This window comes from Manacus vitellinus, unplaced genomic scaffold (assembly GCF_001715985.3).
Source record: "Manacus vitellinus isolate BGI_N305 unplaced genomic scaffold, ASM171598v3 scaffold_65_pilon, whole genome shotgun sequence".
NCBI lineage: Eukaryota > Metazoa > Chordata > Aves > Passeriformes > Pipridae > Manacus > Manacus vitellinus.
Window position 1 is genome coordinate 1,787,743 of NW_021940724.1, and position 143,281 is coordinate 1,931,023.

At 44.1% G+C, this 143,281-nt stretch overlaps 3 protein-coding genes and 1 long non-coding RNA gene across 6 annotated transcripts in view; all 4 read left to right on the forward strand.

The window, feature by feature from the left end:
• The first annotated feature begins 10,853 nt into the window (after window positions 1-10,853).
• Window positions 10,854-91,584, forward strand: LOC108641511. 3 transcript variants are annotated; one of them, XR_001922033.1, is made up of 6 exons: window positions 10,854-11,103; window positions 34,804-34,853; window positions 64,045-64,226; window positions 85,574-85,664; window positions 88,080-88,163; window positions 90,694-91,584. It is a non-coding gene; the product is annotated as an uncharacterized LOC108641511 (long non-coding RNA). The 3 variants fall into 3 exon arrangements; XR_001922032.2 differs by lacking the exon at window positions 90,694-91,584 and adding an exon at window positions 88,766-89,576; XR_001922034.2 differs by lacking the exons at window positions 64,045-64,226; window positions 90,694-91,584 and adding an exon at window positions 88,766-89,576.
• A 36,373-nt stretch (window positions 91,585-127,957) lies between these two features.
• Window positions 127,958-129,465, forward strand: LOC103760113 (endonuclease domain-containing 1 protein-like). Its single transcript, XM_029963941.1, is given in 4 exon segments — window positions 127,958-128,066; window positions 128,069-128,241; window positions 128,903-129,152; window positions 129,155-129,465. Coding segments are annotated over 4 exon segments (843 nt in total).
• Window positions 129,466-132,671: 3,206 nt separating this feature from the next.
• LOC103760112 (endonuclease domain-containing 1 protein) lies at window positions 132,672-136,448 on the forward strand. The gene is made up of 2 exons (XM_029963953.1): window positions 132,672-132,990; window positions 135,072-136,448. The coding sequence occupies exons 1-2, from the start codon at window positions 132,706-132,708 to the stop codon at window positions 135,615-135,617; spliced, it is 831 nt and encodes a 276-aa protein (XP_029819813.1). The 5' UTR covers window positions 132,672-132,705; the 3' UTR covers window positions 135,618-136,448.
• Window positions 136,449-143,137: 6,689 nt separating this feature from the next.
• Window positions 143,138-143,281, forward strand: part of LOC108643370 (endonuclease domain-containing 1 protein-like) — a 17,312-nt gene continuing 17,168 nt past the window's right edge. Inside the window, exon 1 of the mRNA XM_029963950.1 lies at window positions 143,138-143,281. This exon is cut by the window's right edge and continues 138 nt beyond it. Coding sequence (XP_029819810.1) covers window positions 143,138-143,281 — 144 coding nt within the window.

A 143,281-nucleotide genomic window follows, 5' to 3' on the forward strand; every position in this document is an offset into this window, starting at 1 on the left:
TTCAGCCAGTTCATCACTGTGAACCCACTCATCCCACAGCTGGACAACTTGTCCAGAAGGATGCTGGGAGTACCAAAAGCCTTGCTAAAATCCAGAAAAACTACATCCACTCCCTCCCCTTCATCCCCTGGGCAGGTGACCTTATCATAGATGGATATCACATTAATTAACCTGTGTTAATTAATTGTGACTGGGAATTGTATTCTTCTTTAAAAGACTCTCAGTATAATCCTCTCCATGTTTTTTCCAGGAGTTGTGGTAAGACTAACAGCCTGGTTTTTGCTGGGATAATTAATTTTCCCTAATAGCTGGTGCAGTGCTATGTTTTGGATTCAGTGTGAGAATAATGTTGATAACACCCTGATGTTTTAGTTGTTGCTACGTAGTGGTTACTCCGTGATAAAGACTTCTGGTTTCCAGGGCTCTGCCAGTGAGGAGGTGCATGGCTGGGACAGCTGACCTGAGCTGGGCTGTTCTAAACTATAGGACGTCATTCCCAGTGTATAAAATAGAAGATGTTGTCCAGGAGGGGTCAATGACTGTTTGGGATGGGCTGGGCAGTGGTCAGTGGGTGGTGAGCAGTGATGCTGTGCATCATTTATTTCCTCTCTCTTTGTTATCTCCCTTTTTGTTACTATTAAAATTTTTATTTAAATTAATTTATGTAACTTTATTTAAATTATTAAACTGTTCCTATCTCAGCCCAAGGGATTTAACTTTTTCTGGTTCTCCTCCCCATCCCACAGTGCTGGGAGCAAGGGGCTCTGTGGAACTTAGTTCCTGGCTGACATTAAAACCTCGACAACTTTCTGGTGTTGGTTCTTCTAGAATTATTTTCTGCACATGTAGATATCTCTTGCAGATAGTTTAATTACCGTGGATTATTTTAGGTATCATATTGATGACATGGGTGAGCAGAAGGAAAGGGAATGGGGTTGTCATGACTACTGTGATTTTTATTTTTTTTTTAAATTTTTGTACTTCTATTTAAAAATATTTTTATCTCTAAATTTTTGGGGATAAAAAACGTCCTTTGCTGATGGTAAATTACTGGTCGTGCTTCAGACTCTCCTAATTCTAGCAGAGACAGTTTTTCTGGAAATCAGAGAGGGTGAAAAGAAAGGGCATTCTCTTGGCAACTTACATAAAGGAAAACTGGGTTAGTTTAATACGTAATAGTTGAGTACAACTTACTGTGTTGCTTACACAAGGGCATGATCTGTTCCAAATCAGATGGTTTTGCATAGAATTTATCTGGAAATTTTTTGAAATGCTAATTATTGCTTGAACCAGTAAATTCCTGCGAGCTTGCAGCTGCTATTACTACTATTACTAACAATAATTTCATTGTTTTATTTAAAACAATATACTTGTTTTTGCATTAGTAGATCTTACAATGCTCATGCCTTAGTTGTGGTTAAAAATGAGTTTCTCTTCAGGAACTGAATCAGGCCTGTAATTATTTTATAGCAAAGGGAAGACTGAGGTAATTTAAGGTATTTTCAGTCATGAGAGCGGGCCACAATAACTGCTCTATGACTAATGGAGTAAGCACACTCCTCTAATGTACAAGAGTGGGTGTCTTTTGTGTTGTGGGTACATTCATTCTTGACCTTTGCATTACTTGGACCATAAACACGGTAGTGCAGGGATGGATACAGGTCAGAATTCCAGTGCCATCCATATGTTGTCAGCATTGATCAAACAGGGATCCTTCTGCAGCAAACAGCTCAGGTCTGGCTTTTAAAAAAGAGAAGGAAATTTCTTGTTTGTTTGTTTGTTTGTTTTTTAAACAAGTTCATTTACTAAAAAAAAAAACCCCAAAATAAACTTGCTTGGTTTATCCCCAAATGTACATATTTATGTGATTAATACCTACATAGTTCCCTACTGAATTTGATTTATGCCTCTGGCCTCCTTTATGTGCTTACTCGGCAGCGACAGCAGTGTCTCTGCTCTGATTCCCAAGCTGGTTTAAGCTTGTGTTGGTGATATAACCAGATCAGCCCAAGCTGGAAAATGGGTTAATTTGTCCTTTTTTTTTCTCAGCCTAACAAATCAGCCCTTGCTGAATTGCCTGGTACATGAGTAGGCTGCCACTTGTCCCCCTAGTTGCTCAATCTCATTCTTAAACAGTCTGGCAGTCACTGTTGGAATTAAATAGCAGAAAAATTATTCCTCAGTCATCCTCAGATTGCTGGCGTCTCTTAATGTCTTTTTTTTTTTTTTTTGTACACTTACAGGAGACTGATAATTTCAGGTATTAATTTTCTACAGGAATGAAATGTCTTTTCTTGTTCTGGGTTTTTAAAAAAACACAAAGTATTTTTTTTTTTTTTTGGAAACCTAGTTAATATTATTGAGTAAGAAAAATAAGGAGTCTTGTATAACAATGGATTTTTCTCCATGCTGTGTCAGTGTCAACTACGTGCAGTTCATTCAGCTGAAGGGTTTGTGTCTGAAGTCCCACAGCTGAGCCACTTAAAAGAGCAAAATCTAAACAGAGGCTGTGAATTTGTAGAAAGTGCAAAAGGACTTGAAAGCCTTGTGATGGTTGAGATGTCTTTTGTGCAGTGGCTGCATTTGCAGTTGGTTTTCAAGGTGTGTAAAGCCAGGCAGCATCAGCTGTGAGAACTCATGGTGTTATCTCTGCCAGCACGTCTTTATCCTGTATATCCATAGCTGTTCTCCCCTCAAATCCATAGTCTGTCTCTTCATGTTGGATTTGAACGTGCAGGTTGCCAGTAGTAGGGACTAATCCCACTTCCCTGAAAGGCAGCAGTCACATAGAAAGCAGGAGAGGATATTACAAAATCCTGATTCCCTGCCCTGTGCTGCTTTGCTTTATTTCTACTTCTCTGACAGGTGTTGCTGTGTAAGTCAATGACACTGTAGTTAAATGAGCACAGTCTTTATTTTAAAATGAAAATAGGATTTTGGCAGAAGTTGGCAGCATTGGGAAAATGCTCCTACTTGCCCTGAGCGGATTGTTCCTTTCCAGGGGGTTGTGTGTGTGTGACAGAGGCTGGAAAAGAAGCATAAGTATGTGTGGGCACTGGCAAGAGGCCACACTCTTCAGGCCATGCTCTGTATCGTCTCTTCCTCCTCTCATTGCCTTGCAAAATGTATAGGCTGAGCTATATAAAATAATACATTTATTTCAAAATTGTGCTAAATGAGCTCATCTCAGTCACTCAGCAGTTATGAAATGCTGCCAAGTGCTACACGTCTTGTAAATTTAGAGGGTTTTTTTTTTTTTTGCAAAGGATGAAATACTACACTGCTACTGAGGCAGAGAGAAAGGCATCTTCCCTCACCCATAACATACTGAAGCATGAAGGGAGATGCTGAAAACCAAGATTTCTAATTTGACCCTCCTACTTCGAGCTTCCGAACGTGCAGATTTCCGACTCACGGAGTCTGTCTGCTCGTGGCAGGCAAAATTATCATTCCCTGCACTCACAGCTGAGGGTTTTGACGAGGTCGGTGACCAGCTCTAGCACAGCACGGCTCCTTCTCCTTCCTTCTCCCTCTCTGCCAGCTTGGAACCCAGGAGCAAGTGAGACTTCTGCTGCTTCCCTCCTAACGAGGTACGAATTCCAGATCAAATGTTAAGAGCTGCTTGTTTCTACACGAAGAAATCACATTGAACCCCTGGACTTGTTCCAGGCAGGGATATCATTAGATTTGACTCTTGTGTTTCAAACTGTTAAAGCCTGATGATCTGACACAGCCAAGGAGGGAACTAAAATATATCTGCGTTTCAAAGATGGGAGGCAGAAGGAGCTGTTGGATAATTTAGTCTGACATTTAGGGTGTTGCAGGTCATTACGTGTAACTGTTACTCCCTGTTTTGAGCTCAGTAGCTCATGTTTGACTGAAGAATTGAAAAATTACCAGGCATTTGCTGAAAATGTTTTTCAGAAAGGCAGGCTGGCTTATTTGGGAATTACTTAGAAATGAGGATTTCAACATCTCTCTTAGTAATTTGCTCTATTGGATAAACAGTCTGTGCTTTCTTCTTGGTTTTTTGTTGTGTTTTGCCGCATTTCTAACTTGAATGTGTCTAGTTCTCCGTAGTTTCATGGGAATTTTAAGCTGGCATAAACTGGCAGAGCTGCTGAAAGAGGCAGTCAGCATCTCCCAGTTCCTGCCTGGATGCCAGCTGGCATGGCTGGAACACTGGCCCCTGGTCCTGGCCTGGTGTTCCTACAGCTGTGAGTGACCACACTGCAGAACCAACAACAACAACAGCAAAGTCACATTTGTCCAGGGCCAGCACCAAGATCTGGTTTGTGGCACAGCTGCATGAAGGGGGAGTGAATAGTCAGGGATGGGAAATGGGTGAAGGTGGCTTCGTCAGCAGATAGTGGAAACCGTGGAGTTACTTTCAGCTGTTGGTTCTTGGCCTTTTTCTGCTGGGAATAAAGTTGGCTCGTGTTCTCTGCAGCCAGCAATGTGTGTCTGCAGCTGTGGGTTGGTCCTCGTGGTGTTAAACATCACAACTTCACAACCAGGTGTTCATCAGAACACTGGAATAAAAAAAAAAAAAGTGGTTATTTGATGTAGCAAAGGCTGTTCAGAGGCAAGTATTATCTAGGTATTAAAATCTATTTTGTTGATAAGTTTTTAGTATCTGTGTTGTGGTAATTGGTAGCTAATGCACAAGGGAAAAGGGCTTTGGATTGTTTTACTGGAGGGCTTACATGAGGCACATTAGTCTCAGTGTTATCAGGTGGAAAGTGAAAATTTTCAGTGAAAAATTGATGTGAGGCATGCGTTTAGTAAACAATTTTTCAAAAAATGTACTTGATCTTAAAGATACAGATTGATATTCATCTAAAGACCTAACTGTTGAACAATATTTAATGCTAAACCAGGTGAAATTCACACTAAATAATTTTTTCTCTCCACTGGATGATTGTTTCTCTTAGGAGAGTATTTGGTAAGAAATATCTGTGCCAGCTCTCATGTTTTTAATACTTTATCATGCTTTTTAATAAGAGGACAGCCTCTTGAACCTGTAAAAATCTGAGAGAGGTGCACATTATACCAACATTTTACTAGTTATCTGTGCTTCCTCTGTAGTCTGAGGAAGGGTGAGGTTTTCTGAGATACTGGAAGAAAAGAGCTGGAGGGGGAAGAACAAGATCCTGAGGACAAGTCAAACCCAGCAACACAGGATTGTACAGCCTGGGTAAGGGAGTGACTCCAGACCTACACTATCACCACAAAACACTGTGGAGTTTGTCCCTGTGTAGTTATGAACTAGAAATTCAGAATATACCAGTCTTCTGGAGCATCCAATACTGATGTTATTCTCTGTAGATGGGAAGAAATTTCTTCCAGATACTGCTGAAAAGTGTTGACTGATTTTTTTAGTGCTGTCAAAATAATTTTTTTTTTTTTGCTTGCATTTCAGTTTCCCAGTGACTCTTTACTGTAGTGAAAGTTGTTACATGAAATTGGCCTGTATTTTCTTGCCAAAAGATTCCAGTATTGTTTAAGCAACAGAGCTGAATGGATGAAGCATAAAGTCACTGTTCAGCACGTTGATTCCATGTCTCTTCTGGCAGCACAGTGCAAAGCTTGCACGTGCTTAGCACTAAAAATCATTCCCTCTTCTTTTGGGATTTGGTTTTGCATTATCTGGTTGTGTGGTTTCATCAAGAGTTCACCTGCACAGGTTCTGTTTGGTGCATTTTAATTGTAGGAATTGATGAACTCACCTCTAGAGGCTTGTTTTGCAAGAGGAATCTTCTTTATCCTTCCACTTCTGTTTAGGAACTCCTGACAGCCCAGTTCGTCAGAGCTGTTGCCACCACTTAGGTGGGGAGCAAGGAAACCCTTCCCCTGAGATCTGACCCATTGCCAGTGTGATTCAACTCATAAACATCTTTAAAGTGACCATCTGATTTTGGGCTGTCCCAAATTTAGCTTCCTGAAGCTGCCCAGCCACAGTTGTCCTGAGGATGTTCTGCTGCTGCATCTTGGCCGTGTTGGGTTCCTGCTTGGACTCAGATGATTTTGGAGGGCTTTTTCCAACCTAAATGATTCTGTGATTCCCTTCTTCAGATGTCTTTATTTCTACTGACTGAGCCTACAAACTGTGTTACTTGTCTTGGTTACCTTCTCATTTCTCTTCGTGCAGTTGCTGGTTGGCATCTCTTCTTAACTAGTCCTGTCCCAGGCAGTGTCTTACAACCTGATGGTTCTTTTTACATCTATTTTGTATAATATTTTTGTCAAAACTCTGGGAAAACTTTGCTTGGCCGAAATTTTTCTGGCCACCTGTGATTTTTATAGGGGAAATTCCCATATTTCTCATTTAAAATTCTCACTTTAGGTTTTTTTATTGAAGACAGCGAAGGGTGTCTTTTCTGTTCTTTTTCATCTTTGTTTCAGTATTCATTGTGCAGATGTGTATTAGCCTGGTGAAGCTGTAAAGCAGCCAAGTTGTGATGATCTTCACTGAAGGTGGAACAGTTTAAAGAAAGCTTTGCAGTCTGATTTAGTTGTTTGTAGTTCAAAATAATTTACGAGAAAGATGCCTTTTTTTTATTTACCAAACATTTGCAAGTAAACCTTAAAACCTCATCATAGTAAATAGCAAATAATTTTCTTTACAGGCTCTTTTCTTTCCTTGTGAAAAGATGGGATTCTTGCCAGCCATTAATGTTTTCAGAAGATTGCTGCTATTTTCTCCTTATTATATTTCAAATAGTAAAACATAAAAAATTGACAAGCTTTCTCAAAAAAAAAAAAAGTATCGAAGTTTGACATCTCTTGCTAGAACACCATTTAACTTCTTTTCAGCTGGAAAATAAAGGATGTAAGAAGGGAAGATCAGTAAACAGTGCTGAAATAAGAGGATTTCTCTTAAGAAAAAATCTCAAATGATTAATTGCTTTTCTGGAACCTTATTCCACTGCCTTTGGAGTCGGTGGGAGGCTTTAACTTTTATTTTCCCAAGAGAGCAGTGGGGCTCACTCTGACTGGCAGTCCGTCTTTGCTGTTGTATCTGTTATCTGCAATACATTTATTTTAAAAATACGCGAAACGTTAAATTCAGAGTAAGTTTTGTACTTGGTAAAAGCCGTCTGCGTGCCTCCTGCAGATGCTAAAAGTACAGTTGTCAAGAAAACATCGGTTTTCCGGTTTGCTTAAGGAATGTGGTTGTGGCTGTGTATCAGTTTCGTGCATAGCAAGTTCTGAAGACTTTTTTTAAGAGGGAAAAAAAAAAAAAGTCGTAACTGGAGAACCCAAAATTTTAAGATGAGTGGTCATTAAGTTTTCCAGATTATTGATTGAGCTGTGGGTGGAACCAAGAAGAGGACAAAGAACTTTGCACTGTGAAGCACCGTCGTGGCTTGAATGTACCTTACATAAACCAAACAGGAAATTCTGCAGAGGGAAAAAGGGAATTAAGAACTCGAGTCTTGTTAATTGAGGTTTTGGCAGGCTGACCTTTTGGTCCTTTTTGAAAACCCCAGTGTGGGATGCACCGTGAGCGGTGTTTGAGTTCCTTGGGTCTTTGCCGAGTACGGTGTGGGGAAGGTTCCCTGTCGTGCTCTCCTGGTTGCTGTATTTACCATCAGCTGAAAGTCTCTGGTAGGAGGGAGATGGTGCATTCCCTGAGAGCATCTGAGTTTATTTCTGGGGAGCAGCTTTTTGGAGGCCTGGATGGAGACTGGTCAGAAAGGAACTTTCGGCAGGAATGGAGATGGAGGAGGAGAAAACCAGCAGTGTTGGTGCACACTCCAACATGGAAACAAAGACTTATTTCAGGGATGCAAAGGGATTTGCAAAATTGGGTTGTTAATGGATTGAGAACAAGCTTGAAAAAAAACTAAGTGAAACCACAGTGGACCAGGGGAGTTACTTAAAAGTATTTTATTCATCTTGCTTTTAGTTTTACTATTCATGAGTGCCATGTTTTATGTATTTTGCTAATAACACAGAGCTCTGGAGTTTACAGTGCTTTTAGTGTTTAATGATGCTCATTCTGAAGGAGGGAACAGGCAGCTCCTCCATCACTCAGCGACTCAGGGTCTCATTGCAGTGGTGGTGGAGACAAATATGAGCCTTGAGGCAGCTCTGGTCTTGGGGGCTGGAAATGAGCAAAGATCTGTGTCCCCTGAAGACTGAGGCAGAAGATTTGATTTGTATTTTGAAGAGACAGTGGGACAGAAACATTCCCTCAAGTCTAGAAAAGAGCTGCAGGGAGCGTGACATCCCTTTTTTCGAAGGATTGGCCAAAAACTCAGCTGGTTGAGCTCCTTGGTGGTCCAGGTGTCTTTGTGGCACCTGGGAGGGGCAAGTGTTACAGAAATTAAAAGGAATCAGAGTCAGGCATTGGATTATTCATCTCATGGCTCAGATGCATGACCTTTATCTATTGAGTCCCCAGGAACCAAGTCACATCACCAGATTGGCAGAGACAGAACTGGGGTTAAGAAGCTTGAACAGGAGGAACATGGCAAAGATAACCCAGTGCACAGGTGGAGCTGCTCACAGAAACAATATCTGAAGAGTATGTATTAAAATGAGCATATTTAATTTAGATACATCTCACAAAGGTTTCCAAAATAAATTTAAAAAAAAAAAGGAAAAAGCTAACAAGACATCTCTTACAGCTTTTGAAATTATTTACTTACTCTGAGATGACAGGGAAAAGATGCAGTAGTTTCATCACGTACTATAGGTGAAGACTCCAGAAATCAGCTTGTTGAGACATTCCTTTCGAACGGTGTAGGATTTAAATCAGGTTAGAAGAAGACTTGCAACAGAACTTTTGAATTGATCTCAGGATGACACTGCTCTGAGAATACGGCAAATGAAAATGGGAGGCGTTAGAGCCTGTTGACAACTGGATGCTCTGGTTTTGGAAACATCTCAGTGGGTTAAAAGGACTAACTTTGGGGAATTGGTCAAGTACCAGCTTTGGCTGGAACAGTGATAGATGAACACTCTGAGTTGACATCATAGAGTTCTTCTCTCTGCCCTGTGAGAAGCAAAGAAATCATATCAGGAGTGCAGAGTGAGACGTGCTTGAAATGTTAAGATACCTGAGGCAGGGATGAAAAATCTGCTTTTCCTCGAAGGAAGGATCCATCTGTGATAAAAGGGTCGTTTTTAGGCTGTGGAGACTCAGTCTGTCGAAGACACTCGGGAGAACTGGGGCAGAAAAGGTGTTTTCTCCTGCATGTGGTGGTTATAGCTGTAATTGTGAAGAGGAGGAACAGAGAAATGCTCTGGATATTCCACAGTATTTTGGCATACCACTTCTGCAGGGAAAATCCCTGAAAGATACTGAACAAACCAAACCTGATGAGCTGAAAGGGAGGCAAGTTGCCTTTCCCAGAGGATGGAGGTGGATGGCTGGATGGCAGGTGTACCCTGGGCTGGCAGGACAGAGGGGTTCAGAAAGCTCATGTTCATCCTAAATTGAATCCAAAGAGGATTAATAGGTGTCACTCCTGGAAGTGGTGGGGTAGGAGGGAAAGAAAATGCCTGTTTTTGTCAGCTCATGTCAGAAACCTTGTTTGTAAAGGGGAAAATTACGTGACTGAAGGAGATGTGCAGGGGGAAGCAAAGAAGGAAAACCTATGGAACCCACTAGGAAGGCAGCCTGTGTAGGAATACTTTAAATGTGCTTTGTCCTTGGTGGAATTCGATGAGGGAGGGAAGAAGGGAGAGTAGGAAAATGGTTTCGTTTCCTAATTTTCAATCAAGCGAGTGATTGATGAAGGCAAAAAAGAGAGGGCAGAGTGGACACTGGGGGGATCATTCATAAACTCTTTCTGTTACATCACCTGAGTTTTTTTCTGTGCAATAAATACATAATTACTGTAGTTTGTTCTAGTAAAATTCATCTCTAGTATTAACAGTCATATTCTTGTGTCTTTTGGGTGTCTCTTTATGGAAGGGTGAAGGAGAATCCACGTCTTACTTCGGTTCCTGCCAGGCAGTTTGTTAATACCACTAATCCAAGTACTTCCATATGAGTGAAGTCTTGAGAAATCATTGTAAACTTGGGCATATTAATCATATCAGCAATGATAGGGAGGCCTCTGGGTGTGGGAGTGACCATTTGCATGACCGATAGTTTGAATGAAAATGATTTTTCTGAGGGGTATTGCTGAACTGTTTCTCGGTTAAAAAGTGAAAATGGGTAAACAAAAAGAAAAAGGTTTTTGAAAAATTGAGATTTTTAATCTTGACCAGTGACAGAAAATGTAATTAGGTTTTGCTTTGGTTTGGTTTTGTGGCGGTTTTATTTGTACATTTAAGTGCGAGTTATCAGCTTTTGAAATAACGAGAAATCAGAGAGGGAAAGGAACATTTTCTGCACTTCTAGACCAGCGACTTGAAAGCAGAATTAGATGCTTTGCTAGGCTTGTAATTGTGTTTTAAGCAAAGAAAATTTTCCTAGTTTTAGAAGCTAAATGGAGTTGGGAGCAATTTTCTGTATGATACGGAATACAGTGATTCAGCATTCGTGGTGGGAGCTATTTATAGTCGCTCTATTTTTATTCAAAGCTAAACAATAGCACTGAATTTCAGGCAGTTGGACCAGATGCTCAGGAAGGTCTCTATTGAAGCCGAGGAAAATATCATCTTGCTGGATCCTGAAAGCTGAACTCGTGAGGTCCTTCAGCATTACAATTCCAGCGCTGTCCTCCAAAGGTGAAATCCAGGGCTGTGCTGGGAAGCTCCACTGCCAGTGTCTCCCTAAAACGTAGTTTGTATCTGCTGTTAAGGGGTTATCAGCATTCTTTGTATTTTATATCTGAAGAATTGAGCAATGTAATTAATCCCTGTTCATTTTAACCATCTCTTGCAGGTTTTTCGTGGCTGTTCTGATTCCTGTTGCTGCAGCCAGCGTGGATCCAGATGCCGTGGCTACAGAGGCTTGCTACTTTCTCATGCTGGATCCCTCAAATCCAAGAGCTACTTGGCAGTTTCCAAGGCAACCACCTGTGGAATAATTAAAAAGGATGAAGTGTTAGCCTGCCAGATATAAGGAATTCTTGCCTGGAGAGAGCATTTCACTTTCATCTGCCTTGAAGAACCAAATGTGCTTCTGCCAGCAAAGTTAAGGTAGTACAATTAAAAAGCACTGATTTATTTTCTGGAAGTACTGAAAGTCTGAGGTGGAGCAACAAACACGACATGACTGTAAGAAAATTGCCCCCATTCATATTTTGGGTGTATTTAAACATAAAATCCAGGAGAAAGGTGGTGATGGAAAGCAGTGTGGGTGAACAGTATTTTGTATAAGTAAAACCGTTGCCTGGACTGTTTTGCGTTTCGTGCCGTCTTCCCTCAGATGATTTTAAGCTGGTAAAGGACTAAAACGGAGCATACATTAGTGGGAGCATAAATATAGGAAGTGCAGCCTTCATGCCAAGTACACTGAGATTTCTTTGGCATTCAGTGAAGTGATAGATATAAAAGGAATGTAGGAGTGGGCTCACTGCAAAATGACAGTCGGAATCAGGGATCGATCTTCATCCCAGAGCCTAAAGGGGTGGGCAGTGACTAAATCCATGTTTAAACTGAACTGATAATCAGGTTTAGCTGCTTTGGTGAAACAGCAGCCAAAGCCATTTTGAAGCCCGTATTTCCCAGATTCAGAGCTGAAATTGCATTATGGAAAAAAAAACAAATATTAAGTGAAAGAACCCCATTAGAATAATAAAAAATAAGAAAAAATGGCAAATTCATTTCTGAAAGTTTGAAATGTTGCTACAGAAGTTGGTGGCAAAGCTGTTAGGCTTTAGATAACTGGAAAAGTTCTTCTACAAGTAGAATATGTTACTGGATGTATCTGCTTATTATATCTTCCTTCTCTGCCAGTCATTCAAATGTAGTTGAATAGAAAAATATTATTCATTTCTGACAATGGAGTTAAATGGAGAAAACCACATTCCCATTCTTCCCATAGTCCAAATAACTGCTCAGTTAAGTCTGGTTACCTTGCCTGATGCTCTTGCACAGTTAATTTTAGGCATGATGCTTTTATATAGTTTATTTTAAGAAAAAAAAAAGAAAAGTTCTAAATTTTGAAGTAGAAATATTTGGGATGCCATCTGGGCTTTACATAATAAATTTTCCCTGCCAAAATGTTTGTGGGATTCTGTTGGGATGTGGATGGGATTTCACATTCCATCCCTTCCACAGCACAAGAGGATCATTGTTTTTTAGATACGGTGGGTCCAAGAAGAAGTAAGAATTGTGTGGTGGCAGCTCTGTGATTTGAGGGAATACAAACAGAATCTCTCCAGTAACCACTGACACCTTTTACAGCTGTTTCCCAGTTTCAGAAGTGAATACTTGCAGGTACCAACTGAGTACAGCTGCAATTTTCCACCCTAATACTTGATTTCCAGTTCATTGGTTCATTGTTCACTACATATTAAATGCCAAATTGTTTTTCTTTTTGAAGTAATTCTTCAGGCTGTTTAGTTCCTTTCAGTGTGGAGCTGAGAAAAGTGAGGTTTTTTGAGACAAATGCTGTTTTCACATGTGAAGGGAGTGTGCTGGCAAAGCATCCACACCAAACACAGTGGAGAGGCTACAAAATTGAGACACTGTGCAAGTACAGTAAAGGTAGTTGGTGTGTGTGAATCCAGATCTTTCCACGAGGCATAAATAACTCTAAAAGGTGGAATTGGATAGTTGTGAAAGAGCATTTTTGGGTGTATTTGTGTAAGCCTCGTGTAATAGCTGGGTAGCAATTGGGTAAAGGATTGCAGGATTCCCAAGGGTGTGCACAGAGAAGTTTCATCTTGGATACTCCTACAAAACATGCTAAACACACACAAGAACCTCCATTTTTCTGTTTTGCCTTGAATACTGTGGGTGAGAGTCTTCTCATGAAGCTTAGATGTTCAGGTTCTGCTGAAGCAGATGGTGAGAAGCAGGTAGGATGAACAGCTCCCTGAAGGTTCCTATTCCAGGGATGACCTGCCTCTATAAAGGTGCCTGTAGAAAAGAACCTCTCTCCCTCCATGGATAGTTCAGCCTGAGCCACTGGTTTAGCCTATTTGTCTGACATTTCAGAAACTTCTAAATGTGTAAATAAATGCGTTTGTATATCAAACTCACCTCTGCTTTTTTCTCCATGTTTCATTCCCAGCCAGAGCTTCCCATGATAAGTAGAGTTGCACTTCATTCCTGGTACAACCCACTTACTCATCCTCCTTTTCCCAACTCGGTCATTTGACCCTGGCAGTTTTTCCAGGCTTCACCTCCAAGCCTGTGGTTCAGTATGGAGGGTGCTGGGGAGGCCCGTGGAGTTTGTTAACATAGTTTGTAATAGAAATAAAAACATCCAGGCTAAATTTAGGCAACTGGGCTGTGTGAAAGAAACTGCAGTGACCAGGCAGAATTGAGTTCTGATGTTTTGTATATAGGTTATGTTTTAATAATCTTTATCCCTGAGAAGTTTTACAGGACTAAAGGGGAATAGAAGCTCAGGAATAGTGATTTGTTCAATAATTTTAATCTCTTAAAGTGATTCAATACGTGTCAACATAGAAGTTGTTTCTGTAGCCTTGACTATAAAAAATCAGTGCTATATGCAGCCAGAAAAAGTAAAATTTTCTTTGTAGTCTTTTTTTCTGTAGCAGAAGATTTATGTTATGCTTCATGTTCAAGTAACTTGATGATGTCTTTTTGAATGGAAAAAAATGGCAAATGCTGATATGGTAATTCTCTTAGAGATTATTTTGATGCTGTGGTTAAAATTTTCCCTTATTTTTATACCATCAGAACAACTGTATCAAGAGTCAATTACAGTGTGGTAGTGTGTCATTAAAATACCCATTAATTTTGTTAAATAGATAGGACTGTTTCCTAGAATAGGCAGGACTTTGATCTTGTTGCTTGGAAATCCAGGTAATTTTTCAGGTTGGGATTTTTCAAAGGGAGTTTCTCTTCTTAGCAAGAGGAGCATATAGTGAAAATGAGCAATAAGCAGCAAGTCACCTTCCAGTTAGTGGAAGAGGGAACTCAAATAGTGAATGGACCCTTTTGTCTAGGCTTGATTTTCCTTTCAGAAGGAGGGAACTGTTTTGCTGCACTTTGGTGGATGAATGGTTTGTGGGGATCAAAGCTGCATTGCAATGATAATGGTTTTGCATATAGAATTATCTGAGAGATGATTGATAGACCTTATGCTTAGTCACCAGATCCCTCTCTGCCCTCCAGCTGCTGCTGCTGTGCAGTCTGGATATGCCTTTCCAGTTTAGTTCAGAGGATTTTCCCTGACAGATTACACAGAAAGAGTAGAATAAAAAGGTCTGACAACTTTACTGTTATTTTAGGGACCTGTTGATCCCTCTTTGAAATCAGTGAAATAGCTAATAAAATGTTTGGGGGTTTTTTTAGCAGTACAGTTGTTGGTATTAGCCTGTTTAGAGCTCCCCCTTTGTGATGTGAAACTGGATGATGTGATCTGTGTTGTGATATTTATAACAGGCAAGGAAGAGATGCTGACACTGTAACAGTCCTTTGGGATATTATACCTGTGACAGAGAAAATGACTGACAGAGAGGTAGTGAAGGTAAGAGCAGGAGAGCAACTCTTCTTGTACACTCATCTAGAGCCATGGCCACAGGTGGGTTTTTGAGGAGCACAGGAACAGAAGGAGAGTAAGATCCTCCTTCTGCACACTCTTCATTCTCCAGGCATCTGTAGCACGGGAATTTACTGAGCTAGATTTCTTTCTTTACAATGATTACTGGACTTGTCTTTTGGAATTCGTTAATGAGAAGTATTAGGAGCTGTAAAACTCAGTGGTTCTCCAGCCTACCTAACATGGCAGCTTGTTCAGTGAGGAACCATATTCTTTTGTTTGGTTTAGAACCAGAACTCCATAAAAAAATCTGCTGCTTGCACTGGAAGTGACTTAAATAATTCATACGTACTCTCTCCATGACAATCACAGTTTTCTGGAGCTCAGCCTGCTCCAAGGGTTGAGTCACTTCGGATCCTGCTGACCTCTGCATGAGGTAGAACCACTTTCCCCACCTCCAGTCATCCTATTTCATACTTAATTTCATGGAGATTCCTCCTGAGTTTCATTGATGTATATTTTATTGTCCAGTCACTAATGTACACACAGTCCTTTTTCAGTTTTTCCCACTCATTTACTGCTTTTGCTACTGTGAACATCTTCGTTATCATCAACAGATGTTGTCATCTCACTGTTGAGCCCTTTCCATGTCATTTATGAATTCATTGAACAGTGCTGGGAACAGATCCCAACTCAGATCCTCGAGGAGAGAAGAGCTGAAATGGCACCAAGTCCTGCCAAAAGCAGAGAGTGGGTTTGCCCGCTGCTGCACGTGGCACAGCTGAATCTGTAGTAGAATCTCTGTGTTGTGTTGGTACACTTAAAAATCTGGAGTAATTGTAAAATATTTAGTAGGAATGGATAATTTCATGTATAAGATATAATGTCATCCTTCTTCACAGAATCACTGAAGTCAGAAAAGACCTTTAAGATCACGAAGTCCAATTGCATCAGCACAGCACCACCACCATATTCACCACTAAACCATGTCCTCAGGTGCCACAGCCATGTTTTTTGAACACTTCCAGGGATGTTGACTCCACCACTTCCCTGGGCAGCCTGTTCCAGGGCTGCATTATTTGTAATTTCACCTTTGAAAGATAGGGAGGGGAAGGAATTCTCGTCTTTAGATGACTGAGGATGATATTTAATATTCAGAAGGGCCAGACCTGCTTTGTTCACAGCACTTTTCATCTTATGAGTTTTTAGTCTCAAAATCAGCTTGGTTAGAACTTGCTGGTTTTTCACTCTCTGCATTGGCAGTGTGTAGAGAATAATGTTGAATAAAGTAAATTAGGCAATTGAATAAATCTCCACAATCATAAATACATACAGGTTTTAGATTATTTAATGTAGGAAATTGCCTTCAGAGTAGAACTGTTAACTTGTTCTTGTTTTCTAACATTAACATAGCAAACTTCTAATGCATAACTGAGCCAGATCTGAAGGACCTGTAGCATAAAATAATTCTTCTCATGGTAGCCTGTAGCTGCAGCTTAGGGAAGTGTCCAGGAACAAGGAATATAGTTCTGCTTCCCATGGCAGAGTCACACATCCTTCCAGCTACCTGGGTTTAGGGAGTCCTGAACCACAGGCTGTGTCACAGCTCCGTGTTTGCCTCCGTGGACTTGTCCAGTGGGAACACACTTTGTTGTCCCTGGTGTCCTGGGGCTGTGAAGTGCACAGGTTGTGTATTCACCTTTTGAAAAAGGCTTCAAGTTTCAAAGGTGTTTGTGGGATACCTCCATCTCTTGTTTGGGTGGTGCTTCTGCATCTGATCTCTCTTCAGTCCCTTCTTTTGGAATTTTGCTTGATTTCATCCCTCCTCATGTGGAGCTGCTCTCTGAGTCTCGTCTTCACTGTTCCATACCCTGGTGTGTTACCCCCCCTTTCTAAAATAGGAGACCAAAACTCTGCAGAGTTGGATATGAACATGCTGCAGTGTCCCAGTGTCCCACTGCTGCTCCTCTTACCCCCTCTTTTCCTTTCCTAATTGCTCCTGAAATTGTTTGCTTTTTTTTTTTTTTTACTGCTCCTGTTATCAACCCCTGTGAAAACTGTATTTTCACAAAGTTATCTACAGTAACTCAAGGTCTTCCTTAATCAGAAAAAAACTAATTTAGAACCCATCATTTTCTATGTGGAGTTGCCTGATTTTTTTTTTTTTCCCCAAAATGCAGGGCCTTGGAATTAATCTACTTGAATTTCATCTTCTGTTTTCTCTCCCAGTCACACTGTATAATAACTAGTTGGACAAAAAGACTGATGATAACTGCTTTAGTGCACTTGCTGGTTTATCTTTAATAGACCTGTGACCTCAGAGTGTGGCCTTTCAGCATAATTTATTGTTCAGTTAAATAAGAGAGGTTTAACTCCAGATCTGTACAGGACTCTGCTTTTGTACATGTGTGTGTGTAAGTGGATATGTTCTTAGCATGTCATTTATGAACATGTCAATAATAAGACCTCCCTCCTTGCTGCACTGCAGCTGAATTTTCTTTTAAGAGCTTTCCCAGTTTCTGTGAATTTCTGGGAATTCCGGTTTCCAGTTAATTGGAGCACTCTCAGAGCCCTCATGTCTGTGACCTGCATATTGCAGTCCATCAGTTGGTATTTTTAGTGTTTTGGTTTCCTCAGAAGTCTGGCTGGGTACATGTGCTCCTGGATGTGTCATTCCTGGTAGGCTTTGGCAGTGACAGTTCTCAGCTGCCCAGAGAGGATCCTCTGTCCTTGTCTGTTCCGTAGGCAGTGCTGGAAGTTCTCTAAACTTCATGTACTGAACAGTGAATTCATTTGGGTTTTCATGTGGCAAAGAAGGACTTCTGAGTTTTTCCCCTCCCCACGACTCTGTCCTGTTGAATTTTTACCTTTTTGTCCCCTATTTTCTTTCTCATAAGACTTTATGATAAACTTCATCCTTCTGCTGTATTTGATAAAATTTTCTCTTAGCACATCAGTTCTGGATATTATTTCTTTTTTTAAGCCTGAAATAGTGTGATTTTTGCATTTATTTTGTCGAAGTTTTTATTTTTTTTTTCCTGGTGTCCTTGTATGACTTCTCTTTTAGAAGGACACACTTTCTTAATGTGATTTATTGTTTAATTTTTTTTTTAAGTTGCACTTATTCTGTTCTTATGCAATATGTGGTGTTTAGCAAGCTGTCAGCCCCTAAAAACCTTCACCTTTTTGCCTGTTCTTTTTAGTTTTCTTTAAAGAAGCTTCCTTGTTTCTTAATCACAGAATGCTTGAGGTTAGAAAGGACCTGATGAAGGTTGTCTGGTCCAACCCTCCTGCTCAAGCAGGGCTTTTGTTTTAGTTGCACAACTAAAAATAGAGAAAACTACCGTTTCAAATACTGAACTTGAGTGATTTGTAATCAGTAATGCAGCCACTTTTCAGCCATGAAGATCCTGTACACAGGTCAGGATTGGGGCAAGTCTTTCTTGGGGGTTTTCAGAGTTGTTTGAAGAAGTGGTAATTAATGGTATCTTAAAAACGCAGTTTTTACATCACAGTGACTACACTGAGAATTTATCTGTCTCCAAAATTCTACAGTTTGGCCACCTTAATCTCAAGAGGTGAGGTTTGGCACTGATAACTCTCTCATCTGCCTTTGTGGTAGAATGAGTTGGGTTGGAAGGGACCTTTTGAAAGGGACCTTTAAAAATATCTTGTTTCAACCCCCTGCCATGGGCAGGGACACCTTCCACTAGACCAAACCTTGAAGACTTCCAGGGATGGGGCATTGGTTGTTTATCTTCCACTGCAGGCTGGAACTGGGAAGCTCTTCCAGCCTGGTTTTGTGTCTTTCTTACTGTGCTTTCGTTGGAAGAAGGTTTGCTCTTCGTGAACTTCCATGTATTTTGAGATAGTCAGATCAGTCAGATGATGTAATGTGGATCCTACCAGAAAATTCCTCCATATGGATTTGTGGCTCTCATCCTTATGGAGTATTCTGCACTATCCAAAATAGCACCAGGCTAAAGCGCAGTGGTGGATGCTCTCCCAGCCAGTGAAGCTGAATTAGCAGTTTGGTTTATCCTACTGTCACTACTTCTGTGTGGTCAGATGAGCTGCTGTCTGCATTATCTAGACACCCAAAATGCTTATAGACCCATGTACATACTTGAGATTGAGTGAATTAAATCCCACCCTGGTATTTCAGTCGTTCGAACTGGTAAATGTTTTCACATGTAGAGAGTTTTAGTCAGTCATTGTGATGCTTAAGAAGGAGCATCTGGATCACTGTGGCTTGGTTAAAAGTGAGGAGAAGATTTCCAGAGTCTCTTTGGGTGAAAAAGAGTTGTAGTTTTGTGGGTGACCTAAAAGGATAAAATGAGAGTGGAGTTTAAAATTAAATGTAAAGATAATGTAAAGGTAACATTGATTGCAAGAAGAACTTTGTTTGACTTGGGTGATTGGTAGTTTTGCCTACTTTCCCTCACTCTTAAAAGTAAATAAATAAGTGAAAAGTCTGCAACCTAGAGATGGGATCAGATATTGCATTTTTAGCAGTATATATTCCATTTCAGAGACTATTTACAAGAGCATGTGGTGACAGGACAAGGGGGAATGGCTTCAAACTGACAGAGAGTAGATTTAGTTTAGATGTTAGGAAAAAAATCTTTCCTGTGACATTGGTAAAACCCTGGCACAGGTTGCCCAGAGAAGCTGTGGCTACCCCATCCCTGGAATTGTTCAAGGCCTGGTTGGACAGGGCTCGGAGCAACCTGAGATGGTGAACGATGTCCCTGCCCATTGCAGGGAGGTTGAAAGGAGATGAACTCTAAGGTCCCTTTCAACTCAAACCATTCTGTGATTCTGTGAAATGAGGAAAAAAACCCCCAACATATTCAGCAGAAGAACTTGAGTGAGATGAATCTGTCTTTAAAGGTCAGATTTAATTTCTGTGTTACCGCTTTCTGATAGTTCTGTGTGGTCAGTGGCAGCATTAGTTGAGCTGGTTTTGAGTTTTTAAGATGAGTTTGTGTCTGGACTTACTCATACGCTACCAAAAAAAGGAAAACCCAGCCCCAGCCCTAAAGTGGATCTTTTAACCTATTAGTTGTTAGTGGTTGTTCATCCAAATGACTGATCTGACTCGCTGGAAATTTTGTGGTGCTTTACCCTTGATGTTCTGAGATTGCAGTGCTCAGGTTTGTGTGGGTGAGTGGACAGTCCTGCGTAACTCTGCAAACTCAGGCTCGTAAGCAGCCTCTGGGCTGAGGTTGATGAACTCTTTCTGTTCCCCTTTGTTCTGTCTGTAGCTTCCTCAGTTTTTGGCTCTGCAAAAATGCAGACTGGTCTAAAAACTATGTAGATTACATAATGTAGGGCTGGGGTTTATTTCAGCTGAGTGGTAGCTGATCTTGGTTTTAGCAGGTTTGAAGTGCTCTCCTGCCCACCAAATCTTAGAGCAGGTGTTTGCTTGAACTGTGGCATTCACTGATCTCTTGTTGTTACGTTAATTTGAGGAAAGACAATATTTTTCTGGAGGACTGAAGGATGCTGAGAGCTCACTGTTTATTTGTTCCCATCAAATAAGCGTGGATTGAATACAAATGTTCGTGGATGGTGTCAGGATGGAGAGGATGAGGGGTGTTTTCAGTTAATGTCTGCCAAGAATTAAGGAAAATTAACACAAAATTCTTGTGGTTTGGGAGAATACTCTCTGGTGGAGTTGTCTGCTCCACAGATGAGGGCTAAGCAGGGTACTTGGGATACAACTGGTTTGAAATGAGGGTTCAGGCACAAATTTCAGGGAGATGTTTCGGTTTCCTTGGGATACAGTAACCTGTATTTCAGTTGCTGAGCATTTCTCAAGGGAATGACCCCTGAAATCAGTGGTAAACATTTGTTGATACTGAGGCCTGAAAAAAACCCTCTGTGCTGGTTTAAGCGTGAGGCAGGACTGCTCAGCAGTCAGGGAATGATCAGGTTGGTGTTTATTCAGAGGGTTTGTTTCCTTCAAGTTGTCTGTTTTCACCTTCTGCACGGTCCTGAGGTTATTTCAGGAGTGGTGTTTCTAGTGTTGTCTATTTTAGACAGCTGAAGCAGGATTTCAGGTTCTGCTGAGGTGTTGGCAGTGGTACAACATGTGTCTGGTTTACGGTAACTCCCTTTCATGTGTGTAATGCAAATACCACCTCTGCAGATCTCCAGAGCTCTGGTTCCCCTGGAATCCAGGGCTTCACCCAGCTTGCATTGTGAAAGGTAGTATCCCATCTAATCCCACTGGATTAAAATTAATCTCTTCTGGATATCTGATTTTTGAAGTGAGGTGAGATTTATCCAGAGTCTCTTAGTTGCTGGAAGAATTCCAAACAGCAAGTAGTAAGATCTTACATTCTTTTTATCACCATTGTTGTAAACAGAGAACTTAGGCTTCCTTCATAGTTGTTATTTCTTGGTGTTCTGCCATAAAAAGCTGAACAGTCTGAAGATAATTGTGCAAAGGAAACTTGGTGCTCGATGTGGAGGGGTTTTTGAATTGGTAGAAGAGGATGAGCGTCCTAAAGACTTCAGTGTAACTCACTTGGAAAAAAAGCTTGATTTGGTATATAAGCAGTTTTTTAGAATGATGCTGCTTCTCTTCCCTGAAGCTCTTCCAACTGAAACACACGCTGCCATATGCTGCTGTAATACCAGCACACAAACTGGATTAAAATATAAATGAGCAGAACTGCAGTTTGAGGCTTTAGTTCTGCAGAGGGATCCATTTTGGATCCCCTTTTCACTCTACAAAAGGCCTAAAGTTCGTTTTCCCCCCATGCCTGTGCAAAACATTTTGGAGGCTTTGGGTCTGAAATGAGGATGAAGGGCTTGAGAGGGAGAGATAAAAACTTCTCCAGTTTTTTTGTGCTAATATAGGGACAGTAACAAGTGACTTGGTGCCAGTGTTTCTCCTATAGCAAATAGTCACAAGGCAAATTTTGTGAGCAGCTCAGGAACCTTAGATAATGCACTGGACATCCAGCCCTCTGGTAACTTCCAGAACTACAGCCATAGTTTCATGGTGGCCTTTATTTGTGCTCTTCACTTACAATAACTTTTAAGGCGTGAATATTTAAGTGTTACATAGGATTTAGACTTCTCAGTGTGTGTGTTAATCTTTTTTAATCTGCTCGTGTATTTTACGAGAATTTGTGGACCGTATAAACATGTTCTTTAATTGAGAACAGATAGTTTAGATACCTCATTTTCATATTTTATGTAGATATTTGCTAAAGAAAAATGCAAAGTCTCCCAGCTACTCTTCTGAAAGTTGTTTTGAGCCAGAGTCATAATGAATAATAATGAGCAATAAATTAACAGAGCTGTTTGTTGCTGTCGTTGATGGGGAAGTGCTCCTGCTGATTTTATTCCATGTGCTGATTCCATAGTGGTTGGTGCCATGATGTCAGGAGAAAACTGATGTGTTTCATTAAAGCCATAGATATTAATTTTAATAACAATGTCAAGTACTTGTAATCTTGAAAAGGCTGGAAAACTGTGATGCAAAGTAGTACTTTTTCTTTTTTCTTTGTTTTTTTTGGGTCTTTCTTCTTTTTCTTTTCCTGGATAGAGAAGACCTGACAGGAATTCTTGGAAGCCATTAACAACATTCCTGACCAAGTATTCAGGCACAAATAGGCCACTAGTATTTCAATAATTGATAACTAATGAGACTTTTATTTATAACACTTTGAGTTCTTTTTACGTGCCTTCTGGGTTTTTTTTTGGAAGGGGGAGGAATGTCAGACAAATTTCTGGCATTTCTGTGCTACCTTGGAGACTAGAAAATGTTTCATTATTGGCATCTGAGATTCTTATGTAACTTGGTATTTCTGGGAACAAGAATTTTAAGAAAAATGCTGAGCAGTTGAAATCTTCTCATAAAATTAATAGATTCAGAACCACTGTGCTAAATATTTCTGTGATAATTTCCCCAGAAATTCTAGTATTCCGAGCTCCTGAAATGCATTTCTTTTGCTAGGATTGCATCCACAAGGAGTTAAAACTCGAGTGCCGTGGAGTAAACGACACACTGGCAGTTATTACATAAAAACAGTGTCTTTGATTTAGGAGAATATTAAAGTGGAATAAAATGGAAGCGTGAGGAGAAGGTGAGGAGTTGTTGCCTTGTGGCATCAGGAGCAGAGCTGGTACTCTTTAGGACATGGGTTTTATGCTGTTTTACAGGCCCCTGTTTTACAGGCCCCTGCACACACCTGTGTGAAGGAGTTTGCCCTGATTTCTTACTGCTATCAAGAGATTTTTTTTGTTTTCTCCAAGTTCTAATGGGACAAACCAGGGAAGGACTTTCTCTGCTTTTCTCCTGTGAAGCAGCGTGCCTTATTTTACCCACTCTGTTCAGAGCTCTTATTATATTCAATAGAGGGAACTTGATTAAATTTTTTTTTTTCAGTATAAAGGGAAAATGGTGGCCTGCTACTCTTGCCTGCTGTGAGAATTTCCTGATTCTTAAGCAGATTAGAAATTGCCATATTCTGTTACCTTCTTCAGGGCACAGAGAGTCTGACACAGGAATCCACAGATTCGGGATGACTCAGAATTAAAAATGAGTCAGTTATGCCTTATTCGGTCTAATTTTATTTTTTTATTTTTTTTTTTTAAATACAGAATTAGAAGAAAGAGTTCAGAGCTTATATACTTTACTTTCTGTGTCTTCCTTGGAGTATTTCTTCTGGTGTTGGGCAGTTCATTCCCTTTGTTCCCGTTTCCTCTTGGAATGCTCCGAGCAAGGTGTCAGTGATGGGCTCTGTGTGGGCTGGCACAGCCACCCATGGAGGTCTAACATGTGCTTCTAAAAGCCTTATCTTTTCCTGGATTACTGAACTGGCTGTGCTGTCCACTTTGGTTCCTCCACGTGCTATCTAAACTTCAGTCAAAAATTCAGGTTCAGGAGTTGCAGAAGGGATGGCAGTAAAAAGTGTTTGGATGATAGAAGGGCTGGAAAGAGGGAGCTGTGTCATGAAAGCAGCAGGCATGTCCTTGGTCACTTCTGTTAATTGCTTTTTTGGCTAAACTAGTGTCCTTTTGTGTAAATTCTCATCATATTCTAATAATACACAATCTGAGTAACTATTTATGTCTGCCCTGAATTAAGGTCTTAGATTCTCTTTCTTTTCTCTATCTTCTGTGTTACTTCCTGAAGTAATGAGTTGCAAAAAAAATAGTAAATCAGGTAATTTCCATGCTTGTATTTTTTCAGGTAAGTTTACCAAGGGGGAAAACCATCTTTAAAATGCTTCTTTCGAGGCAGAAGAACACAGTTGATCTTGAGGGACCACACAGCAGTAAGCATTACATAGCAGTAACAATAAAATTAAACATGAAAATTAACTTCAGTGCAGTTTTCAGTTTCCACAGCTAGCATTTAATAAAGGGCAAGCAGTGTTAGGAAAAGGGGGAATGGCTTTAAGCTGAAAGATCAGATTTAGATAGGATATTAGGAAGAAATTCTTTATTCTGAGGGTGGTGAGGCCCTGGTACAGGTTACCCAGAGAAGCTGTGGCTGCCCCATCCCTGGAAGTGTTCAAGGCCAGGTTGGACAGGACTTGGAGCAACGTGGTCTAGTGGAAGGTGTCCCTGCCCATGGCAGGGGGAGGGAACTGGATGATCTTTAAGGTCCCTTCCATCCCAAACCCTTCTGTGATTCTGTGGAATTTTTAGATTCATGTGTATACCAGGCCTGTAACCTTGGCTGGCTTTCTGCAGAGGATAAGAATTTTTCCACAGAAGTGCATCTTGGAGAGCTGTTAGCAGCTCTTCGGTCCTAAAACACCAGGTAATGGTAAATATTTAGCAGCTCTGTTGCTAAAAAGGGACAAGTTATTTCAAATTGGAGCTCGTTTGGCTTCCAGCTGTCATATCTTGCTGTGCCTTTCTCTCCAGGGATTGCAGGGTTGTTTGTTATTTGTCATATTCACAAAGTACCTATGAAAACAAGGTCAGGGACTCATCTCCTTAATAAAGGACGTGTTTGGCCTGGCGTCACGGAGTCTGTGTCCCAGCCAGACCCCACTCTTTTCTGAGCTCTTCCTCTGAACCCTTGCCAGTACTTTGGCTTCTTCTCAGTGTGGGTATCAGAACTGGACATGAAGTTCTAGCCTAGAATTCAGCTTGATTTGTTGCACGGACGCTGAGGGGTGATGTCATTCAGCCAAGCCCTTAATATGGTTTTGCCCTGCACTGGCCGTTCGTACCAGGATGATTCAGTACAATTCCCTCCGAGCCCTTCTGTGGGTAGAAAGTGTCCAAGTCACGGAGGAGTAGCCTGAATTCCTTCAAAAGTGAGTGATTTCTGATTTGTTTAGGCTTAAAATCAGTTGTCTTTGACCCTCAGCTCGCTATGGAGTGTTACTGTTTCCTCTTCAGTTATCTACAAACTCAACTCTAAAGTATTTTTATAATTATTATGTAGATTGCTTATAAAATTACCTGGGCCCAATCCCTTCATGTCACCCATGCTCTAATAGGGAAGGGAAAGCCTGCCATCCACTTACTTTGCATAAGAAAGGTGTTACCAGCTCTGGAAAAGATGAGGGGACTTGGGTATCCCAGGTGAATATTCTTACGGACAGAATGAGTCATTTTTGTGTGGACTTTTAACATGTGGGTGAGTGAATCATCAGGTGTTGAACAGATTAATCTTTTTTAATAGGACACTCACAAGGTAATGTTTTCTCACTGAGACAACTTGTACCTGCCTAAAGACGATATTACGGAGGCAGAAGGACAGTGACGTTGTGTGCCTTGGAGCGTGTTAACTTGGGAGATGATCCATGAAACAGCCCAGTGTTGCTTTTCATAGTCCTTGGGATGCGTGGGGAGTAGTGACCTTTAAATTATTCTGAAGAGTAGAAGAATATTGGGGAAAAGTAATAAAAAGTTGACAGATAGTTGCATAAGCAATTAAGCGAGAGTTTTGACTTCCTGATGTGCTTGTGTTATAAAGCAGTTGTTGGTAGGTTGTGTTGGTCTTTTTTTCCCAGTAAGTGATAGGACAGGAGGAAGTGGACTGGAGGGGGAGTTTAGTTTGGATATTAGGGAAAATTTATTTGCCAAATGGTTGTCAAGCACTGGCACAGCTGCCCAGGGCAGTGGTGGAGTCACCATCCCTGGAGGGATTTAAAAGATGTGTAGATGTGGCACTTGTGGACGTGGGTTAGTGGTGGCCTTGGCAATGCTGGACTCTGTGATCTTGGTGGTCTTTTCCAATCTGAATAATGCATTGTGAGTTTGCACACTTTGTGATGATGATCCAGCATGTATCAAGAGCATGGGAACCAATAAATCCATGACTGCTTGTGTTTTCTGATGAAGTGCTGAGCCCAGTGCCCATTTAGGTAGTAAAACCAGACAAAATTTCATAGATTTTATCAGTGTTGGTTTTGTTTTTTTTTTTTCAGTCCACAACCAAGTTCCAGCATCCAGAATTGTGCTTAGTGTTGGGTTTGACTGAGATCTTAAAATGACAGAGCAAAACCATCTTGCTGTTATGACTGATTTAGGATAGGAAATGAAGTACAGAATTTGGGCATGGGTAGGTAGGGTTTGAGGGCTTCAGTGAAAACTCACCACAAGTTTACGTGAAAAACTGTTGATTCTTTCCTAGAACTTGAGTTAAGGTTTAATTTTGTACCAATGCTGTGAGCTCAGGCAATGTTCTTTATAGATTTCATTATAAAGCACTTCTCAGTAGGTGTCTTTTAGAGGGTTTTGAAGGGATAAAAATTATTATAGAGAGTCTTTTCTGGACCAAAAAAACCCCCAATTTTCTGAGCAGCACAACTTTTTATCTAAGTCAGGGCTGCAGGCTGGAAATACATATTTTGGTCACCAAAGTAAATTTGAAGGGAGATGAATTAATTCATTGCAAAGGAAGGTGCAGATGCTTTTAGAATCTGACCAAATATCTGTAAGTAAAAGCATCATCTTCATCCTTACAGACTTCTGAATATGGATTTCATATAGAGTGGAAGGGTTGAACACCAGAAGTGCAATAATAATAAAAAAAAAAGAAAAAAAAAGACCACAACACCACCCCCACTCTTCACACCCCCCTCTTCCCAGCTGTCGAGCTCAGTGAATTTCACACCATGGTTGCAAGGCCAGAATGATTATGAATTAGGGTTAGCACAAAATCTAGCTATTTGAAAATTTTTACAGCGTTTTACTGTAATGGAGAGGCTGGAATTTCTCCGAAAAACAAATCTGAAATAATGCACGAGAGCAGGGAGGTCACACTTCGAAAACCCAATTCATTGTGACAGAAAATGGGATTTTTAAGCTTGTCTTTCAAACAGGCCAAATTGTGCCTTGTCCCTCTGCACTTTGCCATTTGAATTCTCATCTGCTCTGCACTCCTTCATGCTAAGTCTGCATCCCTGGGTGCAGTACATTAAAAATCTTTCATGTAATCAATGTTTTTTGACTACTGGTTGATTTTTGGCCTTCATTCTGAGTGTCCTTGGGCAAGGCCCCAGGCTGTCATGACCAAATTCACAGGAGGTGCAGGATATGGTGAGCTTTTTTAAAATATTGCACTATGAAGAGGCTCTCTGAGGGAGTATCTTTATTGTGATGAAAGTAATACACCAAGTTTTAACTGTGATTGCAGCTTCAACATAGCTCACTCTAGTTAGCCCAAGGCTATAACATACTGCTTTTTAGGATTGTAGCATAGCCATTAATGGGAATTTGTTTAGAAGGGGTGTGTGTGCCTGAAGGAAGAAGTCCATAAAAAATTAAAGCCTCCTGCTTACGATGTGCTTGGTGTGTACTGTTATCTTTGAGCTAACTAAACTGGGTGCTACAGGTGAGAGCAGCACAGCAGTTCTCTAAATAAGTCACTTCAGCCTTGAAAGCTATATTTGATAAGCTTTTGTTGGCCCCAGTAGTGTGTAACTGGTTCCTACAAATGAGTTTTCATCTGTGTGCTCAGTGATTTACAGCTCTTTGAGTATGGAGCGGTGTCTCTGCTTTAGGAATGGCAGAAGATATGTGGCTTTCAAATATCCTTACAGAAAGTAGAATTTAATGAAAAGGTTTACAGTAATTGGTGATAAAGATAACAGTCCAGTTCCAGGTCCTCAATGCATGACCCCTCGCTCTGGCCAGTGTCACCTTTCCTTATATTGGCAACTTTCTTTTCATATAAAAAGAAGGCAGATTTAGATTAGATATCAGGAAGAAATCCTTCCCTGTGAGGGTGGTGAGGCCCTGGCACAGGTTGCCCAGAGAAGCTGTGGCTACCCCATTCCTGGAAGGGTTCAAGGCCAGGTTAAATAGGACTTGGAGCAACCTGGGATAGTGGAAGGTGTCCCTGCCCATGACAGAGGGTTGGAATAAGATGATTCTTAAGGTCCCTTCCAACCCAAACTATTCTAGGACTCTATGATTCTCTAATATATAATAATACACTTTTTAAAGACCATTTCTATTCATGGCAATATTAAGAGGTATTGTGTCAAAGAACAAATTCTTTTATTGCTGCAAAAGGAGTATTTATAGAAATAAGCTCCATGCCAGTCTCAGCTCCCTGCTTGCTGCCCTGTTTTAAAGGAGGTGTGAGAACTGTGAATGCATCCTTCAGGGTTTCAGGAAAGCATTGATACTTCAGTTGGCTGTGCCAGAACACCTCAGTGTATGTTAAGATTTAGTAACATCCCCTGCAGACAAGTCAGAGTTCCCCAAGAAATGCCAAATGGAAACCAAAACCAATGTAAAGGCAGAAAAAAAAAAAAAAGCCTGATATACCATCACAGATATAACAATCTATCTTAATTTCCCCAAGAAAACTGTAGTGTGTTGGTGGCTTTTCTTCTTCCCACTCCTTTTGGCACAGCATGTTCTCCTGGGACCGTGGACAGGAAAACTGCTGTGTTCCACACAGGACTCTATTATCCTGCTCTAATTATGCTCAGTGTGGCAGTTACTACTCTTAAGAACATGCTACACTCATGGTGTAAAAAATTACAAGAATTTAGCTTTTAGTTTATTTGCCCTCCCATTTGGAGAGAACACTTAATGTGATTTCATACAATAAAACCAACTATGTGAGCGTTCACAGAGGTGATTTTCTAAATTTAAGATTTCCTTTGAATCTGTTCTTATCACAGATAGATTGGATTACTATGGGCTGTGTCAGCATGAGTCACTTGTAAGTGCCTGTTAATCCAATAAACCTGAGCGGTTTCTTATGGAAATACTATTTTCTGATTTCTATTTATATGATGGTCCTGGCCTTGTTGAATCCACACTGACTTCACTGGAAATATCTCTTTGGAAAAAACTGGTATAATTTCGTATGTTAATGGAAATTGCAGTGAAGCAGTAAAATGAAAAAATAGCCTCGAGTAATTAATAAATGGTTTAGAAGTTCTTTGTGTCAACTTTATTAGGTATTTTGTAACGATACTGCCCGAAACTAAAAATAATCATCCTCAGAAGAGGTCATTTTATTGTGGTGGGTTTTTTTCAGTTATTAATATTGTTTTACTCTCCCTTAATATTGTTTTCATACTATACTGCAAGTTGTTTTCCTTCTGTTGTTGCCATTGCCCTACTCAGTGATGGTGGTTGCATCACCCTGGGCTTTAATTTCCCACCCATAACATACTCAATTACTGAAAACTAAACAGTTAAGAAAAGAAAAGTAGCTGGTGTAAAATCTTAGCTTAAGCCTTTTTGTGTTTTACTTGTGCAACAACTGGTATTCAGTGGCAGCAGAAGGCAAAAGCTTTGCCTTTGGAATATTTGCCTGAAATAAGAAGAAAAAAATCAGGATAAGAAATGTTTTTCTAGCCTGAGATCCAATGTGCTTCTGAACCAGAGAAGGTCTAAACACTCTTAAAAGCTGTCTGGTAAAACTGGTCCTTTTTCAAGCTAGAAAGTGCAGAATATAAAGATTTATGTTATACATCGGGAATTTCTAGTGCTGAGGTGGGGAAAAAAATGCATTTACTGGAAATAGTTTGACAGAATTCAGCATTTGTAACACGTGCAACAGTGCTGCTACTGTAAGGCACCACAATTTTCATAATCTTAAATTTACATGCACGTACCAAGTTTCCAAATATCTTCCTCCTCTCTGTCTCTGCCGCTGAATTTTCTCATGCGTGGTATGAGGGATGGGATGCTGAAAATCCCTGGATTTTTGACGTGTTAAGACAGACTTCTGTAGCTGTTGACTGCCTACATGATGACACATGGAATGTTTATTGAGCCTGTGCAGTAAATGCTGCTGAGGGAGCTGGATCCGTAGTGGAGGGGATGAGGAATTATAAATCCTGATCCCTGGCGTTTTGCAGAGGCAGCTCAAGACTGTGAGGTTGAGATTTCAGATCTGTTAGTGATAGTAGTTTATTGGTAGCTACTTCAGATCCTAATCAATTGAGATTTCAGCTAATTTTACCAGCTAAGCAGATCTCCTGGTCTAGTGGAAGGTGTCCCTGCCCATGGCAGGGGGTTGGAACTGGATGATCTGCAAGGTCCCTTTCAACCCAAACTATTTTATGATTCTCTGATCTCTCCAGAAGATACTCAAAGGAGTATAGAGGCTACATGGAGACCTGAGGCTTAACAATGTCTAGAGTAAAAGCACAAGAGAAAAGGGAAAACAAAGCTGTGCATCATGTTGGTATATTAAATTTAAGTCATTTGAAAAGTAGGAACAAGGACACAATTTAAAACTAATGTAAAAGCATATTAGAATCACAGGATGGTTTGGGTTGGAAGGGACCTTAAAAATTATTTTATTCTGTTCTTATTCATGGGCAGGGACACCTTCCACTAGACCAGGTTGCTCCAAGCCCTTTCCAACCTTGCCTTGAACACTTCCAGGGATGGGGCATCCACAGCTTCTCTGGGAAACAATTAGATAGGGATTATGTAAAAATCTAAAGTAAAAAGACATGGGTAACCAGCATTAATAGGGGACATGAAAAGACCTTGTAAATACATTGGAAGCTGGAGGGAGTCAAGGGAAAATGCAGGTCTCCTCCTTAGCAGAGTGATGATAATAAATAAGAGATACCACACTGAATAAACTGCTGGGTGTAATTGTCTAAAGGAACCAAAATCCCTTTGGACTCGCTGTGGGAATAATTTTGGTAATTAACAGGTCTCATTTGAGAGCAGTGTATTGTGATTTTTCCCATCTGAGACCAGTGCAGGCTCTGGCATTTTACTGGAAAGCAGGATGTTTAGGCAGGCTGACTGAGAGGGTCAGAGGCAAAATTTCTTCAGACATCAGTACTTCAAAAAGCAAGAATTAAAAAGCATTTATATAAGTATATTTGTTACTGTGGATTGGGCAGTTTAGGTAAGGCCAAATCACTGTATCTAATCCAGATGGGCTGTGTAGGAAAAAGAGCAGTGTATGGATAGATGCTGAGTGTAAAGTTGTGGTCTGAAACCTGCTTAGAGCTCTTTCCTTTAAAGTCATGAGTTGCTAAGACTTCCTGATCCCAGGGCTTTTCTGGGGGAATATGAGACAATAAAAATTCTGCTCATAAGAGGAGGTTTTTTTTTAATTTCTTTGTGGTCAGCAAAGTGGTGCACATTACCAAGAAGTTCTGTTCCCTTCCAAACACAGACAGTAACCATAAAACCAGAAATAGGGATTTTTTTTTTTGTGGTCTATGACACAAAATACTCCCATAGAGGTATTCAAGGACTCTCACCCCAGGTATGTGAATAAGGCTGAGTTTATCCAGCAGGTTTTCTGGTTTGTATGGAATCATAGAATGGTTTGAATTGGAAAAGATTTCTAAGATCACCAAGTCCAACCATCAGCTTGAAAGCACCACCATATTCACCACCAAACCACCTTCTCAAGTGACATATCCACATGTTTTTTGGACACTTCCAGGAATGATGACCCCACCACTTCCCTGAGCAGCCTGTTTGATGCTTGACCACTCTTTCCATGAAGAAATTTTTCCTGATATCCAGTCTAAACCTTCCTTGACACTACTTGAGGCCATTTCCTTTCGTCCTGTTGTCCTCTTGCCTTGTTCATCCTTCAGCAAGAGTATCTGTCCCGTTTGTTATCCTGGGAATGTCTGTATGGAGTCCTTCCTGGATCTGAAAAAGGGGATCCAGTCATACCACGTGTGTTGGTTTTCATGGCACGTTCAGTGTCTCTGTCCTGCTACACGTGGATAAACTTTCCTGCAGGCAAGGTTGACATTAACCTGTTCAGCTCCAGGTACAATCAGGCGAGCAGGAAACTCAGGCTGAACAGAAAATGTTTGGGGAGGCAGTAAACATTTCGCTGATGGGAGTATGAATATATATTGAGGGTAGAGCTTGGTCCTTAATTTAAGTTTTCTGGATGAGGTCAGTGGAAGGACAAAGCTCATGGTAGGTCAGGTGGAGAGAGGAAGCCTTGCAGCAAATATTTTTATGTACAGAGCTCCAGCCTGTACATGCTGTTCAGCACCTACGAGGGAGGGCTGAGCCTGCTCTGCAGCCTGAGATTTCTCACTCTGCTCCCAGGAAGAACATGCTGAGGGTACCTTTTACCAGCAGTACATATTCTAAAATTAAAGGTTCAGTTAATAAGTCATTTTAGCAACAACAGCAACAACAGAATTACAGTCTGTTCCTTGGGCTTTGTGCAAAACTAAGTGCTGCGTACTCAAATGGAATTATATATTTTCTTCTGGGAGCGAGAGATCCAATTTCTGTGCCATTTTACGAGATAGGTTTGGTACTGGCTGTTTATCAGACATTGAGAGCACTGCAGAGAGGGAAGGGGGTGGAAGAAAAAAAAACCTCAAAAAGTAGTAGCAGAAGATGCTTTAGTAGTTAAGTAGTTCTTTTGTAGGAGAATTGTTTCCAGGACGACAGGGTTGATGGAGTTATAAAGTGAGTGTGTGTTTCCTTTCCTCTTCTGCTTGTTACTAATCAGTGAGGTAGGAAAACCTCTCTCTGTACCCGAGTTGTTACATCAGTTATTTTTAGTCTGTCCTACCTTGTCTACATGGCTCTTTTCAGCTGTTTAGGAGATATCTGGTATGCAAGAAATCATATTTGCCTTGTTGTTTGTTAAGATCACAGGGTATTTTAAAAAATCAAAATCTGGACCTTGAACAGCTCTGTTTGGTATTTTTTTTTTGGTGTGCATTTGTTTTTCATAGAAATAAAACAGCTTTGTGCTTTAAGTTTCAAGCTCATCTCGCTGGTGGGATGCGAGTTTCTTTCACTGTTTGCACAGAATTTTTTCTCTGTTGATATAATACATATTTTTTTGTATATACTAATGATATACTGTCATGCAAATGATTTGGAATAAATTAGAGTATTAATTTTCTCCTAGAGTATATTCAGCTGTAGGACTCCATTGTGAGATCTATTTTCAACTGGAGTTTGGAATTTGGAATAAGAAGGCACTGAATTAAATGTAGTTGCCAATTTTAAAGGGGCACAGCTCGCATAAAATCACATCCATCTCCAAAATATGTTGATCTATTTAAAATCTGGAGGAGTATGATGAAATCTGCACTTGTGTGGTTTTCCTTTGTATATTTGATTGTACTCTGAGCTTAATTTTTTTCTGGATTGTTTTTTTCCTGCACAACATTTTGAGAAAGAAACGTCTTTTTTTTTTTTTTTTTTTTTTTAAAACCACAAATATTGGCTGTGCATTTTGCAGGCAAAAAAATAACAAAAATAGTGGCCAGGTCATTAGTGAAAAACACACTTTGTAAAACTCTATTGTTGTGCTAAATTAAATAGCTTAAAGTTTAATGGTGCCCCTTATAAAGGAGTTCGATGATTTCATACCCCCTAATGATACATGTATTTATTTCATATTGAGATTTTAGGACCCAAGATTAAGAAAACACTTCTCATGCATAGTTGTCTGATGAATTAATGAGATAATTGTCTTCCTTCTGAAGGCATCGGGGTTCTGCTGATGCTGGAGGTTGGATGCCATGTGCCAAGATCTGTGTGATCACTTTGTGAACAATGGAGTTTTATTCTTTGGATTTGTTTTTCTGTCCAGTTCTATGATCCTTTTATTGATTTGGGGGAAAGCAGTATGACCACCATGCTCAGGTGACTGATTACTGCACCATCTCCATATCCTAGGGCTTTCTAACTTCTTGGGAAGGGGAGTGAAGCAGTTTGACAAATCCATGTTGGCATTTACTTGTTGCTTTGTTATTCCTTCCTGGCTGCAAAGCAAAAACCAGAATTCTTTCTGCCTGGTGTCCTCCTCTTTCCATCTCTCTCTCTTTTTTTTTTTAATAGTCTCTTTTTTTTTTTCCTTGAAAATTACCATTTCCAGCAGAAGAAGAACAGCCCTAACCTTGAGTGATGAGATGTCTCTGTGCTTCATTTTCCAGTACATCCCCACTTACTTAGTTTTTCCATTATCTGGAGCATACCAGTTCTTCATGGAGGTTTGAGTACTTCTTCCAGGTCGCTACTTGGCCTAGTAAGGGAATGAGGAATTTTTTTGCAGCTTCTGCTGGAAGTTTACTAATTATGTGGTTAAATAGAGAATGTAGCATCGGAGCATTCTTTTTCAGGACAATACCCTCATAACTCTACTTAGGAGATTTTTGTGTCTGGTTTTTTGGTTGCTTGCCTTTATTTTTTTTGTTTCAATTCCCAGTAAGGTATGGATATACCTTCTCTATTTCTACAGGTAATTCAAAGTACAAAGCAGGACATAATGGCCAACCCCTTCAATATTGAGCTCCCACTGAAGTGTTTTACGGTGCCTGAAACTTTGGGCAACCAGATATGACCCCAAACCAAGGGCAGGTCATCACCTTTCTGAATTTTAGGTGCTGAAGGCCAACAAGAAGCAGTCACAGATCTAGCAAGACTACAAAGATATCTTTGAGCAGTTAGATATTTTCTTTTTATTTGTTTATTCATTTTCTCTATGACTACGAGGAATTTCTTTGGTCAACTCTGCAGTAGGTTTTGGGTTTTATTTCTAGTTCTTCAGTGTTATGCTCTAATCACCAGGCAGTCTCCATGGTTCATCTTGATAGAGCTGTGTCATGTAGGAGAAATAGTCTGGCAATCAAAATCAGAGAAACAGAAAAGGAAGGAGGGAAATATTTTCCAGTGTTGACTGAAAGCAAACAGTAAGCTTCAAGCATTAATTAACAATGTAATGAGAAACTTCAGTTCAAGCAAATACTTCATTTTTTTTAACAGAATTTGTCTTCTTTCTTGTGTTGCAGAAAAAGGAAAGGTGGCTGAGTTGTACAAGTGAACCAGGACAATCCAAAACGTAAGTCAAAGAAGGATGTTCATCTTCCTCTTTTATAAGACTGTAGGTCAGTTGTTCTCTAAGACATCCATTTAATTAAAAAGGCAATTAGCTTTCCTCATTTCCCAGACTGTGAGTGCAGTTTGTAGAACTGAGTTCCCTGGTTTGGAGCCACGTGGCTCAGGGTGAAGTTGCATGAGGTGGATCACTTTTCTCCTTTTCTCATCACTGTGTCAAGGCATAAAGGAGTTCAGGGTTGGGTTATGTGCTTACAAAATTACTGCTGTTGTAGCTGCTGTGGTCCAAGGATGTGGAGAGGAGAGGTTTGAAGGCAGGAAGGGCTGGAAAGGGATTTTGAGCTCCAAAACTTTGTATCAGCTGGTATGAGAAAACCTTAAACCTTCCTTTCAGGCTGCTGTATTTTGACTGAGTATCTTGGAATACATTAAAAACATTTACTTGAGTATTGTAAGTCTTCATGGTTTGATGGGGTTTTGAGAAACCTGGTCTAGTGGAAGGTGTCCCTGCCCATGGAACTGTAGATGCTCTTTAGGGTCCATTCCAACCCAGACCATTCTGTAGTTCTCTGGTTTAGCACAAGAATTTTTTCCATTTTGGTGAAGAAAGCAGCATGTTTTTCCGTGGTGTTTTGCATAGCAAGCCTCATAGATCATCTCCCTGATTCATTTGTAGTAGACAATGGCAAATTTTAAAGAGAGATGCTTTTAACTGTCTTGAACAGAGCATGTTCTGTGCGACAACAACATCTATATTGCAATTGTAATAACAAAACCCAAGATGATTCTGAATTTAGTTTCACACCAGCTAACAAGTGGACTCATTAAAAGGTGGTGTGAGGTTTTCTATGTATTGTTGACTCAACTCTAAAACATCTATAACTCTGCAAAATGTGTCTCAACTTGTTTACTAAGTGATAAGTATATTTTTAACGCATAGGTTTTGAAATTATTGGTGACTCCAGTTTGTCAAACAGCCCTTGTGGGGTGCTTTAGTTATTTCTTTATTAGTTATATATGAACGGCATTTTAATTTATACCTGCGTCTCTTTGTCTGAAAAGTTTTAAGTAATTCTGCAGGCTTGGTTTTTATAGACATTCAGTGTTAAGGAAAAAAAAAAAGGGTAGTAGAACATGTGTCAGGCATCTGCAATTCCTTCAGCATCATGTTTTCCACACTGATTTAATAGCTATTGAGTCTCCTCAAATGTCCTTGTTTCCAAGACCTGTTTTATGGTAATAAATCATCTTGACTGTAAAATTCTTGAAATGATTCAGTAGGGAGACCGTTTCCTTAGCACATTCCCTGGGAGATCATAGATAGAAATGGAAAAGTCTTTAACCTGGTCGACTTTTTCCCTGCAATACGTGTGGTCAGTGCTGGAAGCGATAACGAAATCACCAACATTTGTTCTGGTGAACTGCCGTTGTCCAGTTTTATTTCCTGGTAATTTACAGTGATTTTTCTGTTAGAGATCCTAAATTACTTGGAGAAATGCCAAGCCAGGTAAAGAATAAAAGCTGTGGGATGATGGTCTTGAAGGTCCTTTCCAACTGAGACCATTCTATGATAATGGAATCGTCCTTTAGGTTGTTTCAGTCTCAGGGAAGCAGTAATATCTGGGATTAGTTCTTCCATGGGCATTTCCTTAAAATAATCAGGCTTTGTGTTCTGGGATTCTTGATTCTCTTTCCTACCTCAGGACAGTAAATAAAGCTTTGCATCTAGCCCAAGATTCATAGCAGATTAATGTATTAAATTAGATTAAATCTCTTGCATTTGTTTTGGAAAAGGGAACCTTGTATTCTTACAGGCCTCACCTGCCAAACAGAGAGATTTCCATTTAAACTGTGCATTTTAATCAGATGCTTCTACTGCAAGGCATAAACCTTACGTTTTTCAATGGTATACTTTAAATAATGATCTGAAATAGCTTTTGTTTTAGTCATGATAGTAGTCTCTGCTCAAAAGGTGGGCTCCAAGATTCCATCTGCCCTGCAGGATCTTGGCAAGGGTATATTGTGTCATGTCAGTGTATCCATCCCAGTTCATGTCTTACAGAAAAAGAGGTTAATACCAGGCACACAGACATGTTTAGGGTTGGTAGAAAAATTTCTTGTCACAGTCCTGTTTAAATGGTTGGTTGTGTGAAGACAGAGGGTGGTCTTAAGAAGGGACCAGATCATTAGAAGCTTTCTGCTGGCTGAGTAAGCTCTGCCAACTCACTTTCCTTCCACAGAGTTGCTCTGTCGGTTGTGTTTGTCCCATGTACCTGTGAAATGAGGGCACCAGGGCTGCTTCAACTTTCAGACACAGTATTAATATTTTGACTCTTTAGCAGTATCTAACCTCAAGAGACAGCCCACGCCTTGCCCATCTGTGAGCAAATAGGTGACTTGGAGCATATTGCCCTTCACTCTGAATGACAGAGAGAGTTTGAAGAGAAAAGGACAGGCAGCAAGGGTAAATTTTCCTCTTTAGATATCCCTTTGCTTCTGAGAAGGTCCACAGGCATGGATGGCATAAATGGAGACAAACCCCAAAGAGGTCAGTGTTGTTGGAAGTGTGAGGAGTAGCCATTCCCACAGGCAGTGGGTATTCAAAAGAAAACTCTCCATTTGACAGTGATGTCTTCTGGATGACTTAGAAACATAAAAAAACACAACTTGGTTGTAAAAGAAGGCTTTTAATTTATGTCAGATGTGAAAGTACCTGTAAGTTTGATGTGTGCTTTGCAGAAAGTGAGGAGCGTGCTAAGATCAGTTTTTAGATTTCCATTTTGTGAGTTGCCTCTGTGGCTTGACATAGAAAACTCTGGCACCACCATTAACACTGAGAAATTTTGGTGTGTCTTTTGTGGGAGCCATCCTTGTGCCCCAGAGGTAGGAGCTGTGTGCTGAAGTGGTCTGTGTTACTCGCTGCATTTCACGGGGCTAAAAAATGGTCTGGCAGTGTTTTGGATAATTGTTTCATCTCTGCCTGCAGTGAAGTGTACCTAGAGCTGAACAGATAATACATAAAATACATTGTACATTATGTTAATTCAGCAAATGGAAACATCATAAATATATATATATATTTAGCTGCATCTTAACACTTTTAATTTTCATACGGTTTCCAAGCACTCTTTTCTCTCCTCGTAAGATAAAAAATGAGTGCTAGTTCAAACCTGTATTCAATGTGCCTATAGGAAAAAGAATTTGCCTTTAGATAAAAATTTAGGACTTTTTTTTTTTCCCCTTATTTTCTTGGTTCTGAAATACTAAATCCTTTTATACTGTATGTGTCCAGAAGAGGAGATAATGGGTGAGGTACCACATCAAGAAAAAAAAAATATCTGTGGAGCTCAGAATTAACACTTAAAGCTACGTGGAAAATCTTTCTGGATTGCAAAGTAGGATTTAAGTTTTTTTAAATGAAAGGATGGTAGGACACAGAGATGGAGCCTGGAGATCTGTGTGCTGTTTGTGCTTCTCATCTGTTGCATAAGCTTGGACAAGCTGCTTTACATTTTCCTGCTTCACTTCTCCTGTCAGAGATCTGTGTGTTTTACTTGCTGTTGGGAAGGCACTTCAAAATCTTCAATTAGTATTATCGTGGACTTCTCTAAGCTTACTTCAAATCCATTTCCTCCTCACTCTTGCCTTTCTAAAGACAAGAATAAATAGATTTTTTTTTTTTCAAATGGCATTGATTGACTGATATTCTGCAGCTGCTTAAGGTAGGATTTAACTGGTGCTTTCTATTGTCTGAGCATCCACTGAGCAGCTCCAAATCAAGAGTCCTGTTGGGTACATCGTGTCTCTGGTTCTGTCAGGGACATGGTCTGCCAGGAGGTACTTCCTTCTTGTTTTTAATCAGCAGCCTGGAGTTTCCAAACCTCCTGGAGTAACAGACCTTTGCAGGCAGCTTTACACTCCCATTGGCTGATCTTACACATAAATCAGCCGGATCTTGGAGCATTGTGGATGGGTGGCTGACCCAGGTGACACTGGAAACACAGTTTGTATCACCAGAAATCACTGTCAGGCTTTTGATGTGCTCTGCAGGGTCCTCGGGTGTGTGGCACAGCATTCCTGAACACCTCATCACCTCCTGGCCCCCGGAGGTGCGGGGCCGATGGACCAAACTGGGGCACAGCGAGTGTGAACCTCAGTGCAGAGAGTTCTTGTCTGAGGTGCTTCTGCTCCTGCAAATGCAAGAAATGAATTCTCAAGCAGGAATTTACACTGTGTGGGTGCAGTGGTTAACCAGGAAAATGCATCGATCCTGCGCAGCCAGGTGCTCCAGAAATAGTTTAGTTTATAGAGTTAAATCACCCCACTAAGAAGAAACCACTCTCCAGTGAAACATCCGTGCCCAGAAGCAGCTGCCACACTGCTGGGCAGCTTTGCATTCTCCATTAATGTTACCAGTGTTCTGGCAAGGGTCCCACGTAGGGAGCTGAGGAAGTGGATGGTATAAAAGCAGAACTCTTTGGGTTTTTTGTTCTGCCTTGACCCGTCAGCCCTTCCCGCGACTGTGCTGTGACAGAGCATCTGCATTCCACGTCTGGGGACACACGGAGAGTGAACTCCTGAAGGACGTTTGCTGATCCCTGTGCTTTGGTTCAGGGGTGTGAAAAGCCCTGCAGGCTGTACACAAGCGAACTGTAATTTATTTTAATTAAATACAATAGCTGCACACACACTGCAGAAGGGATAAGACAGGGATTCCCCACCTCTGATTTATCGTCTTGCTGCTTGGATTTCTTTGCTATTGTCTTCCCACTCACAGATTTATGCGGAGATGTCTCATCCTCTCCCTCCTGTGCTGTTAGCATTGGCATCTATCTTTTGAAATACAGCAAATTTTCTGAGATTTTTTCAGTTGTTGAGAAGCCTTTCCTGCTGTATGATAGCGGAGGCATCCCTGCCCTTCCTGACACACACACCCCTGTGCAACGTTTATTTTAAATAGAGAGCTACAGGAAGCAAAATCCTGATCCCTTGGGAGCCTTCTCATAGCTGATTTTCATTTTTTGAATGAGGGAGCTGGGAGTACCCACCCTGGGGCTGGCAGGCAGCCTGGCAGGAAGCCGGACAGACTGGCCTGCTGGCCAATCTTGTTGCCTTTTATAGAGCTTTTTTGGTGAAATCAGCACATTTCCATGCAATCAGTGCTTTGCAGTGTAAAATTGTTCTGTGTTTGGAAGGTTTTTCAGCGAGTCTGGTTTTAGATTGCAGCTTGTGACTTTGGGAAATGGTTGACTAATTTTAATAATTACTAGAGAAGATTTTGTGAGAAGAGATATTGGGTTTCTGGGGAAGAAAATCCTCCTGGAAGGATGTTCTTCATCCACTGTGAGGGATTGCCTGATGGATGTCACTGTTCAGGGAGGTGAGTTGGCTGGCAGGGGCCTTACATTCCCCATCCACAAGTCTTACACAACAGGAACTGTTTCTGATAAAATTGCTGCCCAGTGTTTTCCCTTTTCTTAGAATGGCTTACTTGGGGGAAATCCAAATCATGTAGGACCTGGATCTCCCACCTCTTCTGGCAGGGCAAAGTGATAGCAGTCACTGGGGAAATAAAACCTGGGAGAAGGGATGGAAACCTTTAGGTCTGGAGGACAGTGTGTAGCTGCACTCCATCTACACAGCCTGCAGCTCAGTCAGGACTCCTCCTCCCTTGGGCCATGGAAGGGTTGAGAGGAAGCTGAACCTGCATTCCCAAGGTACTGCACTGCTGCTGAACAAGGTTGGCATTTCCTGGACTTCTTGAGCCTCTGATGTAAAACCCCTCAAATCCACCGACACAGCAGAACCATCCATCTGGCACTTCAGACAGGTCAGGCTGATCCTGAATGTGTTTTCTCTCTTAATTCCCTTTCAGTAAATGAATCTGCCTCCTTGGAAGGTTCTTTGCATTAGGAAGCATTGTGAGGCTGTGAGTTTAGAATGAATCACCAATTAGCAGTTCAGTGGAAATAATTTCAAGTAAAATCAGACTTTGTTTGCTCAAGTAGTTGGTACTTTCAGAGGGAACCTGAATGTGACCTGGATTGTCCAAAGCAGCTCATGTTGTAGTGGCCTCTGAGTATGTCCTTAGAACAGATCTGATGTTTACACAAACATTACAGATCCTCTGTGTAATTTTACATGGGCCGCTCTTAAATGGAATGCACTAGGGAAAGATATATTTGAAAATGCAAAAGACTTTTTATTTGTATGTTTGGGGGTTTTTTTGTTGGCCGTTGGAGCTCCAGTATTTGCACAATCACTGTGTGAAAGCTGAATGCATAAATCCCATTGGAGGGGAACCCACACGATAACCAAGAGCACCAGTAAAAAACTAAATAAGGAAACTCTCCCATTGTGTAATTAGTCTGAATAGGTTTGCTGGGTTCTTGTGTGCATAGATTGTAACTTCACAAGATCCCATCCAGGTATACGATAGATAAGTAGTTCCTAAGAATAAAACTTGTATAATAGGAAAGTTTGGCCTTTGTATCCAGAGGCTAAACTGGTTGAACAAACATCAAATATTGACCTGCAGACTGGTTTTTTCCATACCCAAGAGGCGTGAGTCAGATTTTGCTGAATGAGTCAAATCTGTCCTCAGATTCATTTGAAGACACTGATGGATGTATAGCTTGGACCAGTGTTCTGCATAGAAACGGCTTGTGAAGCTGATTTAGTTTGCAGCATCCCTGTGAGAGGGAAGGGGCACAGGATGGACAGAGGCGATGGGGAAGCAGCTCAGATGAGCCTCCGTGCCTCAAAGGGCAGGGAACCCTCCTGCAGCATGGAGGGGGGACACAGATTCCCTGTGGGAGTCATCCAGGGCCTGAGAGATGGTTAATGTGTGTGTGCTGCTCCTTGGAGAGGCTGCTCAGCTGTGCTCCTGAGCCTGACAGGAGGGGGACATGAGGGTGAAGGTTGTCCCTGGGCTTTAAACAAACAAAAGGCCTACTCGCCTCATCCCTTGAGATGCATGTTGGGCTTCCAGACACAAACCCTCTGATACCTTCCTGGAAATAAATCCCTTTCCCTTTGCTCTGCATTCCTTCCCTTTATCTTCACCTGGCCAGCATTCCTGTGCATAAAGCTGTCCTCCCAGGTCAAGTGTCTGGAGCTGCCACCCTTCACCAGGATGTGACTCCTGCATGGTTTGCTGGTTGTGTCATGCAGGAACACTCCCTTTCCTCGGGAGGAATTACATGACCATTGAACTTCGAGGCACAGGCACCTTCCAAGTCTCAGTTTCTTCTCCTCTGTTCCCATGTTTAACCCTCCCTCTGAGAAATCTCTCTTTGGATTGTGACTTTGGACCAGGAAATGAATTTGATGGCTCCATTCTCAAGCATCAGTCTTTGGCCGCAGTCAACATCCTAATATTGTGCTCAGGAGAGTGACTAATCCCTGCTGTCTTCAATGAACTACTAGACAGGCATGTGTTTATATTCCCTATTTCTTTGTGTAATCAACCTAGAAGGAATTTTTTAGATTTGCCTTTTTTCCGCAGTTTTTTTGGTGGGGACCCAGAGGAAATGAGTGATGGAATTCAAATGCAGCAGTTGAAAGATTTTTGCCATTACTTATTTGTGGGTACAAAGATGGGTTGGCAGCATCAGATACATGATATGCACAATCGCTTGTAGGTCTCTGGCTGATTTTAATTCTTCCCATAATTCAAACCAGCCCTGAGTTGTCTTCACTCTCAATGAAGAACGTCATGTTTTTAGAAATTTATTGGGTTTAGATCATTCAGATCTTCACTATCTTTTCTAAATGATTTTGATTTATAAGATGATGATTGTAGAAGAGTGGAATTCAGGAGATCAGCAAGCAATCCTGTCACTTTTTTTCTTTTTTTTTATTCCTCTATTTTAATTCTGGCAAAGTTTTGTGAAACATACAGTGTTTGAAAGGTGTTTTTACTTTGCACTCTTACTCTTTTTCTGTCTAGTTCCTTGCTTGAATTCCATCTCTGTGAGTATGTGACTCCATTACCCTCCTTCACTTCCAGTCTGCCAGTAATCTCTGAGTTAATTAGCAAGAAGCTGAGAGCAATAGGTTTGAGGTTTGTCATGCTAAGATATCTCTTTGGGAAACTCTGTGTTCCAGTTGGGGAAAGTAGCTTTTGCCTAAGGGAATTTAGAAGTCTGCTTCGCTGTCATGCTGACCTGCAAAGCTGTTTCTCTCTCTGATGTTCATGTAAATTTTTATTCCTAAGGAATTTAACAAGATTCACCATCGGCAGTTGCCTCTCTCTGACAGCTGCTCAAGAACATAGTTTAAAGTAAGCCTGTAATTTTTGGCACCTGTAGCTGAGTAAGATAAATCCAATCCTGATCCACACCAGTAATCTAGTCGCTGTTGTATGGATGCAGATTCTCCCAGAAGGTGTTTTGTGTACATGAATGCTGTATCCTATTCACTGCAGATGGTTAAGGGTGCTGGAGTGACTCCAGGGAAGACAGGTTTATAATTCAGCACTTTTGTTCAGGATTTCTCAAACAGAACCACTTCCTGGACAGTATGATAAACAGTTACTTTAAAAAAAAAAAAAATAGAAGAAATATTTTTATCTTGTTTTAAATCTTTCTTGGGGTTGCTGCCACACATGCTGGAAACAGATCTGACTGTTTTGAAGTACAGGAAAATACCTGAGGATCTGGAGTTTGAAGACTATTCAAAAACATTTTATGGAGTGCCAATTGTATTTTTAACCACATATATTATTGCTCAGCTCTTTACATAAAGTGTGGCCCATGTTCTCTTCTGACTGTTCAGGTAGCCCAGAGAAATCTGTGATAACTGACTTTTTAGCATTTTACTACTTTTTTTTTTAGCCGGTGCCAGTGTCTTCATTGAATCCGTGTGTCATTTTTAAGCATACCAATAAATTACATTCTGCTGAAACAGTGGACAGTATCAGAAAGCCCATGTATGAAATTCACCCAGTTGATTCATATTTTGTTGCTACGGTGTCTGAAATAGAGATGAGGTTTCCGACTCTGAAGAAAGTGAATTACCATTATGGTTGTGTTGTCTGCAAACATGATATGTGTGTTTTACCAAGTGCTTGTCAAAAGGGAGTAGTATTTAAAAGAGGGCATCGCATTAAAAGTGAGCTCATACCACAAAGTCTTTTTTCTCTGTCCTCTCTTACATTTTTAGGTCAGATGATTCAGGTTTTCCTCGGTGCTTTTAACCTTTTGCCATCTGATTGAGCTGCTCAGGAGACAGCAGAGCTGTGAGGCCATCACTGAAAAAAATGCCTCTGCTGGGAGAGCTCTATTTCACTGTCTTACAGTGTTTGCTTTTGGTTTCTTATCCCTTTGTTACTCCCCATTTTTCCTTAGCAGTCAGGTGGCATCCCGGTAAACATTCCTTTTTAGTTTCCCTTTCACCTCTAACACTCTTCTTCTACTATAAAAGTCCTTATGTGAGATAGGAAAAAAAAAAGATCTGTAGCTCATGTAATATACCAGCTTTTCATGGAAATGTAGATTTAATTGCTGGCAACAGAGCAAAAAACAGACAGTTACTCTTTTTCACTATCATTTGAACAAAAATTTCCATACCTTGCTGGATGTTACATCATAAAATCATAGAATCCTCCTATTTTTTTCCCCAAATATTAAAGTGAGTGGCTGCTCTAACTTCCTTTATGAAACACAAGAGAGAGTTTTTGATGCACTTGTAGACTATTTTGCCTTTTAATACTTTGAAATAGATTTTAAAACCTTCACAGGGGTGTGTAAGTGTACAAGAGTGTGTAGCTCAGCAGTGAGTAGCTGGGTTGTTTGGAGGCAGAGTGGTAGAGGTGGCAGAAACATATTTAAAAATACCCTACAAATAGTTCATGTGCTTCTTGTCCAGTACAGAAATTCTTCATTGATGAGACCTGAAACCATAGCTGTGTTTGAAAAACAAGAGGCTAAATTTTGATTTTTGAAATGGCTTTACGTCTTTACGGAGACTGAGTATTTTATTGTGCTTTGAACAGCATAAATCGGTCAAAGGCAGCAGAGTTAGAGCAGACCCACATTGCTGTAAGTGAAAGCTGAATTTGGTCCTTCTCGTTCTGTGCTTTTTAGTCATGTGATAATCTTTCCATAAATCATGTACTTGAAGGGTTTTCTTACTTCCTGCTTTTACCAATCAGATCGTGTAAAATGCAGATGAACCCAGCTTCTGGTTTATTAAGCATAAGCAGAACAGCCCCTCCAAATCCCCTTTGGTCACACCAACCCTGTTTTCCCCCCATTTGAAAACAAGACAGCGAGAATGACAAACTTTGACTAATAAAGTGGAGTTTTTTCGGTCTCCTCCCTTTCTTATTCTGACCTGTACTTCGCTTTCGTTATAAAGTGAACGTAGAAATTACCCCGTGGGAGTGGTGAAACTGCAGCAGAGAAACAAAAACTATTTGGATTCATCTGAAAGCTGTTCATTCGCTTGCTCCTCTTTTTATTAACGGCTCGAAGCGTGCAGCTTGTCTGGTTCTGACTGCGTGTCTGTCAGCAAGAGCAGAGGTAATCCTGTGTGTGTCTCTTTCCTTTTAATAGGGCTTTTAATTTTACCAGGAAAATTATTTATATGTTTACGATAATTTGTTGTTTTAACTATTTTAATTGCGTACTGCCTGATGGGCATGTTTTATTGACCTCAGCAAGCTCCTTTTCCAGTAACTTTTCGTTTTTTGAGTAGAGGAATTGGGTTTTTAGATTCAGATCCACGTTATACAGGTGAAATTCCCAACTCTCTCCACTGGAGGTTGCAAAGCAGCTTCTAGCAGACATCAGCAGCCAAAATTTAGTCTATAATGTTGGTTTTTTGGTTTTTTTTCTTAATCATCCACATATACCGGCACGAACATCTCTCTGTGCTCTTAGTCTTGCCAGCACTTTTCGTGTCGGGGAAAGTACATTACTGTAAACTGATGAGCAAGTTCTTGTTGCTGTTTGCTCTGGCAGGCTAAGATATTTTTAGTAAGTCATTTCAGAAGCGTTAAGAACTTCCTGATACTTTTTTCTTGCTAATTCGCTGCAAACCGAAAACGCGGGATTGGCAGCGTTTTAATTCCGAGAGGATCGTCCTCACAGGGCACGGGAAGTGTTTTCCTGGTCCCCTTGGCTGGGAGTGCAGGTTGTTGGAGTTATGAGACCAGTGGTGTGTTAACGACCAAGGAAAAGTTTGGTTTGGCTGGTGGCTGAAGCAGCGCTGGCAAAAAACGCCTCCGAAATATCGCCGAGTAATTTTGTGCTCCTCAACGCCTGTGCAAGGTTTTTGCATGGGGGGGAAGGAAGGAAGGACAAACGGAAATACTTTAGATTTTGCTGCTATATTACCTTAGGTAGCCGCTTCTGGAAGTCTTCCAGAAATCTTACTGGGTGTATTTCTGTTTTCTTTAGGTGAAACATTTCCCAGAGTGTTAATCCTAGAAAGTCTTGGGTTTTCCTGCTCGCGTAGCACCAACAGACATGCTTTGAGTGTGTCTGCCAAGGGGAGCAGTGGCTGTATGGAAGGGGGCAAGGTGACAACTTTAAAGAGGCACCGGGAAAGAAGGACCCTCTGTTTATGTGCTGTGGTTTTAAAAAATATTGCTAAGTACTTAATAATATATGTAAGTGTGGCTTCTGATGTTTGCATTAATTTAATGGTTCAAATACAGGTCTGTTTGCCTCTGAAAATGCAGATTTTCTGAAGTGCTCAATGACACCTGTGTTTGTCAGTCCTGAGGACTTTGAAGAAAGGCAGTCAGCTGTTTTGAGCTGGGAAAATGTACATCAGAACTGTTAAGTTAAAAGGTTAAAATTAGAGTTCTCTGCCTGTGATTTTGGCCATGTGTTTGCATTCTTCCATGTAGCAGCTTCCTATCTGGAAAATTAGGATTAATAATGCCTACCAGTAAATGTGGTGCTTAGGGGACGTGGTTTAGTGGGGGACCTGGCAGTGCTGGGTTAATGGTTCACTTGATGATCTTAGAGGGCTTTTCCAACCTTAATGATTCTACTTCTCCTTCCTTATGGGAAGGAAGCAGAATTAATTCATTCCTGTTGCGGTCTCAGCATAACCTGTAAGAGTTGAGAATTGCTACAGCCAGGAATTCTTCCAAGTGACTGTAAAGATTTTACAAACAAGACATGATTAGTTACAATTAATGGTTAAACTCTTCTCCTATAACTTCTTGTGCCAGTACTCCAGTTGCTTCTGTTGAGTTGCAAGCTGATTAAAATGTAAAAGTAGGTTTGTTGAAGAGCAAAAAGAGTTTGCATGCAGGACAGTCATTATCACTAGCTAAATAAGATTTTATTTAAATTAAAACTGTGCAGTAGTGCATGGCAAGGTGTGGGGAACTAGATGATCTTTTAAGGTCCCTTCCAACCCCACACCTTGAGTGACCAACTCAAGATAACAAAATTCTCGCAAGTGGATTTGCTGTCGTGGCACTTGTGTTCATTGATTAATTGCATGTATTTTTTTTTTAAATTCTTTTTAATGAGTATTTCTTCAGACTTAAGAAATGACTCAGCTATTTGAAATTTGGATTTCAGCCTCTTTGCTCAAAAGTTTTATATGTCTTAACACAGATTTACTGGACGTATGAAGCTGTCAAAGCAGAAATGCGGTGTATAGTAGGTAACCAAGGTGGTACTGTCTCTTCTTGCTCTATTTCAGTTGGGGTTTAAAGTGGTAAATCAGTGAATTATTTTTAAAATATTTGTACTTTTGTAATTGATTTCCAGGTGGTTAAGGGAGGAAAGGTTGTCTTGTTATGCTGAAAAAGTGGACATGAGAAGAGCAGAGTTTTCCACTCCAGTCTTGTTCCCTGGCTTGCTGGATCATGCCTGGGACAGACTTCGTGTGCCTGTTGTCAGTAAAATGAGGGTGATATTCAGAAATAATCAGAAATCCTTCAGTGATTGTAAACCCCGGTGAACACAAGAGGTAGAAGCATCTGTAGAATTTTGTGCCAGTGTTTTAGACCAGCTTATAGAACAAAAAATTTTGCAATGAAGAGTTTGCACCTACATGCAACCAAAGAACGTGCCTCTTTCTTGTCTGTCCTTTCAACCTTCTCTTTAACCACAGCACACATCAAAGTATTACCAAAAAAACTTAGCCTAAGAATTTATATTTGAGGAGCCTTATCCATAGATGACTTCATGTTTGTTCCAGTCTTCCTTATTTTCAGGTTCTGAAACGCTTTCGTAACTTTTTCCATTCCCATCCCTGCCTTGAATCGAAGCCATTTTGAAAAACAAATTGTTTTGACTTAAGTAACGAAAACTTTCAAAATTTACCTCCAGCTTCAACAACACTTTTACTGCTACAGCTCTTTTTTCCTAATCTGCAGAAGAGAGCAAATGAAAATAAATAGAAGCTGGCATGTTTCTTCTTGTGCAGTTTTATTGGTGTGCATGTTTGTTCATTTGTCTGTTCACTTGTAGAATTCCATGATCTTACGAAGTGGTTTGCGGTTTGCTCTGAGTTGGTGAGACTTTCCTATTTTTCACATTTCAGCCATTTCTGACATTTTAACGCAATAGAAACAATGCAGCAGAGGAGCCACAGTTTTTTTGAAAATAGCCATCAGATACATTGGTGCCCTGTGTCACTGCTTGGAGAAGGTTTTTAAGATGGATTTTTGAGCATATTTCAGCGAAACGTTTCAGAGGCAGATCCATTTGTATTTGTATGTCCAGTTGTCCAAAGCTTGTTAACAGATGGGTGACAGACATATCCCAAAATGTGGGTTTTATACACAACTCTGAGGAGGGTGGCTACAGCTCTTGCTGATTTTTATGAATAATATCTGGGTAGCTGCTTTCAAGGGTTTACCCCTTACCTGCAGCTACATATCATGTTGTTTTCATGCTTTGTATTAAAATAGAGGAGAATTTGGCTGTATCCTAAGCAGGGGATTGAGCAGCAGCATGTTGAACGTGGTTTGATAAGACCTCTGTGGCTGCTGGAACATGGATTTGAGTGTGGTGGCACAGCCACAGCTTTATTTTCTTTTAAAGCAGCACTGCTACACGCTGGAACAACAATTCCACTTAAGCAAGAGGTCACATTGATCTGCACTGGAGTTCACTGGTCCTGAGGTCAGTAATGAACTGAAACAACCTTTCCTATTAATGGTGCCAGTGGAGGAGCTGGGAATGGCCTCCTGGAGTTTTCAGGGAAACTCATTGTTCACATAAACCCTGAGAAGGAATTTCCCTTCCTTCTTGGCCTGCTAGGTATGCAGTGAACCATACAGTTTGCTTTTGCTACATACCATCTGCATTTTATTTTTGTTTTGTTTACTGACTTCCCACCCTTCAGGGTATCATTGTATTTTATATTCCACCTTTGTTCACAGCCTGGGATTTGCTGCTTATGTTGTGCAAGTTATTGGTGTTTGGAACAGAGCTAGTCATGGAAAAAATGAAAATTGGTGGAAATTTCACCTGCATTGTGTCTTCAGGAGAAGGGACACGGAGTGCTTTGATTGTTTTGGGGCTGCTGTTGATAACCTGGGCTACGTGTGGTTACGTACTTTGTACTGTTCCTTCTCTCCTGAGGATGGAAGTGGTTTGTTTCTTCTCTGTCTAAAGAAGATCTGATGCTGATACACTGCAAGAATAACCCCAACAGGCAGGATGCCAACAGTGTGCTGCTGTTTGAGCTGGAGCGCTCTGGTGTGCACAGTCAGGGCAGTGACAGCTGTCAGACCTTGGGATGGTGGCTTTGCTGTGGCCAAGCACCAGAACAGCCGTGTTGACTCTGGACTGAACAACCCTGGTGTTGGAGGCTTTGTGCAAAGACATAAACTGCTATGCACAAACGCTCAAGGCTTGAGTGCTGTGTTAGAGGAACATGGCTGGATCTGTGCCTCTCTGCAACGCCATGGCCAAGGGAATAAAACCTCCCCAGGATGCCAGGAGAGCTGGCTTTGCAAAGAACAGTATTGTTATTGATGGTTTTTCATTAACTAGGTTACTCCAGCTTCCTGTTATCAGACATATTTGAGAGTTGAGTGTGCTGTATTGTATCAAAGTTCCTTTCTCCTGCTTCATGGTCCAGAAGTTTGGCTTTTCTTCTTTTGAGATAGAAATAAGCCATGTATTCAGTATCCCTGGTGATCCAAACATGGCCACATTGTTTTGAGACACAAACCTTTAGTGTCACTGCGGTCACTGTATGAGCTTCTTCAAAGCTGGGTGAGATTGAACAATTGGTTATTGTTCAGTGAGTAAAAATTTCTTTTTTCTGTAGAGAATTTGCATCCAACAGCAGTGTAGTGGTAGGCCTGGATGACCACATTTAGTGAAACAGTCTCCTACCAAGAGTCCTTGCTGTTAAGTAAATCAAAACATGTTATTTCACCTGGTGGCTTTTGGAAAATTAAGTAAAAGTTTTATAATCGGATCCTCTGCAGATGCTAAATAGCACGTCACAACAAAATCATTAAAGTCTCCTTATGTAAATTGTTTATATACTGCTAATCCTTTTTTATGGTGAAAAAAAGCATTCAGTGGGGTTTTAGTGCGGGAAATTTTTATAATCCTGTAGTTACCAGTGCATTTGACTTCCATGATTTGGCTGACAAACCTACTGACAGATTTTAAATCTGAAGATCCTACCTGAACCCAGCTGGAAGTTTGTTGTGTAGAATACTTCTCAAATGGCCTGTCACAACTGTGGAATAATCTGGATTACGCTGACTCTGCAAAGGAAACAGATTACACAAAATGCATTTTCCTGTCAGTCTTTCTGGAGTGGAATTCTGTCCTTCCCTGCAGAGTGCAGTACCTTTGTCCCCAAAATTCTGCTAAGGATCCTTTCCTCTTCATTTACACACAAGTCCTGAATCCTCATTCTTGAAAACTTGCATGTTGAAACCTGGGAGAGAGACCCTCTGTTACCCTTAACCTTTATTTGCCATGGAGAACAGCCAGCACATGCCAAAGCGCTGGTGGAGAGTTTGGGATGTGCTCGCTGTACCAGGAGTGAAATCCCTGGGCTCAGCTGGAAAAATTTAACCCCAGAGTTCCAGATTTGTGTTGTCTTTTGTGGAGGAAGGTGTGAAAGAGGCCTGGTTGTCAAAGGATTAAGTTCTCAAGGTTTTAGAAGCTGTAAAGCAGATTTGTTCACTTGTGCAGTGCTGTAACCTCTAACGTGTTACCTGTGGAGCTTGGAGGGGGCTCAAGTAGAGGTTGAGTTGAAACAGAGTTAGGGCTGACCCAAAGTCTGCACTTGAACTCTGGGGAGTGGAATGACCTACTGAGAGCAGCGTGGTTGGGAGGAAGTGCATAGTCAAATTTTCCCTCAAACACTCAAACTGGGTAGTAAATAAGAACATACCATCATTTTTGGGTGACCTTTCTCCAGCAGCACTCATGTGGTGCTCTACATCCTTACTCTTTCCTAGGAGGAATTCATGGGGAAATAACCAAGGTATCACTGACTGTGCTAGAGTGAATTTGCTTATAGACACGTGAGCATGAGAGGTGTTATGAAATGGAACAAGTGAGGCGTAGGGAATTTTTGGATCCCAAGATGAAAATAATTTCAGAGAAGTATAGACAAGTTCGAAGCATTACCAGTAGAAGTGAAAGTTGGTAGGTCCTTTCCTTGCTGCCACCCAGTTCCCTACCTTTTGGCAGCAGAGAAGGGTTTCGTTTTGTTTGGGTTTTTTTTTTCTCCATGAGACCCAAAAAACATGAACAAGCCTGCATGGATTTTTATAACATGATACTCACATCATGGGATCACAGAATAATTTAAGTTGGAAGGGACTTCACGAAGTCTCCAGTCCAACCTCCTCCTCAGAGTAGGATCAGCTTTCTCTTGTCGTTTACCTGGTAGCATGGCTGGAAATGAAATTTTAGAAGTAGTTGTGATTATTTAGTTGTTGTAGTGAGAGAATATCTGGGAGATTAAAGGCCACCAGTCAGTGCTGTGGAAAGAGAACAAATAATTTCCAAAAGCAGGTGTGTGTTTTTGGGAAATGGAGGCAAAGAAGATAAAGGGGAAGATCAAACACAGCAATAATGAACTTCTTTTAACTGATCATCCTGCATTTATTTTCATCACCAAATATGTCTTTAACTAACCTGAACGTGGTGTCAGTATTGTGACCCCTTTGCCACATCCTTATGATTAATCCAGGGCTTGGACCCTGCTCCAGTGCAGGATTTGTGCAGTGGGATGGCTGCAAACAGAGCTAGAGTTGGTGCAGAATAGGGAGAGTGTGAATGGCAGGAGGACATGGGAGTTCCTCAGTTTTGGCAGAGATGTGTTTTGTACTGGGCTCAGCTGGACTGCACTGGAATTGCTGGAAACGTCAGAGATCTCCTGATAGATCCTCATCTAGCAAAGCATTTCAGTAATCGACATGAAATTAAGGTGTTGTGCACTGGGGCCTTAAATTTTAGTAACACTTATTTTTGAAATTCCTCCATGACCTGAAAGAACAAAAAATAATTATGCAAGCTTTATATGTCTGTTAAAAAAATGGGTTTCCTGACTTCATGTTTGGTGGACGTAGTCACTCACAGAGTGGACTGACTTCAAAGAATCTGAGTATTTCCAGTGAAGACTGGAGACTGTTATTGCTGAATTTAAATGATAACTGAAGTGAAAATAATGTGGCACAAATGTTGGACCTGGAAATAAGTGGAAGGCTGAATTTTTTTTTTGTGTAACTAATGGAGCTGAGGAGGACAGGAGGGAATAATTCCTGGGTGCCATCTGAGTCCAGTGGAGGGACATGGGTACACTTATTGAAAGAAAGAATGATATGACGAATCTTAGAAATATGCAGCAAATTTGGAAGGGGTTGAGATAAGCCCCTTTGAAAAGCAGAAAGTTGTGCCTGTTGAAATCAGTCCTTGCTGTGAGTTGCAGGTCTCAGCACTACTTGGCACTACGGCTTGTCCAGGGAGTATCTTGGCACGAGCTGGGCTTGACCAGGAAATTATTTTCTCTGGAGCTCAGTGTTGAGGGGAAGCAGCTTCGCTTCTCTTTGAAGGCACGTCTGGAGAAGGTGTATCACAAGTGATCTGCCTGAGTAAGTTGATAAAAATGTGTCTGGGTGACAATAAATGTTTTCAGCTTTGCCCTGAGCAGCCTCTGCCTTTGAAGTTCCTGTAGTTCCATTATATGATGTTTGCATTGCTGGCAGAAGTATCTCAAACACATTTACAAGGCAACTTCTATGTTACTGAAAACTCAGGAGGTGAGATTTGAGATTTTATGTAAAAATGAGGACTCTGCTCTCAAAACTGGATTTACAAGATAAAAGTCTCATTTATCCCAGTGGGTTTAGTCCATATTTTCCTGTGTAACCTCAGTAATTTCCCAGTTTTAATAAAATATCTATCCCTCCCAATTCAGGGTCAACCTGCAGAGGAATTTTGCTTCTTGTTCCATCTTCCCATCACTGGAGGGGAAAGAAGGAGAATATCTAAAACTCTGATTTATGGCCAAATTATGGGGGCAATGTAAGGTTTTAATCTGTGAATCCGTGAATCTGTGAATGAAGGCTTCATTAAAAAAATATTCTCAGTTCATTTAAGTTTGACCTCTGATGTATAGAAAAACTGGTAAGAGGGATGAACAGTGCATAAGAGATTTCTGGTGTCTTGAGTGGTTTCATGGTGAGCAAAAATACACAGACAAGGGTTTGGGAGCTGCTTTTTTCTTTTTTTCTTTTTTTTTTTCAAATTTTTTTCCTTGTAATTGCATCTCTTTGCCAGATCTCTGTTTCAGGGAGATGTGTCCCATCGTGATGTTTCACCTGCAGGACAGTGGGGGTTACATTTACTTAAGGTTTCAGCATGCTGTCCTTCAGATCTTCCCCGGGCAGGTGATCACAACAGCTGATCCCCCTGTTATTTGGCACACAGGTACAGCAAGGAATGGGGTGGATCAAGGGAGTGTTGTTGAAGCAGTGTGGAAGCAGGTACCTGTTTCTAACCACTCACCTGTAACAGGTAGACAACAAAATAATGATGGGTAATGGCAGTGCAACCTTGTTAACAAGGTATTCTGCAACTAAAAGGCAAATATCCCTTCAGACCTCCCCTTCTGCCGTGGGAAACAGCTGTTGCCTTTACACAGAGGGGTGTTGGGCCACAGAAAGTTTGTAGGAATCATCTGCAACCTCAAAGTAAAAGTTCAAACAGTGTAGCAGCACTGAGTGGATCAGGTGGGAAACGAGGATTCTGGCGATGCAGAGCCTGCTTTTATCTTTGACAGTCATCCTGTTATTTGAGCACATCAGTTACTTTCTCTGAGCATTAGCCTCCTGTTTTTTGCAAACTAAATCTAAAGGTTTCAGTTTGTGACTAAGGAGAAACAGCACAGGGATGTAGGGATGGGAAGGGTGGATTTGGCTCTGTGTTGCTCATCAATATAAGAGTAGCATGAAAGATCATTCTCAGATACAACAGGTGCTGAGGAGTCCACCAAATCCATGCAGCTCTCTGAGGTGGGAATAAAACACAAATCCCTCAAATAGCTTTGATTCTAAAAAAAAAAAGGAGATTTACTAGAGATTTAACAGAATTAAACGAAGACTTCACCTTCTCCACCCTTTGTTTGGAGGGAGATTGGGTGCAGCCAACGCTGTCATCCATGGGAATGCAAAATGAGAATTGCAGGTAGGTAGGTGGATAAACAGGGACAAAAGCTGTAATTACTGCCTGCTGTTTGGAAAGCACCCTGGTGCTCTCCAGGCCTCCCAGTGCAGCAGTGAGATGCCAACCCACTGCAGAGGAGCCACAGCTGGGTGCCAGCGATTCATATCCATTTTGCGGAGTGGCTTTGAGATCTGCAGATGATAGAGCTGCTAAGTGTTGTTATGAATGATTCAGAGCTTCTGGCTCCTGTTTCCATACATGGATCATCAGACTGTCTTTCTCTGCCATTTTAAAGTAATTGTCTGAATGACCTGAATATCTTCGAAGTAGCTTGAATGTGTGTTCAGGCGCTGGCTTTGGAAGTGAAGTCTTTCATCTGTTACACTTAACATTAATTTTGCTTCTTTAATGGGATTCTCTTTACCCAAATATACATGATTCGGCTTGCAGTCTGTTGGAGGTTGCTGTTCTCTTCCAGTGGTAATTTTGCCCGAGCATCTCCCAGTATGTGTTGGGAAACACGTAGGTAGCTGTTTGTGTGCCATCCCCTTCCGCGGGCACAGGAACAATGACGGGTTTGTTCGGTTGTCTCTTGAACAATACTTGGGAAAAGCTCCGTCCCGCCAGGCTGTCAGTTCTGTTGTTGCACTTTGCTCTTGGTGACATCGCCGGTGGCAGCTAAATAAAGCTTATTAATTATTAGGTGCTCTTTGACCGAGGATGTTGACTTTCCCTGGCAGCCAATCATACACAGAAGAAGCTGCTAATCTACCATAATATAGTAATTTAGTTACGAGGGTTGGAGAGAGTGGAGTGGGTCTGTTTTTGTAGATGGGAGATAAATAAAAGAGAACTGAAAAGCTGGAGAGGAACTTTTGACAAGGGCACGTAGTGATAGGACAAGGGGGAATGGCTTTGAACTGACAGAGGACAAGGTTAGATTAGATATGAGGAAGAAATTCCTTGCTGTGAGGACGGTGAGGCCCTAGCAGAGGTTGCTCAGAGAAGCTGTGGCTGCCCCATCCCTGGAAGAGTTCAAGACCAGGCTGGACAGGGCTCTGAGCAATGTGGACTAGTGGAAGGTGTCCCTGCCCATGGCAGGGGATTGGAACTGGATGATCTTTAATTTTCCTTCCAACCCAAACCACTGTATGACTCTGTGAATTACTGTTACATTTTCGAGGTCTGATTCTGCACCAGCAGCAGAGAGCTCTGAAACTACAACCCCTCTGCCATGTTCCAGGTTACTGTGCTGCCTCAGAGGTCAGTCCTAGCACGGGGAGCAGTACTCCAGGATCATCCCTTCCTGCCTGCAGAGGTCCAGCTCAGACAGACTCCCGCCGGGCAGGGCCAGGCCTGTGCCACCGCCCCGGGACACGCGCCCGAGCGCTGAGAGCTCACGTTACTTCCGCAGAAGTGATCCCTTTGGTTTCTTCAGAAAGCTGTTTATATACATGCGGTTGTCTGCTGAGCAGGGGGTCAGCGAGGGCAGCGAGGTTAAGGAAACACTGGTGCTAATTCTTCCTACGCTGAGAGCAAGGCTGAGCGTGGCCGCGGAGTTTCCAGATAAGATACATCAAACGCAGCCGTGCTGCAGAGGCCGGGGCAGTGTCATGAGTTTCAGCTCTACTCATTAATAGCCACGTCCTTGGGATTGTCCTTGGGAACCGTCCTCTTTGCAGTCAGCTTTGCCCTGCAGGGAGAGCTCAGCCCTGGATGCTGTGCTAGAGAAACCGCCTCGTCTTCCCCCCAAGATCTCCTTCCATCACCATGTCCTCTCTTCCAAAATGCAATTATGAGGCAGTAAACATGTTGTCTGTGGCGCTGAGGTGGAGACTTACTGGTGAACGTAGGTGAGAAATACAGCCCAGAGCTAGTAGTGCACTTTGAACACCTTGCCCGTGTTCAAACCGTAAGATTATTCCTTCTTCCTCACAAACATCCTTTTATTAACATAAAAGGACATTGCATGATGAAATCCACTGTCTGCTCTTTGGGTTACTGTGTTTGCTTTCAAATTAGTGAAAATGGATCAGTCACTTTTACTTTGCCCATTGGCAGATTCTTTGTCCATCTCTGTGCAGTTCTGCGCTGGGCCAGTGCTGCAAAATTTAGTTTGCAAGTTTGAGGAAGAAAATTCCTGAACAAAAACTATAAGGGGCAGCACTCTTACTTGTGGTTTTCCGCTTAAATTAAATACATAAAGTTCACACTACAAATCCTTATCTGAAAGCTTCCAATTTTTTTTTTTCAGTAGTTTAAAGCAGCATTTGAGAATGATTTTACTGTAGTTCATCTGACAGAACTGTGAAATTCCCGGCTTCCCTTTTGTGAGGGAAAACATCCCAAGTAACTGCCTGGAATAAGTCAGATGAATCATGTCATGGAAGTGACAGTGTCTTTTCACTGACTATAAAGGGGTTCCCTGTGACTAACTCAGACATCAGCATCTGTGCTGCAGGTATTTAAATAGAAGTGAGGTTAATCCCACTCATGAAGTATTCTTCTTGCTTCCAGTTGGGATACAGCGTATTGGGTGTTTCTTTGCTCTAGGAGGAAAATCTGAATCAGAATTCCAAGGATTCCAAGGATTTTTTAATTTGTAGGTGATCTGACATTTTTTTCCCCACCAGGTTTTGCAGTGGAGGTTGTAATTATGCTGGTTAATTAACTTGTCCGTCGACTTACTTGTGGTTCTCACTTCAAAGCAGTCGATACACTGGCTGTTGGGAAGAGGCTCAGCATCATTCATGATCAGAGGATGGAGGGGATTTCCACACTATCCTGTGTGGAAAGGCTGACAGAATTGGGGTTGTTCAGCCTGGAGAAGAGAAGGCTCTGAGGAGATCATAAAGTCCCTTCCAGTACCTAAGGGTGCTACAGGAGAGCTGGAGAGGGACTCGACTAGGGCAGGTAGTGACAGGCTTTAAATTTGGCAGAGGGCAGGGTTAGGTTAGGTATTGGGAGGAAATTCTTTACTGGGAGGGTGGTGAGGTACTGGAACAGCTTTTCCCAGAGGAGTTGTGGCTGCCCCATCCCTGGAAGTATTCAAGGCCAGGTTGGATGGGGCTCTGAGCAACGTGGTCTAGTGGAAGGTGTCCCTGCCCATGGCAGGGAGTTGGAACTGGATGGTCTTTAAGGTTTTTTCCAACACAAACTGTCCTATGATCCATTGAAAACCTCTGTTTTGGGACAGTTCCTTTGGTAGCTCTGGAAACTGAGCTGCAACTGCAGTAATTGACATAATTTCACCGAACTCCTGCCATCTCTGCATTGGCATGTCCTTGGAGAAGTAGGAGCTGCATCCAAATTGCATGCCCAAGGGGACTGGAAAAATTCAGGTGAGGTTGTTGTATCATTATGTTTGGAACTGGATTCTCTTGAGTTGTTTCTCCATTGAAATTAGAGGCCTTGCTGGAATATTTCAGCAGGATGCTACATCTGCACATTGGTGTCTACAAAGTCTTTGTTGGCAGAGTCTGCAGACATCAACACAGAAATGTACCCTGGTGTGTTTAGATGAATATTTGCCCAGCAGGTTCATAATGTTTAAACGTGAGCATGTAAATACACAAATAGTGCCAGACTGATGGATCAGGAAAGAGCAAAATTCCCAAAGAGCAGTGTAGGATGGATGGTGCTACTGCAAGGCTTTCCTGTGCTCCCTCAGGAGTGTATTTTGATCCTTCAGCGAGGTTGATGGCGATGAGGCCAGTTCATGTCTCTGCTGGTTAATTTGGAGCATCTTTACAGGACTAAATCCTACATATAAGGAAAGGAAAACAATTTATTTTTTTCTTGCTGCCGTGCTGGGGCTGAGCTATTATTTCTTGGAAGAAGGAAGATGGTATTTCTTCTTCCATCTGGACAAGAAGCACTCTTTGCCATTGCCCTTGGGGGTCTATCAACAGCATCTCTTTCCTTCTCCGGTTCCAGTTGACAGTTATTTTTGCATTGACACGAGTGCCAGTTCCAAGGACTGAGTCAGATGTTGAAGTGCTCATAGTAAATCGTTAATCCTCATCTATTGAAGTTGCACAAGGGAGGGAATGTGGGGTGTGATGCCATGACAAGTACCAGCTCTGAGTGCCCACAGTCGTTACACTGGTGCTGAACCGACTTGTTCTTTTTCGAGGGAATGTTAGTTGGTTAGTTGGAATGTTAGTACATGCTTGTGCTAATGCACTTTCAAAGTGGGTTGAGTTAAATTAAGGAACTGGCAGCAGGAACAAGCCAGAAGCCTTAAGGAACTGGTGCTGCCAGGCTCTGGCATCCCTGCCAAGGCCAGTACCAGGGCACAGCTAGGTACACTCCAGAACGTGTCCTGCACAAGAGGTGACTTGCCCACGAGGCTGACTCAGTGTCATGGGCTGTTGTGTGTTTGCTTATCTGCCGTGGAGGTCTGTGGGACCTGAAGTGCCTGACACTTTTGGAGAAGTTATATCTTGCAACAGCCAAATGTGATGCTGAGGGTTGGGTGCATCTTCCCCTGTGTTGTGGTGGCGCCCTGAATGTCTCCCTCCCATCAGTTCATGCCAGTGATGCATTGGAGAGCTTGTGGATGGGTTTTGGTCTGTGGAGCTCTCGGGGACGTGCAGAAAGCAGAGCATTGCTTGGCTCAGAGTGAAACTTGGTGTTGTGCCTCCAAAATGTCAGCTCTCACCCTCTTTCCCTGTTTTCCTTGTGTCTCAACTACCTCTGGCACACACATTCAGATACTCTCCCAAGACGTGATGTACGAAGGGCACACCAGGATGAGAGCTGGAAGTGCTGGAGCTCAGTTTTTCCCCGGCAGTCCGGCTCTCAGCTCCCTGGCTGACATTGCCTTCCTGTGCAGGAGCTCAGTTCTCCCCAGCAGTCCTGCTCTCAGCTTCCTGGCTGACATTTGCCTTCCCGTGCAGGCACGTTTTTCCATGCCATTGTCCGCCTATCTCAGTTCTTTGGCTCCCGAGATATCATTTTACCTGTACTTTTCCATCCCAGGTGAGGACAAACGTGGTGTGATGCAGAGCTAAGACCGAGATGCCAGGAGTTTCAAACGTGCCATCTAGTGGTATGAGCTCGGAGCACTCAAAATAAAGGAAATCCCCCCAAAAATCCACCCTCCTCCAAATACTCATTATTTCTGAAGTGCTCCTGTGTTTTTGGGCAGAAAATGAGTGTTTATGGCCCCTGCTACCCCGTCGGGTTTTCTGAGTGCTGGGGAACTGAGCTGTTCAAGGATTTCTTAATCAGAAGGAGGAACGGGGAGTTTTTTAGTCTGTTATTTAAAGTATATGCTGAGAGGTCTGTAGCTTCATACCAAGAAAACAGAGTTCATGCTGTTACTGCCTCCCGTTGCAGGAGCTGAATCAACTTTGCAAACAAAATAAATCTTAAATTGAAACACCCTTTTATTTGGGGTGGAGGGGAGAGGGAGGTAACAATAATGTGCTTGTCTGTAGCCATGCAGCAGTTCATTAGCAGTGCCCTGTCATGAGATGCCCTGTGTTTGTGAATCCATACTGGGACATATTCTACCCCAGCAAATAACCTGAAGTACTTCCAGCTTCCTTCCCTCTGAAGAACAGAGCACTAAAATAGCAAAAGGCTCCAAAAAATCTTTCTAAAAACCTACATTCATCACCAAGATAAGAATAGGTCTTACAATGAGGAGTGTTAAAAGGCATGAGGTTTGTACCACAATTTGGCATGTTGCATGCAGTGAATTACAGCCTGAGTTAAATCTGTCTTGGGTGTTTGTCTTTGCTGTTATCTTCAGTTCAGGCTCTGGCACAGAATTAAAGTTGCTCAGGTTGATGTTTATGTGTGCTTGCTGTTCCTAGGATTTTTACCTAGAGGTCATTGTGTCCTTTTCTCTCATTACCAAGAAACTTGTTTGCTGTTTGCGTTGGATTATGTGATCCGTCTGTTGTAGCTACCAGAATAAGTCAGGAGAACAGTTCCATCCTGTCTCACGTGCCCCTCACGTCATCCTTTCCATGCCAGGGTCAGAATTCAGCCATTCCTATTTGCCTCTACCGCTCCAAAATTCATTTGTGAATGCAGCTTGTGCGCAGGCCCATGAGATGAAATAAAAGAAACTGCCAACCCTGGGATGACAAACTTCAAATAATATGGCAGATAGATGCCTGTAGAATGAACAAGAAGAGATAAACATCTAAGAATTGCCAGCAAGCAAAGTAGGGAGAAAAAAGTGTGGCAATATTAAATGCTGTCCTAACTTGGAGTCTGCTTACACAGCTTGGATAAAGCGTAGAAAGAGGATTAAGAAAAGAAATCGAAACCCAGACTTCCAAATGGCCAGAGAAGACCTTTTCTCTGTAGGGTAAGGGTCAAGCTGCTCTTGCATATTGTCTCATTCTGAATCTTTTATGTGTTTCGTGAGCAGCGGCATGTTTCAGAAGTGGGGGTGAGAGGGCACCACTCAGCTCCTCGTAAATGTGGAGTATCAAAATTACAGCACAGTACCAGGCTGTGGGGATGGGAGGAGGAAACAGAATATCTAAGTCTCCTGCTTCCCAGGTGAGAGACTTCACAAAGGGAAGATGCAGAAAGATAAGTAGCATCTCTTTCCCAAAGAAAACTGTGGTATAATGCTTTGTGCTGAACCTCAGTGCTGGATTGTGGATCCCTCTGAAAGGCTGGGCAGAGGTATCTACAAGGTTGGTCCTATAATAATTTAATCTTAAGCAAGAGGAAGATTAGTTTGCATCTGGTTTAATCCTTGAGGTGCCTCTGTGTGGTAACACAAAATGGGACATGGCCAAGGGGAAAAAGCCCTGATGTTACTGATGAAGAGCTGTGCAAAGTGCAGGTACTAACCTAGTGGAGGCTGGTTTATTTATTTGGATGTTGACACCTAAATAACACTAAAATGAGTGTTTTTGTCTCACTGGCTATGTCTGTACTACCTGTCCCACTCAGGGAGCCACTCTGTCCTCCCAGCCCCTGTCAGGCATGGATGTGTTCAGCCCAGGCAGGTTCCCTGCACCAACAGAGCATGAAGACCACTATAAGGTGTTAATTACAATATTCCATTTTTGTTTAGTTGGGGGTTTTATAGGTTGGTTTTTTTGTAGTGGTTTTCATTTTGAAGCTCCTGATGCTGCAGTTGCCAATTTATTGCTTTTATTCTGAGTACAAGAGCTTGAGCTTTAGGACCTGGTCACATACCCAGCTTTTGGTCCTAAGGGCTGAATTTGAGTTTGGTGTGACTTGACTCTCTGATGGTCCTGGAAAGTGCAGATCTTGCTGGGGCAGTGGCAGAAGCCTGCATGGGGACATGGGAACCAAACCTGGGATGGTCTTACCTGTGCTGTTGGATCCTCACTCCTGCAAACATGCTGGGCTGTGCTCCCTCCTAACAGAGGCCACGGGAATAATCAGAAAGCTGTGTTATTTATTAGACAAAGTGGACGTACCTGGCAGGAAATATTTGTTTGTACTAGTGGGAAGCAGCATTTGACTTTATGACGGCAATGCAGCTCTTTTATTAGTAAAACTTAATGTGTAACAGGATAATTCCGTTGCACCTACTACTATACTGGCATGATTTTGTACAAAATAAGTTTCTTGTTTCCTTGAAGGCCTTACATAAGCCCTAAAACTGGGAATGGATCCAGCATGTTCGATCACAATAAAGGAGCTGCTTCAGAGCAGGCTCTTCTTTGGAAATAGCCGTAAACAGGTTTATATATAGGCATTGCTATTATACACAAAACTTGCTGAAGAAATGTTTCCCAAGATCTCGTGGTTTTACTGTATGCCGTGGGGACCCTGCTCAGGCTAATCTGTGAGCAGACCTGTTGTAGGAATTCAAGGCAAGGTTTAAAACCCAAGACTGTCTATCAGATCCTTATGTGCTGAAAGGGCTGGGTGTTGAATGGCTCTTTGCTGTAAAAAAGGCATTTGATAAAAAGGCTCGGAAACTTGGGCTGGCATCCTACGTATGCAAATGCGGGTGCTGTCCACGTTATATTTGGATTTCAGGGTTTTTCAGATCCATTTCGAGACGATGGGTAGCAGCCTTATGTGGTTTGATCGCTTGCTTTCATCACCCATGCCCAATTATTATACATGAGATCCATCAGCCCCCTCGCAGCAACAGTTCCTGCAGCTGAGCATCAGCACGCTTGGGAACAATAAAGGGCTGGCACTTGGGAGTTTCTTTCCCTTCTAAATGGGCAGGACCCAAAATTCCTCCCTTGCAGAGCTCACCGATCAGGTTTGTGACTCGAACAGGTACATTTCCATCTGAGCAGCCTGAGGATGTGGGATTTGGGAAGATTTGTTGCCAGTTTGCATTCAGCGTTGTTGGTTGTGTGCTCTGGTGGAGTTTCGGATAGGTACAGGGCAAAACATGGAAAGACTCCTGCCTTTGTGTGATTGATTTTTAAGGATAATTTGCCATTTTGTTCCTTGCCTCCTTCCTAATGAGCTGAATTGTTAAAATATGTTAATGTAAGGAGACACACGAGAAAGGGTGAAGCAATCTACTGACACGTTGGATAATTAGATCATCTCCTGCGCAGGAAAAAAGTCAAGTACGAAACAGGAACAAGAAGCGCCTCCCTCCCCCCCTGTAGAGGCACCAGGTCTGGCTCTTTCTGCATGCAGAAGCAGGTTAGACAATTAGATCTTTAGTATTAATTAATTTTTGTGAAATTCCTGAAGGTTCAGGGTGTCGTGTGTAGTAACTGTCTTGTGTTTTGTCGGTTATTTTTTGGGAGAAGTTGGGAACCTCGTTTCAATGCAGCCCTTGAGGGCTGTATTCGTGAGCTGCGTAATCTTGTGATGAAACAAAAAAATGTCTGTTGCTGGACTGAATTTGTGAATGCTGTAGTGGTTAATCAGGTCTTCCCAGGAAAACAGTTGTGAGTTTTTGTCCTAAATAGGCATTAGCTCAAGGGAATTCTGTAAAGAGGCATGGGACATTGTGGCTGCCTTTCTGCTAGTGTTTGGTGTTTTGGGAAAGCAGTGCTTCGTTCTTCTTATAAGGTTTATTTGTTTGAAGTAATAATTGGCTAATAATCATTAAGATCCCAGCCCGGTGTGAAGAGATGCCTGCAGGGCGGCTGTGACAGTACTCCGCCTTTACTCACAGGAGTAAGCCCTCTCTGTGGGTTAAGTTTACTTGTTTGATAAACATAACACTTTGCTTTTGTTCTCTTAATCACTTCCTTCGAAGAGTTAACTTCCTAAGCAGCCACAGATTAGTTCTCTCAGTTGTTTTAATTATTTTTCTTGTCACGCACAGTGAAGGTCTCGTGTTTGTGAAATGTCTTCTTTTATTTTTGTCCCCCCTTCCATGGCAGCCTCGGTGACGCTGGCACTGAGAACCCAGCTGAAACACGCTCCCTCTGCACTCCTGGCATTTATTTTTACCCTTATTTTAAACCAGATCTCACTTTTTTGAATGGGAGTGCTGCAGAACACAGCACTTTCCTTTCAGGGTGACCCAAGTGCTCCAGAATGTTGTATTCCCGTAAGGGGTACGCGAGAGAGGCTGTAGCAGAGGCTTCCACGTGCTTGCTGCTGAGTAATTTCCTTTTGTATTGCTGACAGGTGACTCAAAGCAGGAGGGAGCAGATGGCAGCATCGTTAGCTGGTGGCCACAGCCTTCCCAGATGAGTTTTGGAATTTCCATCAAAGTCGGGATTAGGCTCAGGATATGCCGGTGGCACAGAGCACGCCGGGGGAGCGTGGAAGAAGAGGAAATCATTCATAGCGACTCATCTCGTGGTTGGGTGAGTCAGGGGTCTGCTGTTGGTGGTCAGAAAGGCACGTGGCTGACGACACCGTCTTTGTGTGCTCTGCAGGATGCAAACTGTCGCCAAAAATTAATTCTCCCCGCTTGATTTGTCCAATGAGTTATTTCCAGAAAGGAGTTACTGTATTTTCTGGAATGACTATTGTGAAATTCTTTCTCTGTCCTTTTTTTTTTTTTTTAAATACAGTGGGCAAGTGTTCAGCTGGTGATTTATCAACAAAGTATTTTACAGGATCGTAGTTAAAAGCTCATCTTAAAAAAAAAAAAAAAAAATCATACCCTGTGCAATAGGGAAAGTAAAAGCATCTCAGTTTCCAAGTGATGAAGGAATAACCGAAAGAGCTAGTTCTTGGAATAGTAGCTCCATTGGCACTCGTTGGTGATTTCCTGTGCATTTGCTGCAAGAATCGCTCTGTGATGTGAGTAGGTGGTACTAAAGGGTTATTACGAAACCAGTTTCCAACCAGACGTTTTGAGTCATGGATGGGGAACAGGGATAGCAGCTTCGGAGCTCTCTCTTTGTTCAGGCAGTGCTCCTGAAATGCACACGCAGGGTAATCTGTGCTTGCACGGAACAAGGCAGACCGGGGATAGGTCTGGGATCACGTGGAGCGCACTCCTTCATGCCTCTCCATCCCAGGGATGGGAAATGGGAAACGTGGGCTGCGAGCCGGCGGCGGCGTGCAAGGTGCACACGGAGCAGTTTCTCGACTGTCTTTCAATTGTAAGTATTTCTCATGGCTTTTCCCAGACGTGGGAGACAAAATGGAGTTGCGTCAGGACGGATGCCTGTGCCAAAATGAGGTGGTGGTTTGGAGTGCCTTGGTTCTGTTCTGGAAGCAGATGGGCTGCCACTGGCAGGAGACAGTTGGCTTCTCCATCAGGAAAAAAAAAAAAAAAAGAAAAAGGGGTGTTTAAAGGAATTGGTCTGGCTCCTAAACCGAAGGAATTGTTGACCCACTGACTCAGTTCTGAAGCATTAGGGAAGCAGTCTTCCTGTGGTTTCTTTTGTTGGTGGCAGATTCAGAGCCCGGCTGTGAGCGTTCGGGTGTGAGGAGCAGAGGAGAGGCAGTTCTGGTACCTGCTGCTGTGGGATTTATTTGGTGCCGGGGAGGAGCTGAGGTGCTGACGGCTGAGCAACACCTGAACTTTGTTTCTGATGTTTCTCCCAGTAATGCATTGGTAAGTTTATGTGCTTATTTTCAGTGCTTAGATGGTGTGTTGCTAAATGCGATTGAGAGAAAGCTCTTTAGCAGCTCTTGGAAGAGGTGTGTTCATTTTTTTCACTGGAGCAGCTTTTACAGAAAGCACTGGCTGCCCTGCCACAGTTTAGGAGGAAGGGGGAAACTTTTTGCATCAAGGTGGCAGAAACAATTTGAAACTGCTGTTTCCTCCCACCTTTAGCCTACAGACCTCTGCTGACATTGATCCTGAGCAAAGGGGATGGGCCAGTGCATCATCCTGGACTCAGGGCTGAGCTGTAATTTCCCTGTTACGCTGAATCAACAAGGCTTGAGTCTTGTTGAATTTTACATGAAAATCAGATGTTCATCCCTGGAATTAAATCTAATGATACTTTTCCTAAGATATGCCTAGAATAGAAACGATGTTATTTTTAAGTGGCTCTGCAAATGCCAAGAAAAAAAGATATCAATTAGTGGTTTCTCAAAAAAACCATAAATCATTAACATACTATTGGCTGGAAGGAATCATGTTGGCTGATGGAGCTGGGTCTGGAAGTCTTGGTCCCTGAATCTGCTGTCGATTCTGTCGCTGTATTTGGGAGGAATTTTTTGGAAGAGGAGCTTCTTGGGCAAGTCATTATTTATTTTTAGTTGTCAGTGGAATGAGGGGAGTGATATTTAACTTCTCTTTAGTGCTTTACCAGCACTGTTGCTGTGTTTTCCCTTTAGAGAGGATGCTGATAGGGGATATTGTAGCTCTTGGATTTCCAGAACATTGTTTGGAATGCAGAGATCATTAGAAAATGGGGAAAGCAGAATAGTGATTATTGAATTTATTGTGCTCTGTGATGGGTTCTCCAAACACCAGCGGTAGGACTTGCTGGTGCTGTGTCCTAACCATCCTCCGTGAAGGGAAGAATCAATCCACTGCTGCTGTTACTCCCTGGGTGGGTGACACCAGGATGTCTTCCCTTCCCAAACCCAGTTGGGGTGGCAGCTGTGGTGAGGCACTCATGGATATTTTTTCCCTGTTTTCCAAAACAGGAGCAGAGAAGGCCGTTCACCACCCATCCCTGTGGAATGGCAAATAAACCCAGTGGTTTAATAAAAAAAAAAAAAAAAAAAAGAGAAAAAGGAAGATTTAGCATTGTACTGGGTTTCCTTTCCTTTCCTTAAGTGCTTCCTTTGGATCTTGGGAGAAGAGCTCAAGAGCAGGGAGCAGTTGTACCAAAAGGCGTGGGAGGCCGGGTCAGGGAAGAGTCACTTGGTTGTTATGTGGGTGTGAAAAGCCTATGAAAAGGAAAGGGTGGAGGAAAATATTTTACTTGAATTAAACAAATAGAGGAGAACGTTATATGAATTACATATTCAAAGATACATTTTTTGCCAAGTATTTTTGTGAATTAACTGCATATCTCCTGAAAATCATTTATTTAACCGTAACCTTATCAGAATGTTCTCAGGAGGGAATTTTTTTTTTTTTAAGCCAAAAAAAAAAAAAAAATCATTGTTTTCTTATCACTTGAGATGAAAAGAAAGGAAGTTGCAAATTTTTATTGCCCCTAAATTGTTAACTGTTAAACCTGTATTGAAGCAGTGGATCAGATTTCCTCAGGCTCACAGTGGAGCCAGTTTCATGTGCTGAGAAATCCCAAGCAGGCCCTGTTTGAGGAGAAGGAGTCTTAGATCTTCATCTCATTGTTTCATGTCCACCTGTGGGACAGGGAAACTGCTGCTCTTGAAAATCACCTGTTTTGGGGAATGGGCTGTTGCCAATGATGCAGTGCACAGGGGTGGTTTGCACCCAAAATAATTGAAAAAATCATAATTTGAAAGCAGATATTTTTTTTTTGCATAGAATTGTAGAGTATGGACAAGCATGCAGTATCTCCATTTATTTGTTTTTAAAATAGCACCTAGTATTATTGAACTAGACTAAATTATATGTTGTGAAGGTGACATTTTTCCGTGCCTTTTGTTATTATCTTGAGCCAAAAAAAAAAGGCAGCACATGGAGGTAACTTTAACAGCATTTTGTTGCAGGAGCAGAATATTACTTCTTACATTAGTTAGTGAAAGTCTTGATTTTTTTTTTTTAAAAACGAGGCAAACAAACAAAAATCAATAACAACAACAAAAAGTCTTTATTATAAATAACAGCTTTTGGAACACAAACCATAAATTTCGTATAAATTAAAACTTAACACAGTCCAAAATTGGATGCACAGGTTTGTTGTGTGATGTTTTGTACTAAACCAACACAGTCCTTGATGTTTTGGTTCTGAGCAGTGTTTTGTTAGTGTTGATTTGTACTCATGTCTGAGGGATTCCCGTGTGGAAGTTCACAGGCAGTTGTTTGTTTTGTAAATTTTTTCAGGTTTTTTTTTATGGCCCGTAGCTATCCAAGTGCAGAGCTTGCAGCTGAAGTTTGTGTAGGAAATGGTGAGCTCAAAATTGGACCTGGAAGAAAGGAGTGAGGAGCGCTTCCTCTTCCATCGCTCCACTGGAGTGGTAATCAGAGAATCACAGAGTGGTTTGGGTTGGAAGGGTCCTTAAAGATCATCCAGTTCCAACGCCCTGCCATGGGCAGGGACACCTTCCACTGTCTCAGGTTGCTCAGAGCTCCATCCCACCTGGCCTTGAACACTTCCAGGGATGGGGCATCCAGAGCTGGATATATGTCTGCTGCCAAACTGGGACACCTCTGGGCAGTGCTGCCCATCCCATGCTGGGACTTAAGGGTTCCCTGATGCAGTAAATGGACATTAGCAGGCAGTTTTCACTTCTAACCGAGTTTGGGCACCTGAATTGTATCTTTAAGAACCCAGGCAGCTACAGAAATTCCCCATATGACCTGTTATTACAGGCTCAGGTGAGAGTGTATGTGCAGTTCTGTTGCCAAAACATGAGGTTGGCAGAAGTGAGTCATAACTGGGAAGATCTCAGCTCTGCTCTTTGATTTGCTTTTATCCACCAAATATAAAAATACTTCCAAGAATACGGGTAGGAATATGCTGCTCTCCTGTTAGGGCAAAGCTCTCACTGGCTCTTAGGTGTGTTTACATAGCTCATAGGATGTATTTTTGAAGATTTAGTATAAAAGGAGCTATGTATACATTTTATCTCATCTTCAGTGCAGTAGGCATGAGCAGTTCCTGGAGAAGGGACCAGAATATAGGGCTCTACCCCTTCTCCTGGGAGTCTCTTTCCCATGGAGTCATACTTGCCCTCCAGGGCTTTCTCATTATGGCTTTGTGAGTTTTGAATTCCTCTGTGAGCTGGCCTGGCTCCAGGGGGAGGGCAGAAAGCAGCCTCAGCCCAAGCTCTGCTTCAAGTCTGCTGGTCCAAGGACTTTGTAGGAGGTGGGATCTGCAGGAGGAAAAGTGCCCAGCCCTGGGAAAAGTACCCAAGCTTCCCAGGTGAGCTCTTATCCACTGGATTACCGTTTAAAGGTGACAGTATTGTCTTTTGTGGACATGTTTTTAGGTTGCAGTGGTTGTTGGATGTCGTTTTGCCGTTGATATTTTAGCGTGAGCAGAGTTTACCTGCTCTGCAGGTTTCACATGTGGTTTCAGAGTCTGCTTCTTTCTTGGTCACCGCTGATGACCACGTGGCCTTGGGGCGAGCCAGCTCAACTTTGCTGATCTGCTTGGAAAAAAGAGATTTTTCTTCTCTGTTTCTTTTCTTTTGAGAAATGAGAACTGCTCCATCTCATGGCTTGGCTGCTAGTGCTGATGGGGAGGTAGCAGGAACTCATGGCCAGAAGCGAAGGAGGAGGTGAGACTGTCACTTTCAGTGACACCTGCGTGAAGTTTAGTTCAACCTGTTCAGGAAACCTCACCTCCCCTTTCCCTTCATCACAGTGGAGCTCAAGGAAGAGCTAATTTAACTTTGCTCTCCAAAACAAGCAATCTGTTGATTTGTAAGTCTTTCCTGATTTCCTTTGGTATCTGGATTTTAGTACATGAGTATTCCATGCACTCCTTTTTATTTCTGTTTTCTGTTCAGAGTCAAAGAACTTAAGAACAGGGTCAATAACATCGTGTGGCAGCAAAGAGGAGTCCATCCCTTACTGAAGTTTCCAGTCATAGATCATAGAATCCCAGCATGGTTTGGATTGGGAGGGACCTTAAAGACCATCTAATTCCAACCCCCCTGCCATGGGCAGGGACACCTTCCACTAAACCATGTTGCTCAGAGCCCCATCCAACCTGACCTTGAACCCTTCCAGGAATGGGGCAGCCACAACCTGTCTGTGCAGCCTGTATCAGGGCCTCACCACCCTCACAATCAAAAATTTCTTCCTAATGTCCAGTCTAAACCTTAAATCTTACTGATGTAAATAAACGGTATAGAAATAAACTTAATAGAACCTGATAGGCTTGTGGCATTTATCAAACTGTCACTTTTCCAAACAGCATCACAAACTGTTCTTCTGCTCATACTTTCCCCCAAATTTGCCTTTGTTTATAATCCCACAGATCACGCCTACTCAGAGTCAGGGTAGAATTTCCATTGGCTGGGCTAAAAAAAAGGCAAAAACACACCCAAACCCATTTCCCTACCATAGGTTTCAGGGCAGTGATGGTTCAGGCAGTCAGCTTCCAGCAGGCACAGGACATTTCAGCATGTTGGAGAGGATTATCTTCCTGCACGCCTCTGCTTTCTGCTCCTCTGCTTTGGAGTTTTTTCCTCTTCTTTTGCATTTTTCTCTCAATCTTTATTTTCCAACTTCTTATTGTTACAGTCCGTTTTTCTCATACAACGTGCTTTGAACATCAGAGGCGCGCTCGTGCCGTGTGCCCCTCTGCGCTTTCTTCCCTCCGCGTGTGTGCTTACCTAACAACTTGAAAATAGCAAACAAAGCACATGATCTGAGGAACAATCTGGTATTTTACCCTAAGGGGAGATTTTCTCAGCACGCAAATCAGGAGTAAATAGTTAAAAATGCCGTATAATATAGATCCAACCACCCCGGCGCTCGCTCGCACGTACGAGCGAAGTTATTTGCATGCATAAATTGACAGAGTTGAACTCTGCATTATCAAATCCGCTGTCAAAAGTTCACCCTGGGCATTTTGCAGGAAAGATGATGATTGTCTCTTTAATTACTTAAATTCTGGTTTGCCTGTTTAGGAGAGCTCCCCACAACCCTGTCATTATTACTGCACGGCTTCCAGTCACATCAGGCTCTCTGCTGGCACCACCGGCTACAACACCCAGCTAAGAGGGCCTGCTTTTAATTGAACACTTTGATTACCACACACTAATCAGATGATTGAGTTGCTGCAGAATTTGGCCAGCCCTCTGTTAAGAGCTCCTGCGGAATTACAGAATCAGAGATGTTAGAGATGGAAAGTGCATTAGATCATCCAGACCATCGTCTTGCCAGTACATGTTTTCTGCTGCGTGGTTTTGGGTGGTTTTATTCTCCCTGCAGTTTATGGTTAGAGATACTCTAAGAATTTGACCTTCCACTTTGATCTTCTGGAATCTTTTCCACAAAGGTCGATGGCGAGATTTCTCTTTGCCTAATATTTGCCCTAAATTTTTCCATTTCTTTATTTCACCGTATTATTTCAAGTCTGCGTTCTCATCTCTCACTAATTCTCTGTGTGGTGTTAACAGCCCGTAAATATGAGTGGAATAGTATTATGTGCTCTTGAATATTAAATGTGTCACTTATCTTAAGTGCTTCATGTTCAGTTTTTCAGAATTTGGGAAAATTCTACTGATTGAAGATAGGTTTTAAACTGAACTGCTAATAGTATGATTTCTCAGACGCATATTTTATTGTAGTATAAGAGTTGTCTGTTCTGGTGTCATTTGAGAAATTGTTGAAAATTACCTGAAAAGGCCAATTTGAATTGGAAATGAAAATGTTTTTATATGGAGGAGATATAATTTAAGTGTTTTTCAGCTCCATTGCAGCATTTAAACTGCGGGGAAGCGATGCGTGCAGGCAAGGTCTGCAGAGGGCATTACAGGGACACTGAAAAAATCAGTTTTCTATTAGTGACAGAAATAGTGGAAGTTGCAGTGTAGTTACTGGAGTCTTCCCCAACCCCCCCATCCCAGCTTTCCATTCACATTCTCCACTCCGTAACTATTGTTTCTTTTTATAGTTTTATTTGTTTCTGTGGGATTTGGGGTTTCGCTTGTTTGTTGTTTCTTCCTCAGGGCTTGGTCTTCACTACCAGAAGCTTTGGGTGCCCAAGCACGGCTGTCTCAAAAGTCTGGGCCACTAAAAGCCAGATCAGTATCCCCTCCAAACAAACACTCGGTGGCTATAAAAAGGACAGAGGAGCTGGTTTTTTTTGCTATCACCCCCTGAGAGAGAGACAGGGTGGTTAGTGTGAGCTGGCATGTTGCCACGCTGAGCCAGTCCCTTTGGAGCTGCCCCTCTGGTCATGATCCAGCACCTTTACCCCAGCTCTCCACTGGTTCTGGAAGGATTACCTCTGTTCTTCCTTTGAGAGTAACCCAGAGGATGAGGGGCTTGGGTTGGAAGCCTCCAAAACCAGGGTTTTTGCAGAGTGTGTGTGTGTTGGGTGCCTGCTGGAGACACACACGGCACATCTGGATCTGGGAGAGGCAGGGCCAGCACTGCCCATTCCCTCTCCCAGCCAGCCATCCTCACTGTGTTGGAAGAAAACATTTGGCTCATCCAGAAGGGATGGCAGGAGAGAGTTTAGCAGAGATTTGGCATGGAGAACTTGACCTCATGGGCATGGGGAACATGGAGCAGTAAGCTGTCCTTCCCTCAGACTCTGGGAAGCTGGATGCAGGGTAGGGATGTGGATGAGAAAGGCGACGACGGGCGGATCATGGGAGGCAAAGTTACTCTTGGTGAGTGGATTTGAAGGTGTTTGAGGCTCAGGTTGTGTAACCAAACAGGGAGATGAATGAGAAACATGTAAATAAATGGGTGGGTTACGGAGTGAGTAAGGGAAAGTGTGAGTGGGCGGGTAATTAGACTGGCAAGTGAGAGAGGAGGTAGGAGGGGGTGAGTACATGGGTAGGTATGTAGTGAAAAGTTGGAGTAGCGCTGTGGGCCGGCTCTCTGAGGATACCTGAAAGACTGGGAACAACCACCCTCCTCGAGACATGCAGAGGGAAGAATAGCCAGTGCTACCACAGGGACTGTGGGTTGTGCAGGTGAGCACACAGGCCCTCCACACCTCTTGCTTTTTTGAGCTGGTTTGGATGGCACATGATTTACTCTGCCTGAACTCCACTGTGCAGTAAACAGTAATCCTCACCTTGGTCAGCTGGCTGCATTCGGCTGCTGTTCCTCCAGAAGTGTGTAAGACCACCATTATTATTTGCAGGTTTTTTTGGCTCTAACAAAGTCACAGAGAAGGCAGGGTGAAGCACAGCAGAGACTTTTAGTCTGTCTGGATCATTGCAGTTTGTAGCGGTCATTCCCAGGAGCTGAAATGACCCAAGAGCTGCAGGAGGAAAGAGTTACCTGACAAATAAAAGGAATGAAGATGAGGGATATGCTGGGATTACAAATCTGCAATGCATCAGCATAAAGACATGTCCCAGACTTGAAGTTCCTTTCATTTTAGTGAACGAGGTGGGAAGGTAAAGTAACTTTAAATCGTTATCAGGCCTTGACTGAGGAGGCTTTTATTAGGAACTTTTACTATAAATGCTCTAAGGCTGGACATAGTTCACCATGACTAATCCAAACCTGTTTGTAATTACTATGGCAGAGTTACAGCCCCAGCTGTGACCTCTCTGTAGCCAGGTACAGTCAGGCTGATGTTTAAGGTAAGGGCTCTGCTCTCCTGTTAAGTTAGTTAAGTTAGTGCATGGTAGATTTTCAATATTTATTGTAATAGAGCGGGTCCTTTTGAAGCCCAAATAGAGGTGAATGGCTGCAGGAAGTGACAGGCCTTACCTTAGCTGCCAGAAAGATGTTTATTTATTAAGGAATAACTTTACATGCAGTGTTGTCCTGGAAAGTCCTACTAGAGACCAGTCTCTGCATATTTTCATCAGTAGCCAGGTAAGGTGCCTCACCACCCCAACAATAAAGTATTTCTTCCTAATACCTGAAATACACTTACCATCTTTGAGTGTAAAGCTATTCCTCCTTGTCCTGTCATTCCATGCCTCTGTCCAAAGACCCTCTGCAGCTCTCTTGGAGCCCCTTTAGGCTCTAAGGTGTCCCCAGAGCTTTCCCTTCCCCAGGCTGAACACCCACAGCTCTCTTGGCCTTTCCTTTATACAAGAGATGCTCCAGACCTCGGAGCATCTTTGTGAAATCTTCCTCGTCTTGGATGTGGTCACCTGTTGCAAACTAAATTTCCCAAAAAGCTTGGAACTGCAACCAAGCCAGCTCGTGCAGTAGTCAGTGTTTACTCTTCTTTTTTTTTTTTTTTATACAAGACAAATCCAGAAACAATTTGCTGTACTTAGGCAGGTGTTTCTTACCATTAAAACGGGGCAAATCCCTTGCTGATGTTCAAATGCTGTAGTAACTGTGCACAACAAAATCCAGAGGAATGTGTGGGTATGTTTAATACAAACCTGTTGGGTTGTAGATCTGTCAAAGCCCCAGATTTGCATTCCTTACATAAGCAGAGATCCTGGTAGTGTTTACACGTGCTTTGCCTGTGCTTTGGGAACTGCAGGAATTGTAACTGCTGTGTCAAAAACTCTGCTCTCAGTTGCCATCTGTGGGTTTGCAGGGACATGGGTAGAATATTTACGATTGCAGTCCTACCTAGAAGTTTATTTACTCATGCTTGATTCTAAAACTTATCTCAACAGTGATAAGAGCAGCATGAGACCTCCATGGAAGTGTGGACAGATTCTGAGAGTACACAGGAATGAAAACCTTGACGTTTCCATCTGGTTAATTAATAGTTTGTTTTTGTCAGTGACACAGTTGCACAGCATTTGCACTAAGTTTGCTTCATCTTTGGCCATTTTTTTCCATATGGGTGTGTGCTTCCTTTTCATTATGTTGTTTTTCTTTCCTTTTTTTTTTCCCCCCTCTAACACAGCCGCTCCTTTCATGTTAAGAATAAGAAATGAGCTTCTCACCGAGCAGAAAAAAACCAAAATTTATTAAACATTTCAATTCTGATCCCTCTAATCCTTTATTACCTGTAGGGGCAGGTGCAGGAAAATACTACAGGAGTGGAGGTTACTAACTTTTTCAAGGGTTGAGATTGCATAAGAGAGCAGTTTATTTTAGATGCTATGGAGAAAGTTTTGAACAACATGATTAAAGATGTGTTGATGAGAAATTCATCCCTTTGGCTTGGCTTGTTTCACTTAATTGTACCCCGGAGAGCTCTGAACCCTTCAGCTCCTGTTTTAAGCACATCATTGATATAGGCTGGCTGAAGGCACAGAGTCATAGAATGCTCTGGGTTGTAAGGGACCTCAAATATCATCCATTCCCAACCCCCTGCCAGGGGCAGGGACACCTTCCACTATCCCAGGTTACTCAGAGCCCCATCCACCCTGGCCTTGAACACTTCCAGGGATGGGGCAGCCACAGCTTCCTCTGGGCAACCTGTGCCAGGGCCTCGCTACCCTTATAGTAAAGAATTTCTTCCTAATATCTCATCTTAATTCTACCCTCCTTCAGCTTAAGGCCATCCCCCCCTTGTCCTTTCACTCCAGGCCCTTTGTCCAAAGTCCTTCTGTAGCTCTCTTGGAGCCCCTTCAGGTCCTGGAAGGCTGTTACAGGGGCTCCCTGAAGTCTGTACATATTATCTTGTTTCCTGCTGTGACAAAATAGATTTTAATTCTGGAGATACCATCTTCTAATACTTTCAATACCCAGAGGTTGTCTGTTTGTTGCTCAAGAGAAAGTGAAGGGAACCACTCCCTTGATCCCAGTAAACCAGAAAGCAGCAGTTCGTGGCTGTATTGGCTTTGTAATGCTGAGATAGTGACTGTAGAAAAACAACCAGACAGCTTCAAGAAGTAAGATTTTTTTTGTGTGTGTGTGTTTTTTGGTTGTGTTTTTTTTTTTTAACATGCTGAAGCCATTTAAAACGTTGCAAGGAGGAAGGGCAAGGAGGGTGGTAAAAAATACATCACCCATCCCTTGTGATTCTGTGGTTTTGTCTGAATATTTTTTAATTTTTTCCCTACAATCAGCCATGCATTTCAGTTGTGATCGCTGCCCTAAGACTGGGGCTGCATCCAAGATGTCTTATTTGCCTAATATTAAAAATATGTGCGTGTAATAACATTTTTCTAATGGTTCTAGTCTGGAATATACGTCACACACCTTTGTATTAAAGTTCACAGCACCCTTTTTACATGTTTCTGTCCTTTGTGGTGGAGGCTTTGCATGGACTTCTTAATTTGCAATTCTGGTCTGAAAAAAATAGTTCAAAGCAGCTTGTTATTTATCACCAGAAGTAAGTTTTCACTGTTTGTCTGTCTTACTCAGTCTGGTAGAACCAATATATTTGTGACAGGCAATTTGTCTGCTTAAAGAGGTCATGGTTCATTTACTAGAAGAAATGCTGAGCAACTGACACATAGTGAGGGGTCTGAAGACCTTCTTCCTTCTGTCCTTCGGGAGATGTCTGGAAGCTGTAGGGTTTTTGGTCTAAAATATGTGCAGAACAAATCAGGGTGATATCATAGGTGTGAATTCCTGTCAGAAGTTGTGTGTTAGCAAGGCTGCATTCTTTCTTGAATTGAAGTAATAAAACAGTGTCAAAGAAAAGGGACAGTGAATTGTTGGTTTTACAGTAGGTAGGAAAATGAGCTTCTGAGCTGCTTGCGATTAATAAATCTCTGTTTTAAATGTATAACCATCCTTTAAAAGACATGATCTTCAACGTGCCAGGCAGCAGACAGTACCTGTGTGCTTAATTCCAGCTTGCAGTGACATCTTCTGGATGCTGAGCACTGGGAAAATTTTACCTGTTTATTTGAGTAGTTGATGGAAAGTTGAGTTTTTCCCTGGCATGGTCCACGGTCATTGGTGTAGTAATAGGAGAAACCAATCCAAATCTGCTGTCTCCCAGGCTTGTTCTCTAAAATCTTTGCTTTTCAAATTGCTTTCAAAACATAACGATGTGAATTTGAACACTCTTTGCAAATTTGACCTGTATTTATATCAGCGTGTTTGGAAGAGGCCCATCAAATGATTTCCATATTGTTTTCAGTGTGTCTCCAGTTTATTATTCTGAGAAAATTTGATGCATCTGCAGCGTGCACGATCAGCCTTTCTGATATGCAGATGCAGAGCCTCGCCTATCTCGTGGAATCAGTGTAGCAACCGCTCTTACAAACGCCGTGACAATGTACAACCTCCTATCTGAGAACCAGATCAGACTGAAATTGGGACTCAGTCCAAAAAGCAAAATACTGCAATCAATCTACTTACTGTGTCAGCACTCAGCTTCGTTTCTGTTATGTGCACTGCAGGGAAAGGAAGTGGGAAATGCGCGGCAGCATCCAGAAACGGATTCCTGAGTCATGGAGGATGGCAGAGAGGAGATGGGTGTTGGTGATAGGAGGTGCTTAGAGGTTCCCATTTTTGCAGACACTCTGTGGCATGAGGGATGTTGCAGGCGATGTTCTAAGCCCGGGTGACACTCAGGAAGTCACTGCATGACACTACAGATGCCACGTGACTTCCCTGTTTACTCTCAGGGCTTGTCTGTGAAGTGGCAGTGACAGAATGAAGGGATTGTGCCACATCATCCTTCCTTGGTCCACGGCCCTTGGCCTCTAGAGTCACAACCCTTGGTACCAGTGGGGATTTGTGGGCTCAGGCCCTTGGTAAACCTTCAGCCTTCAACTGCTGATGTGTTCAAACTGAGGCAACCTCTTGCCTAAGACTGTGCATTTCCTTCCCTTCTGCCGGCCCCGCTGCTATTCCGGGCTGTGGGCTGGCACTGCTCCTCGTCCGGCGGGCATCGCTTTGGGGGCAGGTGGGCTTCCTGCTGCCAAACCACCTGCTGCACGGCTCACCCTCCATTCCTGCATGCTTAACCCCCTCACGTCTCACTCCCTTCTGTCCTAAAATTGGCACCGTATTGGGAAAATCACTCACCCGAGCTCCTGGGAGAGCAGGACCCGTGTGCCCGATGCCGCTCAGATTACTTGGGAGCCTAGTGTGCACTGCACAGCAGCAGGGTCACTTCGGGGTTATAACACTAAATCTTTCAAAAGTAATCACACTTAGGAGTGATTTAAGCACTCGAGTTCCTGGGTGAGAGCCAGTTGCCAAGGTTTAATCTGCACCTTAAAGCTCTGCTGGTAAATCTGGTCTGGCAGTTCTGGGGAGAGGCACCAATAGCAAAAGTATCTTCCCTGATAAAGAGCAGCGAGACCTTTAATGTCCACAACAGAAATAAAAACATTTTAAAGGGTTTATAAAATTATTATTGCAGCAGAATGCATGGATGGGGTTTGGCTCTGATATATTTTTTCTTTTTTAATAGTAAATTGGTATACAAAGGAAGTTAATGTATTTGTGCAGCTCAGACTCTGTGCAGAAGAAAATCATTATACCCAAAGCCAGTAACTTTTCATGAACGTGATAACAGCTTGTTGCTTGCACTTCCCATATAAGTTTCAGTGTCATGAATACTTTTATTTACCCATTAAGCTGCTTTTTCTTTGTAAATCAGAATTTTTGGTTATGTTTTACCATAGCTAACTAGTAAGTACTGAGTTATTCTTCTAGGGAAGTGGGGGATAATATGTATTTTGAGCCAAAATACTACAGCACCTAAGAAAATGGGGTTTCTGTTCTTAATTGCCAGTTTCTTTCTGTCTTTTATCGTGTCTTGGTTTAAAAAAAAAATCAACAAGCCCATTGTGATGCTTTTGATTGGGCTTCAACAGAGATAATAAAAGTGTAGTGTCCCTTTGTGAAAGGAGTTTTTAATTATTGTTAATTGTACTTGCCAGCTTCATTTCTGAAGGGAAACGGAGGTGACCTCATCCTGAAAGTTGTCAGTCTCATGCTGGTGTCATTCACTGCCTGGAAAAGAGGTTGAGGTTTTGTTTCTTGTTGCTTCTTTTAATGAGGAGTTACCCGCAGGCCTGATGGGCCCTGCGGCTTTGGGAATGCTGTCCAAACTCTGCCTCAGTAGCAGGCTTGTCTCTGAAATGTTGAACTGCAGAGCTGAGTTGTGGCTCAGGGGCAGGGGATCAGCAGAGTCTCAGACCTGTGATATGCCCATTCCAGTAGCATCTCTAACAACACCAGTACCAAAGACTTTGGGGAGAGGTGATGGGCCCTTCATAGAGGACAGCTGAAGATTCAGGGGTTTATTCTTTCTCTTTCATACTAATTAATCCAATAATGCTGGATGTTTAGATTATCTATCCAAAGAATTAATTTCTTAACCCTTTGCCAGTCTTGGGTTCAGCTTGTTCTTTGAGGTCCCTCCTTCACCTGAGTTTTGCATTTAAACAGATGCCACGAGAGATTTCCTCACCCTTTGGACTGCAGACCATGCAGGATAGTGGGGGCTGCATGTCTGTGCAGGTGCCAGTGTATCAGGACAAGTCAGTGTTTAATTATGGCCATAATGTAAATGCCAAAATATTTACAATCATTTTGGTTCATTGAGCTTCTCCACACGTCAGGAGAAGGATGAAGAGGAGTACGTTTTTGTCTCTCTTCACTATTCTGTATTTCTTAAGCTGTTACCTCGTTTCATCTTAAATGAACCTTCTCTAAAATACTCTGAACTTTTCAATTCCATTTCAGTTCACCCAGTGCCATCTGCCACGGTGTCTGCAATGTATTTCAGTCCTGACGAAATCCCCCTTTCTCATCGGTACCTCCGCACACTGTCGTAAGGATGATCTGACAAGCAAAGCTGGCAAGTTGTTCCCACCTTTGTTGCCAATTATAAAGCAGTGTAAAGAGGCAAATTCTGACAGCCTGTGTCCTTAGGGGTGTTTGAATACCTAACTCGTAGTGAAATCATTATCAGTGAGGCTCTTGAACATCCCTGAGGCTCTGGGCTGGGGTCTCCGCTCACGTTTTGCTCAAGCAGTTTCTCCCTGACTTTAATCACTCTTCTGTCTGTCTCAGATGGGTATTTAAAGCTGCAGATTTTTCCTCAGCATCAAAACCATTGACTTGGAGATAGGCTGAGCACAAGGTACTAGCAGTTCCATCTAAAAGGGAATAAGCATCCAGCTGGTTTTCTAGTCATGGAGAAATCTGCAAGGTCAGTGAGCTTGGTACATGTGATGGGTCTCCTCACCACTGCCAAATGTGTTGGGAACTGTGGTCTGGAGCTCTCAGTTTATCTCATTCCTTTGCTTTCTGCTGCTCATTAAAAAATGGAATTAAAATCTCAGTGGTGTGAGATGTTCAGGCTGTCTGAAATGGTTTTCATTCTGTGGTTCCCGCAATTTATTCAGGCAAAAGGAAGGGAAGTTTTCCTGAAGTAAGCCACATTCTTCAGTAAAAACGCTGAACTCAGGTCACCTTTGACTTTACTGAATCCTTCCTTTGCTATCTGTAACATGAAAATTACATGTGCATCTTAAAGGATTGCTCTGAAAACCATGATAGTTGTGTTACCACTCCTGTGGTCTTACCAAATTATATATTAAATACAAATATTGTCAAACATGTTGACCTCCCAGGGCTGCGTTTGGTGTCTTGTTCTGATATCTTGTTCTTCATCCTGAACAGAAACACAGGAGACTGAGGTCTTGTCTCTCGTTCTCACAGAGCACTGTAGAAATTGTGGCTGTTCAGAGTATTCCTTGAATCACTATGTGATGTTGTATAGTTGTGACTCCCAGGTTTCAAAATGGGATAAAGAACCTGTTACCAGCAGCAGCAAACGTGACCCATCTCCTTCTCTCGTGCCAGATGACTTTTTGATGTCAGATTTTGGAGGTATATGTTTCATGTGGGCACAGCTGGGTCTTGATTTAAACAAATAAAGCGACTTGAAACTACTCTGGGGCACAAATAAATGACTTGCAAGAATAGCAGAGTATTGAGCAACAGGCAAAGGATGTGTTGTTTCCTTTAAGGGTTCTGACTAGAAATGACGTCACTTAGATAGTTTGGATGTTTGTGAACACTACAGGGCTTGGAAAGGGAAAGCAAATCGGAAAAACACTGGGAAGCTGAACAATTTGTTTTGTTTTATGACTCCCTGGTAGTTTAATGAGGGAGCTATTACTCATGCGCTGTCACTGCACATCTAGAAAATTCCTCTGGGTTTAAAAACTGGCAGGAAAAAGTAGTTTCCTAAAAAACACTGAATTAATGAGATAAAGCCCATTGCTCAGGAGTCCCAAACAGGAAGGGTCAGAGGCGGAGCTGTGCAGGGCTCACGGTGTGTTGGAAATCTCCACAGGGGATTTCAGAGAGCAGATAGTGCTGGCAGGGATTCAGAGAAGTGATGCAGCAGATAGGCTCAGCATCTCTCTTTTAGGATGCAGTAGCCTGGATTTGGGGAGAAAAAAATGCAAGTTCAATTGGGGCATTGTCACCAATCCTCCCCCTCCATTCCTTTACATCTGAAAATATCTGGGACTGGGGTGTTTAAAGAAGGGGCTTTGTAGCCATGGGCAATGATACAAGGCAGTTTATTAGTAATATTGACATGTGAAATGAGGGAGATATATTTAAGAGAAGAAAAAGAAGTATTTGTTGTGTGGGCTTAATTATACAGCTTTAAATGAATTTTCACAGTTTTATAATCTGTATTCCTATGGTCTGACTTCTTGCTTTGAGTCTGTACTATTTTACAGATCTGTACAGTATTTTACAGATCTGTAGAGTGCAGTTTGCATGTTGACTTCAGTTATTTTTAGGTGGTTTCGCCTATCCTGTCACATTCATACCGGATACACATTATCCTCACCTTAACTGGAAACCTGATATAACTTTCATGGCCCTGAAGGCAGGGTGAAGGCTGTTTAAGATTGATGGTGGAGAGAGCACAGTAAGCAGAGGGCTGCTCCAGTCTGGAAATGCAAGTGAATATTCCTTACCAACCCCCTGACACAATTACTCACTCGTAGCATAAGTTACTGTAATTTCTTTTGCCAAAAAAACTCTGATAAAGCAGAGGCTGTTAGGAGGGAAATCCGTAAGGAGTCTGGAAAGTGTGATGTAAGGATTAGTAATAGAATTAGCAAGCTGCTGTAACAGTTCTGCTACAGTTTCTCCTAAATTACAGTACCTCAAGCATAATCATAGTCATTCCTTGTCTTACTGCAGTGCTGTGGTGTAGTCCCAGTCAGTTTTGTCTTCTCCCTGTGTTGCTATCCTTGTAAGCCCTTTAAAAACTCTTTTAATTACTCATTTTATTCAAGAATATTACCAGTTTTCCATGGAAATACAGAAGTAGCCCTGGAAAGGTTGTGTATTTTAAGCTTCAGATCAAAATGATGCTCAGCTCTGTCCCCCTGTACATGCAACATACACCCTCTTTATCCAGTACTGAGCTGGTTTTTAAATTTTTCTGAAGCACAGAGGTGCCCAGTTTATGTCTCTGTGCTGGATTTTTGCCCTTGGGTGTGGAGCCCAACTGCTTGAGCCAGAATTAGGAAATACTTCCTACATGTGCTGTGAAAAAATGTTGGATGACAGGGCAGAGCTCAGTTTCCACCAGAATGGAACAGAATGAGACTGAAAAGGCTGGGGGGACGCTTGTGGTATTATGAAGATGGCAGGGGTGTGGATGTCATGGAATTTTGGAATCAAAATAGTCTGCAGAGAGGGAGACACTCCAGAGGGAACTTGCTTGGGACGCATTAGACTGAGGTTTGGGCATCAGTCGCTCTGAGGGTGTGTGTGTGTGTGACAGGGAGCACAGGGAGGCTCAGGAGCTGCGCAGCTGATGCAGGGAAATGTTCAGCCTCACATCTTGGATCTGTGCTGCTCCAGTTTTCCAGGGCAAGTGTGAAGCTGAAGGCTGAGAAGGCATAGAAAGGGGCTCTCCTGCTTTCCATGTGGGTGCTTCTGTGTCCAGTGAAGATAGTGAGCACTAGTGCTCCTGTGCAGCCTTGTTCTCTGGTTTTGGCATGGCTTCTGGTGGATTTTAGGTTCTTTGAGGGGACTTGGTGGTGTTCAGACTGCTTTTTGCCTAAATAGATTGCAGCAGAGTCTCAGTGAGAGGCAGGTTCCCTCGCTCCAGGTGGGACGCCTTCAACTGTGCAGGAAATACCAGGCTCTGATATGACAGGTGCTGATGCCCCAGCAGCTACTGAGTAGAGAGTTTTATCAGTCTGGACTTCAGGCACCTAAATGCCACCAAAATTTGGGCAGAACCAAGACAGGCCACATGGATGATGCCTGCAGCCTCCCAGTCTCATGGCAAAGAGATGCTCCTCAGGCAGCCATCTGAGGACAGCCGTGTCTCACTGCCTTCTTCAGCAGCAGGACTGGCCTTCCCAAAGCTCCTGTCCTGTGTGTGCTACACCAACAGGGGCTTGTTATTGATGGAAACCTACCTTAGTTTCTCTGGTAATGAGGGTTTAATTGTAGTCCATTCACATTATGATGGTTCAGCTGATTTCCTGCCTTGGCTGAGGGAGCGTCTCTGCTGTTTTCTCTCTGTGCTGAAAGGAAGCGGCTGAAGGAGTTGGTGTGTCTGACAGGCAGACCCAACCCAACGTGGTGCTGCTCCCACCTTTGCACTGGTGCCTATGCTGCCTGACACCACCATCCCACACCTGTTTGAGCTCCTCTCCCAGCTCCTGCTTTACAGCTGGATTTTGGAATGCCAGGTGTATGTACGCACCGCGTTCAAGCGATTGTCAGGTTTTGTGTTTGAAGACTTTTCTCTTCTGTCTTTTCTTAGACTTTGCTCTGTCAAGGCCTGTGCAGCTGGCGTTACATAGCACATACTTTATTATCCCAGTCATCACTTCGACTGTTTAATCCTTTTAACCTTCACAGTGGCTACAGTAGGAATTACGGGGATAATCTTGAGTGAATTTCCTTGGCCACTATTAAAACCACAAAGAAATCTAAAGTAGTTCTGTGAAAAAAGAATTTCTTGATGAAACTATTTGTGAGGGACTGAAAGGGGGGGAGTGCAAGTTGAGAACCCAGTCCAGCTGCAGGGAAATGGCTGTGGGGATACCACCACGGGCTGGCAGCTGCCACATTCCTGTACCCATCATCCCAAACCTGTTGTAAGCACAAAACAGTTAATGCAGAACAGTCATCCCTGCTGGGCATGGAAGGGACCTTGCTGCCAGATGGTATTTATGTTGTGCATTATCTCCGTAGGTTTTGCATCTGTCCTTGCTGCAGTTTTGTTTTCTGCCTTCAAATTCCCTTTTTTCTTATTGTGTCTAATAAATTAAATTGAATTTGCAAAATAGTACAAAGTGACATTAGGATGTGCCTGTTAACAGAGGAGAATTAATTAATTACATGCCATGAACTAACTGAACTCATTTAGTCATTGATGAATTAACTTAGTATGTCTGTTACAAACAGGAGAACTGGAATGCTGGCAGGATAAAGGGTGAAATCTCTCACTGACTAAATAACTGGTGTTTCTTTAGGTTTAGTTAGCGTTCCTTAGTCTAGTAATGGCCAGATTTTTAGAAGTAGGAAGTTCTACCAGTCATTTTCAGTTTTGTGTTCCCTTCTGTGATTCCATCCTACACTGACATCTGCCCCTTGAATTCATTTGAAACCTTGAAGTTTCTAGTTGCTTTTTCTTAACCAAATCTTATAACTAGTTCTTCATCATTCCCTTTTTTTCACTGGTCAGACTTTGAGTATCATCAATCCTATTTCCAGCTGGAGATTCCATTCTGCATGGATGTCTGTAATTCTGGGGGCAGGGGTTGTGGTCTTTCTTAATCATATTTCTGATGTGCACAGTGACATTCTCTCCGTGCACGTTCTGCATCTTACCTCTTCCCAGATTTCTTTGCAAACATGGATTTGATTTCTCTCTCTCTGCACTCAAGTTTCAGACCTGCACCTCTGTGCCTCATTTTGTTTTCCTTGCAAGGTGTTTGTGTGGCCTGCACACATGTGGGTTGATAGCACAGTATAGTGTTGACAGAAAGGAGCTTTCTCCCATGCCAGCCCTCTGTAAATGCCACAAAAATACCTTTTTATTTAAACCTCTGGTTTAAAACTATATCCTTCTATACAGCCCAGAGTAGAATGACCAGTGGGCTGTTAATCTGCCCTTATATCAGGTTTTATTGTCTCATTATTCCTTATACTTTCTATTCTTTTATGTGTGTTCTCACTTTTTTGCCTCAGGCAGTAAACTAGAAACCAAACTCATTTTATTCTGTTTTATGTGAAGCTTCTAGATTGGTGTGTTTTGATCCATGACAGGGTCTCTGCCCTGCTACAGTAGTTGCCTTTCTTGGAAATCATTGGGAAGGTAAATACCTGCAGTAGCTTTAAAATCTGCACAAGCTGAGTTTCTCAGCTCTCAAGGCAAATCAGAACTTCAGCTGTGCTTCGATGCTCCAATTATGAGATGCTAACCTTGTTTGCAGCTTCAACAGGTGGAGCCAGTTGCAGGGAGAAGACTAATAAGACGACAAATATTGGATATGTGCACATTATGTTTTCCTGATGGATAGGGACACGCTTTCCTGGTGCAGCTAAAGATGTTTAATAGCCGTTGTCGATCAGAGCAATAACTATTCCATAAATCAGAATTACTTTCAGAATCCAACAGCCCCTTTTCCCATCTCTTGCTTGGCTGTGTTCAATATGTGGAGCCTTAAGTTGTCCTCTGATTAGCTCTGTGATTTCCATGGCGTGTGCCAGCATCAGTGTTTATTATTGAAGCACATTGTCTGCTTTTCTCTTGATGATGTGACTGTCCTGTAACAGAAGTCACATGCACAAACTGAGTAGTAACAGGAGTTCAGGAGGAAGGATCAGTAAATATTCTAAGCTCTGCGTGGTTGTGCAGATGTAATTGATTCCAGCCCTGCCAGATGCTCACCAGTTGATCCAGATGATCCTTGCTCAGCATGCGGTGAAGATCCCTGTCATCTCCTGGCTCTTCCAGTCTCTAGCACAGCTTACAGGCCATTGCTCAGTCCCTAAAATCTTTATCTTTACCGTAACCACGTGACTTTTTTGTATTTTTAGGGGAAGCTAAACTGGAAATGCGCACACGCGCATTTACATAAACCATTTTATAAATTCCAGGTGCTGATCTCACAAAGGTGTCCTGCATGTGCCAAAGGACGAACGTGTTGTTTGAGGGAAAAGCTGTCCATAAATCTGTGCAAACTGAAAGGTAAATAATTTCTTTTTCCAGTACATTGGTGGAGTAAGATCTCTGCGTCGGTTATTTTCCCTGCTGTGAAATATGTGGTGTAAATGTATCTGGCGTATATTATATTTGTCACCGCGCAGCAGCAGAATGTAGGAAGTGGTTATCTTTAAAAAAATTTGATTTATGCTTCATAGAATCACAGACTGGTTTGGGTTGGAAGGGACCTTAAAGATCATCTCGTTCCAACCCCCTGCCCTGGGCAGGGACACCTTCCACTAGACCAGTTTGCTCAGGTCCCCGTCCATTCCTTGTTGTGCTTCTTTTGCATAACAAGGAAAGGTTCAGAGGTGGTTTGTTTCACTCTGAAAATATTTCTGGCTTGGATTTCAGGATTTTTTTGCAGTGTCATACATGATGGGAGGAGTAAAGAATATTTGTCTTTGAATAAAAGATCCGCTGCAGTGTGCTTGTGAGGCGTAAGAATTCAGCTGAGGTTAAAACTTGAAGTGGTCTGATTGAGTTTCCTATCTTTCTTAATTGTTATCTTTTTTTCTGTGTGATAATTTTAATTTCACTTCCTCTTCGGTAATTGTGGAGTCTTCCAAAGTAATCTTGAGTTTGTATTATATCAGACAAAAATTACAGACTAATAAATGTTTTCGTGGTGTTTAGTGTTATTTTTAAAAGATATGTAAGAGAAGTTCTTTCCAGGTCCTTTGACAGACAAACTACCATGATGATTCCTGGGGCAGCATAAATTAATCCAGTGCTGGAGATAAGCATAGAGGCAACAACATTAAAGGGTGCCTGGTTTTAAGAGCTCACTTTGTAGGGACAGAAGTGGCTGTGATACAACACATGGCACTAGGATACAAACAGTAGGTGTAGCTTTGGAGTGCTCCATGATGGACATTTCTACTCAGGGATGGGATTAGCACTTCTATTGAAACTTATATAACAGCTACAGTGCCAGGGTGGTTGCTAAAAATGATGCTCATTGCTGTTAGATCCCAAAAGCTTTCAGTCAGAAGAACTATTTTCAGCTGAAGAAATATTATTTTTTTATTCCTAATGGTCATTGTTTTTCTCCCGGATCCCAATGAGATACTTTTAAATATGTAAGGCAGCAGTAGAAATGAAAAAAAAGTGTTTATGTAATGTAAAGACATGGACAAGCAACAGTGAGTTTTGTTGTGGGTGGCTACTTCATTATCATATCTTCATTAACATACCCTGGCAGTCAGCAGGGAATTACATTGTTCCTTATGTCTGTCCTGTCCAGTGGCTAAAATATAACATCAGCTGCTTTTATCCAGCAAATCTTGATCCCTTTGGGAAAAAACCCACTGTTTTCCTGCCTCTGTTGCCCCAGAGGTTGGTGTTGGACTGAAGAGCTGCTATGGTGATGGGCACAGGGATGGGAATGTGGACAGAAATAGAGCGAGGCTGAAGCCAGGCTGTTCCTGCTTCCTTATGGTTTCAGTAGCCCTCTCTGATATGGATGGTGACTGATTCCAAGGAGGTATTTATTATTACATATTTGAGGCAGGGTATTTCTGCCTCAGGTTCTCATAATTAACACAAAATAATACTCAGGCAAAAAGGAGGGTGGGGTTCTCAGATTGATAATGTTTTTTACAGGATGCACATCATAATTCCCTGCAGAGCAGTTTGTGCCCGTTGTGCTGGGATTTGGATGCACAGAAATCTCCCTCCTCCCATCCAAACTGAAGTCAGTTTTTGGTGATGCATAATTCATATCCTGAAGCCTGTGTCACAAAAACATCTTAGTGCTTTTTTTCCCCCAGCTTGATAAGCCCGCTTTTGTATTTTTAGGATTTCCTTTGCTGCTAATCCCCAAAATCAGCCTGAAGAGGTTTCAAAACAGAGTTCAGAGTAAATCTGAGGCAACTTCTACGTCAAGGATATTGCTGTATGCAGCAGGTGATTCTCTGGCACCTGCTGTATATGGATTCTGCCTCCACAGAGGTTTATTTCCTTGTGGCATGAGGGCTCAAAATGCCATGGAGTCAGTGCACAAGGTGGACTGCACCTCACAGGAGTCTGCCAGGAGGTTTGGATACATCTTTGGATATATATTAAAAGGAGTAACAGGTACTTTGTTATGAAACAGAGACAGCAGTTTCTTTTGATGAATTTTGAAGCTCTAATCAGAAATTACTCCTTCCAAGGGGAACATGATACCTGTATTTACTGCTGTTGCTTAGTGGTACACTGTGATTGCCTGTTCTGACCATAAATGCACTCACATAAATTTGGACTGTGAGGAGCCATAACATGGCAAAAAAGCCTGTGTAAGAGCCTGGAGGAAGAGAAGGATGATTCTGAAGTTGTATTTTAATTTATCTCTCTGCAGAACAACACAGAGGGGACTAACTCAAACAGCTTCTTGTGGTTTGTTTTTTTTTCTTCCAGATTCTGAAGACAAACCTGTCAGTAGTGAATTGTCCCAGAAGCACATGGAGAAATTTGTACATGGTGGAGGCTGTTTTTTCTGAGGTACAGAACATCTGTGTCCTTCCTTGGTATCAGCTGTTGTAAATACCTTGTAGCCATTAAGCCTTTATTGCTCAAAGCTTTGAGAAGCTTTGAAATTAAAAAGATAAAGGTATTGTGTGTGCATAATGGATAAATTGAATGTTTCACTAGTGGGAAATAACTGTCTTTATTTGAGAGCTGTGTCCCTGTTCCAGAGGGATGTTCCCCAGATCTCTTACTTCGTAGTTCTTCTCAGTGCAGCTAAACAAAGCACAGGAAGGAATGGGAAGTACTCTCATCAGTGTAGGAAATCTTTTCAGTAATGGTTTTTCATGTCAATAATTTCCTCACAAATGCTTTTTGTTCTTACCTGGTTATATCAAGCCACTGCAGACCTTCTGATCATAATAAATTCCATTCGTGGAGGCTTTGATTGTTTCTTGCACACTGCCCATTTAACGTAAGAAAACAAAATTGTTCAGTAAGAAAAATTCAGATGGAAAAATTCAGGCCTGTGGGGGAAGTTGGACCTTGTGCAAAAACCCAGTAAAACTTGAGTAAGAACCTCAGAGTTCAGTGTATTGATTTTCTTGTGAAAGTTCAAGAGCTGTGTTTCGTTGCAGGCTGAAACTCATCTCAACTCCTCATGACCAGCTGAGCAAGAGAGATGGGATTTGATGCTATCCAAGGTGTAATTCCACAGTTCATGTCTTTTGCTACTGCCAGCTTTAATAAGTTTCTGCCCACTCCCAGCCATTCATTTCCAGCCCAGCAGCAATGCAGTGCCATCTCTTCCCTGACCGTGCGGAAAACCAGATGGCTGAAAATAACTCAGTCAAGAAAAGAAACCCTATATTTTATTTTTTTTCCTTTGAATTAGAATCATTTGAATGATGCCCACGGGCAGTCGTATTGGTACAACTTGAAGGTGACATGAACTGCAGCATCAGAGGCAGCAGTGAGCACTGGAGGGTGTCCCAATGCTAAGTGATCTTGCTGTCAACAAAAATCTGCTCTGGGACCATATCCTGGATGAAGGGGTGTTTCACTAGCCACAGGATTATTTATTGAACTGCTGCTTTTCATTTATTTTATTAAGGAAGATTAACATCTTCTTGTTTGGGCAGGTTTATTTTTTTTTACTTGAGGAGATAAACCATCTCTGTGAGAAGTCAGTCAGCTTTGTGGACAGCCATGAATGTCAATAAAGTCTTGGCAAACACAGTAGGCATTTATTCAGCCTTGCAAATTAAAAACATTTTTCCTGCTTGTTTAGTGAAGGGAACAAAAAAAGACAAATTACATAGCGGATGAGCTCTCTTGATAGTTGGAATTCATTAAGCTGGTGGTGAAAACGCTGGGGGATTGATGGTGCAGAAAAAGAAAAGATGAAGCAGCTTTTCCCCAATAGCTGTGGTTTAAGTTCAAGTTGAAAATGACCAAAAAAAAAAAAACAACCCTTAAAGACATCTGTAACTGACTTCACAGTCTCAATTTCTATCTGGGTAGACAGTTCTTTTCTCACTGCAGTTAATATTAATTGGTTTTTCAGCTGACAGATAATTTCTCAGTGGTTCCTTCATCTCCATCATGCCATGGGGTGTCTGCAGCAGCTCATAAATGAGATCCATGGTGAGGCATTAAGTAGGAAGTTCTCACAGTCCCTTCCCCTTCTACAGACAGAACCTTTCTTCAGACTTGTCACTCTGTCATCTTCCCCTGGCTTCACGTTTTATTAAAAAAAAAAAAATAAAAATGGGGGGAATTTAAAAAGTTACAGTAAGTTGAGCAGTTTGTCAGATGTAATGTTCTCACAGGCCATTGTCTGCAAATTACAGGCTGGCTCAGTCTTTCAGATGGATCGTAAAGCTGTCCTAAGTCAAGCTCTCACAAAATCCATTTACACAGCTCCTGTTGTGGCAGGGCACGGAAAGGAAGCTGTAGGACTTATTTTTTAATGAATTTCCTGTGCAGGGATCATTAGTCCACATGGAAGTCTTTCCAAGTCGCACCCAGTGCATGTCCTCTCTGATTATCCCTGATTAATCTGATAAAGTGCCCACAGTTGTCATTTGCAGTCACAGATGGGATCACAGTTCTCAAATTATTCCAAGTGCAGAAATTCTGCAGGAATTCATCAGTGGAAGAGAGAGGGTTCCCTGATAGGTGTTTGAATGCAGCTAAACCACCTGTAAATCAGTACAGTTACTTAGCAGCAAAACAAAACCATTGTAAACTTTGTTCTTGCAGTGCTTTAATTGCAGACAAAGCTTTACTCATGCAAGTCATCCCATCAATGTCAAATAAAAACATGAATTATTAAGTATTTAAGATTAGGGCTTAAGTCACTGGCATGTCATTCTCATAATTTTCTCTGGAGGATTACAGAACACTTAATTTGTAATTACAGAAACAGAAATGTAATCAAATGCTCTTCCAGCTACAGGTTTTACCAATTTACAGTGAATTCTGGGTTTGCTCTTCCTATTTCCCAAGCTCTTGCTTTTAAATGTAAAAAAGTTAACTCCTCTGTTCCTCCTCTTCTTCCCAGCTCAATGAGAAAGTTGCCCTCAGCTCTTCTGATCATTAAATCTAAGAAGGATGGAGCAGTTCAAGATCTGAAAATGTTCTAAAACTTCCAGGACCTAATTAGAAGGAGGCATCTTGGAGCAGCACAATAGCTCTCTCTGTGCAGTTCATTTGTTTTTCCAATTTAGAAATGACAGTTTACAGCCCTAACGCGAGCGTGTTTCTCATTAGCCGTGTTCTAGAAAGACACAGAGTTATTACAAGTTCTGAAAGATGCTTTCTTCAGAAGTGCAAATGATATTAAATGGCAGAACTTGCTCTCTGGATAGTCAGATGGAGATGCTGTGGTCTGCACCCATCCTAGGTCGTGCGGTAAAGGCAGAGCCATGCAGCCAGACCTCTGCTTCAAATCCATGGGTGTCATGAATGCAATGCATAGAAGAGATGCTACAGCACGATTTAGCCTTGTCCTGGGAAGATAATGGCTGGGAAGTGTCATTGCTTTCCTTGTTTCACAGATGGATCTCAGGTTTCTTGGACTTTCTCATGAAGATTTTCTTGGAGAGGACTGTGTTAGCTGTGCTGCTGACAGATGCCCTTGTGAGAACTGTCCCCACTAACTTGATTTCTCTCCTTCAGCCATCTAGAAGTTTGGTTCCTAGTCTAAGCTGGTTGGTTTTGTTGTCCTTGTGGTAAAGGAAGAGAGAGCTGCATCTTGGGAGATGATAAAGCTTTAGGAAATTATGTGATTGGTCTTTTACATGGTTTTCTGCACCCTGAAGGGAAAGAGTTTGAAAATACTTTTTTGCCTGTAATCAGGACTCCACAGATGGGTTCATCTTGGGTGATGGTGTAGGGTCTGGAACTGAAGTTCTATGAGGAGCAGCTGAGGGAGCTGGGGGGGCTCAGCCTGGAGAAGAGGAGGCTCAGGGGGGACCTTCTCGCTCTCTACAATTCCCTGACAGGAGGGGGGAAGGTGGTGGGGTTGGTCTCCTCTCTCAAGGAACCAGGGACAGGACAAGGGGAAATGGCCTCAAGTTGCAGCAGGGGAGGCTCAGGTTGGATATTGGGAAAAATTTCTTCACTGAAAGAATCGTTAAGCGCTGGAACAGGTTGCCCAGAGCAGTGGTGGAATCACCATCCCTGGAAGTTCTCAAAAAACGAGTGGACCTGGCACTTCATGACATGGGTTAGTGGGCATAGGTGGCATTAAGTCAGAGGTTGGACTTGATCATCTTAAAGGTCTTTTCCAACCTAAATTACTCTGTGGTTCTAATCTATTAAAATCAGCTTTCACAGGGCTTCCAGGAGCTGGTACAGAGCACAAAAGGGTAATGAACTGCAGGGGGGAAGAATTAAGATGCTTCACTCTTCTTGAAAATACTGCAGTAAGGCAAAATCTGGGGCTTTTGCATTGCTGGAGGAATCAGTTTGGTTCTGCCCCCACTTCAAAGCAGCTTTATTGTATTGCTAGAGCACCAGTGTTTTTGTGTGCCTGCGTGGAAGATTCCCAGGCAGCTGTATGTGCTCGGGGCAGAGCCTGGGGACACACGGGCGGGAGCACAGCTCGGTCCTGCTGCTTCCTGCCTGCTCTGCTCCACACAGGCACTTTCTGGACAGAAAAGCTGCACAGTAAATCCAGTGCTGATGTGGCCTGGCACAGTGACAGCTCTTCCAGTAACTGCCCGCTCTCGGAGGCCCATCCTCCTCCGTTGGGTTGTTTTCCTTAAAACAGTGCTGTTCTACACCCGGATGGGGCACACGGCCTCTCTGTGCCTCCCTCTGCCACCAGAAACTCCGTGGTGCCTTCTCTGCTGCTGCTTGGGGGGGTAGTTAGTTCCTGGCTGAGAGGCTGTGATGTTACCTATCGAGTGCTTCCCAGAATGTGTCGCCCCAGAGCGGGGCTGTGCAGACAGTCAGACTTGCTCGACATGGCCCTGCAGATGTGGTCCTTCGGATCTCAGGTTTGTTCTGCCAGCTGAGATGAGGAGCTGCAGACAGGTTATTAAAAAAAACAAAAAAACAAATCTGCTTGAAAGGGAGTAAATTGTCTAGAACACACTTCAGTAGCAGATTTCCAGGAAAAAGCCCTGTGTCAGATTTCTAAGAAGTAGTGCTGGTTCCAGGTGGTGAGTGCCAGGTCTGAACAATCCGTAATCAATGCAGTCCTTAGCGTTAGGTTTGGGCACACACTTTCTCCCTAATTTGCAAATCCCACCTCAGCCAGGGCTAGCAGGCAGGTGGGCAAGTTTTCAGGCTCTCTGCATGGCCTTTGAATATTAAACATTTAGGCCTTAACGTGTAGCTTCTGTGCCACGCTGGTACTTTGGCTGCTGCTGTTAAAATGAAGACATGGTAACATCCTGCAGGAGAACTGTCACACGTGTTTTGCCATCATGAGAGGGAGTTTGCAGCAGCACTACCCTTGCTGGTGTGTCTGGAGGTAGCTGTTCTGTGGGCAGAGCTCAGCAGACAGAATGTGTTAATAGAAGACAGCAACACAAGTAGGATGAAGGCCCTTCATTCCTTGTTAAAGCCTTGTACATGTTGTTCAAGCTTGGCTAACAAAATTCTTCAGAGTGACACTGCTGCAAGCAATTCTCTTGCTGTTGGTAGCAATATAATAGAAAACAGAAGTGAACATTTGGTGACTCAAACCAAAATCAAGGGTAAGAATAAGAAAAAAGCATCAACTGTTTAATAGGAAAAATAAAAACCCGACATGGCTAGGTATTCTTCTGTGGCATTTCCAATTTATTGTTACAGGAATATCCTCCCAGCTAGACACAAGCTCCCTCAGGAAGCTGGTTTCATATGGTGGTTTAGATTTAACTATTCATTGTCTAGCACCATTTGAAATCAGTGTTCTTGGAGGAAGAATGCCTGCCTTCATCAGGGAATCGGATCCTCAGAAGCCTCAGAGGAAAAGAAGAGAAGGTCAGCATCTTCCTTGTGTGGTTCTGCTGTTGTAATTAGCTCCACCACCAAATGAGGTCCCTTGGGACCGTGGGGGGTCTGTGGCCCAAGTGACTCTTGGGAGAGCTGTGCAGTGTGTGATTTCAAAGGCAGGAATTCTGCTGTCAGCATGTTTATAATCCTTGTGAGTGGTGAACGGCAGCTTCGGAACCAGAGGAGGGCTCATGAGACAGAGACAACACAGAAAAGTGTGACACAGAATTCCAGCTCAATATTGAAGATGTTGATTTTAATGCACCAGCTGGTGAAAACTCTAGCACAGCTAGTTCATACAACATGGTGAGGAATTAGGAAGGGAACTGTATGTACTCCACTTTTTTTTTCAACTCAAAACATGTTTTAGCCTTACATGGGTACACCTTGGTTGGTTCATTATCAACCTTGTAAATACCTTGTATGTGTATCATACAAGACACACAATGGAATTTAGAGCAGGTGATTCTGCACTGAAGTGCTGGGAATTGTGGATGCTGTTTGCATCCCAGCTGCGTGTCTTGCTTTTTCTTGTGGCGTGTTTGTCAGGTGAGAATATGTTATTTATTTTGTGTGACTTCACAGTGTTCAGGTCACAGTTTGATGGCTGAATGTGCTCCTTGTAGCTGATGGAAATGGCCAGCACCAGCGACTGTGAGAATTGGAACACGCTGTGGTTGGTCACGTTGTCCAAGTTTACTGAAATTTGGACAGTTTTTAAGTGCTTCAAGATGATATTTTTATAAGTATTTCACTGTATTAAAAGATGCATGTAGCTAATGGTTGATTTTGAAAGTTTTCACTGTACCTTTGTTTTCTCATCAACATTTTAATAACGCTTTTAATGTTTTGTTAGCGAATAATGCCACAGAGGTAATTAATTAACATTTTTCAAGAGTTTGGGGATTCTCCAGTGTCAAATACTATCCAGCACTTCACTCTTCGTCCTTGCAGATCTCCGTAACCCCTTTAGAGGATGACTGATTTCTTTTGGTGTTCAGAGTCAATAATATTTTCTAGCACCATTTGAAATCGGTTATAGTGATTGGGGAATTGCTCCTCGTGACTTTTTGTGCAAGAGGCTCCACAGAGAATCTTCAGTGGTGTAATCTAGGGCTGAAAACAGGGAAGTGTGTTATTTTAGTGAATGGAGTTGCTGAATGCAGAAGTACTAGGAGTTTAAATTCTTGCAAGGTGGTTTTATATAGCTGGAGAATTTTCCTCAGGGATAATGCAACCTCTAATGGATGGAATATGTAAAATTTGTTAACACAAGGTCTTGGTTTAGGTCCTTTGCGTAAAGATGGTGCTTGAAAATGGTTTGGAAAGCCATAAGGTGCTGAGAGGGAAGACAAAGGGAGATGGTTTTCCCAGTGAGAAAAAACAGTGTGGACTTGAGATAAAAGAGGAAAAGCCCCACCCTGTTGGTTTAATGATCCTGTCTGTGAAGTATGAGGAAATCTAAGGAGCAGCAGGAAGCTTTCCAATCTCCAGTTCCCATACTCTGGACATGCTGAAAGCAAGATCTCATGGAAGATCTCAGTGCCAGCCTGGGAGTTCTTGCGTTCACCTCTTGTACACTCTGAGCAGTGCAAGCAATAAAAGACCTGAGTCATCTTTCCAGGGGAGTTTAAGAAGTTTTACCTGAAAATTCAGCTCTTCAGTGAAACAGAACTGGCCGGAGGCAGAGTTGAAGGTGGGTCGTGTCCTCAGTTCCAGCAGGATCTCATTATCCATGAAGATAATGTCTGAGAATCTTATTTCAAACAGCTTCTCATACTGCATCCAGCTTTTTGGAAGTTAGTAATACAGACCAGCCTACAGCAACTCATCCCTGTAGCAGGGGATATTTTCCTGGATGTCCTGGTGAATTCAGCAGTGGACTGCTTTTCCTGTTATTCCATATTCCATTATTCCAACTGGGGCATCTTGAATATTCAGAGGCATTTTTAAGGTTGTGGCTGATTGTTGGCAGCAAATTTACCTTTCTCTTGTACCCTCCATCTTTTCTTTGGTATATGAAAATATTTTGAAAGCAGGAGGGGGGGACTTTGGGTAAGGGCATGGAGGGAGAGGTCAAAGGAAAATGGCTTCAAACTGACAGAGGAAAGGGTTAGATGGGATATTAGGAGGAAGTTCTTCCCTGTGAGGGTGGTGAGGCCCTGGCACAGGTTGCCCAGAAGAAGCTGTGGCTGCCCCATCCCTGGAAGTGTTCAAGGCCAGGCTGGACAGGGTTTGGAGCAACCTGGTCTGGTGGAAGGTGTCCCTGCCCATGGCAGGGGGTTGGAATGAAATGATCTTTGAGGTGATTTCCAACCCAGACTATTCTATGATTGTGGGATATGCTGCCATTGCTTTATTTCTAACTAAGATTATCACAAACTAAAAGAGACCTTAATGTAAAGAGTATGGGACGTTTTCTTAGTCTATCACTTCCATCCATTTATGAAATCCACCCTCATGGTCTGTCTTGTTTAAACTCTGAGAAGTGGGTAGTACTGTGTTCAGTACAAAAGACTGTAGGTTAGCCCTTCAGTTAATACAAAAATCACTAAAATATGGAAAAAGTAGACTGGCTGGCTGCATGGGGGTTTTGCAGTGTGATGCAGAGGGGTGACACCTGCCCACATGGATATTTTAGGAGTTTCGACAGATGTTCTCGTGGAGGTTAAAAGCTGTACAGAATGAAGTGTTGCATTCTGGAAACGTGACTTAAAAGTAATCATCATGTTTTAAGTACATCCCTTGCCTAAGTAGCTCCCATACAGACTGTTGCTTAAATGATTTCTCTAGTGAAGTCCTTGACGGAGCAGATGGATCTGTTTGGAGTTTTGCTGCTTGTACTGTGTGTGTAGGATCGAAACGTCTGGACTCAGGGAAACCTGTTAGCACAAAAACTAATCTTAAGGTAAGAATCAGTTACAAAGTGATCATACAAAACCAGGTGAAGATTAACGACGTTCTGATTATTTATGTTGAAAGGTAAGAGGGTTTTAACCTGCAGTAATTTCTTCTGTTTGCACCATACAGTGAGAAAAAGCAGCTGCCAAGTGCTTGGATCTCGTGAAAGTAATTTCAGACATGAGTACTGTTGCTGGTGTACCCATGTACAATCACACAGGATTGTGTCCTGTTCCATGTTGGATCTTCCCTACAGCAACAGGGAAAGAATGGATGAAAGAAGGAATTAAAATGCTTGATGAAAAGAGAAACATTTCAGTGTAAAATACATCTATGGATGAGAAAGAAGCATATGAGGTTTTTTTTCCCTTTTTTTTTTTTTGATGCTGTTTGCTCTCAACTCTTGGCCTTCTAAAAAAGTCAACCTACTAGAAGACAGTCTTCCCTGTCACACAGATTTAGATGCAAAATGGTGCTTACAAAGCCTGCACCAGTCTCAAAACACCTTTCCAGTACCACAGTGTATAATTTAAACTATCTGTTTGCAAGTCTGCTCCATCCTGCTCTTGGATACCCTGCAGCAATTGCACGATGTAACGTGCAGGGGGATTCCTTGATGGCCAACAAAGTTTGTCCAGCTGCTGGTGTTCTGGAATGATGTTAAAATGAAATAAATGCTTGGACTGAGCCAGAAACAGCGCTGCAAGTCAGCTGTTCTTCCCCCAAGCAAACTTTCACTTCTGGACTAATACAAAAGGTGCTGGATGGTGGGATGAGAGGGAGGGAACCCTGAAGTCTCTTGGGAATTTTTCATTGCAAAAATATTTCAGAAGTGTCTTAGAGTGTACACTTTTTCTGTTAATGAGTCATGAAACCATTTTACTACATAGAGCCTAAATTTCGATTGTTACATTAATTTGTCTGAAACTTTGGTGATCTTGCATCCCAATCTCAAAATGTCTGGCTTCTACATAAGGGTGTTCTGTGAAATCCGTTGTGTGTTGGGAATCTGGGGGGCAAATACCTTGTCTCATGTAGAGTAGGAGCTTGAGATGATGGTGGAGAATTGCTTTGTTTCCACAACAAATAAATTGAGGGTCAGAACTGTAATTTTCATCATAATATGTATAATTTTCAACACGGATGAAACATGCAGGCACAAGATGCTTATGAAAGAGTGGAACAGCAAACAAGACAACATGGTGATATTTTACAAGATGCTTCCTGATTTCTTCCAAGCCGGTTTGAGAATCAGTAACCAAAAATAACCTCCTTGTGTGGGATCTGCCGTGTCCTTAGCGCACATTTCCAGTGCCATAATGGACAGCAGAGGTACGAGGAGAATAAATTTGGGGATTGTGGGTTTTACTGGGGGCTGGTCGAGTCCTGCTGGGACCTTCTCTAAGTATGAAACAGCAGAGGCTTGTGTTGGCAGAGCTTTGCTGTGCAGTAAAATGGGCTGTTAGAGCTCACAGCAGTTTAAAGGTGCCAGGAGAGCGAATTCTTACTTGTTTGGGTAATCCTAACAAAAACAGTGTTAGAATTTCTAGTCATCTCTGGTAAATCGGATCCGATGAGGACAATGAAGCAAACTCCAGAGAAGCAGCCTGAATTAAGCTGCCTGTGGCGAGAGGTTGTCACTTCACAGGTGTCACTCAGGACAGATCTGCTCTCCACAGAGAGCTCTCCTAGTTTGTGACAACAATCCATCCCACTGGTGGATTCTCTTCTCCAGCTGTGCCTGTCAGATTCTGCAGGTGCATCTCCCCTTGAAACATCCAGAGCTTTTGGGTTCCAGGCTTAAAAAGGTGGAGCAGCTCTGTGCTCCCACCTCTGCTGTTGAGGAGGCAAGAGGATTTTGTCTGTGTTTGTACTGATCAGTGTAGTAGTTACAGACCTTGGGTCAGAAGATGTTCCCATTCAGCTCCTTGAAATAAGAGGCAACAATTTGTTTTCCTTTCCTTTTCCAATAGCATCCATGGAGAGATGTGTGGCTGCCTGCTCTGCTGCCTGAATTGCTGGGTATTTAAGTCACCTTACATGCAGCTTCTATCTGTGCTGCCTTCTCAGCATTGTGTCTGTCTCTTCCTGAGGATTCTTCTCTAGAGAACCTGCTTTGGCAGCAGATGAGTTGTCTTCAGTCCTTGGGAGCCCATTTTCTCCTTGTCAGAAGAAGTTTTTTAATGTCAACTTGACATTAAGAGGAGAGGTGAGGCTTAGGATCACAAGGATATTTGAGTTCAGTATTTTGGTGCTAGCAGTGTTCATGGAATCATGGAATGGTTTGGGTTGGAAGGGACCTTAAATACCATCTCATTCCAACCGCTCTGCCATGGATAGGGACATCTTCCATTAGACCAGGTTGCTCCTAGCCCTGTCCAACCTGGCCTTGAAGATGGAGCATCCACAGCTTCTCTGGGCAACCTGTGCCACTCTCACAGCCGAGAATGATTCACATTCTGCTGCAGAGGAGAGGTTTTCTTGGGCTGTACTTTCCAAAGCAGTTAATGTGTCAAACCCTGCACATCTCTGGTTGGATTCCAGTCTGTAAAGCCCGACACTGACACTCATTTGGAGCAGCACAGTTTGGGATGAAGTGGTTGGGAAGGGATGTCCAAGAACTGTGTGGGGGAGCCAGCTATGGTGCAGTTTCCCAAGCAGTGCATGGCAGTGCAGAGCATGGACATCACCAGGGAATGTAAGGCATTTCTTTCAACTTCATTTCTCCAAATGCTACTTCTCGTACTACTGTAAGGTTACTGCATGTGGCGGCGTTAACTTGTAATCATTTCAGGGAAGATACAGCCAAAAAAAGAGAAAAAAATCCCAGTGGGATTTACTTATAATTAGTGATTTTACTTGGCAAATACTCAAATGCCACTGTGCAGGATAAAATCCCAAAACAGGTTGGCAGCTGTAAAAACCGTAAGCACAGGTGAGTTAGCTGGTCTGTTAATAGCCTCCAGAGGACCACACAGTGATTTTCTCCATTAGATTTTGCCATTATTTAATCTTCAGTCTTGCCTGTCCTTACTGTGGAACAGACTGGAAGGAGAGAACGGCTTGATAGTCCCCCAAGTAGTTCTTCGTTACTAGAAATGCCTTGCGGTGATGGCGTTGCCAGCTGAAAGGTGCCAAAATCCTTTATAGATCAGAACCTGCTCAAAAATCACATCTGGGAGAGCTTAAGCTTCTCACAAAATTCGTGGAAATTATCACGGACTTCCAGGCTTTCAAGTAAGTTGTCGTGTAAAGACTATCCGCTGCGTTTCCAGTGTAAGAACTGAAATCAAAACTGAAGCGTTTGAAAAAAAAAAAAAAAAGAGAAAAGACCTCCAGCACAAGTAAATTTTCAGATTTCACTATGCAGATAAAAATTCCAGTTGGAGAACTTCAGAGTGAAACAATGGTGGTGTAAAAAACCCCCACTTTTTAGTTGAGATTAGCCTGGAAATTTTAAGACGCTCATGAATAATTTATAAACCAGCCTTCCCACGGATGAGGAGCAGGACCAGAGCGTGGCTACGTTTGTCACCGTATTGAGATGTTTTCTGGCAGTGGGGGAATTTTTATGGTGTTCTTGCTCATAATGGAGTTCTTGCTTAGCTTTTTAATGCCCCAAATGTAAACAGATCTGAGGAAGCGGATCGTTAAAAACGTTTAGAAAGGGCGAGTGAAAAAGCGAAGTACTTGTGCACTGCGTTCCAAGCAAAGCCTATAAATCAGCGGCGTCAGAATTAGGCTGCCAGCCCAGAAATGGCATCGGGAGGAATAGTCAAAAGATTGCATTTTTTTTTTTTTTAAAACCGTGGCAAAAGAGCGGAGGGAAGAACCCAAGAGGTTTGAGAACCTGTCCTGCGCTCTGTTTTCGATTTTAATGCTCTGCTTTAACAAATTCAAAATTTGAATCCAATCTGGTTTTGGGCGTTTGGCTCCACGGTCCTGGGACCAGTGGACAGCCCTGGGACCAGTGGACTTCAGTGCCTGGTGCTCCTGCATTAGGAAGGGCTGGGAATGCTTAAATCCACGCAGAGGTTTTATGCGTAGGAGTAGCTCAAAAAAAAAAAAAAAAGGGTAAAAAAGGCAGTTTTCATTTGGTTTTGAATCCACAAGCTGTTTTCTAAACTAAGTTTGGTTTTCCAATGTTTGAGCCTTCAAGAGTCACTTCAGTAACCCATCGCTGTCTCCTGGGAGCAAAGCCGGGGATCATTTCGGGTGTGGAGGGAGGGTGGAAGTGCCAACCCTCGGAAAGTGCTGGTGCTCGTGCCCCCAGCGAGGTGCTCCTTGGCTCCCCTCTCCCTTCCCGAGCCAGCCCACCAGATGTGAGATGCTGCCTTTGGCCCGGGAAGCAGCGGGAGCTGCGTGGCTTTGCTTCGTCGGGAGAGGCCGTGGGTGGAGAGGAGCTGGCAGGGATCCCAGGAGCCGTTGGGAAGAGGCTGCTCGTGGGGGAGAGTGAACTCACCACCCACTTCGGATGAAATCATGGAGTAAAAGGCTGGTGAGGAGATCTAAAAAAAGGGAGGACGGGAGACGAAGGATGCTCGACCAGGGAGGAGGGCAGTTCCTGTGCTGGTGGGTTCAAGGAGGATCTGCTTCTCACAGGGGTCGCTTGTAACAGATACAGAACTGGTGTAAGGGGAGGAATTTGTCACAGGAAGGTTTGCTCCAGCAGCATAGAAAAGTAGAACTTTGATACGTGACCTGTTCGATGGAAATTTATTAATATGCATCTGGATGGAGGAGTGATTGCTCCCAGGCAAGCTGCTGCTTTCCCAGTCTAACCTCTAACCAAGCTGGGACCAAGGAGGATGTGTTCCTGGAGCAAGGAGAAATAGGAGCTCTCCTCTGGAGCTGGCTGGTTTAAAACAGTGTTTTCAAGGGCTGCTGGCAAAGAAAGTTTACAATGCCACTTTCCTTACCCAACAAGGGGGTCACCTTGCTGTTCCCAGCTGGATGGGCGCATTGTCTCGTCCTTACTGTGCAAACCAACAAGAAAAAAGTCCAGCGTGACTTCCTGTTGCACTCTGAGACTGAACATCACCCAGTGTGAACTCATTGGATTTTTTCCCCTCATATTTATCTGATTTGGGATAAATTACGCCACTCACGAGAGCAGCTGTTTAAATCCAATGAGAAGACCTTCAGTGTCCATGTTTTCCACCTGGATTTCTTTCCAAGCTGCCTTACTGCAGCTCATCCCACATCATTTCTGGACAGTTCAGGCAGGAGAGGAGCCAACTGAGGGAAAGGACGTGGTCCCCGGAGTGCATCAGCATGAGGTTTGGTCCAGTGCACCCTCTGAGGGCAGCTTGAATCTTCTGGTGGGTTTTGCTGGATCCTTTTTTGCTCCTGGAAACACAGTTCAGGGCAAAGCTGTCGTGGTCTGACTTTGAGGAATGGGATTCTCAGCGCTTCCCTGTCTGCTCCAGCAAGCAAAAAGTGATGTGTAAAACTCGTCCACCATCAACTCCAGTGGGTGCAAACTTGTAATCATTTCAGGGAAGATACAGCCAAAAAAAGAGAAAAAAAAAAACATTTCCCTAGCTCATTTTCATTTCCCAGAAAACCAGATGGATGAATCATTACAACAGCAGCTATGACAAGGGACCAGACAACAGACTGAGCCCGAAGCCCAGCCCAGTCGAGGCAAGATGAAAAACTGTCCAAGGATTTACCAACCCTCCCCACATGTGTTTAAAGGAGCAAGACTCCAGAATTAAGGCATGTGGATTTTAACTTTCCTCTTGTGTCCTGCATGGCAGCAAGAGCAGCTATTGCAGAGACCACAGTAACAAATCCAGTAGTACATCCACAGTGGGGTCCAGTGCAGAAATGTGACAGTGTGGTCATTAGAGAATCACAAAAATAGAATCATAGAGTGGTTTGGGTTGGAAGGGACCTTAAAGATCCTCTAGTTCTAGTCCACCTGCCATGGGCAGGGACAGCTTCCACTAGACCAGGTTGCTCCAAGATGTGTCCAGCCTGACCTTGAACACTTCCAGGGATGGGGCAACCACAGCTGCTCTGGGTAACCTGTGCCAGGGCCTCACCACCCTCACACAGAATTTCTTCCTATATGTAGTCTGACCCTTTCCTCTGCCAATTTGAAGCCATTCCCCCTTGTCCTGTCACTCCAGGCCTTTGTCCAAAGTCCCCCTCCAGCTCTCTTGGAACCCTTTTAGGCTCTGGAAGGGGCTCTGAGGTCTTCCCGGAGCTTTCTCTTCTCCAGGCTGAACAACCATAACTCTAGCAGCCTGTCTCTGTGGCAGAAATTCTCCAGCTCTAAGAGCATCTCCAAGGCCTATTCTGGTCTTGCTCCAACAAATCCACATTCTTCTCATGTTGAGGACCCCAGAGCTGCACATGGCACTGCAGGTGGGGCCTCACCAGGGCAGAGCAGAGGGACAGAATCATCTCCCTTGACCTGCTGGTGATTTTTCTTTTCATTCAGCCCAGGACACGATTGCTGGGTCAGTGTAGCTTCTAATCCACCAACACCCCTGAGCACTTTGCCCCCGGGCTCCTCTGCATCCATTCTCCACCCATCCTGTACTTGGAGTTTCCCAAGCACAACATGAAGCTCCTTAGACCAGAGCGAGCAACCTCCCTGCTTTTTCTGTGGATACGTGCCAGGCTTTGCTGGGAGAGTTATTTGCAAGATACGTAGACGCGCTCTTAATATAGTAGAGCGTAAAACTATGCGTAAAACCCATCAAAATGACAGCAGAAGTGACAAGGTTGAGAAAGCATTTAAAAGTTAGGAGGTGCCTGCCTGCAGGCTGCCCACGGAGCCCCCACGGGTGCGTGTGCTGTGCTCCATCCTTAATTACACCACTGGGGGGTTATTTTTTTCCACTGCCCTGCTCCCTGCACACGATGGTGGTACTCACTTGCTGAAGAGCCATATAGGGTTGGGGTTTTTTTTTTTTCCTTCGTCCTCATCTCTGCAGCATCCAAGTGCTTTGGCTGAAGGAGTTGCTGTGATGACATCTTTTCTTTCTTTTTTTTTTTCTTGGTGAGGCTGTATTGTGATTTCTGCTTTACAAACAAAGAACCGGAGCACAGAGAAACGAAGGTCAAAGAATCTATTAATTTTCAGTGCCCAATTTGAAGTAGCCAGTGCAAGATATTCAGGACTCTCTGTTCAAAGCGCAGATTCCTCTCATGCCTTTCTTTGTTTTCCTCCAACCCCCTGCTTCGTTCCTTGCCCTCTTCCAACTTCTGCCTCTTGGGCACTCTAATTATGATTTTTAAATTCAAATGCTGCTCTTAGCTTTCGAGTGTTTTGATCGCTGGCTGAAAAGCTATAGCTGAGCTCCACTCTGCAATAAATGTTCCCTTTCTCTGCAAGGTAAACAAGGTCACTACAGGTAAAAAGCCACAGGTCTGGGAGGAAATAACAGGGCATCATTCAAGCCGAGGTACTCGTGAGTGATGTGGAGATCTCTTCACCTCTCCTACTCTCCATGACTTCCATGGAACCCATCACGGAGCAAGGACAGCACAGAGAAGCTGCATCTCTAAGAGAAAAACCTGGGGTTTACCTCAGGTGCTCAGGGCTTGGGTCCATCGTTGCTTTAGCAGAGGCAGCTATGGAAGAATTGTTTTTAGGGAAGCAGAGAGCAGACCCATGGGAGGGGTGGGGGGGCAGAGGGAAGCCAGTGGTACCAAGCGTGTTGTTTGTTGTGTTGGGAATAGATTGTACTTGTGGGACTTGGTGAAAAGCCAGGAAAACCCTGAGGGTGAGGCTGCAGCGCTCCTCGTGAGACGTTCCAGCCCCTGGAGCCCTTGGGAACAGCAGAGCCGAACACTGTGTGCTCTGAGCTGCCCCAGGCACAGCCACATCCATCCGCACAAGGACACGTGTCCTGGGGTCCCTCCAGGCAGGAGCTCCCGGAACATCCACCTTTTATTTCTGCCTGCACAGTCCTCTGGCCAGGCAGGTTTTGGGTGACTGTGTCCTGTGTCCCATGTCGGAAAATACCCTCTGGCCTCAGCACCTGGTGCTTGGCTTTGGCAGAAGGAAACAGTGGGACAGTGATGGGAGGATTTTTGAGGCCGTGTTATCCCGTGGCTGGTGAAGATGGAAAGGATCTATCCCAAGTGTAGGACAGGATCTGAGGACATGAGCACAGCACCAGTGAGCTGAGACCTCAGAAGGCCCCTGGGGTGTGGATTGAGTAGGAGGGAGCTGAGAAGGACTTAGGGGCAGGAGGAAAGGTAATTAACCACAGAGCAATGCCTGGATGGCTCCAAAGGGGACCTAGCACTCATCTGTCCAGGCATTTCCCGCTGCCACAGGGGATTCCGGTGCTCCTTCTTGCTGCTTCCTTCACCTCTGTAGCTCTGCATCACTGTTGCTGTTGGAAACACCATTGTTTCATAAGCAGGAGATCTCAGGGCTGCAGAGACAGCACGAAACCAGCTCGAGGACACTCGGAAGCAGGAAAATCAGTTATTTTTAATCAAACTTGCATAGAAATGTTGGGTCTGAGGAACATCTCAGGTCCAGCCTCCTATTCCAAGGACTGCAGCCAGGCTGTCAGCCAAGATCTACCCAAGCCCTAAATCCCCTAAGTGGTGGGGGGGGCACAGCTCAGGGGTCTCTGTCCCAAGGCACTGCTGTCTCACAACAAGAGACTTTCCTACATCCAACATGAGCCTGCCAAGCCCCAGTTTGCCCCTGGTGCCTTTTGTTACAACCCTGCATGACAGAGAGGAGTTTTGTTGTGTCTCTACAACCACCTTTCACGGGTTTGTAGCCAGCTCTTAGTCAGCAGCAGCTCCTCGGGGCTGTGCAGGGCTTTCTCCCTGCTATTTGCACAATTTGCTCATAGTGAAAGCACAGAAATCCACCCTCAAACCCCGCTCTGCTCCCCCCCCCAAAACCAGGGCAGCAGCCAGAGCATCCGTGGGCACACCTGTGGGGGATGAGTCAACCACCACCAGCATCTCCCACGGGACTCAGCCCTGTCTCCCACGCTGATGGCTTTCTGTGCATGGGGAGGGGTCCAGGCAGCAGCTTCCAACTCCCTCCAAGGGCAGATACCTCCAGACTGCAGAACTGGGGAGACATGAAGCCCTGGAGCAGTAAACTAGCCCAGGTTCCCCTGGTAGATCCAACCCCATCCAGCAGAGAAAGTCCAGAGCATCATATCCTGCCCTCTCGGCTGGATCTGAAGGGGGCGGCACCAGGGCTGGACCAGGAAAAGGAGATGGACACACCACTCATGTTCTCCTTGCTAGAAACCATCCTGCGTCCTAGTTCGTGAGGATGAAGCTGTAAATCAGCAGGAACAGCTTCAGAGTCATCACCATTGACACCGGGGGAAAGAGCTGTCTGGGAGGAGAGATAACGGAGTGCATTGATGGTCCTTCCTCATCCTCTTCCTCCGTGCTTCATGCTAGTGATGTAATTAGAGTTTGGGAGGGTTTTTTTCACTTTTAATTTCACAATGAATATGAGCAAGGCGAGCCCAGATGCAAATGGGAACCGAGGCCCTTCTGCAGAGACCCCAGGGGAGGCTCCGACTGTCCCACACTGAGTCACCTCCAGCCCCCGGGAATCCCGGGCAGGGCCCGGGAGGGGACGGAGGGGTGACAAGGCAGAGCTGCCTACTGAAAAAAAAAGTCCCCAGTTTCTCGGTTTGGTAAGGAGAGGAAAATAAAAGTTAATGCTGCGACCTAGTGGAGAAAAATCAGCTGTGCAGGTAGGCGGGCAGAGCTAATCCAGGCATTGGGAAAAGCAGAAGGTTGTGGAATTTGTGCCTGGTGGAGGCTGGACTGCAGCAAGCTTATTTTTACAGGATTCCGAACGTGAGAGCAGGTTCTGTAACAAATTCAGGTTTCTAGAAGGTGCTCAGCTTAGCCCTAAATGATCTGGGAGCTGGAACTAGATGGTCTTTAAGGTCCCTTCCAGCCTGAATCGTTCTATGATTCTACATTTCTATATTCTCATGAAAGGGCTGAAAACATCCCCATGGCCCACGTTAAACCTGCCACAGCACCACTGTGGCTGTGGATAAAGGTGTGCTGCCAGCAGTGTGCACTTGGGATTGGATCTGTGCTCCCAGCTATTCCATTCCAGCCCCAGAAGGAACTGGTATTGGAGCAGAGCCTGTTTGCTGAGCAAAAATAAGGGGGAAGAAGTTATAGGCGAGGGTGAGATAAATTTCCTGGTGCCTGCAGGTGTTTAAACCTGAGCTTGACATGGTCTGGGACTAGATCCAAGGCTGAAGCACCTGGACCCAGGAAGTGGAAAATCCCCATGTTTTGGGTCATTAATCACCCAAATGGGAATTATGAACACCACCCGAGGTAAGGGCTACTGTAAGTGAGTGGCAGCCAGGGCAGGGAGAACATGTGAGCACAGGAATGCTGTGCTCAGGCTCGGGGTCCATGCTGCAAAAAAAGGGGCTGGAAAACAGGAAGGATTTCAAAGGAGAGCCCCAAGTGTGAGGAAAAGTTGGAAAAAAACTTTCAGAGGGGTAAAACTGAGCTCAGTGTGTAACCCAAGAGAGGAGGGTCGATCTCTGCCCACCACCACCACCCTTCATGTCCAAGGGACCCCAGTCCTTGGTTCCTTTGGTGGGTGGCCTGGAGAGCATCCAGTGACTAAACCCCCCTGCTGAGACCCTGCAGGAGTTTGTACATCCAGGAGGATTTGACACATGGGAAGGATCAGGGGAAGCTCCCTAGAACTGCCTGTGGCACAGCCTTCTGCTTGGTCAGCATCTCCCTCATGCCAAGGGCACTGCAGAACTGAGACGCCTCTGGGATTAAATAACAGATGAGCTGGGGATTTACAGACCCACATTTTGGCTTTAGGTACTGCAGTTGGCACCAATCTACCCAAATCCCCCCTCCACTTCTCCAGGGCTTCGTGGGCTCACAGACAGCAGGTCTTTTAGATCCAGTGGTCAAAGCCACCTTGTGCAAGTGGCATCAGCTCAGTTAAATCACAGCTACTGACTTCTGTTCCTTCTGAACACAGAGGAGACAAGGGGTAGGCTTGATCCCACTGTCTTGTGTGCTCAGCCTGGATTGGGGAATGGGTGGCAGTCCTTAAACCTGGTACCCAGAGATTATGGCATCTTACCCTGCTCACCCCATATGTCCTGTCTCCAAATTTGTGCTGTGCTAAACCTCCCCCACACTGCTGCTGCCCTCCAGCTTGGGGCTGTCATCAGTGAGGCACACTCAGATCATTTAAAATAGCCAAGCACTGCACAGAGAAGGGAGCAGGGAAAGAGAATGGAGGAGTATAGACCAGAGTAGCAGCAGGAGAGAAATGAGGAGGAGGAGAGACGTGGCTCTGGGGGAGCAGAGAGGAACACACCAGCTCGAGGCAGCTGCGAGGAGCCCGACAGCTGGAAGCCAAAAATAACCCTCAATGGTGAATCAATTTGCTCCGAGGAATGGGTGAATCGGGGGAAGCAGGAACAAGGGAGAGAGGATGGGGCAGGAAAATCCACAGAGCAATGAATCACCTCGCCCAAAAAGCCCCTTTTCCCGAAACAAGGCAGTGATGAAGCAGAAAACTGAGCAGAGACAGAAACAATCAATTGTGAGGCGAAGGGAAACTGTCCCCGATGAATAAATACGCAGGAGTGGACAACAAAAGGCAGGGAGTGGGTTGGTAGATGGATAAATCACCAGGGAGCAAGTCATGGCTGTGAGAGGCACCTCAGTCCATGAATGTGTCCAGCAAGCAAAGGTGCTGCGGGGCTGCCGTGGGGACATGGAGCATCTGGAGATGCTCCCTCCAGATCTGGGTGCCAGTCCCCACGTTCTGGGAGGACAAGGAGTTTCAGGGAAGGGAAGGGGGGCTGCAAGTGTTGAGCTGGGCAGAGGAGGTGATGTTGGGCACTGCCATGTGATGGGTGGTGAGTCCCATGGACCAGGATACGAAGCCCCCTTAGCTCCAAACCACTTTTTTGGGGCATGGGATGAGGCATGTGTGGAGCATCACAGACTAAATAGACATTGAGATCATGATTTGGATCAGGGAACAACCTTGGAGGATGGATAAAATACAAGAGAAAGTACATTCAAAGGTCTTTGAGGAGCAGTTTAGCTGTTATGGATGTGAATATGTAATAGATAGTGATGAGGAGAGCCTAGAAAAATTGTGGAGAGGATCAGATTTCTTGAGGAAAGTGCTCCATGCACAGAAGGTTTGGGATTAATAAAATCTTTAGAGACATTGAAGAGATTTCATCTTGCAGAAAGCACAGATATGTTATTAGGACATGGCTACTTTTGGCCACTGTAGGAGAGATCCTTTGTAGAGGAGCCAAAAGAGCAATGAACCATGATTTGAGAGTGAGGGTTTGTGTGTTTTATCAAAAAAGAAGGAATTCGATGATGCTTTCTCCCAACTGACTGCTCCAGCCACTAGACTGGAGTCCAGTTCTGTCTCTCCTTCATCCTCACCCAGGTCCATGATGCTACTTTTAGGAAAAGGATGAGGGGCATAAATGGTTGCAGGACTTTGGAGGTGGGCTCATATGTGTGTGGGAAGGGGTCACAACTCCCACTGGCTGCCCCCACCCTGTCCAGCTCCTCTCCAAATCAGCATTTCCCAGTTCACCCTCCCAAGGGACATGAGCATTCCAACACTGTGCTGAGGAAGAGACTGTCCAGGAACAGGCACAGACAAAGAAATTAAGATTATCCGTGTGGACACAGAATCTTTCATGTCGAACTCTACACAACTCAGTGGGGTTGGAGATGCCCCCACTCCCCATCCATGGGGCTTGCAGTGAGGGCTCTAAGCCCAAGGGCCACGTCTCCACAGGTCAAAGGGAAGAGCAGTCATCCCTGCGGATGCAGGAGCTGTGCCGCAGCCGTCCCTCCTGTTGATGTGAGGCCGCGTCGTCACTAGAGGGAAGCAGAACCATGTGCACGGGGCTGGTCTGGCACTGCTGGCATCACCAGAGCTGCTCCGGGCCGGCAGAGGCACTTGCCCAGAGCAGCTTTGAGCTGGAGAAAGGGAACACCTTCCTCACCCTGGGCTGGACAGAGCTCCAGCGAAGGGTGAAGGGTGAAAGCCACAGGGAAAGGGAGCAGCCGAAGTGATGCTGGACCACATCAGCTGGTTATTACTCTCCAAGGGCACATCTGGGTCCCGTGTCCCCTCTCTGCAGTGGCTCTCACTGCTGGGGAGCTGACACTGGGGGCTGCAGTGGGGTTCGAGGACACCCCATAGAGCAGGACTGTGGCCAGCAGGGCTGTCTGGGGACTTTGGGCACTGTTGTCTCTGCCGAGGAGATGACACCGCTCCTGGGGACAGTGGGGACAGCTCATCACTCTGCCACCACCCTGCCTGGAGCATGACCATCCCGAGATGGGTTTACTGGAGGGTCTGGGGAGTTGGGGCAAGGGTAGGGGAGGCACGAGGTGGCAGGAAGGAGACAGGTCCCAAACTGCCCTGGGAGGGATGAGCTGCCCACGGTGCCTGTGCTCGGCGTTGGTGGTGCTGCCGGTCTGTGCACGCCGGGGAATGTGCAGGACATGCTCATGGAAACCACACCACCCACGGAGGAGGCTGGCCTCCAAAACCAGCTGCTCTGGGACCTGGAGGTTTTCTTCCTTATGAAGATCAGCAGCCAAAATAGTCATTTCCCCCTTCGTCCCCAGAGATGTGGAGGATTCCCCTTCTCTCCCTGTGCGCTGGGCTTGGCTGCACTCACACCCTGAGCTCTCCTGGGGGGCTGCCTTGGCCATAGCCCACCTTCAGCCCACCCACATCCCTGGGGAAAACTTCTCCCAAGCATTTGTCAGCTGCAGATCAGGATAATTTCCTGGCATATTTGGAAGTAAATGCATCCTGTGAATTTCTTCCATTTTGTACTAAGAGGTTTTTTGACACAAAGTCAACCTATTCACCAGCAGCTGGTAGGAGTTTAGTTCAGTAACAAATCTTGCTGCCAGAGCCCTGCCCGTGTCAGTACAAGCCTCAGTCATTGTGGTTCTCCCTCTGCAGGTCATGGAGCTGGGAAATGCCAGGACTTGCTGCTTTGGCCAGCACAAGGCTGTGTCTCTCTGCCAACCTGACAGAATAGAGGTGGACTTGCTGTTTTTCTCAATGCCATCTCCCCTGCAGAGAAATTTCAGGGCATTTTGGTCGCTTGACCATGCCAGTTGTGGAAAATTGCACTGATCCCTCCTCAGGAGACAGGGCAGAAGGATACATGTGGTGCCTCTGGGTTTCTGGGGGAAGGTGGGATGTCAGGAGAAGGCACAAGCTGACAATACCAGCTTAGGTGATCAGAAATGACGTTTCTCAGGTAGTGGAAGGAGCCTTCCTCTGGTCCCAGCACTTCACACAGCAGCCTTTGCCCAGGGCTGTGTAAGCCATGGGGCAGATGCAGCTGTGGATGAAACTTAAGGGCATCTCCATGAGGAGCCACCAGCAAGATCATTCCCATGCACCATTCCCAATGTGCCAGGTTAAATACTTGATGGAAACCTTATAGCAACAGAAACCTTAATTCTGCCATGCTGTGAAATCATAGAATCACAGACTGGTTTGGGTTGGGAGGGATCCTAAAGTTCCAGCCAGTTCCAATTAGTTCCATCTAGTGCCAAGCCCTCTGCCATGGGCAAGGACACCTTCCACTGGACCAGGTTGCCCATAAATAGTTGTGGTTTGGGGTTTTATACTTCCAGATGTTTCTCTTGCTGGTTAGTTTTTGCTCAGCTCATTTATTAGGTGCAAGGAATGAAGTGGAGCTGTTCAGTGCTGGATTTTTGTTATCCTTGGGCTGAAAGTGGTGATGCCCCAGGTAGAGAGAGCTAGAAAACAGCACAGGATGTTCTAGCCCAAGGTGGTAAATTTGCATCAGGGACACCCAAACTAGTCCTTTCTGGTGGCACTTTCAAATGTGTGGCCAAAGCAGAGGCAGTTGGGAGAGCAGTTAAGCATGGAGGGGAAGGAATATCAGCAGGAAAGAGAGGGTGGTAGGAGGTTCATAGTACCTCAAACATCATCACAACGAGGAAATACCTGCTATTAAGTGCTGTTTTGGAAGAAGGAGATAAAATATTAGCTGGTGTTGGATCTTGAGCTAAACAGCTAAAAGTTACTGCCAGCAGGAGTAATTTGGGTGAGGAAGGAGAGACATGAAGGCAAAATGACTTGCCCAGGAGGACAGAGAGAAGGCAAAAAAAGCGACTGATGAATAAAATAGTGTTGTATTTTGTTTCTGAGAAGTGGAGGTCCCTGGAACTCCTGGGGGGATTATTGTCCACTGGAGCAGCAGCAGGCCAGGCGACAGGCACAAAAAAGGATGTGATATTACGATAACCCAGTGGCAACTGCGAAGTGAAGAACAAGAAGTGCTAATGAATGCCTTGTTTTTGAAAGGAGCTTTCTTTACTCCCCATCACTGAGAACTTCCTGCAGCAAAAACAAGTGCAGCTGCTTTCTTTTTCTTTTCCTTTTTTTTTTTCCCCCCTTTCATATTTGCTCTTTGAGAACGAGCTGGTAAAAAGCTGGTTCTGGGCACCCTGCATACTGAAAAACTCTTGTGGCAGGGGCTGCTTCAGCCAGGCCCAAGTCACCAGCCAAACCAAACTCCTGAAGTCCAAATCAAGGCCTAGAAAGGCCAAATCAGTGCTTATGGTTCCTGTGGAATCTCAAATCCCACACTGCGGAAATCAATGCCGTGTTATGCCATGACTATGGATACCTTCAGCACCACAGCTGGCTTCATGTCCCCCGGTGGATGGAGCTCTCAGTGAGGGTTAAACCAGCCTCTAATTGGTCCTAAAAGCCAGGAAGACCCCGCTTATACACTGGCCATGTCACTGGCCATCTCCAGAGACCACTGTGGGGTCCGGAGGATGCAGTGCCAAACATCCACAGCCTGCCTGGGACAAAACTGAAGGCAGGCATCCATCCTGCCCTTCTTCTCTGCCAGGTCCTCATAAAGGAGGCAAAAGGGATTTCTGGCCAGAGAGGTGTTTGCAGGGGAGATGCCTCTTTAGGGTTCATCAGTGGGCCTATTTGGGGAGCTGTTGTGGGTGTTGCATGGGTTTGCCCACAACTGACACTGCTGCAGGAGAAAGCTGCTTCCAGGGAATGATGGAAAACAACACTCAGCATGCCAGGTGTGCTGCAGGGCTAACTTGCCTGCCAGTTCACCTTCCATCTCCAGGAATTATAGCTTTTTATCTGCTACCCCTGGATCTCCCCACGGTGCCTGCAGGGCTCCATCCACCCCCCACCCCGATAAAACTGAGCACTGCTGCTTTCCCCCTGTGGTGGTATCCCCTCAAAGGGACAGAATTGCACGGAGATTGCTCCCAAGAGGGATTAGGGAGTTGAAACAGCCTGACAAAGCCCCCTCCTGACCTCACCTCTCACCAAGCAGGGCTCTGCCTTGCAGGAGGTGGCAGGGCACAGTGCCCATGAGCTGCTCACCCAGCGCCAGCACTGGGCAGATCAGAACACCTGACCAGGGCACTGTGCTGCCCCCACCCCCCAGCTGTGCTGGGGCATCCTTTTAAGAGGAGAAACTGCCGTTCTTTTGAACTCAGGGGTCAGAAATGGTTCTCTGCCCTTCTCAACTTCTGCTTTTTGCTTTCGTGTGGCAAGCGTCTGTGCTGGTGACCCCCACATGCTCCCAGTTCAGCACGCTTCCCGTGCATGACTAAAGCTCTTTCCAGCTCAGAAAGCACAGGAGAGAAAAATTCCATCCCCTTCCCATCCATGGCCAGTATTTTCCCTTGGGAGCTGCGTTGGCTGCTGAAGATCAACAAGAGTTCACGTACTCGGAGTCAGAACCCTCCTGAGGTGATGCTGCAGGGTCCGTGTGTTTGGCAGGTGTTGTCAGACAAAGTCTGACTGTGCTCTTCACCCGTGCACAAGTGGGGCTGCTGAGCACACCCAGCTGCCACAGACCTGTGTCACAGGGCTGAGTGAGCAACTGCTTGTAGGGCATCAGTCGTGGCTTTGTGTTTTGCATGGGAGCATGTTCTTCCTTTCGCAGCAGGAAATTCTCCTGGGTGCTGAGTTGCAGTGTGGTGTCCTGTCAGTCAGCCAGTGACTCGTGTCCTTTACAGTGCTGTAATACCTGCAGGTGTACAAAATATACAGAAAATGTATTATTAAATGTCATAGAATCACAGAGTCATAGAGTGGTTTGGGTTGGGAGGGACCTCAAAGATCATCTTGTTCCAGTCCCCTGCCATGGGCAGGGACACCTTCCACTATCCCAGGTTGCTCAGAGCTCCATCCAACCTGGCCTTGGACACTTCCAGGGATGGGGCAGCCACAGTTTCTCTGGACAACCTGTGCCAGGGCCTCACCATGCTCAAAGTAATTAATTTCTTCCTAATATCCAATCTAAATCTACCCTTCTTCAGCTTAAGGCCATCCTCCCTGTCCTATCACTGTCTCCCTTGCAGAAAGTCCCTCTCCAGCCTTCCTGTACGTCCCCTGTAGGTACTGGAAGGGGCTATAAGGTCTGCTATAAGATGATTTACAACCATCCATTTCCCCCTGCTCTGACTGAGAAGCCACCTAACACAGAAGAAGTAGTTTCCTTTTCACACTCTCCAGCCCCTGCAGAGCTTTGGGGTTCCCTCCCTTCTGCTCCCCTGTGAGCCTTTGGTTTTCAAATCATATTCCAAACCTTCCCTCTGCCATGGATGTCCTCATCCCTACCTCAGGGGGTTTTAATCACCATGGAGGGAGGACACCCAGTACTGGAGGTGTCCAACAAGTGCTGCCATCCAGAGATTACCAATTCTTGCAGCCTCTCTGGGTTTGAATGCCAAATATTAGCAGGAATGCATGAGTGTGGTTAAACTCAACTGCTGTACAGTGCCTCCTACAATGTGATGTTGCCCATTACCAAGGTGGGATCACAGATAATTCAGGGAACACGGGAGTCCATGCCATGCTGCCTGGACACCCAACCTGTGAGCTTGCCTTCATTCTAATCCATTCCTGTGACCATTCAATTGCCATTGTTCAATATTTTCAAGGGTAGGGAAGGAGATAATTGTGGCTCACATGTATCTCCTGAGCTATCCCGTCCTGTGGGAAAGCTCCCTCTCCCAGTGGCTAGGTCCTTGGAATTCTGCTTTTGTTCATGGCATCCACTCTTGTTTCCTCCTCCAAAACCTCCTTCCTCAAGGTCTTCCCTGTGGTTTTTGTACCATGTTGCTGTTTTGCTTCCTCAAAACATTGATCAAGTGCAACCACTTCCTGATCTCATTCCCCGTTATTGTCCCAAAACCACAGCTGTTCTTCTTCCCCATTCTCAATCTTCCTGAGCTTTTGTCCTTTCCATTTCTCGTTGCCCCTTTTCAATTTAATGAGTGTAATTTGAAACAAGCATCCAGGAAGGGGTTAGATTTCGGGGGTCTGGTGCCTCTCCAGGAAAGGTGGAGCCCAAATCTGCTTACGCTGGCCCACCACAAAGAGGGGCAGCCACGGTCTGCCTGTGGTCTTCGTGAGGATGGAGGCTCTCTTCCTGTGCTCCTCTCTAGTGCTACTCTAGCTCATCCCTGGGGGATGCTGAGCTGGGCTCAGGTGCAGATGACACAGATGTCCAGATCCCAGGGCCTGAAGTCCCCCAGGTACCTCCTGCCTTGTGACGGTCACGAAACAAACGAGTTTGGCTCTTGGATTGTGGCTCCCTTTTCAGGGTGACTGTAAGTGTTGCCAGTTCAACACAGAGCTGCTGAATTAGGTGGTTTGACTTCTGACAGCTGCCTAAAAACAGCCAACCCACTTTCATTGGAACCCTTTTATTTTCCTCTTGCCCTCTGCAAACAATAAGAACCCACTGGAGGCTTGTGGGATATAAGGATAGTTTACCCAGAAACTGTCTCCAGCTGAGGCCTCTGCTCTCTCCACTTATGGATGTATCTTTTTTGGGTGTCCTGGTCAAATTTTGATAACTCCTGAATCGGTGATTTAAAAGGAGGACTTTAACATGAGGCACACCTACCCACAAACGGAGTGTCCTACTCACCCACCATGGATTACAGTCTTTGGTGTTCAAAGGAAAGAGAAACGAAAGTGACACCAGGGATTGGTGTCTCTGGCAGATCCAGACAGTCAAAAGACTGGGTAAAATGAAAGAAGAAAGCTCTGACTCAGAACTACTCCTCGTTGCTGAGCATTCCCCAGGGCACTCAGGGACAGCAAAAAATGTTTTCATCACTGTTGGGAAGGGTGCAACTGAGCTGAAGGACTTCAGGGAAGACTTGTCTTCACTTCCCTCAACTAAAGGCCAAATCTTCAGGGATGTGATGGCAGCTGCAAAGACATTAAGCTGAAAAAATCTAGCAGGGATGAATTGTGCTCTTTCTAACATTTTGGAAGGATGTTGGTCAGAAGCACATCAGATTTTGTTTAATCAGGCAGTTGTTGGAGTCTTTCACACCTTCAGGGCACATTTTCACTAGTCACTATTTTTCAGGGTAACTGAGCAAGATTCAGCTTTATGACTTAGTGCTGGGAGGAAAACAGCTCCAAAAAACTGAGTAGTTTGATTGCAGGCACACAATAAATCAACAGCAAACTCAAGCACAATCGTAAGGTTAGAAATAGAGAAATTGTTGCCCCAGAGAAGCTGTGGCTGCCCCATCCCTGGAAGTGTTCAAGGACAGGTTGGATGGGGCTTGGAGCAACCTGGTCTGGTGGAAGGTGTCCCTTCCCATGGCAGGGTGGTTGGAACAAGATTGTCTTTAATGTCCCTTCCAACCCAAACCATCCTGTGGTTCTGTGATTCTATGACATGTTTCTGACCTCAAAGGTCATCCCATGGATTTCCCAAGCAAACCCCAGAAGTAATTATGCTTGTGGTTTACCTGAAGGATGTTCCATAACGGAGAAATCCCCCTGCCTTCCCAGAGAGCCTATTCCAGTACTCAGAAAGTTAGGGAAACTATCCTAGTATCTGATTCAAACAGTATTAGGTTGGTCTGTCACTCCAGCTGGGCCCTTACTGGTGCTACTTTACAGGTGCTTGCAGAAGGGTGGTCTCAGTACTTGTTCCAGAATGAAATTAAGTTCGTCCTTCCAGTCTATAGGTTCCAGGATCCATTCCAGTTTCCCTCCCAAACCCTTATTTTTAAAGTTAAGCATGACTTCCCCCCTTTCTTCATGTGAAAGCATTTTCTTACCCTGCTCAAGTTCCACAGAGCAACTTCTAGTGGCCATTTTAAAGTCTCTCAGAGGAGTCCCTCTGTGACCAAGGCAAGGTGAAGGCATCTCCTGCTTCTGGGGACTTTCAGCTTTGTAGATGCCCCGATCAATAACCTCCCCTCTGCACTGGGCAGCACATCAGAGTTCCTTCTGATCATATGTCACAACACCTAAAAAGGAATTTTCCATTGCCCTAGATCAGGTCTGTGTTGTGTTTTGGCCTGTCTGATTTAGTCCCAGCATGCTGAACACAAGGAGGCTCCTCTCTTTTGAAGCTGACCTGGTTTCTACTTTCTCTATGCCACCTCCTGAATGCTGAGGTCAATGAAGACCTTGAGATTTACCTGACCTATGCTGATGCTTCTTTCCTTTGCTTTAGAGAACTTTGAACTCGAGATCTAGTTATGGTTTATTTTAATTTATACTGTTTCTTTTTAATTTTAAATTGAGGAACAAGTCAAGCAAGCAGACACGTGTGTGTTCAGCTACAAGGATTTGCAGATCTGAACTTCAAAACTCTGTCAAAACACTTTTAAAGAACAGAAATAAAGGTTAGTAATAAAATTATTCAATAAGGGAAAGAGCAGATTTCGTGACCTAAAACAAAGGGTGAATTTGTGTGTTATTTCCCATGTTGCTTGACTCATCTAAAAAATCTTTTCAGTTATGTGGAGCTGTCCTGAATTGCAGATTGTAGTACGGGAAATGGCCTCAAGTTGTGCCTGGGGAGGTTTAGATTGGATGTTAGGGAAAATTTATTCACTGAAAGAGTTGTCAAGTGTTGGAACAGGCTGTCCAGGGCAGTGGTGGAGTCACCATCCCTGGAGGGATTTAAAAGCTGTGTGGATGTGGCATTTAGGGACATGGTTTAGTGGTGGCCTTGGCAGTGCTGGGTTAATGGATGGACTCAATGATCTTGGAGGGCTTTTCCAACCTAAATAATTTTATGGCAAGGCTGACCAGCTCCTCCTAATGTGCTGGTGCACTGAACATTAAATCAGCCTTTCAACAATTCCAGCAGCAAACACATTTAGGATTTACAGTAGGAATACAACAATAATCCAGCAGGTAATGCAGGTAAGGATGTGCTGCCCAGGCACATGCTGGAGTCTACAATAAATAAGTTTTTGTGAGTATGTGGGACAGGGCAGCTGCCAGGAGTGATGCACTCTGCATTGAACCTTTCTGGAGGCTGGTGATGGACTAAATGTCCTTTGAGGTGTATCTGCTGTGCCATTTGGGACATTCACAAGCTCCCAAAGTGTTTTATGTTGGTCATATCAAGGCAGAGAGGCCGAGGATGAGGCAGATGATTTACGAGTCTGCAATGGTCCTTTGCCAAGTCCCTGTCAAAGCTGAGGTCAGAGCTCAGGAAGTCCTGGCTTCCAGCCTGCACCTGGAAGGGTGTTTTTGGTAACAGCAGAGTCAAGTCAAAGGAAGACCAGGCCTGACACTTCTCACAAAGAATTTCCCCCGTGTTCACAAGTTAAATGCACTCCGCCCTGCTTTGCAGGCGAAACCTGGTTGCAATTCAGCTCTTGCTGACAGGAGTGGCTCGGGTCAAAGGCTCCAAGGCGAGGATCCCAGACAGCTGCCTCGCTGGGCTCGTGTCAGTCCTCAGCCGAAACCGAGGAGCTGCGGCCTCGGCAGCTGCTGCGGACGTGGAAGTGTCGCAGCACTTCCTACGCGTGACCGCTGAGCACAACCCCCTTCCTGTGTCAGGGTTGTTGACACAGCTTTGCTTCTCCTTGGGAAAAAAAAAGAAAAAAAAAAAAGGCCCCAAAAATACCCCTGGTCCAGGGAAAGCCCCTTCCCCAGCCAGACACCTCGGTGCCATACAGGCAGGCTCTTTTCCTTCCACGGGTGATGTCCTCGCAGTGCTGTGGATAGGATGGAGTGAGACACGTGCACTAAAAGTAGTTGGTTTTTTTTTTTTTTTGGAAATAAAACCTGATTTCCTCGTTGCTGACGTAGGTTGCTGAGAGCCCGATGGCTTTTGGGATGGGACGACGGGACTTTCACGACGGGGTTTGTTCAGACAACTTAGTCAGGAAACAAAAAGTCCGGTTTTTAATGCCTTGTGTGTTTTACCTTTGAACACCACCAGGAAGAAGGCAGACAAAGAAATTCTCCATACTGGCTTATTATTTTTTCTTCCATCTTTTCAATAAAGTTATCTAACCTTATTGCAAGCGATTGCAATATTGAAATGGAAAAAATATTAATTGCGATGTTTGTAACACACTGAAATTTGTCTTCTGTGGGAAAGTCAGTCCGTGGATGGCAGAGAAATCAATAAAACTATGGGTTTTCACCTGCCATTAGTAAATGTTATTTACTTATCTTCAGGAACGGGTTGTTTCTGCAGGTCAATTTGTTTCAACGGCTGAGAATAAATGACATGCAGCCTTTTAAAGGCTGCCTGGACGAGCTGCCTGAATGGATGCTAAATGAAAATAATTTGGAGTACGAAGGAGTAGTCTGAGAGTAAATAATATCTCTAAGTCTGTTCCTCTGTTTTCTGAACATTTGAGTGATTTCCAAGAGTAAAAATAAAGGTTCAATATGTAGTATGGCACACAGAGAAAGAATCTCAGATGAGCAGAAGACTTTATGCTTTAAGCACTGAGAAATAATGCCCAAGTAGCTGGAGGGCACCTGTGATCTTTAGGATAGAGGAGATCTGTAACGGAATAATCTGGATGAGCAGTTGCCCCAGGTTCCAATAAAGAGGGGTGTTCCCTGTTTTAATCCTGCAGGAGAATGAGGTTGATATTAAATAATTGCATGGATTTTAATGGCAAGTTTGTACCACTAACCCCAACGTGCCTTCCAAATAACACATCTGTGAGGAATGGATGGAGGGCTGGAGCACCTCTGCCATGGAGTCAGGCTGGGAGAGCTGGGGGTGTTCAGCATGGAGAAGAGAGGGCTCCAGGGAGACCTTAAAGCCCTTTCTAGTGCCTAGTGGGGCTTGAAAAGAGCTGGAGAGGGCCTTTGGATAAGGTCCTGGAAGGACAGGACAAGGAGGAATGGCTTCCCCCAGACAGAAGGCAGGATTAGATGGGATATTGCAAGAAATTCTGACCTGTGGAGGGGTTGAGGCCCTGGTGTGCCCTGTTGCTCAGAGTTGGGGCTGCCCCATCCCTGGAAGTGTTCAAGGCCAGGTTAGACAGGGCTTGGAGCCACCTGGTCTAGTGGAAGGTGTCCCTGCCCATGGCAGGGGGTTGGAATGAGATGAGCTTTAATGTCCCTTCCAACCCAAACCTGTCTGTGATTCTGTGATTATAATATCCAGGAGCAAGTGTGAGAGTGGTGTACAAAGAAAGGGTCACGTTCTCAGCATAGCGTTTCCTGTAGTACAGCCTCCAGGATACCCCACTGGGGATGATGATAACAGCTCTGCATTTAAAAGAAACTGTTGTAACCACCAAAAAAACCCCCAAAAAACGGAAAAGAATCAACCAATGCATTTTGTGCTGATTTCTGTGATTTTGGTCTGCGGTTGACCGAAAAATGAGAAGCAGGACATAGAAATCAAGTGCTAAACCTGGTGTTTTCGACCTTCTGGTTGCTTCAGCCTTGCCTGTATTGACCCATATTTTGGAGGTCTCCCCTGAGCCTCGTTTTCTCCAGGCTAAACACCTCCAGCTCCCTCAGCTGCTCCTCATCAGACTTGTGCATTCAACCCTTCACAGAGACTTTTAGCTTTTGCTGATACAAGAGTAGGTGGCACATTCCAGGTCACTGGTCCTGTGGGGTCAACATCCACACACTGAGCATGAGAGACACAGGTTTGACTCCCCGTGAAGTTACACAGGAGAAAGCAGGCAAAGCCAAAAAGATCATCATAGAAAGACCGAGGCTGGAAGGGAGCTCTGAAGAGCCCAAACTTTTCCTTGCAGCAGATCTAGCATCAATACAAGATCAGAATGCTCAAGATTGACTCCATCCCAAGCTTTATGGTGTCTCCTAGTGTTCACACTGGACAGTTTGATCAAGTCCGTGTCTCTGTAATCAGTGCCTCCACCCTGAGGTTGATGAGAGAGCCAGCTGGGGTGAGGTCTGAGCTGGGCCCTCAAAGATTTCTGCATTTCTCTGATGGGTTCCTGTCTCATTTTGTTTGAGGAAAATCTTGGTTCATCACTGAAGAATGTGCCCACTGTTACAGCTGATTTTCTCACCCTGCTCAAGTTACACCTGCCAACCCCTCTACCCTTTTTGTTCCCATTCCCCTCTCTTCTACTTGGAAAGTCAGATGCTGCCTATATACAACACTTTCAAAACCATATCAGTACAGAAACCCACAAAACAAAGGAAATGCTGAGTTTAGCTTACCACAGCTGATGACTCACTGTTGACATACTGCTGGAAATACCCATTTCAAATTTTCCCATTTGCTTCTTATGGACAGAGGTACATTTTTACAAGAAAGTTGTTCTCTGCATCAAATTCTGCATCCGTAGCATCAAGACTCAGGTTTTCTCAAACATCCTGTTGGCAATGGCAGTGTTCCATGAAATGGTATCTCCAGCAGAAAACCAGGCCTCAAAGGAAACACCACTGGTCCTCCTGGGTTGTCCTCAGCCCTCTGAGGTCATCTCTTTGGGATGAAAGGGGAGTGTTGCACGGGAAGGTTGCATCCCAAGGAGAAGAGTCAGCCCAGAGGACGCATAAACTGACTTTTGACTTGCTCAGTTGCATCCATGAGCTGGCCCTTGGTCTAGCAGGAGGTCTGACTCAGAGGGAGTCACCTGCACAAGGAGCTTTTGACTGCACTGCTCAGGAACCAGAATTTGCATCTAGCCCATGGCTAGTTTAGCAAGAGCACATCTTCATGCCAGGTGATCTTTGGTGCCAGCAGCTATTTGGGGATTGAGTAAGATGTAGAGCACAGCTCTAACCCCAGCCAACCCTGCCAAGAAGTAGGAGAAATAATCTCTAGTCCGCTCCTCCTATTGTCTTCTCCAACCACATCAAACACCTGGATGTGAGATCATTAAGACAGAATTGCATGAACTGCATCCTTCCCTTCTGTTCTTCCTACACTGATTATTAATCTGTTGTTCTCTCAGGAAAATATCCTCCCACACAGGGAAGGTGCTGTGACTGCAGCAGGTTAGGACATTCCCCTGAAATTCCTGTTGGATTGACAGGTCAAGCTCATGACAATGAATGGGGAGAGGATGTTTGCATCAGAGGCCTGCCCATGAGGAAGGGAATTGGCAAAGGATGGCTTTTGTATTTTGATGGTATTCTTTGTCTAAGTAATGGAATACAGACAGCTTTGGGTGTAGGGATGTCAACACAGAGTGGGACTCACCTCGTGTAATCTGAGAGGTGTCAAGCAGAGCTTGTCCCTCTGGGAATCCTTCTGGTCATGAGAGAGAAATGAGCACTTTTGTAGTGTAATTGCCTTCATCTGCCTGGTGGCAGCGGTGCCTTGTACGTGTGTATTCCTCTTGTCTTGACTGCACAGGGAGTGCTGAGAACCAGCTCTTAACAGGGCAAATCCTGCGTAGCCAAAACCAGAGCTGCTGGGACTTCAAGTCCTTTTGATGGGGGCAGGTAGGAGAGACTTCTTACAACTGTTTTCTGTGTTTGTCTCCACGAACCAGTTTCTTGTGAATCCAGTTTAATAAGGGCATGTTCCTGATCAGGCCAGGCTTTGAGTCCTGGCTGCTTTCTTCACCCACACATCATGATGCAGCAGTGGGCCTCAGTGTCTGGGAGTCACCTGTCTATTCCACTGGTGCTCAGCTTTATTCCAGATGTGGATTTAAAGTAGCAGGTTTTGTTGATTTTAAAGCAGGTTTTGTTGAGTTTAGATTTAACCACAGTCTTTAACATATAAGTCCTTGAAATGCACTTGGAAAACATTACCATGTCTTGGGCACTCAAAATCCAAAGGGTTTTATCACCTTCCAAATAGATTTTATCACAAGTATGTTCAGGAAACAAGGAGGGTGAGCATTGCACAAGACTTAGGAATTGAGGACCTGTTTACTCAGAGGATCTCTTTACTCAGAAGTCTGGATTTTTTAGGAGTGGTAAGAAAGTTCTAAAAACACAAAATGATAAAACACGTAGTTACAAAGACAGTGAAAGGCCTGGGAGGGAAACTGTATGAGGAGGGGATGAAGTCAATTGGCTTGTTTAGGCTGGGGAAAAGGAGACTGAAGGGAGACTCATTGTGGTCTGCAGCTTCCTCATGAGGGGCAGAGAAGGGGCAGGAACTGATCTCTTTTCTCAGTGATAGGACCCGAGGGAATGGCCTGAAACTGGGAAGTTTAGGCTGGATATTAGGAAAAGGTTCTTCACCCAGATGGTGGTTAAGCACTGAAACAGGCTCCCCAGGCAAGTTGTCACAACACCAAACCTGTCTGAGTTCAAAAAGCATTTGGACAACACTCTCAGGCATGTGGTGGATTGTTGTGGTGTCCTGAGCAGGGTCAGGAGTTGGACTCTGATGGTCCTGATGGGTTCCTTCCAGCTCAGGGTATTCCATGATTCTAAGATTACACTTACCAGGAATAAGGGCTCTCCTGGCAGCTTCAGCATCTATGAGGGTTTCTCTTAAATCACAGTTTGAGTCTCTTAATAGGAGTTGATGGCTGTGTTTCAGCAGGATCTGCCACCTCCTACCATGCAGCATTGTCACCTCTCTCCTGGTTGGAGGCAGAGAGCACGGAATGAGTAGAGCTGACACATTCAGAGGTGAAGGGTAGATTGGTGTTGCCCATGGCAGAGAGCTGACCCAAGGCTCAACCCCTGATCACAAGGGCTGCTCTTCCTCGTGAGCAAAGAGACTCCTCCTCTGGAGTCTGGGCTGACATATTTCCACTTGCAACCAACAACCTCATTTCCATATGGAGTCAGCCAGCAGTCACACTGGAAATCATGTTGACGTAACTGCTAATTACCCTCAGCATAACTAATGTGCAGTAGCCAAGCCTGTATTTATTGCAGAGGGCCAGCTCTGTGCTCCAGAGTGGCTGAAGTGTGGTTCTCCCAGTGGGGTGGCTTTGTGTGGCTTGGAGGGGAACCAGGCTGGTGCAGAGACCATTGAATATGATCAGTCTCTCCTTGTGGAGAGAGACGAGCTGATGGGGCCTCATTTATTTGGTGTCTTTTCCCCAGAGGAGTCTGAACCTGGTTTCTGGAAGTGTGTCCTCTTCTTGGCTCTCTGAGGTATGTGGTGTGTTTTTTGTGGCTTTGGGATGTAGAAAGACTTAAATGTACAAGTCTCAGGACCAGAGGGTTTGGCCATTTACTCTGTTGTTATAGTTTTTCAGGCACTATCTGAGTTCAGGGCAGGGGGTGGAGAAAATGGGATCACAGAAATGCTGGTTGGCAACATCAGCTGGAGGACTCTAATTCAACTTCCTGATTGAAGCAGTAGCATTGTCAGCTGTAGACTGGTTTAGCTGTGTTTGCATCCAGCTAAGCCTTGAGTCACCTCTGCAATACATCATTTGTCATTTCCCAACAACCAGTGGCAGTGCTGTACTACCTGCCTAGAGGCATTTTTATCCTGCTATGCAACCTGCACCTTCCAAGCCACAGTCTGTGGCTACTGCCCTTTGTTATAGTGCCTGGCTCTACCACAAAGAGGTTGACTTTGTTGTCTTTGCCCTTTTGAGTAGCTGTAGGCAGCTTTCAGGCTGCCTTTCAGCCTCCCCTTCCCCAACAAACCTGAATCCCTGTTATCTGAAGGTATGTGCTCCCTGCCTCAGACCACCTTGGTAGCACATCTCAGAGCAGCTTCAAACCAGGAAAATCTCAACAGGATTTTGGAGTCTACATACATGGTGAAATCCTGGCCCTAACATACAAACATCTTTCAGGAAGATAAATCAAAGGGTGATTAATAAATAGGTTTATTAATAAGTAAAGGTATTTAATCCTCTTGAAAAATATATCTGTATGAAACCACAGCATGGATTAGTTTCTGTAGAGACCAACATGTTAATGAAATCAAAGTGCAGTTGTGAGTGTTGCTGTATCTTATGATAAAGCATCTTATGGGAAGAAGTGTGCTGTTCTCACTGCATGGTGGGAAGAAAAGGAAATTCCACAAATCCAGGCTGCAGAGTCGTTTCAATATCTTGGGCCTTCCATTTTACCTGGGGAACAACTGCAGGGTGTGAGACACCTCCAGTCAAACCTGCTAGCCTTTGAGTTCCCTTGCTGCCAACAAGACCAGCAGTCGACTGGAGCAGTGCATCATCTTGCTACTGATGCTTTTCTCCAGGTAAAGTTTTCCCCTTGGTGCAGATGAGTGACCTGCTGCCTGTAAAGGTGAGCAGAGACCGGAGGAGGGGGGAATGGGATGTGCTCCAAGCTTGCAGGGATCTGATTTCCATACCACAGCGAACTGAACTTATTCCTGGATATGTGGGAAGGAGATGCTCTGAAACCCGGAGACATGACCCCAGTCATGGTGTGGCTTGGCCTGTAATGCTTTTCTAGATATATCCCAAAAACAGAGTCAGCAGGAGAGGGAGTGGATTTTTTGCACAAGGTTTTTAAGTGTCTAAAAGTCAGACATCTGTAATCAAACTATCAGCTTTGACTGTCTTAATATACGAACTCATCTCTGGAGTCACCTTTTTCTCTCCATTGACTATAAAGGGAGGTTTGGAAATCTCGTTTTTAAATGCCTGAGTTAGGATGAATGAATCCCATAAACAGATATTTTGCGAATCTCTTATTATTTCTTCCCTTGTAACATTTTTCTGTAAGATTATTTTAGGGTTTTCATGTGTCACAGGTACATACACAGTGCTCCTTTTGCCCTTCTGCATCACTGCTTTTGCCATCCACATTTTACCCCTGCTCCCAGGCTGACATCCTGTTTTTTCCTTGCTGCCATCTCTTCACCCATCAACACCCAACCCACAGAAGTACTGGGGTGTGTTTGTGACAAGGGGTTTTGGTTACTGCCTAATCCCCCCCAGAAGACTCTGTGTTGCCACGTGAGAATCAGAAAGTGAAAATTTTTGGTCTCCAAAACTGAAAGGAACTGAGGGAGTGATACAAACCACAGGGAACCTGGCAGCTCTCAACTGGTGAGTGTTTGTAGCAGGGTGATGCTTCATTGGTGACAAGGAGGAGACCCCTCTGTCACCTGCTCTGCATGCTCTGGGAATGTGACACTCAGTCTGGTGGAGGTAATATAACCAAATCCCATGCCATCTTTTTCAACTGAAGTGGACAATATTAAAAAAACTGTCAATCCTTGTGAGGGATTAATGGATTGAACCCGTTTATCTCCAAAATTCAAGGATTGCCATAAGCCAGCATTTGGAATGTTGCGTAGAATGTCTCAAGGAAATAGTTTAGAATGGGCAATGTACACCCAGTGTCTCTGGGGGATTTGATAGCACAGTCAATCTCTTATATCCTTACCTTTTCTCGCATTTTTCCTCATAAAAGTGGTACTTCTTACATGTCCCTGGACAAGGGTTGTGTCGTTCACATGAGAGATGGGCCATGTTCCTTAAGGGAGAGCTGGACAGCAGAGGTACTTTAGGATCACTTCTGGGACACCGGGGAGGGACAGAAGAAGCAGCTGTTGCCTCTTCTAGGAACCTCAAATCTTTGGTCTGGTCTGGGTCAGTTTTTTAACCATCACTTGAGGCTCACAGTCATTCGAACACTTGGCAAAGGTGAAATGTGGCTGCCCCATCCCTGGAAGTGTTCAAGGCCAGGTTCGATGGCACTTTGAGCAATTTGATCTAGTGGAAGGTGTCCTTGCTCATGGCAGAGGGTTGGAACGAGATGATCCTTAAGATCCCTTCCAACCCAAACCATTCTGTGATTCTGCCTATAAAGATTCCATGAACATACTCGGCACAGCAGGAAGGTGAGACATGCATGTCTCAGCACCCTGGTTGTTGTGAAGTGTGCTGGCCTTGAGGTGTCTCTGTCTCTGTCCTTGCTCACATCAGCAGAGTACCTCCCAAAAACCACAGGTGGCACACACGTCAATGAGGGTGGAATGTCCAGGAACCAGACACCTGCAGATCCTGCTGTGGCCATGGGATCTTTGCTGCCCTTGAAGGACAGCAGTCTGCAACAGCATATATCTCCTTGATCTACATGTCCAAGCAATATTTCTCTTTCCTAGATTTTGTTTTCTTATGCCCATTTGGCTTTTGCTGCTGTGACTTCCTCTGTCCCGAAGACCTGCAGTGCTCAATCTCCTTAGCATCTCTTTGGCTATTCACTTTGTTTTTCCATGGGGACTGAAGACTCAGGATAAGACTTTGGTGGTCCCTCATTTTTTCAGTAGAATCACAGAATAATTGGGTTGGCAAAGACCACCAAGATCATTGAGTCCGACCTGTGACTGATCACCTTGTCAACTAGGGCAGGGCACTGAATGCCAAGCATTAAAGTGGAAACACCACTCTCCTTCTCTGGTTCAAAATCCCCCTTTTCCAGTACTGCAGTCACAAGAGTTTTTTCAATTTCCCTGCAGTTGCTCAGCTACCTCCCAGCTTGCCCTGCTTTGAGCATGAGGTTGGACTGCTGCCTGTAGCATCTCACAGAAAGAAAACTGAGGTGGAAATCAGAACATCCTTGGGGAGAAGCCAGATCTGGACTTTGGAAAAATTTCTCTAGGAAAGTGCTGCAAGTCCTGCTTCTTTTCAAACATGACATGGAAAGCTTACCAGAAGCACTTTATCTAGGAACCTCTGAGCTCCCAGCTGGGAGAAGACTGGAGGATCCAATAGGATTGTTTACAGGTTGAAGAAATGGAGGTTTGTCTTACAAAACAGACCCCACGGGAGCTGGATCAATAAGCAACAGAGCTCCTTCAACATCACTCACAGCCCTTTTCCATGTGGGAAGTGCACAGCTCTGGACAACACGTGGGCACTGCCCATGCTGACATGAAAGGCAGAGCAGTGCCAGTTATTAAGGGTTGGAGCATAAATTTTATAAAAAAGTAGTGAAATGGAAAACCATGAGCTTGTCGATCCTAGGGGTATGAGGACAAGTCCATGGCTTCTTCTGCTTATTTCTGGTTATAACAACCAACATGTTGTTACAGTATTCCTGGACTTCTGGAAGTGCAGGAAAATTAGTCCAGTTTAGTTGTGAATGAATGAGCAGTGGAAACATTCCCCTTCTCTGCCAGCTGTATCCCACCAGCACAAAAATGACTGCAGGCCATGACCCGCTCTGTCCAAGTTCAGTGTCCCTCTCCATTTGCCTTCCAGGGGAGCAAGAGCCCTTCACCTGAAATCCTGCTATGATGCTGTGGCTGCTGCTGCTGCAGGTCTGGGCGAGCTGCCTCTGGCTGGGACACAGCGAGGTGGTGACATCCTTTGAAAGTTCATGTCCTTAGTTTTTCTGTGGCAATACTCCCCAAATGAAGCCCTGGAGCCTCAGAACCCAGCCTGGATCTGCCAGCACTACAGCAACAGTTATTACTATGCCACCCTGTATGACATAAACAGGCGTGTTCCCATGTACTTTGCTTACATCTACCAGCCTGGAACTGGCAAGAGACCTCAAACATGGTGTGTTGAGCCCCAGGTGAGTGTCCTCTCTTACAGCATGTCACCCTCCACTCATTAAAACATGAAATGCAGCATTTAACTAAACACTTCTCTTTCCTCCCACCCCTCCTACACGGACATGCAAAAGGACCCACTGGATGGGATTCATCTCATGTAACTTCAAACACCATCTCCACAACACATCTCCCTGTGTATGGGGTTAGAGAAGGCAAGCACTGGTGTTCCAGGAGTGTGGTACACCTGTAGCAGTCACAAGTGGAATCAGAGAATGGGGGTGGGAGGATCTGGGGAGAGCACTGGGCAGATGTTGGGCGTGGAGAAGACAGTAGGAAAGAGAACCAGATGTGGCAGGGGAAAGGTCTCACCAAAATCACCTTTCAAACCTAGGAGTGGGAAATGCTCATCGTCTCATATATCCACCCATAACTCCACTACAGGCTGCAGGCTGGATCACAAAGGTGACAAGTCAAAATGAGAACAGCAGGATTCTGAACTTCCTTTTTTTAAAAGCTCTAGTTTATCCAGAAGGGGCAATTTCTCTCAAATTCATTCATTTTCATACACTGATACAACAAAAAATAGTATGCTTGACACTCAGAGACTTCTACTCCAGGGAAACCTGCTCCATTAGTCCCATCCCCAATACTAACAATTTTTCCTTTTCTTTACCTGTCAAGCTGATGGGTTCAAATTATCCCAAAACTGTGGGAAAAGGGTCGACCCTCTTACATGGTTACAGTGTCAGCTTAGAGAAACTCAGCGAGAGCCAGGCTGTCCTCCAAGACTACAGGAACCTGATGGATTTGAGCTGGGGCCATTTGAACTCCAATGGCCATCACCTCGAGTACAGCAGCAGGATGGCTACCTTCACCCTCACCAACATAGTGCCCCAGGATGAGAAACCCAACAGCAGTGCCTGGAAAAATTACAGCAGAAAATGATGATCAGGAAGACCCAGGGCTGTACCACCACCTACGTCATCGTGGGTGCTGCACCTGGAAACATTGCCAAGGAATATGCCTGGGAATATTGCCAAGGCAGAGTTAATAAACCCAGCTACACCTGGTCGAGTGCCTGCCTCGATAAGAATCCCAAGGACATGGAACCTTGGGTGGTCATTGCCGAGAGTGGCAAGAGCCAGGTCCTGGAACTCAAGATGGGCCAGCTGAAAGCCATGTTGACACGGCTCTGTGGGAGGGGACAGGTGTCTCTGTTCCACAGCATCTGTCCCTGGGAATAAGCCTCACATCCTGGGTGTAAAAGGCTCAGGGAGTTTTGCTGAATGTCATAGAATCAGAGAATCACAGAATGGTTTGGTTTCGAATGGACTTTAAAGATCATTGAGTTACAACGCCCCTGCCACGGGCATCCTCTAGACCAGGTTGCTCAAAGTCACATCCAACCTGTTGAACACTTCCAGGAATGAGGCAGCCACGACCTCTCTGGGCAACCAGCCCTAATCTCACTACAAGCTCCTTTCAGGTAGCTGTAAAGTGTAAGGAAGTCCTCCCGAGACTCCTCTTCTCTAGACTAAAATCTAATCCTAATATCTGATCTAAACCTGCCATCTGTCATTTTAAAGGAGTTCTCCCTTGCCCTGTCACTCCAAGCCCATGTCAAAAGTTCCTCTCCAGCTCTCTTGTAGCACTTGCAGGTAGTGGAAGGGGCTCTAAGGTGTCCCAGAGCATTCCCAGCCTTAGGCTGGCAGCATGACTAAGTGTTGTTACAAAACATTTACAATTAGGCAAGGAAAAATACGTAGCCTGACAATACTAATTATATTCTGAGAGGCTGTAGAACAGCAGACTGTGACTATCTGAGTGTACTCAGAGGCAGGCTGGTCAGTCTAATGCCACCAGAGATGTTCTGCTGGGCACAGAGACACATGTAGGTTCTGCTGCAGCAGCAGCTGCAGCCCCTGGGGAATGAGGAAATGGACAGGGAAGTCACCAGACCCAGTTAACTGCTCCTGACACGTGATGCTGCAAGTCAGTCAAGCTGGGAAATATCCTGAGGAACTTGCAAATAGCAACTGTCTCCCCATTTCTGGGCAGGCATGAACAAATCTCCCCTGAGCAACAACAGGAAACTTCTCTTTTCTGTGGAATTCCCTGTTTATCAAAAGGGGCAGATTTACAACTGGGCATATATTGCAGTGGGACTCCTGAGGGATCAGACAACTGTTTCTCCAGGGGGAAGAGGCAAGGAGTGGCTCAGCTGCCTGTTCTGAAACTCTGCTTCAAGGTAAGCTCTTGCTCCTTTCTCAGCATTGACTCCAATATTTCAAGTGTTTCCTTAGCTTTGGAATAAAGAGATCAGACAAAGCATAGGCTGGAGTTGTTGAGCTCCACCATCTGCCTTCCATGGAGAAATGAGAGATTATGCATGCACTGAATTGTGCAGCTCTTTAACTTTTTGTATTAAGGAGGGCAAGGACAGAAGGATGGATTTGGGAGAGAAATTCAAGCCAAGTCACCTGGAAAATTCACACCATAATGTTGACTAAGAATCAGGAGGGGTGAGGTGTGGTGCTGAGCTTATGGAGGACCAAAATTCCACCCATGACCTTTCAAAAGACCTCTGGACAAACACAGGTACTGGCTGCACTCCTGGGCAAACTTAATCTGAAACCCTGTGTGGGAAATCTCACAACCTTCCTTCCAGGGGGATCGTATATAAACAACCAGTCTCAGACTGCAGCAGAGACATTTCAGCCTTCTACCACTCTGGGACTGTGAGCAGAGTCCTGAGCTGCTCTTTCTCACGGTAAGTTGGTTTCTATCTGTCTGATATTAAGTGAGATATATTTTAAGCTCATGGAGGGGGTGTCACAACAGGACTTTTCAGGAACTTCTCTCTTGATTAGGGGCAGAGATGGTCCTGCCCTGCAGAGCACTGTAAAAAGCCACTGCTTGTGATTTCTGTTCTCTGTTTCTGACCAGCTCCTTGGTCATCACATTCCCGATTCAGGGCTGGTAAAGAGATAAAGAACCACATGTCTTGAGTGAGAGTAAGGGTATATGTAGCTCAATATCCCATTTTCAGCTGAGAGCCAGTACAATCTTGGGTTCAGTATAGCACCTGAATGGAAGAGCTGCACATCTGTGTGAACCTGGATGGGGGCAGAGACTTGTAGGAAGTGCAGCATTGCTGTTATTTCCCTGACAAATGCCCCATGAACTAACTGCAGGTGGCTGAGCAGAGTCTGTGCCCAGCTGCAGGGCTCTGTTATGGAAAGACCCTCAGAGCAGAAGAAAGCAAGAATGGCATGAAGCTGAGTCAGGGGAGGTCTAGGTGAGGTATCAGAAAAAGGTTTTTCACCCAGAGGGTGGTTGGGCACTGAACAGGTTCCCTGGGGCAGTGGTCACAGCACCAAGCCTGACAGAGCTCAAGAAGTGCTTCAGCAATACTCTCAGGCACACGATGGGATTCTTGGGGTGTCCTGCACAGGGCCACCAGTTGGGCTCGATGATCCTGATGGGTCCTTTCCAACTCAGTATATTCTATGATTTTATGATTCTACAATAACACTTTTTATTAATAAAACTGTGTGGCAGGTTAAGGTTCAAGGGTGGCCAGTGATAGTATCTGACGGGAAAACTATATTCAAAGCAATACATTAATTCAAAGCAACACATTAATTCAAAGCAACACACCAAGAAGCTCTGATCCCCCAAAAAAGCTGGCTGGAGATAATCATTCAGCCCTCACAGAGTATGATCCTTACCCAATAGGTGTCCCTATGGGGGAGAAGACAGGTTCAGCCCATCATCTGATCCCAGAAGTTATGATGGAGTCTTCCCTCACTTCTCCCCATTTTTAACTCACTTTTACACTATTTCTTTACATTTAGGTGGAGCCTGTGTGATTTTACTCATACATATTACTCAGTGGAAAATGGTTGTACCTTGGGAGTGGATATCTCAGTGTAGTACTAGAGATAACCAGGGGATGGGGACATATGTAAGTCCAAGGAGAGTGATTGCACCACAGTTGCTGATTCAGCATCAGGACATCTTCCTTTATCTCCCTCGGATTTCAGCTGCTGTGCAGCTTATCAGCCAGAAAGTACCACTGAGGTTCCTCCTCTGCAACGGTTTCGACAGAGCCTGGCCATAGTGTCTCTGCTCTGCTCCACCCACTGTTTAATCCCCTTAGATTGTGTTGTGTGCAGGAGGTCAGGTATCCTGACTGTGTTCCATCCAGGGAGTATCAACCATATTTTCCCCTGTAATTTCCATACTGTTATCCTTTTACCCCCAGTCATCTTCCTACACACCCTTCTTGCCCTGCTGATTTTTCCATATCCCAGAGGACAGAAGTTATCCCCTCCTTGGTCTCTTGTAGTCCCCTCATCAGCCAGCTGTGTCCCATCAGCACAAAAATGACTGCAGGCCATGGTCAGCTCTCTCCAAGCTGAGTGTTCCTCTCCATTTGCCTTCCAGGGGAGCAAGAGCCCTTCACCTGAAATCCTCCCACGATGCTGTGGCTGCTGCTGCTGCAGGTCTGGGTGAGCTGCCTCTGGCTGGGACACAGCGAGGTGGTGAAGTCCTTTGAAAGTTCATGTCCTCAGTTTTTCTTCCGGGAGACTCCCCCAAATGAAGCCCTGGAGCCAGAGAACCCAGCCTGGATCTGCCAGCGCTACAAGAACGAATATTTCTTTGCCACCTTGTACGACAGAAAGGAGCGTATTCCCGTGTACTCTGCTTACATCTACGAACCTGGACCTGGCAAACGACCTCAAGGGTGGCTGGTTGAGCCCCAGGTGAGTGTCCTCTCTAACAGCATGGCACCCTCCAGACATTAAAACATGAACATTAGTATTTAAATAAACACTTCTATTTCCTCCCACCCCCATACACGCACACGCATGTAAATGGAGCCACCGGGTGGGATTCATCTCATCTCACTTCAAACACCTGCACTACGATTCCTCTGATGTGTCTGAGACAGCAGCAGGAGGATGAGATGAGTCCTATCCCAAAGGTGCCCAGTTTTCTGCATTGACCTGAGAGCAACATCAAGTCAAATTCCATTCCATTCCATTCCAAAGTCAAATGACCTCCCTCTCTGTGCCCTGCTGTGGTGGGAGACCCAGTGATGGGGAAAAGGCATCCAACAGCAGCTAAATTTGAGGGACCAAGAGTCCTGCTGGGCTGTGATCTCCACTTTGCCCTGAGCTGTTTTGCATCCCTGACAGAGCTTAATTTCTCACAGTTAAGACTGAATTTGTTTTTGTAAGTGATGTGAGAGAAGTGAGGAGAAACTCAGAATTGGGTGAGATGGCCCAGGGAAAAAGCCTTGGCACAGCCATTGAGTGGTGAGAGGGTTTGGTGAACACCTGGGGAATTTATTAAGTGATATTTCAGGCAGTGAAAAGTGAGGAGCATCAGTGTCAGTCCAGTCAGAACGAGGTGATCTCCATCCATGGGCAGTTGCCCCTAAGCACCATTGCCTCAGGCTCGGTTCAGAAGAATCCATCAGAAATACAGACCTCCACAAACAACAGAGTCCTCCCAAACCTCCTTGAGACAAACTTCAGATCTTCAGTAAAATAGGCCAAGGAAATTATAGAAGAGAAAGAGAGGAAATTCAGGGTATGGCTGAGGACGCAGTAGCAGACGGGTTTCAGGTCAAAATGAGTGACAGAAGAAAGCCATATGCCCTGTTCCAGAGGAAGGCTCAGTATGTTTCCCTAAAGATGAAAAGAAATGTGCTGTAGTTATGAAATAAAAAAACATTTTCGCTTGTTACTTACAGGAACTTGAGCAACTAATGTGGTATTGCACCACTGCAGCCTCCACATTTAGTAGAGATAAAAGTGTGTAATCATAGACTCATAGAATGGTTTGGGTTTGAAGAGACCTTAAAGATCATCTCATTCCAACCTCTCTGCTTGGGCAGGGCCACCTTCCACTAGACCTGGTCACTCCAAGCCTCATCCAACCTGGCCTCGAACACTTCCAAGGATGGGGCAGCCACAGCTTCTCTGGTCAAAAGGTTCCAGTGCCTCACCACCCTCACAGGGAAAGATTTCATCCTAGTATGTAATCTAACCCTTTCCTCTTTCAGTTTGAAGCCATTTGCCCTTGTCCTCTCACCCAATGCCCTGGTAAAATAGCCATACTTCTTCCCAAGTAAGGGGTAGAAAAGGAGAGGAGGAGATGGGGCTGAGTCCTTTTCTCCTTCTGGAAGTTCTAGGATCACCACAGCCTTTCTGCTCATCCTCTTCTCATCCTGTCTACCTCCAAGACACCCAGCCTTCAGAGAGGATATGTGAGTCCTTGTTTTCCCTGAGCTTGGAAAGCACTTATATGCTGACACATTGCATTAAAAAAGCATGCAAACCCTTCATAGAGACTGAGACAACTCTTGTGAAAATGCAGAAAAGATCAAGACAGGTGACATTGTGATTAGATGCAGGGGATTAAGGTTGGATAGTGAGAAGACACTCAGGCAGATGTGGGATGAGGAGACAGGTGAAAAGGGAACGAGATGTGACAGGGAACATGTCTCACTAAAGTCACCTTTCAAACCTAGAAGTGGAAAATGCTCATTGTCTCATGCATCCAGCCACACTCCCAGCACAGGCTGCAGGCTGGATCACAAAGGTCACAAGTCAAAAGGAGAGCAGTCGGACTCTGAGTATCTTTTGCCTTAAAGCTCTTGTGTTCATCCAGGAAGGGCAGCTATAGGATTTCTCTGGATTTATATATTTATATATTTACATACACTGAGATGACAAAAAATGTGTTCCTGACACCTAAAGACCTCTGATCCAGGGAAACTTGCTCCATTACTCCCATCCCCAGTAGTAACACCTTTTCCTCTTCTTTACCTGCCTAGCTGATGGGCCCAACCTATCCCAAAACTATGGAAAAAGAGTGGACGCTCATAAACCATTACAATGTCAGCTTAGAGAAACTCAGCGAGAGCCAGGCTATTCTCCAAGACTACAAGAACCTGACGGGTTTGAACCGTGGCCATTTGAACCCCAATGGCCATCACTTCAACTACAGCAGCAGGGTGGCTACCTTCACCCTCACCAACATAGTGCCCCAGGATGAGAAACTCAACGGCGGCGCCTGGAACAACTACGAGCAGCGAACGATGATCAGGAACACCCAGGGCTGTGACACCACCTACGTCATCGTGGGTGCTGTGCCTGGGAACAACTATATTGCCAAGGGGAGGGTTAATAAGCCCAGCTACATCTGGTCGAGTGCCTGCTGCGTGGTGGACAACAACCACAGGAAGGCTTGGGCGGTCATTGCCGAGAACGACCAGAACCAGGTCCAGCTCCTCACGCTGGGGGAACTGGAGGACACGTTGACTCAGCTCTATGGGAGGGGACAGGTTTCTCTGTTTGACAGTGAATGTCCCCGGGAATAAGCCTCACATCCTGGCTTTAAAAGGCTCAGGAGCTTTCGCCACATGTCAGGGAATCACAGAATGATTTGGGTTGGAAGGGACCTTAAAGATCATCTATCTAGTTTCAGGCCCCCTGCCATGGGGACCTTCCACTAGAACAGGTTGCTCAAATCCCTGTCCAACCTGGCCTTGAACACTTCCAGGGGTGGGTCAGACAACTTCTCTGGGCGAACTGTGCTCGTGCATCACCACCCTCACAGTCAATTTTTTCTTTCTAATATCTGATCTAACCCTGACCCCTATCAGTTTAAAGCCATTCCAAGGGCATATCACTCCATGCCCTTGTCTAATATCCCCCTACAGCTCTCTTTGAAAACACTCTAGGTATTAGAATGGGATCTAAGTTCTCCTCAGAGTCTTCTCTTCTCCAGGTGAACACCCCCAATTCTCTCACCCGGTCTCCAGAGCAGAGGTGCTCCAAGCCTTGGAGCATCTCTGTGGCCTCTGGACTCCAACAGGTTTGCCTCCTTCATGTGTTGTGGCCCCAGAGCTGGATGCAGCACTGCAGGTGGGCTCTCACCAGAGCAGAGTAGAGGGGGACAAATGTCTTGTGCATGGGCTGTAGCTGGTGATCAAGACAACTCAAGACCCCCAAAACCCTCTGACCCATTTCCAGGAAGATCTGACAGAATGGACTGTGCGTGAAAACCAATTTGCAGAGGAAACAAGAAACCTGTTTTCAGTGCAGGGAAACTATCTATATAAAGGTACCCACTGCCATGTGCCTGTATAGTAGGTCAGGGAGTAACATACAAATTTCTATGCCAAATGTGTAATTAACTAATAAAATGTTGTGAGTTTTTGAGAACTCTCTGACTTTTGTAGTTCCTTTTGACCACGAGCATTTATGAATCTTGAGTGTTCCCTTTCCCTTAAGGGTTGTGTTGTGGGAAGAATGGGAGTTTCAGACAAAGTCTATTAGAGAACCCTCCCGTTGAGTTATGAGGTGCAGAAAGGACCCCTTGCTTTCTAAACTTCTCAGAGAGAAGTCTGGGTGCATCTGGGTTCAGTCTTATCCCCAGATTTTGTCAATGGTTTAGGTCTAAAGGATTATAGAGGTGTAATTGACCACAGTTCTGTCCCACAGGATTGAGGATGATAAACCAGATAGGTTTACATGAATAGAAATGATTTATCATGATAAAAATTAAACAAAAGGATCTTAATCAGAACTATTTACTATGCAGTACAGAAGCTATAACTACTAGTATGACATAGTACACTAGGGAGCACTATTGAAGCAATTATACTAAAGCAGTTACATTAAGGCTAGTAAAAGCTAGTAAAAGCTAGTAAATTATTAAGTAGAGACTGATGTTACCATACCAATGACCCTGGGCAAATCTCTTCTGCTCAACCTCAAGGAGTGACCTTGAGGGGCATCCCCACTCAAGGGAGGAATCTCCACACACACTCTCCAAGAAGGGCTGTGTTAGAAGACCCTGCCATTAAGAAGTGGGACTGGGCTTTTACAGTATAAAATGATGGACTGTTAGTCAGATGTCTCCAGACCAGCTGTGTCAGCTCAGCAGGCTTAGATAATTTTTTAGCAGTATCACTTGCTTGTTCCTTTATTGAGTACTTTACCATCTTCATCTTCTTCTCAGTCTCAGGATGTTTAACTTTGGGATTGATGAATCCAGCTGGTTTCTGCATTACTCAACAGCAAGAGCAGCATGTCTCCTTCTTCTCCATTCAGCACTGAGGCTGTTGTTCAAGTTGTTTTATCCCATTCCAGGCAGAGCATCCTGCTACAGGTGGAACATCACATTTTTGGCACCATGGGCAGGATGCCGTGGTTGAAGGGGTGCATGCAGGATTCCATCACTCTACCTATGAATTCTGGGCAGGGAGGGCTGGGAAGTGATCCACTGGCTATTAAAAGCCAGGAGGGATCCGAGCAGCTGCAAGCCAAGACTGTCTGGGAAATGTCAGTGCTTGACTGCTCCCTGATTTTGTAAAAATTGAGAGAATATAATGCCTGTCTGACTTCCCCAGGCATGGAATGGGCTGATGGAAATTGGTATAGCCCTGAGGCTGTGGTAAAATGGATAAATGTGATGTTAAGTGAAGAAAAGGTACAAAAGGAGAAAGGTAAAGCAGATTTATGTGCAATTTTCAGAGCAGCTTTACCAGTTGCCCAAAAGGAGAAGTATGCCACCAAACAGGCAGAGGGAGAAATGACTGGATCTCTGCATGATTTGGTGGAAGGATTGCAGGATCAAACAAATGAGGAGATCAGTCTGACATAAATTTCTGTGATACACTGCTTGGATAACTTCACCCTCTGCTCTGCTTCTGAAACCTTTCTGCAGATTTAAGGCTAAACAATTTTGGGAAATGTATTCAATGTATTCAGAGTATTCAATATAATCAATGCATTCAATGTGTCAATCAAAAGATCTGTGTGTGCCAGATCATGTAGTTCCTGAGTAGTTCATAATGAAAATTATTTGCTCCAGTGCTGGACTGCAGGTTCATCTTATATATAAGCCACAAGTTGCTTCTTGCAGAAATTTCAATCCCCTAGTGATGTCACAGTCCCCAGAGCATCCTTGCAGGAGGAGGGGTGTCCAAGTCCAACCTGAAAGTGACATAACAGGTACTAAAGTGTCCCCATCAGACTGCAGTTACATCTGCTAGGAATGTGCATGAACCAAGTGGATCAGGCTGCAAACAGCTCCTACAAGCTGTGTCACTTCCAGAGGTACCAGCTTGAGCCTCAACTTCTCAACTCAGCAGCTGTTGTTCACCATCCTACAGTGTCTCATCTCTCACTCTGGACCAATGTCCTTGGGGGCTGCACTGAAACATTGGGTGGGGTTGAGGTGCAAAGTCAGGCAGCAACATGCAGGGGTCTCCAGGTGTTCTGGGTGTCCCAGCTCTGATCCCAGCCACCAGGGATCCAGGCCTGGCTCAGCTCCATAAACAGATGCACCCTGGGCCCTTGAGGTGCCCTGAGGTGTGTGAGAGCCCCGGTGGGGCTGATCTGCTGCAGAATCCTGGGGAACACCAAACCCATCTGGGCCATCAGCCAGAGGCCATGGAGGTTCCCCAAGGGCATCTCCAGTGGCTTTGGACACCTGAGCACAGGGAATCAGATTCCAGCACAGACTCTGGGTAGTGCCTGGTAGCACCAGGGACTTGTGCTCTTGTTGTCTCCATTGCCACAGTGAGAGCAGCAGTAGCACTCACTTGTGCCAGCTGGATAGCTTAGAGAGGTAAGAGAATATTTTGCTGTTTAGGAGGACAAAGTAGGAACATCACTCTGACACCCTTCTACTGGACAGCCCCTGTGCCCCAGGTCCCTGCCCCCATGGGTTTTTTCTCCTGGGATCAAATGCCAACACAGCCCACTCCTGGTGCTGGTTCAGGCTGAGGTAAATCTCTGCTGTACCTCATGAGGCTCCGTCTGACTCATTCCCCAACCTCTTCACTCCTGCTGAGTCTTGAAACTCATCCTTGTGGGGCTCATTCAGTGACCTTAGTTCTTCTAATAGATGATTGAGGTTGACATGATTCTGAATGACCAGTGTCTGTACGAGGCAGGTTTATTTTAAAACAACTTGTTTGCCGTGGAAAGGATGTTTGTAGCCATTTTGGTTGTTTTCTATAAAAGTATAGAAATGTCAAGAAGAAAAAATCTAAGGAGAAGACAGAAGGAAAGAGAAGGAAAGGACAAGAATAGATAGTGGAGAGGAAGATCACCACCCGTGGATCGGGCAACAAGACCTCCAATTTCAGTGTCTGTAGCCTTGATCCTTTGGGAGTGGGGGCCAGAGACACAGAGAGTTGGATGGGTTCTATTCATGCTGACTCCTGTCGAAATGCCCCACTGCCTTCCCTGGAGTGGGGTTTTACACAGTGTGGTGCTACACTGTGGAACTGAGTCAGGGGATGCTCGGGGGGTCTTTGGTGGTTTATGGCCCTTTCTAGTGACATGAGCACAGTTTGGCCTTGCTTCTTGCAACTGCTGCTTTGTCAGGCCAGTTGGGCCTCATCAGAAAGGAGGAAATATGATAAAAATGATACAAAGGATTGCCCCAGCTCTACCGAATCTGCTTCTTATCAGCCTTGTCCCTTATCTACCTCAAAACCACTTTAAGATGCCAGTTCCAGGTTATCAGGGACAAAATAAACCACAGGACTCAACGACTTCCTTCAAACACACTTGGGTCTATCACACTTCTTCTGGTCATTTCTGGTGGTGACAACCAACTTCTTTTCCAGTATTCCTGGACGTTTGGAAGTGGATGAAAATGAGTCCTGTTTAGTAGTGAATGAAGGATTATAGACTCATAGAAGACTCATTTTGAGTCTTGGAAGGGCCCTTCAAGATTATCTGGATCCAATCTGCTGCCATGGGCAGGGACACCTTCCACTGGACCAGGTTGCTCCAAGTCCCATCTAACCTGGCCTTGAACATTTCCAGGGATGAGGCAAACACAGCTTCTCTGGGCAACCTGTGCCACTGTCTCACCACCCTCACAGCCAAGAGTTTTGTCCTAGTTAGGACAGCTGAGACCAGTTAATCACTGGATGGGTGTAACCCAAAACTGTGTATTCTATAGCCTTCCATGCCATTTCCCAGAAACTGTTTTCGGTAGACTATTTACACCCTCTGCCTAGAGCAGCCTGACTCCTCAGGCTACAAAGTAGGTGTTAAGAGGCCTGCAGTACAGAAGGGTGGCCCCCTGTTCCTCACACCCTTTGTGAAACTCCCCGCCCTGAGGAAAGTACTGAGCATTCCTGTCTGAACTGGAGGATATCTAATCTTGGAGTCTTGGAACTTTTTTTACCACTCGTGGGATCCAGGGGAAGACTGCAGATCACTGCTCTCAACCAGACTGCAGACCACCACTCTCGACTGGACTGCAACCACCACTTTTGACAGACTGCAACAGCACTCTCACCAATAGGTTTTCCCCCTCTCCCTTTACTTTGGACTCAGGGGACCCAAAGAACACCACTCTGTTCATGGCCCAGGGTGCTGGGTTATACACTTGGGTTTTGTGGGTTAAAACCAATTGTTGTCTGTATAATCGTACTTATTGTATTATTTTATTCAATTGTTATTCTGATTTATAATCTCTCTTTTGAATTGAGTTCATTTTCCCCTGCTGGTTTAACTTAAACCAGCACAAGTTTCTTCCTCATATCCAAACTAAATCTACACTCCTTCAGTTTAAAGCCATTCCACCTTGTCCTATCAACTCCAGGCCCTTGTGCAAAGTCTCTCTCCTGCTCTCTTGCACACCCTTAAAGAATTGGAAGGGGCTCTAACATGTCCCCAAGACCTTCTCTTTCCCAGGCTGGTGGCAGGAATACGGGCTCTTACAAAGCCTTGGCAATCCAGAAAGGGAAAATATGCAGCCTGGCCATATTAATTATCTCCTGAGAGGCTGCAGAAGAGCTGACTGTGAACATCTGGGGGTGCTCCGAGACAGGTTGGTCAAAGGGCACCAGAGATGTTCTGCCAGGAACAGAAACCTGTGTGGGTGCTGCAGCAGCAGTGGCTGTGGCCCCTGGGGAATGAGGAAATGGACAGGGATGTCACCAGAACCAGTTAACTGCTCCTGACCTGTGGCTTCAATCAGCTACCTTTGGAGAAACCCAGAAGAAATTGCAAATAGCAACTGTCACCCAATTTCTGTGAAAGGATGAACAAATCTCCCCTGATTAACAACAGAAAACTTCTCTTTTCTGTGGAATTCTCTGTTTATCAGATTTACAACTGGGCATATATTGCAGTGGGACTCCTGAGGGATCAGCCAACTGTTTCTCCAGGGAGAAGAGGCAAGGAGCGGCTCAGCTGCCTGTTCTGAGACTCTGCTTCAAGGTAAGCTCTTGCTCCTTTCTCAACATTGACTCCAGTATTTCAAGTATTTCCTTAGCTTTGGAATAAAGAGATCATACAAAGCATAGGCTGGAGTTGCTGAGCTCCACCATCTGCCTTCCATGAGAGTTTATGCATGCACTGAATTGTGCAGCTCTTTAACTTTTTGTATTAAGGAGGGCACAGAAGGATCCATTTGGGAGAGAAATTCAAGCCAAGTCACCTGGAAAATTCACACCATAATGTTGACTAAGAATCAGGAGGGGTGAGGTGTGGTGCTGAGCTTATGGAGGACCAAAATTCCACCCATGACCTTGCAAAAAACCTCGGGACAAACATAGGTGATGGCTACACTCCTGGGCAAACTTAGTCTGAAACCAGGTGTGGGAGATGTTATAACTCTTCCTTCCAGGAGATCATATATGAACAGCCAGTCTCAGACTGCAGCAGAGACATTTCAAAGTCCTCTGCCACTCTGGGGCTGTGAGCAGAGTCCTGAGCCCATATTTCCTATGGTAAGTTGGTTTCTCTTTATCTGATATTGAGTAAGTGAGGTATATTTTTAAGCTCATGGAGGGGTTGGTTCAAAAGAACCTTCAGGAACTTCCCTGCTTGATTTGGGGCAGAGATGGTCCTGCTCTGCAGAGCACTGTAAAAAGCCACTGCTTCTGGCTCATATTTTGAGTTTCCTTCTCACTCGTCCCCACGTTCCTGATCCAGGGCTGGTAAAGAGAAAAAGGACCAGACGCCTTGGGTGAGACAAGGGTTTGTGTAGCTCTATATCCTGAACTGATTGGATATGAAGAGATAAAGGTCAGGGCAAAGGGTCAGAAGAGAGCAAATGTGCAAGGTGCCTTGTCAAGTCTTCCACAGTCCTCAGCCCAGACCCTTTTGCAGTGTCAGGTGGACTGTAGCAGCTTTCTGTCCCATGAATCCTTCCAGCTGCCTCTCCTGCCTGCCTTCTTGAAAATGCTAATTATTTTAAAATCACTCTGTTGATTTTAAAATAGCCTTTTAAGTATTGTCTATAGCACTGAAAATGGAAATATCACTGCTATCCTTAAGCCTCTGGTGCATCAGAAAGAAGACAAAGCTCCCTACTTGGCTGCCACCATCAGAGGGACTTTTCAGTGTTGTCTCCAAGAGCAATGATCTCACTGAGTGCTGAAAATCATGTCAATGCTGAGCCAGACAAAAGAGGACTTGTTTCTGTTGAAGAAATAGAAATTCCTGCAACAGTGCCCTTTACTGTACAGGAACTTGTCCAACTCCGGGAGTTTGGACAAGGTGACCTTGTCCCACTGCTGTGCCTCAGACCCTCAGAGTCACATAACTTTGCTGTGAGAGCGGATTGGACATGAGGTGGGTTTGGATTCCTCCTGGGATAAGATGAATTCTCCCACTGCTGCTTCCTGTAGTCACCTTAACCCTCTTTTAGATTTCAGCCTGTTTGCCCTGGCACTTTTCCATATCCAGGAGGCCAGACAGTACCCTCTTCTTGGTCTCTCATAGTCCCCTTGTCAGCCAGCTGTGTCCCACCTGCACAAAAATGACTGCAGGCCATGGTCAGCTCTCTCCAAGCTGAGTGTCCCTCTGCATTTGCCTTCCAGGGGAGCAAGAGCCCTTCACCTGAAATCCTCCCACGATGCTGTGGCTGCTGCTGCTGCAGGTCTGGGCGAGCTGCCTTTGGCTGGGACACGGCGAGGTGGTGAATTCCTTTGCAAGTTGTCCTCAGTTCTTCTATGATAACACCCCGCCAGATGCAGCAATGATGCCACAGAACCCAGCC

Coding starts and splice junctions, on each gene's coding strand:
- LOC103760112 (XM_029963953.1), top strand. CDS start 132,706: ATGCTGTGGCTGCTGCTGCTGCAGGTCTGGGTGAGCTGCCTCTGGCTG. Junction 132,991..135,071: donor GGTGGCTGGTTGAGCCCCAG/GTGAGTGTCCTC, acceptor TTACCTGCCTAG/CTGATGGGCCCAACCTATCC.